Below are 144,179 nucleotides of genomic sequence, written 5' to 3'. Positions count from 1 at the left end.
TTTATTTGTGAACATACAGTAGATGCATGCATTTGCTGGCCTCTCTCATTCTGGGTCACAAGAGTGTAGAGTGCCACCTATTGGTGGTGAACAGCCACCTCTCCAACAGCCATCTCTTCATCTGGCATCCCATCCCACACTGATGCATGGTGGCACTCGACCACTCCTACACACTGACTCACCATATGTTCTTTTTTCGAGGGCATGGAAAGGGCCCACATACACTTTGTGAAATGACTGACATGCGGGAGGACTAATACAGAAATGATTTATGTGAAAAAATATGAATATTAAATAAGAAGTAAACATGAATTTTATATATATATATATATATATATATGTATATATATATATATATATATATATATATATATATATATATATATATATATATATATATATATGTATATATATATATATATGTGTGTGTGTCTGTGTGTGTGTTGTATTGTGTATTATACAATAGGATGCAACTTTATTTATATAGTTTTGTTCATATTCATGTTTAATTGGAACACAATAAAATCATGTAGTCCCCTACAAAATTTTTTAGGCATTTCTTTTTCAACATTGCACGTTTAAGAATGTTTTAAAGTGTGCCTGTCCCTTTAAGCCTCACAAACTAGGTTTTACGCACACTTTTGCAAGGTATGTGCACACAAATAAACCCTAAAAGCTACACTTTACGCCCAACCTCAGTGACCGTTAAGTGAGAAACTATTACTTCCTCCGGGCCGGTGATAACTGAGCATTGCTTTTAATTCACTCCTCCAGCTTGGCGGTGGTGGTGGTGGTGAGAACCAACTTTTACAGCAAGAGTGATACTTGCGTGGGCAGCGGAAAAAAAGAGAATAAGAAAGGCGTCTTTCTTCGAAGACCTTTGACCCTCACCCCTGAAGGATTTGTACTTGCTGAACTCAGACGCCTACTCAACAGCAGACAAATTCTGCAGCTTTGTTATTACGGCAGAGAGAAGAAAAGAAGACCATCCACAGCAGATGCCATAGTAACTGTATTTGGTCATTAAATTGTCATCTTTTCCAGGAGGGAACAACAACCAAAACAATTGCACCAAGTCTATGCTATAATAATTCGGAAATATCAATACAATGCCTTTAGTTGAAAGAATCCATTTACAAACACCTTCCTGCTGCTTCGACAGGCATCCTCATTGAGTAATTTTACTAGCACTAATAATTAACTTGTCTGGATAGGGTTAGATTAGGCAAACTCCTTTGTGAACATTTCCATGCTTTGTGGAGACTTCAGGGGATTTTAAGAGAGGGCAAAGACACGGCATCACTTCTTTGAAGGCTGTCCCCCATGGCAAGTTTAAAGACAGTGGTGGTCAAACAAGCAGAGTTTGTAATGGGATTCAGGAGCAGAAAGGCAGCCAGTGAATGGTCTGGAGAACAGGTGACATTGATTTATTTTTGGCTCCTTGTCAGAAACCTGGCAGTGCAGTTTAGGTGTAGAAACCGTGGTGAGATGGCAGATGTGGATGTCAAAGGAAAGATGAGTCACATTTGAAGAAAAAGTCATTTTGGTAATAGGGACGGCTGATTCTGAGGTGGAGTATCAATTTGAATGGCTTCATTTTTGGCAGTGTTTAACTGAAGGACATTCTTTGTCATCCATGTTTTCATCTCCTTCAGGCAAGCATTGAGACCTTATGATGTGGTTCAGGGAGATGAGGGGTCCATTTTCAGGTGCAGCTGAGTGTTGTCAGTGTAACAGTTAGAAGAAGACACTGTTTTCTGATAATCTGACACAGTGGAACCGTATCGAGGATGAAGAGGACTGGCTCGAGCACTGACCCTTGCGGCACCCCACAGACATTTATAGCTCCTTTTCCACTGCAGGAACCATTTGAAGAACTTTCCAATTTACCGCAGTAAATTGAGTTGGCCCTTTGTTTCCACCAAAAAGATTTACCTAGGTAAAAAGATTCCCCAGCGGCTTTGTAAGTACCTCCTTGCCACTTGTGTGAGGCAGAGATCTTGAGTTCACAATGGGGACCCACACAGCTCTTTCTACCTGTGAGGCACAAAGAGAACTACGTAAGAAAGGTGCCAGATAGTCCAACAATGGACAAGAGCCGGTGAAAAAGGATATTAGGATTCATTGCATCAAAGCAGCAAAGAGCTTCAGGTTCAATAGCATTAAAGACTGGATTAAAAATTCTCAAGCAGTCTTATACAGACCACAGGCCGCAGGTTGCTCACCCAATTCTTAGATTTAAAAAAAAAAAGTGAAGTGAGACATGCAAGGGGTTGTTCAAGAAGACCCAAACAGGAGCAAAAAGAACTCTTCCCTCACCTCTCCATCAGTGACTCCCAAACACAAGTAGTGGTGTTTTATTTGGCCGAGAACGAGCCGACTGTCAGTCATTTAATTTGTTTCCATCTCCTTCTCTCAGTGAAGGATGTAATGGGGTGTCGTGCTCACATCCCCTGTTCCATTTGCCGGGGACAGCCCGGTGCGTGAGACAATGCTTCAGGGGCTTTCAATTGCTGTCAAGAATCACTCGTAGTCACATTTCAGCTGCTGAATACATCCCATATGTAATATGAGCACTGATCTGCGAAAAGCTTTTTGTGCTTGATGCATGGGCCCAGAACTGGTTCCCTGTTATTAACAGTGTCACATGACCCAATGTAAATGAGGAATTGGATTATTGAACCAAGAGTTGTCGAAATCATCTGGCCTAAGCACTTGTATTGGCCACATTTTGTCATGCAATAATTCATTCATTACTATGCCTTCTGCACAAAGACTTTCACAAAATGTAATATTTGCCAAACTCAGGTAGGCCTTGTGTGTAATAGGAACGGCAGAGCACCTAAGTTATATGTAGAGTGAAAGGCCATTGGGCGAAAATACATATTTCCTGCTTAATTTGATGAGGAACTTCCTGTTCCGATTAGACCTACACTGAGGGCCTGTTTAAAAATAACCGCACGGAATCTGTGACAAATGACCTCCTTCCACACACGCTGGCACTCAGCACACTCAGAAACCCAAAAGTGAGTATGTTTAATAGAAGAAGAATGACTTAAGTAATGAGGAAAAATATTCATCATGTGCTGCATATGAGGCTTTTGATTTTGCTTCAAATTCTGAAGGCGAAATCGCAAGTGCCACTGAAAGTGGAACATCGCCGAAAACGTCACACATTGCATTGATTTGACACTGGAAAATATCGAGGATGTTTATTATTTTGTTGTTTCTATAACAAGACGATGGGAGTCCACAAGGTGTTACAGCTGCACATCGTATCGCTCCTTCCTTATGAGGCCACTTTCAGATTCAGAGTGATACACACAAAAAATGATGACGTAAAACGTAAAGGCTCCCAAAATGACTGGTATTTTCTTCCCTCATCAAAAGTTGTGAAGGTTACTAGAATAACTAGTATTGTCCAGCGGTGAGCCATGCGTTTCACACCTTGGCCTTCAGTGAAGTCCGACTGAGTCCGACTTGAATAAATACGCCTCATCATACCATTATTTAGGACACAACTTTTGGAGAAATAATAAATAGACACACACTTACGCACTACTGTGTATTGGATGAACTCGACTCATGAAAGCTTTCTCTTAAAAGATCCGTCTTGAAATTGGCCTTGTAAGTATATCTGCAATCAAATGCTTACTTTTCCCTCCATCGGCCATTGTCGGTTAAAAAGATTTAGATTTAGATTTTCGAACGGTTGACTGTGGTGAGGGTTTGTTGATTTTGCATAGCGCTGCCCTTTCACAAGTGATTATCGAATCGCAGGACACGTTCGCACCTTTAACGTGAGGGCTGCGTGAAGGCCTTACAGTCACCAACTTGTGATCTGATTGGCTAACACAACTGTCGAACCAAAACACATGTTATATTTCTGTTTCCATCTTCAAACATTGTGAAGGTGATCCAAAAACTGATAATTTATTCATTTACATAAATCAAATTATAATAACAATAAAAATTCAGTTTGAGAGCATGCAAACATGCAGAGGAAAACCAATTCATTCCTAACAGGCGGAGCCGCATCGGGTACACTTTAGCTCGCTTGTCCGCAAACTCCTGACATTGCGGTAAAAGCATGAAAGAAGAAGAAGAAGAAAAAAAAACACATTCATAGCGAGGATTAGCACAGTGGGGGGAGAGTGACACAGGGTGGGAGAGAAGGAATCACATGGTGGGCGACAGCGAAAGCCAATCTGTACCTAGAGAGGAGCTGTGGCTATTAAGCAGCTTGCTGTGACCTCAACATGGAGATTATAGGGCAGATACAGAAGAGTGTCGTGCAGATGTGCTCGCACATCAATCCACACAACATGGACGTAAGAAACACGCTGGCAGTGAAACGATGAGACAGTATTTAACAAGAGGAAGAGGGCATGCTGAGTGACAACACTCATCACTGACATAACATAAAATTATATCAATCTATTTATAGCCGGTGACGACCATAGGTGGCACCTTGAGTTTTGAATACAACGTCTCCAGCCAGGTTGTTTGGTAGCATGCAGTTAAGGGGAGGAGAATTTGCCAGCCAGGGGATGCTGCCTGCTGTCATTATGGTGGTGGAAAGTCAATGCTTTTCCATTTCGAACTTGGCATTTCGGAATATTGTAAAGCAGGAAGAGCATTGACCAGTCAATGAAGAAATAAACTAAAGCTTCTTGTAATGTTAGTGTGACGGAGCAGCTCCGTCAATAAGGACAGCACAGCACAGCATGGTCCCGGAAGCGCAATTGCGCACACGCCTGCACCGCACATTCCCATACTGATGCATTCAATTCCATCCCGTGAAATACATACGCACCCACCTGGCACCACTTCAATACCACGTCAGTCACAGTTTTAATAGAGCGACCGAGGGTGCACACTTGGTAGTTTTATTATGAATGGAAGCATACATGGACACATACACACATACACGCGCGCATGTTCAATTGAACAACTCACCAGTCACGAGACGCGGCAGACAACAGCCACGACATAAAGGAAGACCAAACAGCGGGGGAGCTTCCGCGTTCCTTAAATATGTTTGTTTTGCGCGTCAATTATGTCAGCTGATGCCCAAGGGGAGGGGCGAATCTTATATAAAGTAAGTTGTTTGGAAAGAGAAGGGATAGAGTGAGAGGTGTTGCAGTGCAGGTAGTACTGGAGAGCGAGGCAGTGACGCATTTTGCAACGTAGCTGATATGATAGTTGTGGTTGAACTCCATTCAGTGGTTTTGTAAATATATAGATAGACACCCTTATTTTTGTAAATTACTATATTGTCACTTTTTGGGTTTTTGGACTTTTGGGGGACTTTTCACTGTGTTGCACTTTGGAAGGGCTGCACAATAAACATCACTGTTGCACATATTCTGGCTACGCCATTTGTTTTGGAGGAGGTCGAAAAGGAACCCGCGACAGTTAGTCATAGCATATACTAGTGATGGGAAAATGAAGCTTCAAATTTGCTTCATGAACCATTTGTTGTATTTTTGAGTCCTGTAGATGGCACTGTTGGCTTGAATAAAGGGTTTAAAAAAAATGGCTTTCAGCCCAATGTTGAACAGAGAGTGTCATCTACTGGAGTCCAAAAATACTACAACTGGTTCATGAAGCAGATTTGAAGCTTCATTCACCCATCATTAGCATATACTGTATAGCGGTTGCAGCCTGTTCTAGCTGACTATTGCCAGCCAATGTCAAGGCAGCCAATGTCATTTTGTCACTTTCTGTTGACTGAAAATCACAGCTGCTCAGGGCTCAGGTAACGACCAATCAGCTTAACTTTTTTCTTAAGATGAACTGTGATGTCATTTTCAGTGGCAAAATGGACGCCCACTGAGATGTACAAAACGGGTGGATTTTACTGCTTAACTCATATTCGACAAACACAATACGAATCAGAATGCTATGTTTGGACTCAAGGGGCTGGATTGAACCAGAGGTGTGTAGAGTGGCAATAATTGTACTCAAGTAAAGGTACTGTTACTTCTGTGACTCAAGTAGAAGTAAAAAGTCGTCATCCAAATAATTACTTGAGCAAAAGTAAAAACGTACTTGGTGAAAAAAAGCTACTCAAGTATTAAGTAACTGTCACAACGGCTGATTTTTTTTTTTTTTTTTTTTTTAAAACAACCATTTAACCAGACAAAAATACAAAATAATAATCTTCAGGCAAATTAAAGTCCATACAATCAATATAATAAATTAAATTTAGTAAAAATATAGCTGAAAATGATCTTCAGGTAAATTCAAGGGTTTTAAAAATTATAGAAATATAATAGTACGAATAAAATAAATAAATTAAGTAGCACAAAATTTCAAGCCCTTGTACTTAAAAAAAAATCTGAAAGACAAACATTTGCTTTTCCACAAGGGGAAGAAGAAAAAACAAATTTTCATGTGAGGCCAGGGGTGTTCCTCCTCTTCTGTGTCCGCATAGTCAGCATTGCTGAGTGACATTTTTGATCCGTTCATTCAGAAAACTATTCTTTCCGCTGCTGAAGTTGATTATGATCATGTGACGACTCCCGCGACTACAGGGCTATGGCTAATTCTGATTGGTGAAACACAGTCACTTGGAAGAGCCTAGCGGAAGTCTCCTTCTGAAAAAAATAAATACGCCTTTCGCTGAGAGATGGACAGACATGAAAGTACGATTTAAGTAACAAGTTCAATGTAGCCTAATTCAGCGGATTAAGAGTACAGTTCCTTCTTCACATATCTACTCAAGTAAGAGTAAAAAGTATCGTGATTTCAAATTACTCCTAGAAGTACATTTCCAAAAACTTACACAATGTAACAGAGTAAATGTAACTCATTAATACACACCTCAGCATTGAACATATTCTTGTAAAGAATTGTTGGTGTTGACTTCCCTTTTAAAAGAATACTAATTGACAATTCAATTAAGACAGCCATCCAATTTCTATAGTGCATATCTTGTTTGGGCTGCAGAGAGCGAGTTTTTACCACTACACCCTGCACTTGCTGCCATTCAATCACACGACATAGAGACTGGAAACCTTTCACACGCACAGTCAGACCGTCATAAAACTGGAATTGAACCCATATTGCGTGTTGCCTGCATGTAGGTCATGCAAGTGAACCATCAGTGAGGACATTTGATTTAAGTTCTTAAATGTATTCCACATATTCCACTCACAATGGACCTTTAAAATTAACAATGATTTTTTTTCATTCTTCTTGCTGCCTTTTTGTATATGTTAAGAAGAAGATTGATGACATGCTTAATGCTCTGTTGAGTGACTACGGGATATGCTAATGCAGTACTCATGAGACCTCCTCTGGGTTTCGTTTACATTCGACACACATATATTCATGTTGATAGCTATGATCAGCCAGTGTAAACATGTTTTTGTTGGCCTCCCCAATATGGATCTAAAATATTTTATAATATATATATATATATATATATATATATATATATATATATATATATATATATATATATATATATATATATATATATATATATATATATATATATATATGGTTAAAGGGGTAGGGGAAGAGAACTAGAGAAAAGGAAAAGGTCGAGAAAAAATACTAACAGATGGTTGGCTAAAACTGGCTGTTTGGCTGGATGGTTTGATGGCATCAGGCAATGTCGGATGATTCAAACGCTTTTAGATCAGATATGGCGAAACCAAAATAACATAGGGCAACATGTTTTCACAAAGACTGATACGGAAAATACGTGAGCAAACCTTATAAAAGAGCGATGACTCAGTTTCCTTGAATGCAGCGCGAGTAAAGAACGACTTTGTGAGTCAAAGACATTTAATTTCACTTTTACAATCGACCGTAATGTGCAGCCAATATAAATGACTCATTTTAAAACAAAATCAAAAGGACACTCATGGAGAAATCCAGCAAAACAGAGAGTCATGGCAGACTCAATGAAGAAATTGTGTATCCCGAGCTACGATAATCATGGCTGGACACAACATGTCGGCGTCGACTGGAAAACTAATTGCAATTAAAGATATCATCTCCACTGAACATAAGATCATCATGTAAAAACTACTTAACATGTTTATACACTATTTACAAACACTGTATGAGATTATTAGTATTGTACGCTTAATTGATAATTTGGTTGTGCGCAAATTACACAATAACAACAATAACAGCAATACATTTCCTAGTTGACAAACTAGATAACCAGTTTATAAATAATTTATAAAGCAAGCTCAAGTGATTGTGTAGGTGGCTCTTCTGTGAAAAACGTGTGAAAATATTTTTTTATAAATAAATATATCATAAAACTCCCACGTCACAATATGACGTCAACCGTCTCACTCCAAACGTCAATATCCAATTTTTTTTTTTTTTTTTAATGGAATGTTAGCTAACACGAGACGCAGATGTGAAAGTTGTTATTTAAATCCCAGTCAGAGGGCCCACCGTCACAAAGCCTCCCAACGGAGATCCGTAATTCGGGCGACACTGCAAGTAAATGTGTTGCTTTTCCCGCTGAGGACCCAGCAGTTAGTCACTTATGCGTGACGATACATGTTGCTATCCATGTAAAAGCTCTGGACTTGTTATGAATCGGAATCCCCCGTGTGCCCACAACTCCTCATCTTGCTGCCATCGACATTCACAGAGTGACATCCCACACTAAGATAACTAAAACTGACGCTCACAGGTATTTAAAGTTCTTAAAGGGTTTACAAAATGTATAACTGAATGTCTCATTATTCTTTTTTTTCAACCAACACATTGCAAGTTAATTAAGTGAGAAGGTAATTGTGTATGAACGAGTAATCTCTCATGCTATATAATATACGTAACTGTAATGGCATTCAGTAGAGCGCAAACCTTGGCTGAAGGCAGGTCAATAGAAATTGGATCAGCATCAAATTGAACATCCCAAGAGAGAGTAGCCCCCTCCTGCATATAAATTCCATTAATCTTTTGGAATCGAGCATTGATTGACTTCATTGATTAATCTTACACTATCGTGAAAGATAATGAATAAAAACTTTTGGCCCAGGGGCAAGGTACACCCTGTATTAGTTGCCAGTTAATGATACCTTATATTCCATTATTCTTATTATCTTGAGAGTTTCTCTTGCAAATTTAGTTTAATATTTTCTAATTCTTGTCAATGAGAGTCATCGTGTTAATGCGAAACAAATCTACCTACAGTATGTGTACTGTATGAATAAAGTGAATTGAACATGAACCTTAAAATGTCATAAGAGGATGAAAATTATAACCCAGGATTCACAAATGTATTTGCATTTGCACAGAACTAAAACTAATTTCAGGTTTTAATGGGTTATTCCTTCGCTCATGTTGTGCAATTTTAGAAAAAAATAGATAAAAACAGAAGTTTCTTGTTGGAATAAAAAAGGCATACCAATAAAATCTAATTCTAACTTTTTATTTTACAGCATAACCCATTCTTAGTTGTTTCAGAACCCAATCACTTGGTTCTGTCACACTGATAAAATAGCTAAATTGGAAACTGAATTGGTTTGTCACCCTAGCAACAGTGTCCTAAAATGTCTGCTTTGTCAAATATGGAAACAAATTTGAAATTAAACAACCAATGAGTTTAAGATGATTAAAGAGCGCGACACACTGCGCGTCACTAAGGTGAACTCGATCAGCAACGTCACCGGCTGCCGTTGTAGCTGGAGGCCACACAGTGAACGTCATGTATACAAAAAAAGCGCAGTCGTGGGTGGATTTGCATGACCAAGCTGAAAGCAACAGCTAAATAATCCCTTTTGTTCTCACAGCATGAGAAAGATTGATTTTTTTTCCTACACATTAATCAAACAGCATTTTTCATGGCACTGACTTTGTCATAATCCCTTTCGCCGGTGTAACACAAGAGGGAGCAAAATGTGGCATGAAATGCAGGCAGCAAATAAAACAACAGAAGAAAAAAAATCTTTATTTTATTTTCTCATTTCCAAATAGATTTTTTTTTTTTTTAAATCTTGATTTGGGTTTCAGTTTAACAGCATTCGAAGAGGAATACCACACTGCTGGCTTTTCCATGATTATACAATATGCTAATGCTGAAATACTAAAGCTGTTAAAGAGCGAGAGCGACACCCAATGTGGGAGTAATGTAGAAAAATTGTGGACATACATTTCTGTTTCTGGAAATTCCTTTCGGACAGTGGTCCCTAACCTTATTTCATACAAGTCCATAACGGTGTTTGAGAGATGGGGGGGGCGGGCAGGGGGCTGGCACTGGCCTCCAATGCTAACAGCTAGCTACTAGCCAGTAGTAGCCTGTAGTAGCCGGAGACTTGTGTCGTGTCATAAAATAACCGTTAATTAACTAGCGGTTTGTTAGCGTCCTAAATTAGCAACTGAATTTGATTTCGGGATGGTGTTGCATTGATGTTGGTGGCAACAATTAAAAGTTCGATGAGGTCAAAAACGGAAATGAAGGTAGCCATTACGCCACCATGAGGGCCAACTTCTAAGTAAAAGTCAACTGAGGCTATTGCATTGGCATCAATGTATTATTTGTTCATTTTTATTTTGAAGTTAGCCATTGCTGGGGCGGCGTGTTCGTTGAGCATGTTTGCAGCTTCCTTGACATGTCTGTCTGACATGGACAGGACAAGAGACAGAAAAAAAAATCCTTTATCATTAATTTCTGGATTCGCTTTACCTCACATTGCCAAAATGCGCCCATACACACGACTTGATCCATGTGGAGTTTCAACTTCTTCTGCTGCTATTATAGTCATCATGTTGGCTTATTGTGATTGGGAAAAGATCATTCCCGGCCTGAATCGTAGTGCTTGATCCGTATGGATCGGTTACACCACTAGTCACAAGTCCATCAAAGATGGATTCAACGGAGAGAAGCCTGTCACTTTTCGAAATACAATATTTCTTAGCCTCAAATAATAAATAAACCAGAAGTTTTTTATTTCTTTCATCTGTGCGGCCCTCCGCAGCCCAGTCCAAAGTGGTCAGTGGACCGGTGGTTTGGGACCTCTGCTTTAAGAGACATGCACAAAACTATCTAGCACATATTTATTATAATGCATTATTAGCATTTTTAAGAATTTTACTGATAGGAATATTTTACCAATTTTGCATCACGTCTCAGCTTGCAAATGTAAGCTGAGCTGTGATTGGTAGAGTTTGCATGTTCTCCCTGTGCCTGTGTGGGGTTTCTCTGGGTTCTCAGGTTTCCTTCCACGTTCCAAAAAAATGCATGGTAGGTTGATTGAACACACTAAATCAGGGGTGGGCAAACTTTTTGATTATCGGGCCACAGTGGGTTCTAAAATTTGACAGAAGGGCCGGACCAGGAGCAGATGGATGGAGTGTTTTGGTAACCTCACCTCATCGGAGAAAAAAAAAAAAAAAAACATTTAATTTGAAATGAAAGTGAACAAAAGCATTACAACAATATATACGTCTTTGAAAAAAAAAACACAGTATTTAGAAAATAAAACATTAACAAGGTTTATTAATTTCATTTTTTTTTAAAGTTCGGCGGGCCGGATTAAAACATTATTAAACAGGCCGTAGTTTGTCCACGCCTGCTATATTGTGCCTATATGAGTGTGAGCCATGGCTGTCTGTTTTTTTGTGTGCCCTGCGATTGGCTGGCTCCCAGTTTAGGATCTACCCCTCCTACTGCCCTTAGACAGCTGCGATAGGCTCCAGCATGCCCGCGATCATCAAGAGGACAAGCGGCTTGGATAATGGATGGATGGATAACTGTACATGAAAAATAACAAATTCATCATAGATAAAATATTAACTTTTTATTGCTGAAAATTGCAAAATTTGTAAAGTATCCCTAAACTGTAAAAATAAAAGTTAAGATGAGGTTTCATTTGTTTTTGGAATTGCATGGCAGGTTGGATCAAATGCCCATCCCGGTCCATCAAGCCCTAACTAACGTGAACCCCAACCAAACTCCTTACCCTGACCCGACGCTTTCCCTGATCCACCTCCTCACTCTTGGCACTGAGTTGGACTGTCAAGAGGCTGTTTGCATACACAACTGCGAACGTTTTTTCTGAGAGAAAGCTTCAGAGTACAGAAGATGTATTGACATGAGGGCGGGGGGGAGGCAGGAGAAGCAGATAGATGAACGACATGTTTCCAGCACAGGTGAACTTGGGATAATGGCACTGTAGGAGGAAGATAAGAGATAGGTTGGGAAGGCAGATTAATGCAAGTGCATGAACGGATTGATGGATAGATGAATGGAGGGATGGTTGGATGCATCAGTCAGAGAAAATGAATTAGAAAGAATGAGTGCAAGGTCAACGTGCCAACAAGGTAAGTGGGAGTGGCTAAGGGAAGCAAGTGAATGATGAGTCAAACTGCATTTGTGAAGGGGCGAAGACTTGAATAAGAACATAAGAACCGTTAGATAGTGCTACATGTTTGTGAATGTTTGTTATATTTAATATTGAGTAATGATTAAGTTGTAGTCGGCTCATCTGCAATGTGGAGTTAGCCCCTCATTTGCAATCTAGACTGCCACGAGTAAGTGACTTAGATAAGGTATTTTGCCCACGGGCTTGTTTTGATCGGGCTCTTTAGACCTTGAATAGCAATAAGTGCCCACTCTCCTGTTATGTACTGTAACCAGATAAAAAGAAACAAACCAAATACTAAAATTAGATAACATATGTAAGTAATATGATGTTTATTGTACAGCTCAAAGACGTGAAAGAGAGATAGGGGTGGTTGGGCAAAGCAAATTAAAAAAAAAAAATCTGAATAGCTGTGAAAAAAATTAAATATGGGTGAACTAAACCCCAAATCAAAACTTTGTTACATTTTAGATGTACATTTCCTACTTATCTGATGTTTTTTTAATTTAGAAATCAATCCAGCATTTATTAAAAAAAAAAAATCTATATGGTATCGACTTGATTATGGAGGCTTCCACTTCTACATCAATTCACAACTGTTTAAGTTGCTAGCCTAATTTCTATTCCACCATTATCAGCACAACATCAGTATTAGAAAATCATGTTCAATTGCTGATTTAAAACACAAACAAATTATTAAATAGTTACGCTATAATTAGTTAAAATTGAATGATAAAGGTGACAGCTAGTGGCTAGCAGCTAGCTGCCACCGATGACAGCCCGGTAGGCTCCTGACCATACTCAGTGTGACATTTTGAAATTTTCAAATACAGCCACATAGGCAAATATGAATTTGCACTCCTTTGGTGCTGATAGAATGACAGAGACGGAGTTCCAATCGAAGGTTTTTACATCAGGCTTCAAATTTGCTGGATTAGTAGGCAACACGTTCCTTTCGTTTCAATGTCATGATTTTGCTAAACATGGCACCCTCTTGATGTTGATTAATTATCTTGTTTAAATTTCTAGTCCACAAACACAATATGAAATACAATACCATGTTTTGACCTAGACGGACACATGCAATGTAAATCCACCATTACAAATGTTAAGTTGTTTATTAAACATAACACTTGCATCGCCCAACATGAGCGCTACCGTGGCCTAAGGGGTCAAGAGGGCTCATTATTGGACTGGTCACTTGTGGCCTCGTACTTTTCTGCTACAGAGACCCCAATCTAATTGTCTTTCTAAAACACCACACGTCACTTTCATTTGCAATCATGAACAGCCACAGCACTGTTCCCCATAAAACCAAATATACTCTTTCTACCCATCATGCTTTGCACATTCGGAATTACCACTGGAACGCACACAAGGACCCCATGCAGCCATATTCTGTATCAAACAATTTCCATCTGGCCGCCTCCAATGTGCTGACGGTGCTTGGGTAAATACTTGCTCCGAGGGGAACTTTCACGCCAATGTTGACTTGACATATTTCACATCAGCATATATCATTGTGGGCCTGACACTCAACCCAAACAAAGCATTTCTTTTTGCCATGCAAAGCGCAGGGAGCTTTCATCACGCGAACCCTTTGGTCATAAAAATAGACCCCGTGGAAATGACTTCCAGGCAATTTAAGCTCGCAGTGCAATGAGATTTAAGCAAATCACAGAAAATACAGGCCTCATATTTGAGTCTTTTGGCATGACTAGGCAAGTTTACTCCTGCAAAGGAGTTTGGAGTCTTTCCTCTATATCAGGGGTCGGCAACCCAAAATATTGAAAGAGCCATGTTGGACTAAAAAAAAAAAATGTCTGGAGCTGCAAAAAATTACAACCATTGTAGAAGCCTTATAATGACGACAACACATGCTGTATGTGTCTATACTAGCTATATTAGTCTACTATCAAAATGACTAAGTTGGCTACAAATACATAATGAGTCTTCATGATTAAATGTTTCTTTCCCCGCAGTGCATCATGTGGAGAATGACGCACCACGTGACTATTGTGCTGTACGATACGATCAAGTTGAACTTTTAATGAATTGTTTCACTGCTTCGATGAAATTAAATGAATGCAATTCTAGTGTATGCCTGCCATTTTAAAGGGCCTTTCCTTCACCGTCTTAGCGAAAAGAGGCATGTCTTTCATTTTTTTGTATGAGTCTGCAAATATGTGTTCTGATATGTTGATGAATGACTCCTTCATGTTGCCACCATCAGTGAACGGTTTTCCGCCTTTCATTATCTCCCGGATTGCAACAAAACTTGCAGCAGTAGTGCAGTTTGGAGATGCAGTCCACTTCTTAAATCTATTTTTGCGCTCCTCTAAGTTCTCCAGAAGTAATGCAATCGCAGTTTTTCACTCTCACTCCCAATTGGATACAATGAATGCAAACGATTTCGTCCAAGAAGCGTTGAATCCTATTTTTCTTTTTCTCCCTTTGGGATCCATGGCCCATCACTCAATCACCGGTTTGTTTACAACTGCCACCTGCCTGGCATCCTGTCCTGCTGATCAAAACGTGTGTCGCAGGCTCTGCCGCAAATTTTTGTTGACTGAAATGTTGAAATTTCATATTTATTCTACACATTTTTACAGCGTTGGAAAACGGTAGGAATGTTTGTGTGAATGTTTGTCCTCCTACAGAAACCATCTTCAGACAAAAAATGTTACCTTCTGAACGCAAAGCATTTTTTTGTTGTATATATGTATGTATAAAATATGTCATATTTTGGAGAGAATTTGAATTGCAATTAATTATGATTTTTTAATTTAAGAGCTGTGATTAACTCAATTAAATTTTTTTAATCGTTTGACAGCCCTTTTTATCACACGTAGTCATTTAATTCAGTGCAAATCTACACTTGTGAAAATTACAACTGCAATATTAAAGATTGTTGAACGATATAGTCAAGCAAATGAGTCTTAATATTTTTATGAAGCCAGAATTTTTCAAATTGCTCTTGCGCAACTGGAGCTAATGCTGTGGCCGGGTGAGTTTATGCGGACTAATTTTTTTCTACAATTAAAATGTAATTAAAAGTCAGGACATGCATAGAAAACTTTAATGGTTTGGCTTGGGCCTCCGGGGCAGTTTGGACGGTTCCAATCTGCCGTGTCAGCGGTTGATGTGTTATAAGTGTCATTGTGGCAGACACTGAAGCATTACCTGCAAATCTTAAAGCGCTCTGGCTGGAATGCAGCTGCATGCTAACATGTACATTGGCATGGAAAGACGCTACTTTAAAAGCTCCTGCTTGTTAAAAAAAAATGCATAAAAACAAAATTGTATTTTACACTTAAGCATTTTGTGACCAAAATTGCACTGTTTTTTTATGTACATTTCATGGTGGATGGCCTCGTTGTCAATGGAAGCTTTCATACATGCTAAAAATACATTTTTGTATTAAACAACACAGCCACAAACATACACACAAAACACCATATTGGTAGATTTTTTTTTTTCCAGGCACAGGGTATTTCCATCCCAAATTATTTTGCAAACCCAATGAAAGGATATGGAAGATTCCTGGAAAAAAAAATCGAAGCATGATGCCTTCAATGTGTAGCATCATAAATTGGGCTGCTTAACAAGGTGAAAGGCCTGCAGTGTCCGACACAAATCTTATTTCTTTCACACAGGTTTGATGTGAGAGGGCCCCGGAGGTCACTCACACCATTAATATGAGCATTTGCAATCACAGGCAGAGAAATGTCACAGGTGGAGGAAGCGCGATGAAAGCACAGGAGGGGACAGAGCTGTAGGACATGACAATCTTCTTGGCCTCGGGTTCACTGCGATAACTGATGAGTCAATCACCCTCTGATTCCACTTTTGTTTTTTTTCCGTGACCATATAGTCCTAACTGGAAAATCTACAGACATTGGAGAAAAAAGGAATACATGCAATTGATACATTATTGGTTGTTCAGGTTGTTAAATTAGTTTGACATTTAATGAAGGAATACATAATTGAATAACACCGGTCAGCAAATGTTTACACACTTTTTAAATCAAATATGCAAGTTTGTCGAGATGAATTTTTTTTCTGATCTCGAATCTGCCCTTGTCTTTTTCACTAGCACATAAAATGCTCATAATATATATATATATATATATATATATATATATATATATATATATATTAGGGCTGTCAAAATTAAAGCATTAACTCAGGTGATTAATCCCAAAAAATTTAACTCAGTTAAATATTTTAACTCAGTTAACTCAGTTTGATTTACTTAAAAAATAATTTGCATACTTTGCAAATATTGTGCCATATTAGCTGTCTTTAGCACGTCTTAGAACAAAACACTGTGTTTAAGTTACCACTGGGCCTTGCAAACCAACACTGCTGGAGTGCGGCGCTTGTGGTCAGTTTTGAGAAATGTTTCGAAAATAAATGTCTGCAAAGATGTCTCCATTTAGATCGCATTCAAGAATCCAAGAAAGCTATTAGAACAGTCTTTGAATTAAATATACTTCATATTTGGTGATTTTGCATCAATTCCAAGATATTATTCAAGTAAATATCTGTTACCAGCTTCGTAAAAAATAGTAGTTGAAAAATGTGATTAATCATGATTATTCATGGAATTTTTTGTGATTAATTAGTTAAAAAAATAATCACTTGACAGCATTAATATATATATATATATATACATATATATATATATATATGTATATATATATATATATATATATATATATATTGAATTAAGGTAAGTCAATTTCAGGATAAAAATGAAAACTTTTACATAATTATTATTAACGTTCCATTGTGATCGTAGCAGCAATAGCGTAATTGAGGTGTAAATCCCCACCCCCCACAATAAAAAATTTAAATAATTAGAATAAAAAGTCACACCATACTTCACGCCTTTTTACTTTTCACCTGGCTAGTGTTCCCAATTAACTGTGAAAAATGAGGGATTACTGTAAAGTTATGACATGAAACATAAAGTTATGAAACTTGTCATAAGGTTAGCCTCATTGTAACGTGGTACTGAGAACTGAATTCAGAACTTTATAGGAAAAGGGATCCCAACCTGTGGTCAAGGAAGTCAATAAGGAACCTATAATTGCCATGGAAACACAGAATTCCCAGTGTGTAAGGGTGTGGGAAGGTGTCAGTATTCTTGCATCCTTACTCGGCCACTTGAGACTTTAGTGCATTGGCTCTACTGTCAACAGAACCAACTGCATGGCTGTGTTTACACTTCTCCACCAGGACAGAAGCCCTCAGCAGATATTACATCCAATAGACCGCAGTGGTCCAAGTTGTTATATTCGCAAGGGAACTGACACTTAACAGAACGCAAAGCTCCATCTATTGTTTGGGTCACAATTACAGTACATCCAGCACGGCCACCTCAGCCGTCATCACACCTTATTACCCCTGCAAGCTCCAGTGACCACCTCTCGCTCACCAGTGTGCTCGAGTGCCTTCCATCAATCATGCTCAAGCAGCTGTGGAGCCTCAATGGGAGGTGACGGCGGCAATTGAGAAGTGTTTGAGATGAGCTAATGTAGCCTAAAAGTGTTTTAACCCTCGGAGGTATGCAAACGCACACGTGTCCAAAGTTAAGATACAATTCCAAAGGATCACTTAAGATAAGCGCTATATAGTCTTTGCCCAGGTCTTGCGCACGCATGGCTACACAATAAGAGATAAAAACTCATGCAGAAGTGCACAACATCGCACCAGCATCCATCTTCATTAGGCACTTAACCTTGGATGTGACCGTTGAAGCATAGTTGATATGAGCGCCAATCTCGAGGGCCATTGTGCACTTGGAATATGTGTTAGTGGGGTTTATAATCTGCAGCGCTGGCCTAATGCAGCAATGCAACAGAGAAATAAAGACTTACACTGTGTGTGTTCATGTGGGTGCCTTTGGATTCCAAGCGTCTCCCAGAGGGTCGTCAGCAGGTCAACAACAGCTTTGCGAGCTCAAGCACTAACATCTCATTTGCCTTCACTGTCTGGGGAGTTGGGAACAATAATTAAGAATATTCCTTAAAGGGTGCTTCAGGCGTGCCATATGATTATATGTATAGCATATGGAGGTAATCCTTGTGATATACTGAAGCACTACAGTCAAACCTCCAAGGTTGAACAATACAGGTTCCAGGATGCTGGTCAGCCTGTTTTGATTGTAAAAACATTCCCTACAGGATATAATTGATATTGAAACAATCTATATTCCTGAGTCAAAGTATTGCCTACATAAAATTGTGCAATTTATCTCTTTTTCCTCAGAATTGTCTCGCAAGTATTCAGTCATAATGACAACCGATCATTTCATCCTTGTTTACCGAGGTTTCATATGATTTTCAAACATGACGTTATTCATGAGGACAGTTTACTGCTTCATCCATCTCCTCGCATGTAACCTGAAGTCCTTCATGGGAATAGACCCGATATCTATCTAATGGGATTACATTGAAAATACGATTGTGTTTGTTACTGACTTGACAGCTCATTCATAGAATCATTTAGTGCTGACGCCATTTATGTGTCTATCAGTAGTGATGGGAAAATGAAGCTTCATATTTGCTTCAGGAACCATTTGTTGTATTTTTGCGTCCTGTAGATGGCACTGTTGGTTTAAATAAAGGGTTTAAAAAATGGCATGTCAGTGTGCTTTCAGCCCAATGTTGAACAGAGAGTGCCATCTACTGGAATACCAAAACACTACAACTGGTTCAGGAAGCAGATTTGAAACTTCATTCACCCATCACTATCTATCGGTCAACTGCGGTTTGGATTGGCGGTGCCGTTTTTGTTCCACTTCCCGCAGCACGAGCATCTTCCACCGTAATCTACAGTTGCTTCAAGAACTGAAGCAATATTGCTGCATTTGAGATGCGTTACAGCTAGGGCTGAACAATTTTAGGAAAAAAAAATGTATTGCAACTCCTGTTAAACGTCTACACCTAAGCATTTATTTTGTGTATTCTTCCCGACACTGTATATCACTTTAGCGATTTTTTTGTAATTAGTTTATTTGTCATCACGGAGGAGATGATCCGCATCACGCAGCTCGCTGCTGCTGCTGTGCATGAACTGGCATCTAGTACAAACAGAGTCCGTACTGCTGTCCGCTGTGCCAAAATAAATTATTTCCTCAATCCTTATATTAATTTAATCGGTACGCCGCTGCTTTGTGTGACCTGTTCATGAGCACAGGGCACAAGAGCCCGTTCAAAAACATGCAACTCTGACGATCTCGAAATCGCGTTGTCTGAGATCGTGATTTCGGCCCGAAAACAATAACTCTCTGCATCTCTACTCACAGTCAAGGATTCTATGTTACAAATTTTAAATCAGGTCCTCTTGTCTCTCGTTTGCATGTTTTGCTGTACCTGCATGAGTTTTCTAAGTGTTGTCCAGCTTCTCCTTATATTCCATAAACATGATTCTTAGATGAGTTGATGACTTGAAATTGCCTATGCTTGGGAATGGTCATTTGTCCACACTGTCCCGAGTAGGTGGGCTCTTGCCCAAAATCTGCAAGAAAAGAACATAGAAAATGGAAGGACGGGACATTATTGCAGATTAACTCATTCACTAGCAGCCCAGGTAAAATGAATGCACTTTTTGGCTTTTATACTCGTCAATGGCAGTGAATGAGTTTTAAGGAGCATTCCTGAATGATCGTCATTAAAAGGGTGATTCTTTTTTTTTTCTTTTTGACACTTGAACGCGCTGACACAAAAGCATGCAAACACTCCCACACCTCTAGAAATAGAGACATAGAGACAGCAACAGTCTCTGCAATATATATATATATATATATATATATATATATATATATATATTCTTTTTTTTGTCAACCCACATGTTGATAATGTCACCTTTTCCTGGTGTTTCATTAACTTCTGCTAACAATCTTGAAGCACCTCTCGCCCCTTTTCCTCACTGCGCTCTCCCTGTCACGCTCTGGCTTTATTTTCAGATCAGTGGGATGTTTGAGAGGAACTGTCATGGTGTATAATTGCCGTAGTTAATGATGCTACACTGCAATCTTTCTCACAGGGAAGAGACTTTATGATCCATTAATGTCAGCGCTCTTACCAGACAAAGGGAGGACCGTATGGGAAAAGCAGATGCATTGCAGAGGAGTTGAGTCATTCGGCGCGTGTCAGTAGAGGTGCAATTATAATATCCATTTGATCTTAGCGTCAGATAGCAAATGTGATTTCACGTGTCTATTTAGGTTGCACATTTTTCTCAAATTGCTTCATGAAACCTGATATGAAAATATGTTTCGGTCTCAAAATGAAACCAGAAGTGGTTTTACTCAATCATCTGTTTACTGATGTCGCAAAGGTCACAAGCATCCCGGAAGAAGGCGGCGAAGAGCAAAGTCAAAGAAGAAGAGGGATAATATGGAAGTTTGTTTTGAACTGCGCCGCCATTACATTCTCAAAGCGTCTTGGAAGAAAGCGGAGAACAACAAAGAAAGAAGAGAGATGTGCTACGCTTGTGAACGTGAAGAGGAAGCACAAAGAAGAGACAAGCAAGGAAGAAGATTAAGAAGTAAGTTTTCTCTGAGGAACCCTGGCGTCATATTCACAAAGCATTCTGGAAGAAGGTAAAGAAGAAGCGAAGAAAATCTGCTTGGATGATATGGAGGAAGACAAGAGCAAGGTTGAGAAGAAGAAATGAAAAAGAAGAGGAAGGCAGATGTCCGCTCTTTTCTTTGGTGTTACATACCAATTCTCATAGGGGTGAACTTAACCGCATTTTGCCGGTTCGTCCTCCGTCGCCGCCGCCCTCGACCTGGGCACCCTTCCATCCTTGCACTTTTGTCCTTTTTCATAGAAATAATCATCCCCACTCCTGTCCGTCTTTGTCCCTTTAATACGATTCTCTCGTTATATATTTTACTTCGGTGTGCCATATCGAAAGTCTCTTGGAAGAAGACGAGGACCAAATCGAAGAAGAATAAGGGACTGAAGAAGAAGTCTTCTCCAATTTATGTCAGTGTTACAAACACAAAGAATCATGCAAGAAGGCAAAGAATAAAAAGAGCAAAGCAAAGATGACGTGTCTATCTTGAAAATTAACGCGCTAGTTCCAAATGCTCGAACCGTCTCCCGAGAAAGCAGGACAAGAACAAGAAGAGGCATGCGAATACTTCGAAAAAGAAATTGACAAGCATGTCCAAGAAGCAGAATGAGGAGAAGAACAAGCGGAAGAACACTTTTTTTTATGCGTGCTACACTGTTTCATGTTTGAAAACCAACAGTAGTATAATCCGACTCGGCCTCCAGATGATGCTTGTGTTTTAATGTTTATGTTCGAAATTTATTGATTCATCAATTTTTAGCATTCAATTGTTACGTGTATTTGTATTTATGTCAAACTTTTAGTATCAGCCGCAGTTGATATCTTGTTAAAGATTTCAAGAAAAAGAATTTGAGAGAAGCTTTGAATTGGGAAAATCTTTGCGGGGGCGTCAAAAAAAAAAAAAATGCCTTCAAACAACAGACTCTGAATTGGGACACCACTCAAAGCAGCTAGGAAAAGTGTGAAGAAGAAGTAAGAGAAGACACAATTTTGCTTTGAACTACACTGGCAATATATTCGAAAAGTGAGTATAGAGGGATAAAGCGCAGAAGTTTGCTCCAAACTATGGTGACGTCACTTTGTCAGAGAAAATAAGAAGCGTGTAGAAGCAAAAGAAGACATGATGAAAAATAAGGAGAAGAAGAAAAAATTTAGCTCCGCACTAGACTTTGGGGAAAATAGTTAGTATTAGAAGAGCGTTTGCACTGGTGCTGTTCAGATGATGGGTTTGAAGAGTAATGGAGGACGCCCCAAAAGAATTTATGGTTTAATGTCAGAGTTGCATCCTACGTGAGTTCAGTTATTTGTGATGCTGTCTATACAAAAAAAAAAAAAATGTCAACAATGCACACTGATAACTTTTGGAATTCAACATGACCATTTTTGGCTCCATTTAAAATTCGAGTGGTTACTTAATCCCTTTGATCGCAATCTCACAGCTCTTCTAAAACATCTCGAGTGTTTGTGTTACATTTGTGAGCTGAAGCGTCGTGTACACAATGAGGCGATGTGGAATAAACACATTGCAGCGGACAGTAGAAGTATTTGAACTGAAGCAACTAAGCGACGGAACAGATGGTCAGCGGGATTTGAATGCTCGGGCCAACCTTAACTGTTGCGCGTTGGTTGGCTGTCGCGCAAGATTATAATCACATGTTATGTAAACTGACGAGTGAGAGCGAGGAGCGGCCCGCCTGCGTCTGCTTTGACGTTCATGCGCGTCACGTACGGTGAGATTTCAGAAGCGTCATCAGGCATCACCAAGAGAAATGAGCCAATCAGGAGAACTTTGGGAAATTAAGGAGGTGAAAAACTTTTTTTCAGTGAGAATGCAAAAGGATGTTTTTAAATGGCCACAAGCGGGTTGCTTTGAGAACTGATACATATGATATGTCTAGATGTCATTTTAGGGGGCAGATTTACTTAAAAATCTCTAGTCTGGTGAGAATCCTTCAGTTAATATGCAACATCTTCCTTTAGCTCAGTGCTTCTCAATTATTTATTGTTACGCCCCCCCCCCCGGCCCTTGGAAAAAAAAACAATTTGCGCTCCCAACCCGCCACGTCAAGCAATGTGAGCGCCACTGCCAACTACTGGTGAGGATGTGCAATTACAATTAATTGTAGTACGGCGGAAAAAAAGCATGTTCCCCAGGGTCACACGCGCCCCCCTCAGCATTGAGGATGACATCCATGGGTGGTCTCGCCAATTTATGATGCAGTTATTTTATCGTATATGACGTTTGGGTTTGAATGCAGTTTTCCCCAAACCACTGGCTATTTTTTGGGACTTGGCCATACAAAAATAGTTATCACTCTATTTTTTTCCTGAACAGTTGTTTTCTTTTAAACCATTGCGAGATTTGAAAAACTTTTTTAAACGACAGCATTTACCAGTCATGTGACTGTGACGCTTCCTGAGTGTTTTGAGGCTGCCCAATAAAGGAGAAAAATTGGATAAGGAGAGTCAGAAGGTAAACAAAATATGATTCGTGAAATTACACGGAAATTCACTCCAAAACATAATCATTAGTAATATGCGATAAATCTAAAATTAATACAACGCCATCTACTGGAAGGTGGATTACAATGTGGGCCTTACCGTGACCCAGAAAAAGAGTAAGTGTTTAGGTGGCCAAAGCAGGTCCACAGTATTATTTAATAGAGTTTACAAAATGAAGATAAGCACTCGCTGATATTCACCCACCCTCACAAGGACCGCCTCAATTATCTCCTCCATCTCAGATTGAATCGACTAAAGATAAAAAGATACCTTGCGCCAAGGTTGGGCAAGAGGGTGCAAAGATGACATTACAACAATTGCCGACAACTGGTCCTGGGAAACGCACAAATCCATAAAAGACAGAGAACAAGACAAATGAGGAATCTAGCAGGAGAACCACATTAATCTCCTTTTTTTCATAACTTTATCCTATTCGAGTTACGTAAATGCCTTTGAATATATTTGTTTAAAAAGTAATCCAGTTCACAAATAACTACAACTTTTTGGGATGTGCCCGTCGGAGTGAAAGTTTTGGTTGCAGTAAGTCAATCTAAACGGCACGTTTTCTAACATGACATATTTCATTCATAAACAGCGGGCGTCAAACCCTCTGAACGGTTTTATTGTCATTTTTAAAAATCATCCAACCCAGCGACACCTCTATGGGGAGTGGAATGCGCAGCCTCTAAATCCCCACTTCACGGCTTCTTTCATGTCGAGATTAAAGTCGGCTCTGACCTCGCCCACAGCGGCGCAGTCATTCCTCTCTCAGTTCCACTGGCCTGCGCTAAAACGGTAAGATTACCAACAATGGTTCTAACCCGCCTCTGATCAGCGTTCCGCACGCTTTGCACAGAATGTGCGCCAATCACAATAGTCCTGTGACTCACAAGTGACCAGTCCTGACAGGTTTGAAAAGGGTTTTACTAGGGATTTTTCATTAGAGAGTTTTTAATTCGTTTTGACTTTTTTATTCAAGTTACTTTTAAATTAGTTTTGAGAGGAGGTTATTTTTCATTATTTTCTTAAATGCTTCATTTTCTTTTTCCTTTTTTTGTTTTAGTTTTTGTTTTTTGTTTTATTCATAGAGAATTTGTCGAGTGGGAGATATCAAAAAATAAATAAATACATTTTTAATTTTTTTTTAAAAAAGGTTATTGTGTATTGTGTAATAAAGTAAACTACTATTCTCAAAGAACTGATTGACCTTCCCTCTTCTGTATGGACGTACAGCACTACTAAGTTAATTCTTTTAAAATTAACCCAGAAAGCTCATGTATGATATTAATTGACAAAGTTTGAAATAAAGGACATTTTTGCTAAAATTATTTTTCATTTTTATGATCGTAAGATATACATAGTTTCACTTAGTGCTACTTTTTTCCAAAGCATTTTAGTTTTCATTTTATTCCTTTAATGATATTTTTTTATTTCGTCATTTCGTTTTCGTTTACCATAATTACCTTGGCAAGTAATAGACTGACTCGTACCCAATATGTCCAACAAATGGATAGATCAATACATTTCAGATTGTTGTACAGCACAGCAAACCAACATGCGCAGGTGTGTTACTTAATAAAGCAAACCATGCGAATGACTCACACATACGACACTTGACACGAAACACTGAGCACACCGGGAAAGAGCACACATCCCGGCTCAGCACTTACATGGCTGCAGGCTACTTTTTTTTTTCCATCCCCCTTCTTCTACTTCATATAAATGACACAAGGCTGGCTGCCACATACAGCTGAGGAATGTCAATTTAGAGTGTAGCCTACTGTAAGATTGTGTGACACCAAACACATTATCAGCGCGTATACAGCACGGCGTGATGGATGTTCCACGCGCAGGAGAGAGGGTGCCCCTCATCCCCTTCCACTTATTCCTGCAAAAAAAAATCAAAATCAAAAAGCCTGTTCACTGGGAGTGATTATTTGCTCATAACGTGCACATCTCTCAAGCAAATTACAGCCATCAATCTCTCGCTGTTAAGTCCTTCTCTTTTCACTTCACGTCTTCATCACCTAGCCTAAAGTGGAGGTGGGATTGGTTTGCTCCCGATGCCTCACAGTGTGTGGGAGAGTGCTGTGGAAGCTCTTCATTTAGGGAGGCAGTGCACAACAGATGGCCCTGTCTTCCTTGTCAATATTTCTATTTAATACAGAGTTCACAAAGGAAGGCCAAAGCCGAGATTCTAACTCAGAAGAACGTGTGATGCAGAAGTTAACAAGAAGCTGGTCCAATGTACTGCCTGGAAACAGCCTAGTACAGGGGTGGGCAAACTTTTTGATTGGCAGGCCACAATGGGTTCTAAAATTTGACAGAGGGGCGCAGATCAATGGAGCGTTTTGGTAACCTCACCTCATCGGAGATAATAAATACATTTAATTTTCAATGAAAGTGAAGAAAAGCGTTTCAACAATATATATGTCTTTGAAAAACCACAGTATTTAGGAAATTAAACATTAACAAGGTTTATTCATTGATTTTTTTTTCAAGTTCGAGGGGCCGGATTAAAACGTTTAACGGGCCGCATGTGGCCCCCGGGCCGTGGTTTGCCCACGCCTGGCCTAGTACAAAGTACAAAGACATGTTGTGAAGCCTGTGCACTGAGGCTCATATCAAATGGCAACACAAATGTGGCATGACCACAAGCGAGAAACTGAGCAATTCTTTTGATCTACAGTATGTTGCTGAGCCCGCTTGATAGCTAGTTAAACAATTTCAGGCTCCGTTGAACAATGCGTCGCACATGATTTCTGTTGGCACTTTATAATCCTGCATTTCAGTTGTTCAGTTATTTACATGATGCGCAGTGGACTAGAGGTTACAACGTCTGTCTGCATGCCTCACAGTTGAGAGTTCCCAGATTTGAATATTAGCTCTAGCTCACGTATGGCGTTTGCATGTCTTCCCTGTGCTTGCAAGTAGAAAAATATGCACGCTATTGAATTTAATTGAATTGTGTATAGGCATAAATATGCATGTGAATTCTTTTTTTTTTTTTTTTTTTTTTTTTTACCCACAGGGTATTCTCACCCAAGCTCAGCTCGGATAGCTCACTCACGACACAACTGAAGACCCGTGTTATATTGAAAATTGATGCCTGGACATTCCGCATCATCCTTAAATCCAGGAACAATATGTCTCTGCCATTTCTAAAGTGTTCGACTCAAATAGCCAAGCAAGATTGACTGAGATAGGCTTGCTTTTTCTACGTCTTATGGGTGGTTTTGATTGAGCCCGATGACATCTGCCTCGCATCAAGTGACCATGAAAATGTGTGATATGACCAGAAATAATGTCGGGTCCTTCTCTATCCTCCCATCCATTTTCTACCATATACCGCTTATCCTCATTAGTCAAGGCAAGGCAACTTTATGTCCACAGTGCATTTGATACACACAATGTTCTTCACATAGATAAAAAGCATTTATAGGCAAAATATATTATTTAAAATCAAATAAATTTAATACATTTAACATATGTAGTAGAAGTAGAAAAGTAAAAAGTAGCACAATAATGACTTAAAGATTGCAAAACGCAACAGCATCATCCATCCATCCATTATCCAATCCGCTTCTCCTCACTAGGGTCGACGGGGTGTCGACAGCCTAACCCAGCTGTCTTCAGGCAGTTGGCTGGGTACACCCCAAACTGGTTGCCAGCCTATCGCAGGGCACACAAAGACAAACAAACATTTATTCTCACAATAATACCTAGGGGCAATTCAGGGTGTTCAATCAATTTTGGGGATATTGATTATGCAATAAAAGACCTTCATCATATCTTGGTATCGCCAATAGTGATTGGAAAATGAAGCTTAAAATTTGCTTCATGAACCATTTGTTGTATTTTTGAGTCCTCTAGATGGCACTATTGGTTTAAATAAAGGATTTTAAAAATGGCAAAGTCAGTGTGCCCAACGTTGAACAGAGAGTGCCATCTTTTGGAGTCCAAAAATACTACAACTGGTTCATGAAGCACATTTGAAGCTTCATTCGCCCATCACTAATCAGCAATTACTTTGCTTTTGTATAGATAGATAGCTGGATAGATGGACAGAATATATAGAATATAATATTCAATTAATATTCAAAATTCCTAATACCCTTTTAGTTCTTTATTTTTTTCAAATGTTATTTTCAATGAACTATTACTCATATCTGTTCATTCGTGTTATCCCCAGAGCAGGGCTGGCACAAGAAAAAAAAAGCTGACATGATCTGTTTTGGTGATTTAGGTTTTTGACGAGTTTCAGGTTTTTCTCGTGTTCCTGTGTCTTCTGTCTCATCATGTTTATTGTGTCCACCTCTGTTCGTTTATCCAAGCCCTAGTGTTAAACAATCAACTACTTCAAAGCCTTTGTGTCTCGTCCAGGTGCTCCTCATTGTCTCGTTAATTTGTTTGTATTTAATTCCCTTTTTGCAATCATTTCTGGTCGGTTCATTGTCCCGGTAAGATGTTGTCTTCCTACCTGTCTCGCCCAGTCAAGTCAAATCCTTGTATTTTGTTGGTCCCTGTTGTTTTGTACTTTTGATATTTTATTTTTTTCCCAGTGGCTTGTTTTTTCCCATTAAATTCCCATTAAGTTACTCTTGCTTTACTTCCCTGCATTTGGGTCCTCCTCCCTATCAACCTCCACGTGCAACGTGACAGAATAAACCGACCAGAACTGAAAGTGAACAGGAAACGAAATACAAACAAATTAACAAGATGAGGAGCACCTGGGCGAGACACAAAGGGTTGGAATTAGCTGATTGGTTGACACTTGGGTAAATGAACACAGGTGGACACAATAAACATGAAGAGACAGAAGACAGGAACACAAGGCAAAATAAGAAACTAAAGTCAAAAACCTAAATCACCAAAACAGATCATCACAAAAGCATTGACATTTTGGCATCGACAAGCCGCCCAAGCGTGCCCATGACTGTGGATGGTATGATAAGCAATAACTCCTCAGCGTTGTTGTCTGAAAATAATGTATGAAGTTGCATTATTGTAAAATGATTAAAATTCTGGGTCGGTGTCTTTGGGAGAAAAATTGAGGGAAATTATAATTAAATTCCACCACATCTGCCCCAAATGACGCCAGTCCATCGGGCATCTGACCTTTACACCAGATGGCCATTCCAGCCCGGAGTTTAGTCTACTCACTTTTCTGAGATACATCAGATATTTCCACACATGATGTTTTCGTTTCCTTAATTTTCTATCATAACAGATATCCCGATTTAAAAAAAGCATCAAATTATTTGGTCTCCTCACACGCTGAACACGCACGCATGCACGCGCCCAGGCAACACACTGGCACGTGTTGTACACGCTTCACGCCACGTGCACGCGCTCGGAGGCGAATCGCGTCACATGCCGATCGGAAAAGACGAGGGGTGAGTATGGGGGATAGCATTGAGGGGGGGGGGGTCTTAAGACGATACAGTGGGGATGTATGGAGCGAAGATTTGGTGCTTAATTATTATTATTGTTTCTATTAATAAGAGCAGCTGAGATTCGAGCGTCGGGTTGAGCGGAGCGCTGCCTCCGCGTCGCTTCATAACTAATCATTCACACTTCACTTTAACTACGCCGTGAAAATGGGGGTGGGAGGGTTTGGGGGAGATGAGCGTGCGATGCAGTGCAGCCGATGCATGCACGACTGCCGTGCACCACTCGTCCCCTGCTGGGATGCAAATAAACGGAAGGCGACTCATGAGTCACTGAAGCCGGGGCGCTTCGTTATGAATAAATCCCCCGTTGCAAAACAAACAAACAAACAAAAAAGCAAACACAATAATAATATTAACCGAAATGTCATTTTTTTTATGCTCATGTGGCGCGCATTAAGGGATATAAGGCTGATAGTGGTGGTGGCATGCAGCGGGGTGGTGGAGGGTGTCGAGGGGGATGAAAATGTCCTCTGATTTGTAGTTTAACTTGACGACTACAAAAATTATAGGCTGGCTGGTTGGTCGACGAGCCCGTTTTTTCCCTCTCCCTCCCTTGCAGATGCACGCAGCTCGGCGCGCTCAGTGTGGAGTGGCGCGCCTGCAGCGGCACATTCGCTCCATACACGCTCACACTTCTATTTCCACGTCTAATATCTCCCTCCTTCACTCTCTCCGTAGATCTCTTTTTTTTTACGCCAAGCTGAGGGATTCGCAGAGGATTTAATTTTGATTGTAAGAAAGAAGCAAACAGGGAAGGTTCGTCACGTCGGCGCAAACTGGTGAGCCGCTGTCTCTTTCTACACTCTTTTATTTGAATTGCATTGGCTGTTGTGAGGGGTGTCACCGTGCCTTTTTAGAGGCGCGTGCATGCATGTCAGCTCCATGAGTGTGTGGGGGGTATGGGGGCAGGGTCTAATGCAGTCCTCAATAAAGAATAACATTAATTTGTGTATATTTAGCTCCAATCGCAAAGAGATTACAGCAGCGGAAGTTAAATAGTGCTGCATACAGTATAAAATGGGCGGTCTCGCGTAATCTGACATGGAATCCTAACATGCATCCTCCTTCGGACGTGTTGAGCGCGCATCCCTTGCAAGGTGCAGCGCATTTGTAGTCTGGAGTAATTTCAATTTTTTTTGGAGGGGGGGGATTATTATTCCTTTATTTTTGTGATGAGAGTTGACTAAAAGAGAGCGAGAGTGAGAGGGAGGGAGGGAGGGTGAGAGAGGGAGGAAAGAGAGAGACCTGCATACATATCGTCTCCAGCAGCCTCCAGCTAGAATTCGTCAGATGTGAGATCACACAGGATTTACTTTCTACCCCCCACCTCCCCCATCATTTTTTTTTATTACCAGTCTGGTTTAGGGAAGATATTCAAAGTTTGACGAGGGGATACAAGCGTCTATTCCGAGCCCATCTGATGTAAGTGTCTCATTTATTTCCCCCCCTTTTTTGGATGCTAAAAGATGGTAGTTGATGGTTTGGGGGTAGGTAGCGGATAGGTCCAAGATGATGTTTTCTTTCTGGAAGAAAATGAAGATTTCGAGAGTAATGCGTTGCAATAGATTTTAGGCGAGGCAGGAGGTGGATGGAGACGAGAGAATTCAGTGCCATAGCCAGCGCCCGGAACAGCGCGCGCGTCGCTTCATTACGCACAAACCGGATCAGCATGCACCGAGCAGCCTTGCAGTGATGCCAGTTGCATGCTAAATCTTCAACCCCCTTACCCACATAGATACATGTCACATAACATTGTGGCGCTGCAAGACGACAGAGTGTAATTTTTGTGCATGGGATAACTTAAGAAGTGTGCTGTCTCTTTTTGGTTTTGGATTTTCTCCTTTTTACATAATCTGCATGACCCTGTTAATCCTTGTCAGATAAAGGATTTGCTTCCTTCTTTTTTTTATAGATCAAATATTTTTGTGGTGCCCATTGGATGTGATTTGTAAGTAACTCTTGAGAGCACATCCACAAAATGTGTTTTCGTGTGTGTGTGTCAGCTTGCATCATGACGCTCAACATCCCATCATAATGACTGAGGAGGAAGCAAATGCTCTTATTTTATTTAGAGAGGGGAGGAGAGGAGGGGGGGTATCAAGGGTTTGATATTGCGGTAGAACGCTCTTTCACATTGCAGGTTTAGGAAAAGGAAAGAAACGGTGCACAGGTGCTACCCTCTCGATATAGTTGCTGAATATTTTCAGTCTGGCTTCTCTACTCGCATTGTGATCAGCTGTATGCGTGTGCGCGTGTTAATGATTCCTAACCTCTCTCTGCATGTGTGTCTCTCTCTGCTCTGACCTCCAGCAGTGAAAGGTCCTCATATTCAACAATGTGTGAACGGGGCAGCGTGGCCTCGCTGTGCCTGGGGGCTTGCTTGCTCATAGCCCACATCGTCCTGGGTGCCAAAAGGTAAACATGAATAATAATAATAAAAAAATCTGCATGAATGGCTGCATTGCATTTTTTTTGTTGTATGAACCATGACAAAATGTGCTGTAAAATATCATTTAAGATCTGTTATTTGAGTGGGATGTTCTATTTTCTTGACGGGTTGAAGAAGATCTGCTGTGGTTGTAAAGTGGGGCATTCCCACAAGACACCTCCATGCTTGTTATTCCATAGAGATATAAAGAGATAAGGAGCTAAAATAGCCACTACGCATGTCGAAATGGTGATCCATATTATCCGTGAGTGTATAATTGTATAGAGATCAAGTTTAATGTCACAGTTGACGTGGTCTGTACAGTGTGACGTATTTGTTGTCATATTTGGATGAAATAACAAAAACACACATTTGTGTGAGATTACATCATAATCGGACTCAACTGCGTGGATTATTCTGCATAATTCTGTCATGAAACACCAACAGTGCCTCAATGACATGATTACCAATAAGGCAAAGTTGCAGCTCTAATTCTTCAGATGCTTTAACTGCAGGGGGATGTGCGCCAAGTTGAGGATCAATCAAGGCTCGCCTTGAATTATTCACCAAAAGTGTCACTGAAGCGCAGTCGACTTGAACGTTGATTCATGTCGAGATGCTGCGGCCTCGCCAAACAATTTACATCAGCGTGTCCTATTAAATGCAAAAATGATGCCCTTGCATGATGATTTGCACTGATGTTGTTTCGGATTGCGTTGCGTTGACGTCACAAGCCTAATTTCCATTGTTTATACATTAGAGGACATCTAATATAAAGCTACTGAGGGCCTTCCACTGCAGCATAATTATCGACTCGCAGCATAATCTAATCTGCTTTTTGATGTCTCACACAGAATTTTGAGTTCCCTGGAAAAAAAAAAAAAAAACTTCAATAATTAGAACAATCTCGATGAGATGTACAGTAGCATGGAGAAAGGGGGTAGTGAGCGAGACATCAGTGTTGAGCGGCACTGTTGCTGTCGAGATGACCTGTAGATGGGGATGGTGCTCAATGTTTTATGAAGAAGAAGGCCCCCCTGGCTGCTAAATGTGTAGTCTTCCCTGAGTATCTTTTCCACTGGCTTTCTATATGCGATGCTTTATTTATTTTCATCACATGCAACCCCGAGTGCAGAGAGTTGGCCACATAAACGCATGAGCCGGATGTAAACGCGTGTAAATCTGCATCTGATAGCGACATGGCGGTCTAAGTAATTTATAGAGGAGTCTTATGCTCTCGACAGAGGCTGCTAATGACTATAATTCATAGGAACATATCCGTGTTCTGTCAAAAGTGCTTTGACGTATATAAAGCCCATGTTGGGTGTTGAAAATAATTGCACCTTAAACAGAAATGGAAACAGAAAACAACTAGAAAAGCAGCAACACCATGCATCTTCCATTTGATTATAGAACTATGTATATATCAACAGCTGTGTAAGTTACATTGATACTTTTACATTAACGGACGTTCAATAAATGGACCAATTTAGCAACAGAATTGTGAGTCAATCTTTTCAAAGCCATCACAATAAGTGCAATGTTGGAAAATGTCTGGAACGTTTGTGTACAATGTGAAAATGGATTCCATATATATATATATATATATATATATTAGGGCTGTCAAAATTAAAGCGTTAACTCAGGTGATTAATCCCAAATTTTTTAACTCAGTTAACTCATTTTGATTTACTACAAAAATCATTTGCATACTTTGCAAATATTGTGCCATATTAGCTGTACATATTTAGCACGTCTCAGAACAAAACACTGTGTTCAAGTTACCACTGCGCCTTGCAACACTGCTGGAGTCTGGCGCTTTTGGGCAGCTTTGATAAATGTTTCGAAGAAAAATGCCTTTAAAGATGTCTCCATTTAGATTGGATTCTAGAATCATAGAAATCTATTTGAACAATCTTTGAATTAAATAGACTTCATATTTGGTGACTTTTCATCAATTTCAAGATATTATTCAAGTAAATATCTGTTACAAGCTTCGCAAAAAATAGTAATTGAAATATGTGATTAATCGCGATTAATCATGGAATTTTTGTGATTAATTAGTTAAAACAATTAATCACTTGACCGCACTAATATATATATATATATATATATATATATATATATATATATATATATATATATATATATACATATATATATATATATATATATATATATATATATATATATATATATATATATATTATGTATGTGTTCTTACTCCTCATTGTGTGTGTTGTTGCCCAAAAACCTGCGTTTGAGGAAATACCCGGACTGACCTGTAAGAGGCTTCATGTACTCATGGGGCAACCATACTGTCAGAAAAGAACGTCGAAGAAGAGTAGACACGGAGACGATATATCTTACCTGGTAACTGCATTGCGGTGACACGCTTTTAATAGAGTTTTAAGACTTCCGATTGTCGGCCTAAACAGTTTTCAGAATCACTGCCTGAGTAATCTCTCCGGATCATTTTTTCAAAGATAGTCAGATTTTTGTGACTCAAATTCTCGGCTTCAAGCTCAAAGTTTTCAAGATGTAAATTAAACTGAAGTGTTTGTTCAATAATAATAAATAATGTATACAGAACTAAGGAAAATGAGCTGAATGATTCATCCTTGAAACCAAAGTTGAGTTGTAAACTCTTTTCACTTGAATTTACCAGTATTTTACTAAGTGTCACACATAAAATATCTTAATGGAAATAGAATAGAGACGCTCCAGTAGAACCATTAAAGCTGTCAGTGTTATGGGACCACCACTTCAGGAATATTAAACAGAGATAAGGGATTGAGGTGTATTGTAGCCATCACCTAATTTAGAATTTGATATCTTATCTCTGTTGTTATCATAATCATAGTATTTTTCCCATGGTTTAAGGCAATTTTTTTCTCTATCCGAGAAAATGATTACAAATTCTGGGCAATCGATGGCTGCCGAGCAATGCTTTAACCCTTTTATACAAATCCATGTGTGACAGGGTGGCAGCATCCGTATTTAGAAAGCAAAATGTCCCGCAGCTCGCTCTCAATCAGCCTCAATCCCTCAGCTTTGACGGTGAGCTGTGTGTCGCTTCTCCCCTCAGTCTCGTTCACCTTTTCCTGACCCTCTCCCACTCCTCTTCCCGCCTCATCTCCATCTGCACTCTTGCCTTCATTTGTTGTGTTCTCTTCCAAAGTTTTTTTTTTTTTTTCTTTTTTTTTTTTCCCTTACACGCTCCTCCGCTTGCCACTTTCCCGCCCACAGCCGCCATGCTTTCCCACTTCCCTTCTGCTTCGGTTGGGGCCGCCGTTAACTTCTTTCGATGACCTCTCCCTCTCCTTGGTACTCTTGGGAGAGATGGGCTTGTTTCCAAACACTGGCTGTTTATTTAGCGGGGAGCGAGGTTTTGCCATTGGCGTTAGAAAAATAAATAAACAAATAAATAAATAAATAAGCAACTGAAGAAAAAAAACTGAATAGGGATCTTATAATTGCTTCGCTGCATTGCCAGAGACATGCTCCTGCTTATCAGCACACAAACATATATATGGATGTGTACACTGTACATATATGCATCGATTCAGGTGTTGTATATATGCAAATGCATGCACGCAAACATTTCAGGTGCTTCCGGCCGCCACGGCACAAGCACATATCTGAAATATTCATGCGCGATTGTCACCGGTGCGTGTTTAGCCTTGAAGCATTTTGTTTCATGTTCAAGCCCCTGCGCATCCAGAAGGGCTTCAGTGGCCTGAAAGACCATATTAAGGTATTAATAATGGATTGCAATTTCTTACTGATTGTGCCTATGTGTGCATGGGCTGTGCATTTCGCGTTATATACGCGGCATAAAAGTGGCTTTAATGCATGCAAACACGTCTCTATTAAACCACATGGGGATAATAGGGAATCATTTAGCGTGGTATACTCCAAAGGAATGAGGATACTATACTTTTGATGTTTTTATTTGACAAAATAAAGCATGCTCTGAGATCTAAAATTATCATGGCAAGAGAAAATGTATAAAATAAAGAACGGGAAAGTCCTGATAAATGGCTTCAATATGATATGTGACTTGGTTTTTAAACTCTGCAGTCTAAAAAGCATGGCAGCATGAACTAAAAACTTAATTGGACTGAATTATTGCATTATGTGAGCCTATAGAGGACAAACTTAAAGGATGATTTTATAAACATGCAAACATTCAGAACAATAAGCATAAGTCAGCATATGGGAGAATATTGACAACACAATAATGTATCCGGAATTCACATTTACAGGCAACTTAATTTTTTTTTGTTCATGGTGGAGGTCAACTCCTTCGCACAAACATAAAGGGTTTGTCTGATTACATCATCGTGTAAGAGTTAATAATTATGAATCTGTAAAGCTCTAATGAAGCCCTTGAATATGATTTATGCTTTTTATTTTGTTAAAAATCAATTTTTAGTCTTTGTTAAGGGTGGACTATGGCTTTAAAATCAGCATTTGGTCATTGTTATCACATGACAATGTCTAAAAATAACTTTAATTCCTTTAATATGGTGTATGATTTGTTGCACAATAATTTTCAATTTTGTTACTGATTGTAAACCTCGTGGCTGGTGAAATGTTACATTTTTTAAGCTAATGCAATGTTTTTTGGACCATCACTTTTTCATATGGGGCTGTAATAAAAAAAAAGCCCACCAATCGTGTTTTGTCAACAACAAGGACGCGTCACTGTCATAAACAGGTGGTTCTCCCAACTAAGTGTGTGGCAATATCTTACTGAAAATGCAACCGGGCACACGCTCACTTGCAAAATATGCAAGTCGAATGCGCAAACATAAAAGGAAAGAGAGACACTTTGTTGTACGCCAACTCACTCCAATCACTAATACGAGACACATTCATTGTCTCAGAGATTGTCGACTCCCGCATCAATCCACTTAACACAACTACATTTTTTGATACAATACTACATCAAAATCATCCCAATCTCCTGTATGTTTTTTAATGATATACTGTATCGACCCTGCAGTTGAATTACTTGAATAGGTGTGAGAGTTTAACAAGTTACTACTGTCCCTGAAGGTATCCGAATGTGATTGGATGATCGACCGTTTGTATGAGGCGCCGTTCGGGACATAATTCAGGAATCGCTCTCACACTCACTAGTAGAATGCGCTCATACACATAGGTGAAATGTTTTCGCTCATACACACTAGTGAAATGCGCTCATACACATTACTGAAATGCGCTCATACACACTAGTGAAATACGCTCATACACATGGGTGAAAATGTTGTCGCTCATACACACTAGTGAAATGCGCTCATACACATTACTGAAATGCGCTCATACACATTACTGAAATGTGCTCATACACATGGGTGAAAATGTCGCTCATACACACTCGTGAAATGCGCTCATACACACGTGTGAAATCCGCTCATACACATGTGTGAAATGCGCTCATATACATTACTGAAATGCGCTCATACACATGGGTGAAAATGTCGCTCATACACAATACTGAAATGCGCTCATACACACGTGTGAAATCCGCTCATACACATGTGTGAAATGCGCTCATACACATGTGTGAAATGCGCTCATACACATTACTGAAAAGTGCTCATACACACTAGTGAAATGCGCTCATACAAACAAACACTATGACACGCTCGCTTAACAATCCAACATTTAAAAAAATAATAATTTATTTAACATTTAATGGATGGGCGCCACGGCGATCGAGTGGTTGGCATGTCTGCCTCGCAGTGCAGAGATCCAGGATTCCAATCGGGGATGCGGCCATCCTGTGTGGAGTTTGCATGTTCTCCCATGCCTGCATGGGTCCTCTCTGGGTCCTCTGGTTTCCTCCTACAGTCCCAAAAAAAGTCTCCTACCACACCGTCGAGTTTCCTCAATGACCATGGTGCTTGGTTCTTTACGCTGGGAGGCTCGCCATCAATGCACAGGAATCTTCAATGAAGTTTTAATGCTTCCATAAGACATGACCTGTTTATTATAATTATTTATTTATTTATACCAAGACATTTGTTTTTCGTCTCATTTCTTTAGAAAAAGCTACATTTGTCTGCAAAAAAACAATCGACGTAGAACCATTTTCGATAATAATACAATATTACACAATTTTAGGTTGCAATTTCATTTAATAAAACATTGACAATTATCTTTTGAAACACCATGTATGACTCACTTTTCATTTGTTATTCAACAAGCAAAACAGTGGCGATCAAAGTCGTGCCAACTAAATGACATCTCATATGCATCTGACTGCAATAGTATCTCACATTCAAATTTACAATTACAGGTAATGGAAATGACTACTGGTGACCTCGATTCCACTGCATTTCAGTCAGAATACCTCAAACATCATAAAAATCAAAACGTTGTGTATTATTTCTCATTCTAAACATCGAAAGAAATACTGTATAATGGCCTGGCGACGTTAGCATAGTTTATAGCATATAGCATAGCTTAGCTCGTCTGCATCAAGTGAGTTACGCGCTCTTTGACACCGATACAGATCAAAATAAGGCTGTCTCCGTCTCACGGTCACTTCTGCTCACCCCAACAGCCTTCCCCGTTGCTACCACATGGAGATTCGATGGGTTTTTTTATTCGCCTCTTCAAAATCATGTCCGATGGTCTTCTCTGGCTCCCGTTTTAGCCTGTCAATCAAATAACGATGTAGGCGGGACTTCCGGTTCAAAATCGATCTCAGAATTTTCTCTATTTTGACATGACTTTCGTTGCAATTACATACTGTCGCATGAACAATTTGCTAACTTAAGCACTAATAATAATAATAAATTAAAAAAAGAATGCCCATCCTCAAACGTCACATGAACGCCAGCGACTACACGACTTCCTATTGGCTGTCCCGATCGTCTTAAAAAAAATGCAACCTCCAAATTAAAAGCATGCATGTTTACTAAATGAGCAAAAGCGTTATTTTAAGAGAATAATCAACACAAATATGGATTATATTAAATATATATTCTATGCAGTATGTCACCAAGTTATGGCATTGCTTGAGTTCGGCCACTTCATGACTTTTGGGCAGCGGACATGTTTGACTTTGAAAGACTAAGGAAAGGAGTTCCGATGACGTCATATATAAATACCTCTCACACACTATGGTGAAATACGCGCACACACTCAAGTGAAACACACTCACACAACACGTTGAAACGTGCGTATATAATCTACTGAAATCCTTTGACACACCTACGTGAAAAAACCTCCCATACACACAACTGAAATGGTCACATACACACTACTGAAACGCTTTCATACGCACAACGAAACACTCTCATACGTGCTACTGATTTCGTTTTGCTCCCAAATACAAGTGAAATGCACTAATTTACAATACTGAAACGCTGAAAATTAAAAAAAAAAAAACACACAACTGAAAATTGGTTTGCTCATAAACAAGACTGAAATGCGTCCATATACAATACTGAATTGTTTTCGTCAGCAAGCTTGTACATAAATTAGACACCCTTTCTGAAAAAGTATTTAACATGTAATATACAACAAAATAAAATCACATTCAACAGTTCTCATAAAAAGAACAAAACGCTAAGGGGATGAAAGTCAATATTGAAAATACACTTTATACAGAAAGTTTGGATCAAATAATTAATAATTGGTTTCTGTTTAAAATAATGTCTGGACGAAAAAATACATTGCTTGAACCCGTTAGTAAGTGAAACAAAGCATGACTTCCTTCCCACAAACTTATGAATATAACATTTATTCGTCACACTGGCGAGGACGCGCTACCGACATATTGACGTCACGCTGCCATTACCCTCTAAACTTAAATACATACATAAATAAATTATTTGCTGGGTGGGCTGAAGGCGGACTCGACAGATTTCTACCAGAGCTGTGCGCTGTTTCTACCCCTAGGTGTCAGTAACTCCCATGACTTTTTACTTTTTGTAAATACCTTACGTGTTCCTTATTCCCGGGTGTGCTGTTTTTAGTATGATGAAATGGGAACTCTACGTAAAGTAGAACGACGTGTGCGCATTGTTTATGACCGTCGCAATTTTGTACCTATTTTATCAAAAAGGGTAAATAATGGTACATTTGCTGAAAAAACACACACAAGCATGCCAATACTCTGATTTATCTTGCACCACCGGACCAGCCGATTCCGCGGTTGTCCGCTGCAGATTTTAAAAGCAAAGAAGGAAAGGGGAATTAAGCTTCACTTTAGATCTCTACAATAGTCTTTGGTAACCGTGGAATCTGATATGTTTGTTCGTATCGTTTCTCCTTCAAACATCTCTTGAGTTGCCGACACGAATGTAATATGTTCCTCCTCTTTTGCCGACACGAATGTCATATGCTGTTGCAACGCACTACAGCATTATTTTTTTTAATTTATTATTATTATTAGTGCTTTAGTTAGCAAATTGTTCATGCGACAGTATGTAATTGCAACGAAAGTCATGTCAAAATAGAGAAAATTCTGAGGTCGATTTTGAACCGGAAGTCCCGCCTACATCGTCATTTGATTGACAGGCTAAAACGGGAGCCAGAGAAGACCATCGGACATGATTTTGAAGAGGCGAATAAAAAAACCCATCGAATCTCCATGTGGTAGCAACGGGGAAGGCTGTTGGGGTGAGCAGAAGTGACCGTGAGACGGAGACAGCCTTATTTTGATCTGTATCGGTGTCAAAGAGCGCGTAACTCACTTGATGCAGACGAGCTAAGCTATGCTATATGCTATAAACTATGCTAACGTCGCCAGGCCATTATACAGTATTTCTTTCGATGTTTAGAATGAGAAATAATACACAACGTTTTGATTTTTATGATGTTTGAGGTATTCTGACTGAAATGCAGTGGAATCGAGGTCACCAGTAGTCATTTCCATTACCTGTAATTGTAAATTTGAATGTGAGATACTATTGCAGTCAGATGCATATGAGATGTCATTTAGTTGGCACGACTTTGATCGCCACTGTTTTGCTTGTTGAATAACAAATGAAAAGTGAGTCATACATGGTGTTTCAAAAGATAATTGTCAATGTTTTATTAAATGAAATTGCAACCTAAAATTGTGTAATATTGTATTATTATCGAAAATGGTTCTACGTCGATTGTTTTTTTGCAGACAAATGTAGCTTTTTCTAAAGAAATGAGACGAAAAACAAATGTCTTGGTATAAATAAATAAATAATTATAATAAACAGGTCATGTCTTATGGAAGCATTAAAACTTCATTGAAGATTCCTGTGCATTGATGGCGAGCCTCCCAGCGTAAAGAACCAAGCACCATGGTCATTGAGGAAACTCGACGGTGTGGTAGGAGACTTTTTTTGGGACTGTAGGAGGAAACCAGAGGACCCATGCAGGCATGGGAGAACATGCAAACTCCACACAGGATGGCCGCATCCCCGATTGGAATCCTGGATCTCTGCACTGCGAGGCAGACATGCCAACCACTCGATCGCCGTGGCGCCCATCCATTAAATGTTAAATAAATTATTATTTTTTTAAATGTTGGATTGTTAAGCGAGCGTGTCATAGTGTTTGTTTGTATGAGCGCATTTCACTAGTGTGTATGAGCACTTTTCAGTAATGTGTATGAGCGCATTTCACACATGTGTATGAGCGCATTTCACACATGTGTATGAGCGGATTTCACACGTGTGTATGAGCGCATTTCAGTATTGTGTATGAGCGACATTTTCACCCATGTGTATGAGCGCATTTCAGTAATGTGTATGAGCGCATTTCACACATGTGTATGAGCGGATTTCACACGTGTGTATGAGCGCATTTCAGTATTGTGTATGAGCGACATTTTCACCCATGTGTATGAGCGCATTTCACACATGTGTATGAGCGCATTTCACACATGTGTATGAGCGCATTTCACACGTGTGTATGAGCAACAACATTTTCACCCATGTGTATGAGCGTATTTCACTAGTGTGTATGAGCGCATTTCAGTAATGTGTATGAGCGCATTTCACTAGTGTGTATGAGCGAAAACATTTCACCTATGTGTATGAGCGCATTCTACTAGTGAGTGTGAGAGCGATTCCTGAATTATGTCCCGAACGGCGCCTCATACGTTTGTACCAGGAAGATTGCATGGCTGGTTCATTGTTATATCACAAGCGATTGGTATTGATTTGATTTATTGCACCTTGACTTTCAACCCGTTTAATATTAACTTTGACTTTAGGATATTTTTAAGCAGAAAAATCATGTTTTTGCATTGTTACTTTATTATATGACTACAAAACAGTATTAAGAACATGGATAAACTGTACACAGCCTTTACCATGACCTTCCTCCAAGATTTGACTTGAAGGATTTTCGACCTCCCTTGTTATTAAGAGACTTCCACTTGAACTCCCAGAAGGCTTGCCTTGCTGCAACCTTGTATGTTGACCTTCAGATGAGACCCCTTAACGAGGCCTGAAGCGAAATAACCTATTTGGTGAATGTCAAATATGCGGCTGCTTTGGAAATACAAACACACCAACAAATGGCAATGGGAACGATCCCTTTTGCACTCAATGTTTAGCTTTTGTTGAGTTTTCCGAATAGTGCGTCACCGTCTATTATGCACTTCTTCTATCACAGCTGCCTCTGCAACTCCAGACGTCCTCCTCATTGTTGTCAAACATGAGTCATGTTCTGTGCCTTTTCTTTTTTTTCTTTTTTAACTTTTGTTTGTTTCCATGGCAGTTGCGCTCTTTCTGGCCATGTCTTGACATGTTCTTCTCCGCTTTTGGCAGCTCTGGGCAGGACAGCGAGCACAACACTACAGTGTTCACCAAGATCCTCGACAGCCTTCTGGACGGCTATGACAACCGCCTGCGGCCAGGACTAGGAGGTCAGTGACCAAAAAGAACACACCACATACAATGTTGGCTTATTGTGACTGATATGAAAGCAACCCTCAGGTAACAGTGGCAAATGCATCGTGACTATGGTGTTTGGAATCGACAATCATCATTTTATTTTCAAGTCTGCTAAATAACAGATTTGCAAGCTGATACAAGAGTTATTGCATAATAACTCACCATTTTAAAATACTTATATGTGCCAGGTGACTTTGGACAAGATTGTGGGTCCTTTCATTCCTTGACATACCATGAATACTGAATGGTATCTTGCTCTGGTGCAGTTATCATAGCTTGGGGGAATGTTGAAGATTTTTATGCATGATGAAACGCCCACATTTTGCCATTGTTGCTGATAAATGGCTGAATGCCCACTTCTCTGGGAGTGAATGGGTTGTCCTCAGCCTTATGAATGGCTCATCATGTGACCTTTTCTTGAGGTTGGTTGCAGGATCAAGTGGACACTGAAAAAAGCTTTTATTGAATTTACTCAATTTTGTTAAATCGTTGCACTTTATAAAATCATCCGGATCCAGATATTGTTTTGAAGTAGACCCAACATCTCGGATCCAGATTTTTTTTTTCTGTGCAATCCTTTTACGAAATAAAATTGATAAAATTCCACGCAGCATATTTTCAGTGTACAGCAGCAAAGCAGTCTTTAGAAAGAACTTGAATGGCGATTAAGAGAATTTGTCTTTCGACAAGTTAGTGTTCCAGGTTAAATCTGGTGACGTACTCCAGAACCTGGTTGAAAATTCTGCAGCCCACATACATTTTTAAATAAAATTAATTAAATGCTGAACGTTAATTCGTCTCAGACTCATGTCTTTAAAAATATACTTTAAAGGGGAAGTCAAGCCAAAAATTTTTTTTTGCAAGAATATGTTCTATACAGGCTCACTAATCAAAACACAGCATTCTGATTAATATTGTGTTTGTGGAATATGAGTTACGTAGTGAAATCCACTCCTTTTTGGCCATCTCAGGGGGCGACCTTTTTGCCACTTGCGGTCGACTGAAAAGGACATCACAGTTTTCTGAAGCTGAGCCATGATTGGCCATTAGCTGATCCCTGAGCAACTGTAATGTCATTTTCAGTCAAAATGGCCGCCCCCTGAGATTGCTAAAATTGGGTGGATTTTGCTGCTTAACTCATATTCCTCAAAGGCAATATTAATCAGAATGCCACGCTTGTGCAAGTGAAGGTGCATTGAACATTTTATTGCAAATATCTTTTTCAGGGTTGACTTCCCCTTGAAAGAACAAACATAAAATATGAGGAAAAATAATTACAATAAATAAATGCACATAGATGCACATACTTGGTCTTCATCAACTATTTATATTTGATGCTGGCTTAAGTGATACAATGTTGATATTTTGTCCCACACTTAACGACTTCACAATTGTCACTTGATGTAGATGTGGATCATTTCAATAAAAAATAAAATAAAATAAAAAGCCATATTATTGTGCACATCATTGCCCAGAAACAAGGGATCTATAATGTGTGAAGTGTTGCGTGAAGGACGCAAGGACTGTTACATACGCTGCTGCTATATAACAGGCATCCAAACAACTGAGGAGGAGAAATCGTAATGAAGTTCATCCTGTTCAAATATGACTTTGGAATCAAAAGGGATGGGTGAGTGGGGAAAAAAAGAATCCCAGAGTAAAGCCCATCAAATGTTATGCGAGCGAAGTGGCTTATTTGCAGCACTGTGCAAATTTATGAGGAGATTGAACTGTGCACGTAATGGAGCTGACACTGCAGCCAATACTAGCAGAAATGCTTATTGACATCCAAAATGGGGCGTTTTTATGCTGCTATTTATGTGTGTTGAATGGAACCGGGGGCCCAAGCCAGGTGGTCTCGTATTAACAAGTAGTCAGGGGGGGCTAATGAATGCCACAGATAGTCACTCACCCCGCCAATTTCCTGCTTCAACAGAGCGTGTAACTGAAGTCAAGACTGACATTTTCGTGACTAGTATCGGGCCAGTTTCGGACCATGACATGGTAAGTTGTTTTTTTTCTCTCGCCTGCGTAAATGTCACCAGTTTCCCCTTTCTCCACTCTATCCACATCCTCTTCATTGCCAATTGGGGACCCGGGAGTGGTCTCCTAGCCTTAAGCGAGATGCCTTCATGCCATGAGTCATTTCACTAAATCGTGCTGTATTAATAAAATTGTCTCGCGTGATATGTATTCGCTTGCCCACAGTAACTAATCCTACTCGGCATAAATGCCAACCCCCCCAAACCGTCGCCCCCCCGCCCCGCCCCCCAACTATCCCCCAACACACACACACACACACACAGACCCCTGCATGCACCGATCGTGATCACTAATGTTCACTGTGCAATTTGTTAGCTAACAGGAGTCAAAACATTGTTGAAGTGACTTCACACCAAACTCAAGATCAGCTTAACAGGGTCTCCGGTGACTTTAGTAGGAAATCATACAAAATCGATAACCACTATATTCCGATTGAACGGGAGGATTTACAAGTCACATGAACATGCCAAACAAGCAAACAAATGCCACAATAACGCAATACTGCACACAAAAAAGAAAAATCTTTTTTTTTTTCCAACATATGAGAGCAAATGTTAATCAAGTGCAGCATTTCAAATCACAACCAATATTTTTCATTTCTGTAGCCCACAGATCCTTACAACCAATTAACCTCACCCAAATTCTCCTTTTGTACACGTCTGTTGTGATCATGTACAAGTGCGTGCATTTCTTCTGACATCGTTCTTAATTGCACCGGCTGTCATGCAGGCCAGAAGGAACATCGGAGCAACATTTCCTCACGGTTTCCTTCATCCGCTACCTTGAATCTCGGTCTCAATTCTTAGTAATTACCTCACTGAGGCCGCACGGGGTTCAGGCGGCCCTATAATTTTAACAGGCTCACTTTACTATGCGGAGTAGCTATGTACAACCATTAAAATCCGCTCTCAGCTACAGTCACGAGCTGCTTCCATATCTGGTCGGGCACTTCCATTTTTGTGTCGATTTGATAATTGGCTTTCGCGTGATCAGTTTCAAACCTAGAAATGTACCCGATGGCCAAAAGCTGAATAATCCTGAATTCGTCAAGCGCTGTATTCCACCAGACACATAGCTCTAATTAAGGAAAACTAAAGAAAAAAAACCAACATTTTCATGAAAGAAACATGAATGATTAGAATCCAACCATGCAGTCATTCTCTTCTAAACCCAACAAGGCAAAGCACCTCCATACACTGCATCTTGGGCTAAAGCCGTTAACATGAAGAGACAGCTACCAGCAGGGAAAGTAGGCCGAGGCTGCCGTATGAAAGAGAGTCAGAGAGCTTGTCAGAGGCTAAAGAGGAAAAAAAAAAAAGGTGTATTCTTTTCTACTCCATGAAGGTAGAATTATACAGGGACCGGTTTCAACACTGTGGCCTTTCATCCCATTCCAGGAGTACACCATTGATGTATTCTTCAGACAGAGCTGGAAGGATGAGAGGCTAAAGTTCAAGGGTCCCATGGCCGTGCTGCGTCTCAACAACCTGATGGCCAGCAAGATCTGGACGCCGGACACGTTCTTTCATAACGGCAAGAAGTCTGTGGCTCACAATATGACCATGCCCAACAAACTGCTGCGCATCACAGAGGAAGGAACGCTGCTCTACACCATGAGGTATGCTGACATATTAGACAAGTGCAACCGTCAAATGTTGTCCGTGTGTTTCATTTACGAAACCGAATGAGGTAGAAACATATTGGATCTGCTGCTATCACCTGTGACTGATGTGGTCACTGGTGATTGCAGGATTTCCGTTAGACTTTTTGGTTTTATTTAGGAGCGTTTTGAGGTCTGCCTGGTGTTCTATTTGATACGCCCAATCCCTTCCCACCCAAAAAAGTTACACTGAAAAACATTTTGGAATTGACTAAATTTTGGATCCAGATCATTTTTAAGTAGATGTATTGTCTACTTTAAAAATGTATCTGGATCCATATGATTTTATTTCATGCAACCAGTTGATGAAATACAATCTAATAAATTCAACATACCAATAGTTTTCAATGTATGGGACAAAAAAACTATGTTTTCATAAAAAAAAAAAAAAAAACCACACTTCAACCTCAAAAAATTGGATTTATGGGCATTTAGCCTTTTTTTTTCCTCCATAGATGTTCACTTCAGAGAAAAAGCTTTTCGCTCAACCACGGCCCTAATGAGCACTAGCACCATACAAAATGGAAGGATTTATAATATTGTTCGATAAAGTTAAGTTAAACTACTTTTTGACATTTAGGCTGGTTGAGATTATTTGTATTTTACTTTTGGCATTATTAAACACAATGCTCATAAAATGCAGAGCCGATGTTCATGGTTGGAAACATTTCAGCAAATGGTTGGCTTTGCAGTGTTACGAGGATTAAAACATTAAACAGCATGGAGTTAAATAAAGGAGACAATTTAAAAAATGAATAACGGCAATTTCATACGCTCTGGTACAATTAATGCACAGTAATTAAAAAAATTGTAAAAAAAACATTTTTTGTGATTTACTACAAAATTGAAGTGAGGGGGAAAATATTAATCAAAAAATAAAAAATACGCTGAGTGCATAGCATGAGTTGCTGAAAACTTCCAAATTAAATGCACTGCATTTATTGCGGTGGTGCGCTAGGCAAGGATTGCAGGACATTTATTTCAAATGTTTTCTGGCGGCGGGGGAGGAGGATCCCGTGTTGCTGTCACAGATGAGCGAGATGAGGGGACGGATGGAAGATTAGTGTGTCACGGCTGGCCTGACATGCTGTTTTTCCTGCAAGCTGTCAGAATAGCGAAGCTCAGAGAATAAAAAAAACAAAACAAAACAACCTTTCTGTGGTTCTGAGGAAGCGAAGCAGTTTAACAGCGTTTACCTCCGATAGACTGGAAATAAACAAAAACAGTACACCACATGTTCCTGTTTGCACACTGCTTTTTTTAATCGTCTTCTCATGTCTGTGTGATGGCTTTAGGCTGACTGTGAGAGCTGAATGCCCCATGCACCTTGAAGACTTCCCAATGGACGCCCATGCCTGCCCACTCAAGTTTGGCAGCTGTAAGTGTTCTCTGGAGACTCCACATCTACATACACATGGGCTGTTTTATGAGAATTAAGAAGAATCTGTCAGAAAAGTGATTCACTGCAATGTACTGTGTACTGTGCAAACCTACTAGACTAAGGGAGGATTTGTTTAGTTCATTAACTGATTTCCACAAAACTGTCAAGATGTGACCACAAGCCATGGAAGAACTCATTCAGTTTTAGTGAAAAATCAGATACAAATGCGGATTGTTCGTACGTAACCCGATTATTTAAAAGCTGCTGAGCAATTTCTATTCAATTTGGTTAAGTTGGGACCGTTGGCCAAACAGGAACCCGATTTTGGTAAGAATTAGATTTAATCAATTTCCACAAATGTGATGAGACAGGTGACAAATTACATCACCGACTTTCAGGGTTAACTGATTGATCACGAAATGATCTCAAACAGAAGTTTAAGATGTATTTACAATGGTATAAAAATTGATTCTACTCCAAAGTAGGATTGCAGGGAGCCTTGGTGGAGCCCAGTGCTCTACTGAGCTCCATTCTGGTTTATTAATGAGCTTAATGGAAATAATCGCTTCATGAGTTTCGGGAGCAAAATATTGAATTTTCCGACAAGATTATCCAGCATGTATTTGGACAGTGTTTCGGTAAGACCAGGGTATAAAAGGTTTTGCTGGCACCTGATAGAGTGTGATGTTTCTGGCTCGGGTAACTGGCAACCAATTCACTGAGTTTGTCAGTCTTTTGTCCGTCAACTGGAATATCTACAAAAAATGGAACACTTCAACATTTCTGGTGAAGTAGCCATATTGTCTTTGGTGGGAGGATCCAGTGGGGGTGGTCACATGGGAGCGCTGTGCTGAAAGGGATTACTGGTAACGACTGGCCAGTTTTGCATGATGACAAATTGGTCACCAGACATGCGAACACGACCCAAGGGAAACTCCCACCAGAGGCATAAGCTCCTTTCTTACTGCCTATCAAAGCTCGATTTTTTACCAACCAGGAAACAAGATAGCTAAGAATGTAGTATCAGAGGAATACGAAAGGTGGGGGTCAATCCCTATAAGAGAATAGCAGAGAGCCCACTATTTCATTTCCTAGGTCACACCAGACACTGATTCTGTCGTTGTCACGCATCGCTACGTGCTTGTCTGATTTCAAGATGCTGTGTGAAAAGGCATGTCACGCCAATATCCAACTTCAAAAGTTTTTTTTTTTTTTAAAAGGCACAGGCTGATAAATATCGGGTGTTTTAAGCAGTTCGGAAGCGCCAGCTTTGTGGAAACTGCCTTTGATAAAGGCTATAAATATAGGGACTCTCCTCCCCAAATTTAGAACAGAAAAACCCTTTTGGATTAAAAATGAAATCCACGAAGAAGTCGCCGTTTGCTCTGCTTCTTTTCAGCTTGTCTGGGTGACCTACTTGACTGGAAATCTCCACGAACGTCATTTAGGATAGACTCCAGCTCATGCCTTGACCTTGAGCTGGATAAGAAAATGGATAGATGATGAATCATGATCTCACGTTGCCCATACACTCACACTCTATCCGACTGGAAGCGTGAGCGATAAGGGACGGCAACATGATAGCAGATGTTCTCCCAGAGGAAGTGTCCGCCAAGGCCCCTCCGGTCTCCTTTGACCCTGCCAGACCAGGCAAGTCCCTGCCAGACACTGGCAGGCAAGCAACGTGCGGACCTGTGTTTATCCAAGGCAGCGCTCTTTGAAAAATTTCCAGAGCAACTCACCAGCTGCTCACAGCTCACAGCTATACAGGCCTGCCTGCACCTTGCGATGGGCTTCAAGACGGCGTACGAAGCGCTAGAACGCTGCCGGTTTGAGACCAGAATAGCCAATGAGAGACCGGCAGCACGCTTCTGTTGCTATTTGTCAGACAGCTGTGCAACACGAACGAGAGGACCCGTCCTCGGCCGACACCCGTTCACCCACCAACCCCCACCTCCTCTTTAAATTGAATCCACTCTCTAAATATTTCAGTGTTTAGCTCTTTGCCTTCTGCTGCAGTCTGCAGCGGGACCATCCTTTCCTCAGCAGTGGTCGAGCCACACTGCAGTTTTGACAGGTTGGCTGGCCGTAGGCAAGAAAACACTGACTTTGCGCTTTTAAGGTCACGCCGTCCTGTTGGGATGGTGCGTGTTTGTGTTCCTTATAAAGTTGGAAGATGACATGATGTGACGTGGAAACGAATGACAAAAAAATGTGAATTAAACAGATTACAGAATACAGATTCCCTTTTTTTCTCTTGTCTACAATTAGATGCTTACACTCGAGCAGAAGTGGTGTACGTTTGGACCAAAGGAGCCGACCAGTCTGTGGTTGTGGCAGATGATGGTTCAAGGTTAAACCAGTATGACCTCATGGGACAGAGTGTGGATTCTGGAGTGGTGCAATCAAGCACAGGTATGGTACCTGCTTCTTGCTGCAACACGATATGGCTGCATTCAAACATCATTTCATCCGGTTAAAATTTCACATTGTAACAGTAGCACAATAAAAAATCCCAAATGCAGGCGTTAGCGTTTAGGTTTTGGCAAATGGGATTTTTCTTCTTTTGTTTACAGGGCAACTGTGAGCATGATGTGATAAAATGACTTATTATGTTTAAAAGTGAGCAATTTTTCATTGTCTTTCTCTGACATGGGAGCATCTGTCTTAATTATTTGACATTTCTGCACAAACAGTGGTTTAGGGTGTACTTAAAATGAAACAATTTGACGTCTTAGTCATTGTCAGAAGCATCCATTTGTCAATTTGCAGACATGACAGGTCATGCCCTAGATTTGGAATTTTCCTACAGGCCATTGCGTTCCGTTTTCTACCGACTCCTTTTTGGTCCATTGATACCGGCAAACAGTTACCGCTCAAAAGGGGTGACCTGTTTGCGGCAAAGCTAGGTTGGCTGGATGGAGGGATTGGGACCGCACACCCCTAAACTGTCTTTTGTGCCAGTTTTTCTTCTACCACAATTTTCAGTAATTGCTTCATTTTCATAGCTCAACTACAGTATTTGTAATTTTCAGCTCATTGTCTTTTTCTTATTTGAACAGAAAAATCATTTTCTTTTATTTTTTTCTACATATTACAGAAGACATAACAGAGGTGGAACACTACCTGAAAGTAACAGGGGAGTGGGAAAGCAGGGCCTGGGTGTTAAGTTTCACACCTGAGACTCTTTTACTGAAACAAATTGTCACAGGAACTGACATCACCAACCATGTAATTATCTGAACGCACAATGCCGCAAGAGCTGAGTAAGCGATATAAAGCTACAACTCGTCCATGCGCCAATGTGAGGAAAACACATTGAGATCGTCCTTGACATTTTCATGTCCGCTCCGCAGGCGAATACGTTGTGATGACAACCCACTTCCACCTGAAGAGGAAAATTGGCTACTTTGTGATCCAGACATATTTGCCCTGCATCATGACAGTCATCCTCTCACAGGTGTCCTTCTGGCTCAACAGAGAGTCCGTCCCTGCTAGGACTGTCTTTGGTGAGTCCTTTTGTCTCTCTTTTTTTTGGGGTAAATTTTGCATTCATTCAACCATGAGTAGGACCAAACTCTAAAATGATTGCGAAAAAAATAATGATCAGATGAGCAAGCTGATCACAAATGGCTTATGCGTGGCGACTTCCTGGAGTCTCTGCTGGTTGCCTGGCAACTCACTTCTATCGATTTTCCTCATCTGACTCTCTGCACCGAAGCTAATCAACATATTCCCGGCATATCACACATGTCCCCAAACTATTCCCTTCGAGCATACGTGACATCTTTAAGCTTATCTTTGAATTGCTTATTAAAGCCACAATGCGACAAGATATTTCTATTCTATTCTTATTCTGCTCCAATGAGGGCGAATGTGCTTTCATCAGTCGGTGCTGCAGTGAAATTTCAGGCAGAGAGCTCAGTGGTGTTTAAGCTTTCAATGTGTGTTTGTGCCTCCTTAGGTGTGTGTGTGTGTGTGTGTGTGCGTGTAGTCGTTAGTATGTGTGTATCTGTCTATCACACTCAGTTACATAACACTGGCCAAAAGGAAAGCTCTTGCTTGCTAGTCTGCAGCATGCTCTGTAGCACAGCAGCAGGCGGAATGTCCTTGAGTTACCTCACGCGACACTTTTTTTTCCCCTCTGCTTTTTTTCTGTCTTTCTTTCGATTTCTCTCTCTCTCTCGCTCTCACTCTCACGGGTGTCAGTGTTTCCCTTGGCCCACTTTCACTGAAACATTTACACAGGCATCTGATTTTGCGTCTCCTTTGCAACTCTAAAGCTCTATTTATTTATTATTTTTTTTGCCTCGTGTGTCCTGTCCAACGGTCAGGTGTGCGTATGAGAGTGTGTCACAGCTACCTGCATCGCTCGTCACGTGTGTTGAGGAGAAAACGAGGATGGCCCAGATTGGATTTGAACATCCAAATGATCTAGGTCATGTGTGTGTTCGGCATGCAATCGCTGCTGGTTTTTGCGCAGCGATAGCAAATGGAGGCAACGCAGCATTTGTCATTCAAGTAATTAATATGTATTTTTCTGACACGGCCAAATAATGAACGCAATGCTCAAAGAAGTCAGTGGAGAAATAAATGAATCATTAAAAAGGCAATTGGATCCCTTTTGTTGGAATGAAAATGAAATGTAAGATTCTACCTGAAATGCGGACTTGGTGCACGCAAAGTCTTAATGCACAGCAAGTCATTTTAATCCTGATCCGTGTTGGTCAACTTGATACGCTCGGTCAACGCAGGTCAATGCTTTATTAACATCTTGCATTAAATTAGCATCCATAAAATGACATTCGCACAGCTGAAAGTGTGAATATTCATCTATTCATCCACAAGGAAACTGCGGAGAAACAAAAGTACCCATAAGAAATTCTAAAAGAAAATACACGGTAATTTAAGGTCATTCTAAACTGGATGGGCATCAGATCAAAAAGGTTGCATCCTGATAAGATATTGCATAAAATCAAACTTCACCAACCATTCTAAGTGCTCTACATGTGTATTTTTAATTTGCATTTGTGTAATTTGCATGGCTATTTTGCATTAATCATGTAAACATGAAAAGAGAACTACAAGTACTTTCTCGTAACCCTGGTATGAATGTCATAGCCTTCTTGTTAACGGCCAAGAGAGGCAGCCGGTTCGCTCTGGTAAAAGATGAAAACGATTGAAAAATGAATGGAGGGCTCACATGCATTTGGTCATTGATTAAGATTTCAAAAGCATTAAGTTTTTATGCCACTGACGAGTGCGCTTCCTCCGCCTTCGCATAGCAACTTTTAAATCTCAATTCTAGTTTTGCCAACAGCTGTTCTTATACATCACAATTCATTTGATTGACCCCATTTTTTTTTTCACTGAGATATGTAGAGCAAGTTGCACATTACTCGCTTTGGTACACAACATTGTTATTCAAAGCATGCGCTGCCTTTGTTTTATGCAATATATGAAAGCATGCACCACTGTTAAGATTAATTTGTGCACTAGGATCAGACGTGTCCGACACGGGTGCATCAAGCCTCATTAACGTGAGCAAATGCAGCGGGGAAAACATGGTTTAAATCATGTGACGTGACGAGAAAGCGCGGGCTCACTAAATCAAGTCTAAGGCAATTACCAAACAAAGCAGTAGGTATTTATTTATTTATTTTTTTCCTCTTTTGGACATGTTTGGATGTTTTTCGTTTGCACCAAAGTACAGCAGAATAGAAGGGCCCAATTTAGTATACACCGAGTCAGAATTGAGCTTTCACAGTTGTCTCTCAGCTCTTCATGTGCAATTGGCACCGTGATTATCCATTCTCCCAAGATGCTTTTTAATGAACACAAAGGGGACCGAAGACTGAACCCTGGGGGACACCTCTTAAGAACACACAAAACATTTGCCTTTATAAACTTGGTTGGACTTGTTTTTGTTTGAAAATGTCCCTTAACGAGGACACTCTTGTAAATAAGATTTTGAATCTCAAATAGGTTTACTTGAATTAATCATTTCAAATAGAAATCATGATACCTGTAACACTGCAGCCACAGATATATTTTTAAAAATGAGATTCCCTCGGCCATGGGTGGGCAAACCTTTTGATTGGTGGGCCACAATGGGTTCTAAAATTTGACAGAGGATCCCCTCTGCACCAGGACCAGGAGCTGATGGATGGAGTGTTTTGGTAACTCACCTCATCAGAGAAAAAAAAATGCATTTAATTTGAAATGAAAATGAACAAAAGCATAACAACATAATATCTCTCTTTGACAAGCCACAATATTTAGAAAATAAAACATTATCATGGTTTATTCATTTAATTTTTTTCAAATTTGGCGGGCCGGATTAAAACGTTTAATGTGGCCTTAGTCTGCCCTGGGCTAAAAAAGAAAGACAATGTGAATTGTCATGCTTGGATTATTGCTTGTCTGTTTGTTTATTAGCAGGATTATTACAACATTTGGCTCAGAACAAAAACGAATCAGCACTGAGTAATATTTAAGCAGACAAACAGCACATGTGACTCTTTTTCACATTTTCCACTGTTGTAATTTTTTTTTTTTTTTGCCATCGCTGTGGAAGACTAAATACTACTCTATATCACCTCATCCATAGAGAGCTTTAGTTTGGTAACAAAGAACGGACTGTGCCGCCAGTGAGTGGTATAGTGTCCTACTTCTCACTGTTCTTTTGACCTCATCCCACATTTTGGTTGTCATGTTTAATTGGTGACACACTCAGTCAAATCACTGTCAGTGGCAAATATTTGCCCAGAACCAGCGATGCACAGAGCAGGAGTGAGCGCAGCCATTTTTCTCTGAAGGTCCATTCTCAGCCACAGAGATTTGTTCGGTGTGGCTGCGATCCAGTAGCTGAGTGGGGATTAACTGAATGCTGTCATTTCAAGGGTACGCAATCAAGTGCTCAGGTAGTGGGGGAGCAAATATCAGTTAGATCATTATTTAACAAGCAGGACTGAAGCGGTGCATCACAGTTTGTGCACAGAATGCAGGTAACGGTTTTACGTTGAAAATGGTCACAGTGCTTAGGACTGTCGTTAAAATTTCGCCAAGGACTGAAAATGGAAACTCATTCTTTCACCGGTTAGGCCATGGTTTATTTTAAAGGTAAGGTATGCCTGAACGGCCTTAATAATGACAATAGTGTCTGGTCATAATGAGACCTAATGGATCTCTATTTATGGCTCAAACCATAAAGAATATAGCATCACTTTTGCTTTGCCTGTGAAAAGTCTATTTAAAACAGTCCTTTGCAATTATTTTCTGTTACTACTAAAATAAAAACATAAAAACTTTACCTGAGCAGGTTACAAATGTATTGACCAAGTTTGGTCATTATTTTTCTGTCAACAAATTGATGAAACTGAAACAACTAGTAAATTAACTACACTCTATGTGTGCTTCCATCTATTTGTATTTTATTTAATTTTTTTGATTTATTTGTATTTATTTATTTTGTTATCTATTTGTATTTTAGAATGTATTAGGAAATCCACAATTTTGCTGGTAAATCTCTATGCTCATGCATTCATGCCGGGAACAAAGAAAGCAATGGGTGATTTATTTATTTTTTAATTTGCAGTTTCTTCAGTTTGCGTGTGTAAATCTGTTCGACAGCAGCCCCGTAGATAAGAAACCCAACTTTCTCAAGCTTTGCAAGGTTGTGACAGAAACTATTTAAACGGGCGGACGTTATCAGTTCCACATTTGATTCTTTGCCTGCCTGTAGTCAAACTTGTCCTTGCCTGAAGCAGCTGTAAACTACTCGCATAAACCTTGTCATTTATCACCTTAAACCTCAAATTTACCTGGTCGCCCAATCTAGAACTTTCTGTAGACTAATAAAAAAAAGAAAATTGCAGTTTTTTTTCTAAAAAAAAAGATAACGTTTGTGAATATGGCCGCGCTTGTCAAGAAGGTGAAAATAGTTTGAGTCTGAAATTGATGTCATGCCCTTGGGATTTATGGAAAGCCTCGCAGGGGGAAAACGTCAACAAACCTTGTAAAATACACGGTATATATGGTATAAATCAATCTTAAGTGTGTGATCAAGTGAAAAAAAAAACAATTGAATAGAGTTACAATACGACTAATAATCGTGTAATTTAGAATTCTGCTCATCAAAATAGTCCTTTCAAATAGATTCCGACAAGCCATGTCTAGACTTCGACTATTATCAACATACAGTCCATATACATGCACAGATACCCCCAAATAATTGTAAAATTCTAATTGCGTTATTGGCCAAGTATTTAAAATGCAAGGAATTTTGACACACAAGTACACACATGTAGGGTGTTGAACCTAAAATAATCAATCCACTAATACGGTCACACAGGGATGTGCAAAAATTGCTGGTAATTGATCATCATTTGCATTGTAAAAATGAAATAAAATTAATTGAAATAAAGGATTGTGCACCTTTAGCAATGATGACTCCAAGTTGTATTATTAGATGTAATGCAACCTTATTTGGTTTTCATTATAATCAGCATTCTGATTCTGATTTCAACGGCAGGCGTACATGTGGGACAAGGATAGCTAAATCTGCTAATTGCGTGACATATCTTCATTTTAATTTGAGAAAGAAGGAGAAGAATGAAATAACAATCTGGAGGTCTGTGATGTCTTTAAGAGAGGGCACTCACTAAATATTTAATAGAACTTTTTTTTTTTACTTGAGACCCCACACTTCAAGATGACAAATAAAATTCTAGGATAACTGTTAGCGAATCTGGTCACTCTTTAATAGTTGCAAACACAACCAGTTGCACCTCTGGCAATAGTGGTCAGCCGCAATCATTTTCCAAGCAAATCGAGACGGAAAACAACAAACAGCTCAAGAATAAAAAATCATCTTCTGCAGGGTAAAAAAAAAAAAGATAAACATCCCTGGCTACTGTGAAACATTCTAAGCAGTATTTCAATGCAACTCTCTATAATTTATGTAACAAAAACAAAAATGACAGTTGCTTCCCTGATTGTCTTCACTTCCTCGAATAAGACAATGGAGGAGTGTGTTTCCATGGCAACAGAACTCGTCAAACAGTCAAATATATATGACTGGCTTTTTTTTTTTTTTTTACGAGGACTTGTGTAATACCCAGGGGTGCTGCATGCATCCTCCCCCACAAAAATTAAATGATTTACTGTGTAAACGGAGGGATTGACAACATTCCGCGGACACCTACTGATGCATGCACCTGACTTCTTCCAATGCACCTCGGCGAACATCCTCATATGCATACACAGCAGGCCCTCATCCACCTCCACCCGGCACATGCCTTCGTCCCCAAGTCCACTCATGTCCAAGTTTAAACACATTACCCATCCATCTATTTAATGTGTGCGGAAACAATAGATGAGTGGTGGCGCTGTGTTGTACCTGGCAAGACCATTAGCACACATGATTGCTGGCAAAGGAGCTTAGCGCTGGATGCGCGCCAGCGGAAAATGCTTTGGCACTCTCGCTTCATGAGCTCTGGCACCACAGTGACTCTTAAGAAATTGTGACAAAGCAAGCTGGTGCTTTCACTCACATTGCACCTGTATTACAAGTCAAATATGTTTTTCATGAAACATTAGGGAGAGTGTGGATCCAGGATTATTCATCCAACCATCCATGTTTCTATAGCATTTGTCCTCATTAGGAACACAGGTGAGCTCAAGTTTATCCCAGCCAGCCACTCAGAGGCCACATAAACACTAACAACCATTAACACTCACATTCACACCTACTGTTTGCACAATTGAGCACAGAGATGGGCAACTGCCAGTGCTCTTTAAAAAAAAAAAATAAAATAATAATAATCATAAAATGTTTGTTAAAAACATGATAAACAGGGAAAAATTACAGAATAAACAAATGGGAAAAATCCAAATTATGAACAAATATTTGAAAGAAATGGGGGGAAATCCAAAAATATATGAATCTGCAAAAATGTAATTTGAAGTTGTAATATCACCAAACACCACTAGATGGCAAACATCTTACATGTCTTATACGGCATTATCAACAATGTGAGTAGGCCTAATATTTTTGGGGTGGATTTGGGATGATATGCGGGACAAACAGAACCTCAATAATATTTAATTTTGAGTGAGTGAGTTGATTTGAAGAAAAAAATTACAAAATGAGTTCCCTTCACTAAATGTTTTTTTGTCGTTGTTGTTCAATGTTTAATTTTTTAAAACCCGTTTGAAGACACATTTTTATTCTTTAGCCTTCGACTCAACATGAGACTGTCGCTGTTCTGCTATTATCTATTGTAAATGTGTTTGTGTTTTAATTTGTGTTCTAATTACCTGTTAATTCATATGACGGCATAAGGAAAGCGCCTTGATACAACTCCAGCTGTTGTGAAATGCGCAATATAAATAAAATTGTATTGTATTGTAAATTGTTGGATTCCCAGGGCCACACCCCCCTCTGCCCGTCTCTTCATAAGCCACTACTGCCAAGTCGAAAAATAAAATTACGTTATGCTCCATCTTCAACCACAAACAAATCAGTAAAAGTTACATTCTCCCTCGTTAGACAGTCGCCTTTGTTTGCCTACAACAGTTCCAATGGTAATTAGAAAAGAAAAGAGGGAAATAATTGTTCTGTCGCACATGACTGAAGGCCCTGAGGATGCGGAGGAAAAGCGGCAGAGTGCTGAGTTGGGAATTTTATTTATTTTTTTGTTGTTGTTTATTATTTTACTTGGGTGGCTCACTTTTTGAGTTTCATTAGCTTTAGGAATGAGTACCAAACACAAGAGTTCAAGTTTCTTGAGGGATACATATGGACATTTATCTTGACATTTTAATTAACGGTATATGACGAGAGCAGGACAATCGAGGCACCTGACTATTCCTTAGCAATTACTGCTCCTACCTAAAAAAAAAAAAATATAAAAAAAAAAAAGACCAAACATGAAATAAACACTTCCGAAACCTAAATAAATAATGTTGACCGAGTTATTCCCTTTTGATTCATAATGAACATGAGAAATGCATGACCATGCATCCGTGCACCAGCTATGCAAATGCCGCAAATCCATCAGAGGGGTCCTGTTTGGTTCTGGTTAAGTGACTAATCACTTATTTGGCTCTGACGAATGAGAACATCGTAATCACACTTTATGCTTCATGTCACAAGCAAAGCCAAAAGCATGTGAAAACGAGCATCGGAGGATGAGGGGCGCGTGATTCATCCGTTTGCCGCTTGTGTCGTCAGAATCGACGGAGATGAAAAATCCCCGAAATGCTTTCCAAACAAATATACTGTACATCAAACTGTTCTTCAGACAGATGCTTGGATCATGGTATTTTGTCGCAATGGGGCCACCGTAGCCTGCTGCTGTTAAACAGATTCATGAATTGTAAATATGGATTTTTTTTTTAAATGGCAATTATGGCAATTAAATGAGCAACAATGAATCTTGCTCCAATTAAAGTGGAACATCATTAATGCCAACGCTATTGCATTAGTTTAGAGAGGCATGAATGGACTGATAGCCTGCTATGTGCTCCTGAATATTACGGTAAGTAGATTTAATACAAAAATACATTTTATGTATAATAAAATGGATAGATTAAAATTATACTGATAACAGCAAATATCATCTAGTACTATTTATATTATATATATATATATATATATATATATATATATATATTTAAATGTGATGGATAGGCAATCCCTTTGTGTGCATGCCATGTAGCTTGTGTGCACACATACGTACGTTGCAACATGCGTATGGGAGGTGTTAGTATGTCATGTTTCATATTTCCCCCCTGTACAAGCCATCTGTTCAAATTGCGAGATGGCTTTCTGTTGAGGCTCATGTTATTTGGCGTGTAAACATCTGCAGTCAGTCGCCTATTCTGACTAGAACTGCCCTGACCCACTTCCTTTGATACTCCGTGCAGTTGTTAATGTATTCACTGACTGATTGGGCAGTGTTGGCAACATGCAGCAGCTATTATTTTCCATAGCTTTTGCATTTTTGTCTTATTTTTCTTCCGGTGTGTTTTGCATGGCTATGCAGGATGTCATTCCGCCAGCCTATTTTGCCTGCATACAATTCGTCAGCCGCAGGATCCCCGAGGATAACCGCATGTTGCGGCTGCGTCTGGGGAGATCTCCACCGTTGCGAGTCTATTAAAAGAACAAGCTGCACGACTGCACAGCTGCTCCGATAGAATAATACAAATGTATTACGAGCCCACGTGAAATAGAACACTCTATTAGAAAACCTACATGTACGACAGCTTTGGTAATAAATTATTTATATGCATCTATAGGTGTTAACCAGATCACGGTGTTAAAAGGAAGAACTTGTACAGTCCTCCATTTTAAACAATTCTGACATTTTGAGGTTACCGTCAGCACAAGAAGGCATGCTCGGTCATCACTCTACGTCGGGTTTTTTATTGGATGTACTGCACAATCCAGAGAAAGCACGCAATGCAGCGACTTGAACTTTGGAATTTTATATTTTACGCCTAAACATGGTCAAAGTATCGCAGGGGCATTTGACTTTGAACGTCAATCAAAAATGATGCGTTTTATGTGACATCTGATGTTACATTTTTGATGGTTGAATATGGACTTGTACAAACTCGTGGTTGTTCAACTTTATGCAGTTGATCAACAAAATGTTTTTTCAGAAGTTTTGTGAGTCTTTACAACATGGTGTCAAACGCAAGGCTCGTGGGCCAAATCTGGCCGGCAACATCATTTTCTGTGGCCCGTGATGGCAAGTCATGTGCGTAGACTTCATGATTCATGCAAATTGCCTTTACTTTTTACAACGCTGAGATATCGCAAGAGTCTTTTGTAAGCAATCCCTTGTTTGAAATAAATTACAAAATAGTTGAACATACTATGTAGTGGCTTCTGGATAAGGGGGGGAAGTCAACCCCACAAAAAAATCTTTGCAATAAAATGTTCTATGTGCCTTCACTCATCTAAACATTTTTATTAATAATGTTTGTTGAATATGAATTCAGCAGTAAAATCCACCCGTTTTTAGCCATATCGGAGGGCAGCTATTTTCTCACTTCTGTCGCCTGAAAATGACATCTCGGTTGCTTAGGGCTCAGGTAACAACCAATCACGGCTCACCTGGTTGTTGGAACTCTAAAAATGTTTAAGAAACTTCACATTGAAGAAACACGGCGAGGGCCACACATTTCCACGGCAACATTAAGATTCTCAAGAACCTGTTTCAATTAAATACAACACAGAAAGGAATGCTTTCTATAGTCCATCATCAGGAAACAGCAGTTGCACACAAGAGACTTAGGTCAGCAATAATCACCATAGTCCCATGACATTGGTTAGCAAAAGTGGGGTCAAATTTGTTTTAAACCGTGTCGTGTTTGAAAGGAGGCTCAATTTCTCTCTCATTGGATCAGCTCCAGCTCATGCACAATCCTAATGAGAACAAGCAATAGTCAAACAGATGGCTGGAAGGAAATTGAGCAATCATCGGACCTTATTAATTCAATGATTACCTGATGATTCATCCAAATATTACTCTCCATGTCAAACAATCAGTACTTCGTAATTAGTTCACGTTTAAGACTAAAATTCCACGATGTGATATTGACCACATGAAATTGCGTCTGTGTTGTGGTCCTACAGGAGTGACTACCGTCCTGACCATGACCACTCTCAGTATCAGCGCTAGGAATTCCCTCCCCAAAGTGGCCTACGCCACCGCTATGGATTGGTTCATCGCCGTGTGCTACGCCTTCGTCTTCTCGGCCCTCATTGAGTTCGCCACAGTCAACTACTTCACCAAGAGGGGTTACGCCTGGGATGGAAAAAGCGTGGTGCCAGAGAAGGTATTTGAGATATTACTTCCATTCTAAGCAGACTCTGAACGGACTGAATCACAGGGTGAGTCTGCGAGGTATTAATATGGCATCGTAAATGATCCCCATGTCTGGAATCTTAATGTCTATTCCGGCAAGATTTGTCATCAAGGTTAGGATTGCTTTTCAGAATGGTGTCAAATGTTTGAGTCCAGCAGAGAAAGGACGCATCAGAGTTCTTCATTTTTTAATTTTTTTATTTTTTTTTTTTTTATTTGCACACGGGGGCAGTTAGCACTTAACTGCTGTGGGAGCAGCAGCAGGCGGGGAAGCATTTACTTGTCATCTCATGGAAAATTCAATTTGTGTAACATGACGTGAACATTAATAGTTTAGTGTTCATCTCGTGCTTTCTGCTCCACTTGTCTGTGTGTGGCATTTAGCGACGCAACGCTGCTTCGGAGGATTTCTTTTTTTTTTTTCTTTCCTTTATATTTTCTACACAGGCTTATTGATTTGTATGAATCATTAGGTTGCCGATGACACAATTTCAGCAATGACTATTATTCATCTTCATAAAAGATTAACTGCACACTGCTTTCTCATATGGACAGTGCAGCGCGATACACTTTTTGTCTTCGCTCATGATTTTCCGTCTTTCGTAAAAACGGACATTTCAACAATGACAAAATAAATGTGTCATTTGAATTTAGGAGCATATAATATGATTAAAAAAAAAAGCCAAACAACAATTCATTCTGTAACACTGGTTGACTTCTAATTTGTTCTCATTATAAAACATTTTACGATTGGAAAATTGACGTTACGTTAGCATTGGTAATTTTATAAAGTGGCATTTTAACAATAAGAGTCATGGAGCTTCTTCTTTCATATTAGGCAGCTGGCTAAGCTGAAACTGTTTCTTTCCCAGCAACACTTCGAAACAGTAAACCATGCCTTCGTTACATCAAGGCTAGATTAAAGTAATGCACTTCACTTTGGAGTCAGCCAGTCCTCCCTCAAGCACCTATAACTGGTCCAAAATGCTGCTGCTTGTCTTTTAACTGGCGCTCGGAAGACGGATCACATAATCCCAATCTTAGCCTCTCTTCACTGGCTCCCAGTGCACTTTAGAGTTCGCTTTAAGATACTTCTGTTCGTCTTCAAATCCTTAAATGGCCTCGCCCCAGCGTACCTCTCAGAGCTCCACCACTCCTACCCACCAGCCCGCTGCTTCAGGTGTGCGGACCAAATGCTGCTGCAGGTGCAGAGGACTAGGCTAAGCCTCAGGGGGATCGCGCCTTTTCTGTTGCCGGTCCTTCCCTATTGAATGAGCTCCCACTAAATGTTAGGCAAGCCCCCTCCGTCCACTTTGAAGACACATTTTTATTCTTTAGCTTTCGACACAGCATGAGACTGTCTCTGTTCTGCTGTTCTTCTGGTATCTATTGTTTATGTGTTTTAATTTGTGTTCTAATTTCCCGCTAATTTATATTACACCATATGGAAAGTGCTTTGTTTCAGCTCCAGCTGTTGTGAAATGAGCTCTATAAATAAAATTGTATTGAATTGTATGCAGATGATGCAGAAAAGCAAAGAAAAAAAGAGCTAAACAGGTTCAAACTGTGACGCTCACAGACCTGGCATACACAATTGTCCGAGAGCTTCATTTTCAGTTCGACCTCCAAACAGATTTTCTCAAGAACTCGTGTAGTTGTTTCCGCCACCGCAAAGCGGCCGAATGCTGATCCCTCTTTTTTGTTTTTCTTTCCTCGTCAAACCAACTTAGCAAAAGAAGAAGAAGGAGTCCATGCTGAAAAAGAACAACACAACAGCATACCCGGCCGCCACTGCTACAGCCTTTGCTCCCAACATTGCCAGGGACCCAGGATTGGCCACCATTGCCAAAAGCGCCCCCCCACCACCAACTGAGCCCAAGGAGGAGCCCAAGCCCAAGCCCCCAGAGGCCAAGAAAACCTTTAACAGCGTGAGCAAGATAGACAGGATCGCCAGAATAGCCTTCCCTCTGCTCTTTGGAACCTTCAACTTGGTCTACTGGGCCACCTACTTGAATAAGAAGCCCAAACTGCAGGGGATGAATCCACACTAATCCATTGGTCGCTCCTTTTCAATTCTACCTATCTAACTTTCATTTTCTTTGGTATTCCTCAAAAGAAAAAGAAACGAAAATGTGTTTCTTTTCAGACAAACATGATGTCCATGCTGGTTTGAATTCCCAGTCGTTGCATTGCTTCTGTTTGTCTACATTTTGAAGATTTGGAGAAAACAGTGAACAAAAAAAAAAATAACTTAAAAAAAAAAAAAAAGACAGGAAGAGATACAGACTTTTAAAGGGTTGTTGTTCAGATGTTTGGTGATGCTTTTAAGAAAATGCTACCGTAAATATATAGCCGAGAGGAGAATGCTATTCTACAAGTACACAGAGCCCGATCTTGTCTTGGGCTTTTTCCTTTGTACATTGTATATTTTCTTATTTTGCAGGGTTCCAGTTCTAATCTTTGCTGCGGGAGTCTCTTGAGTTATCACCATTTGAGGAAGGGATAAATAAATAGAACAAATGTGGTTTCGATGAGGGAGTCAGTCCAACTATTTATTGCATCTGTTGCGCAGACCTTCTAACTAACTGCCCAACACGTTTGCAATGTTGCATCAAACGTTCATCTAAGTAACATCGGCTTGGCAAAGGACCGAAGTGACAAATACGTAATGCAAACTGTGCTGCCCATTGTTCGAAAACAACGAGCCACATTTCTCACAACATGTTTGTTGTAGTATTATTGTAGTCTTACCGTATTTCCGCAAATAGAGTCTGAGGCTTATCTACTTAACCGCTGATGAGGGAGGCGTCTTTTGATATTACACAATCTAATCGATAAATTCAAGTTCATGCGAAGTGGAAGTGGAGTTGAAAACAAAATGGACAGTTATGATGGAGAAATGCTGAGAAACTCAGGCTCAATTATGTGACCATGGATACACACACAACAACGTTGTGGAGCGATCACACTTCAAGTTTACCGGAACGCTAATTATTGATAAAGACGACGACGCCACGTCATTTTGGATCATCATAAAATACTGCGCAGGGAACTCGCTTAAGAAGCCACACTTGAATTAATCCGACATACTGTTTATGTGATTCAGTAAGTGCTGCTGTTTTGGTTCACCACAGAGTTAAAAACAATCTCAGCAGTTGACTTTTTAAAATCTCTTTGTCTATTATGAAGAGGCCACTATTTGAGGAAATATGTGATATTATACACATTGATTCTGTCTAATCAACGGCGTGTATCCCGCCCAACTTGTATTCTTTTTATTCGAAATACAACTTGAATATTTGGAGATACGTGCTCTGAAATGGATCATGTCAATATGAAGCGTACTGCCAAAATATTACATTTCAGTGGTTTGTGCCCAAATGCCCAACAATGGCAAAAAAAATTTATAGTTTTACTTTTCTTTTCATAACCTACATACTAGCTGTGAGAGCGAACAGTGTGGACGAGTCGCTTATCGTTAAACCCCACATTTTTCAAACCTGGCTCAAGTTTTGAAGCGCAATGAATCATTTATTGAATACAAATCAAGCAAGTAACAAAATAATGTCACATGCCAAATAGCTAGTTTCGGAAAAAAGAAAAAAAATTCTGGGAATACATTTATACTATCCATAAATCACTTTGTCCAAAACAATAAATAAGTCTATATTTCTTGTCCTTTCTCGCTAAACGGACCATTCAAGAAAAAACAAAAAAAAGTTAATTTAACTTGAAATGTGGCCAGGGTACAAAACATGTTGGGCTAGGTTGAATATTTTTTCCTATGTCACTGTGGCTATGAAGAGCTTAAAAGACTTTCACCATTGCTCAGCCTGGTCGGCAGTTTGCATCCATCGTCCTGTTAAAGAATGCATTATCTTATTAGTGTATCAATGGTAATCATAGCTAGCGTACTCCTATTGGCCCACAGTTGTCCGATTTTTATTACTTTAAAAGCTCGGGCCCTGAAGCGCCCAATTGGTCCCACACAAATCAAACCCTGTTTCTGTCTCGTTTACATTTTTAATTTTTTTTTTTTAATTTTAAGTGAAGTCATGATAAACAGCAGACATGTTTATGCATGGGCAGGACATCCTGAAAACAACATCGCATCAACTGCAGGCGTTCATTTCTTTGTTAAAAAGACTTCCATTAGCCGTTCTTGAAAATAAGTTGGGGTTTTCTGCAATAGCAATAAAACACGTCTCAGCGGACACACCGTTCATTTAGATCCCAAAATAGTGGAAGGAAAACAATCATCTCTGCGTAGAAATGAAAATGATAACGTATTTTCTTTGTCAGTCTTTGTAAATATTCTCAGATGTTAGAGATGTCAATATTACATTGGGGTAACTAAAGGGTATGTTTAAAGTATACTTGGAGGAGTCATTTTGCATTCTATGACACACATTAGATTTTTATTTATTAATTTTTTTTTGCTGAGTTTGTGTATGAATCTCACTTTTTGTTTTGGTTCGCACAGATGTAAAAACTGTGTAAAAAGTGAAGAGTCCGAATGTAATGAATTGATTTCGAACCTGAGTTCCGTTTTAATTATGTACAATCATTATCTCCTGTTTTGGTTGGTATAAGGTGAAGGGGGAGGGGCTTGTTTGCCAAATATACAGATGAACGCAAAGCCAAGTTGGTAAAATTTAACGAGCGGCGAGGCACATTGCGGAGGAGAAGTGCCTTTTCCATATTTGAAGAGTCGGAGCTGAGATGATGGCTTTGCAGAATGATGGCACATGTTGCATTTTGTGACCCCAAAATCTTTTTTTCATAATTTTTTTTTCCAATAGTTTTTCTTTTTGTTTTGTTGAATTTTTTGGTTACGTCATTTGTGTTTTGAGCTGAAAGTTGTCAACACTCAGAAAGTACCAGCTACACTGCCTTCAGTATCACATGCCCTTTTCAATTGATTTGTTGCTGTTATGAGGGTGCGAGAGAGAGAGAGAGAGAGAGGCAGAAGATGACGTTGGGATGCAATGTCGGAATTTTACATATGCCCACATCGGCACAGAAGACTTGCCGAGTCGTTCTATGATAGTGATGGTAATGAATCTATTTTTGTAGAATGTCTTCTGGAAAAAAAACAACAAAAAATAACAACATAAAGGTGACTGGAAAGATTTTGCTTTTGTCTTGAACAGTGCTTGCGCTAGTTTTTGTTGTCGCTAATCCAAATACAAACTATTTCTCGGCCGCGCCCCGTCAAGGTTTTGGAACAGCCCAGTTTTAATTCTGTTAATGTAGCAATATAACTTAGCAAGGGCTTTTCTTAGGACCTCAACTTGAAACGTAGTGAGAGGATGATTGCCAGCGTAGCTTTACTTCAAGTCCTTCTTTCATTTGTATGCTACAATTTTTTTTTTTTTCATTTTTCGGTGTCCACACTGAGATGTAAAGCATTTGTCACCTACTATGACCATTTCTACCAATTTTAAATTGAATGAATTCAAAAATAATAAGTTCCATTTCCCATTATATATGATTTTTTTTATTGATTTTTTTTTCTCCACTTTTCATTGTAACACATTTTTTCATTCAGTACACCCTCCCTTTTTATATCGATTTATTTTATTTATTTGTACTATTTCCACAATTCAATCCCCAAATGGGAAACGTGTTTATTTTCCTATCAACGCATGGATGAGGTCACAATCGATATTGAGTGTTTCTGCTTTTCGTACTCTTTGCATTCTCACGATCATTCCTAATAGGCCACTCATAAGCGCAGGGGTGAAGGAAGTGCAAAGTTCAGGGTGAAGAGTTGTATACAGAGAGATATAAATAAACTATTGTATGTATGTTGATTATGATGAAGAAAATTCTATACATATATATATATAAATATATACATATGTAAAATACATGACGCATACAGTATTTGATGATATTATTGAAGATATTAGCTTAAACAATGATATTGTTTGTATTTTCAACCTATTGTTATGCATTTTGCACATTTAGATAAACAATAACGTTACTTGTATGTAGTCGGCATCGTGCTATGCAAGGACAGCTTTGAATCACCAGTCATCGACCTTGTCTCCATTGTGTTTCCGATTTACAAGCTTTTAGAGGGAGGAAAAAAAATAAAAAAGGAAGCTTAGCTTTTTTTTATATCAGCTGTGCACCCATTAGCTTTTTTTTTTTTTTTTTTTTATGAAACCATGGCTATACAGGGTGACATCAAAGAAAAACAGCGGATTATCTCTTTTGTTTGTGCTTTGGATTTGTCAGCGCTTGAAGAGAAAATGGCTTTCGTTGTTGATTGCACTTTTTCTCCAGGGTCGTGCAATACAATGGCGCAAGACACAAAAAAAATGAGCAGAACTGTAAGATCTTCCTTTTAACAAAAAAAAAAAAAGTTAGAGAGCTAAAATCTATTGGGATCAGACTGAAAAAACTTTAAGTAGAGACAAACGCAAGAGACAATATTCAATGCTACTTTCAAGGCAAGTCAGGTTTTGCTCCATTTTTATGCTGCGAAGAGAGAATGTGAAACATGAGGTACAGTGCAATCATGAGCTTCCGACTTTGACCTTCTCGTCTCACTCTTTTGCAGAGCTTTCATGTATATATCACATTTGTTACTTGTCATAATCCTTTGTTCGGTTGGTCTGTTTGATTTTCGGCCAATGACCATCAGCACTTGCTTTTCAACACCAGGTCTTTTTGTTCTTAATAGATATCTACTGGAGTTTGTTTTACTTGTGTTCTTATTTTCATTGAAAAACTAACAATGGGGGAAAAAAAAAAAGAAAAAAAAACATTTTCTAAAGCACAAACGATGTGGATATGAGGCGAGTATGGACGACGAAAGGACACTATTGACTCCACTGGGATGTGTTGTGGACTGGGATGTGATGGGTGTAGATGAAGTGGTGAAACCTCCTGTAAATGTTTTCGTTTGTTTCTTTTGGTTATGATATGGCCCTGTAGAATCTGATTCACTGCATTAGTCTTTAAATAAAAAGGAAATAAATAAGCCCCAGCTACTGCTGTCTTTTGTTCTGGACTGGTCTTGTAATTGGATCAGAAAAAGAAAAAAAATTAGCTTTGACATTCTACCCATCAGCAAAAACATTTCATGGCTTTGAGTTAATTAGTCATCGAACATGAACAAATCAGTGATGAGAATGGGGCCAAGACATACACCAGGGGTCACTCAAAACATTTTTGAACCCGAGAGCTACATCTTGGCAACTAATTAACATGAAGGGCTACGAGTGTGACAAGCACTTCGGAAATACGAATTGTGTACAAATGACTTTTAATAATGGAATCTGTTTAATATTAGCTCTTTCAAAACGGTCAAATATCTGAAAAAAAAAAAATCTATTTTTGTACACATTTCAAGCAATGGTAATGACGTTCAAACATCTCCCCAAATTAGGCGGAAAATTGGCCTATTTTTGCTGATTTCCCTCTCAGTTGTAATGTTTAATAAATATTATATATATATATATATATTATATATATATATATATATATATATATATATATATATATATATATATATATAATATTGAGCATTGGGATCTGCCTGTACTTCATGGCGTCATTGTTGTGTTGAGAGGAAAAATTAGGATATGTGTCCAAAATCATAATTAGAAATGGATGATATTCATTTAAATATTCCAATATCCGCAAGTGTTCATATTTTCTTGGGCACGACGTTGGTGACCCCTTACCTACGTTTGTTTTAATTGTATATTAACAGCGACTTCCTGGCATACAATTTTTTTTCAGTCAACTGTTTCAAATGAAGTCAGCCTCCTCCGGCTAACTTTGCACGCAAGGCTGACTACAGCAATAGTCACCAGTCAGTCACAGGGTAAACATAAAAACAAATAACTGTTCACACTCAGACTAAAAATGTAAACATATTAAATCAGAGATCTCCAAACTATGGCCTGTGGTACATCTGCGGTTCGCCATTGGTTTCTTAGCAGCCTGCATTAAATACAAAAATACAACTTTTTGTCTCTCTCCTCCAACACATCTGATTCAAATGATCATGATCATAATGCTGATGAGCCGATGGTTTGAACTTTGCTGAGTGTACAATTTTATTTGAACCGGCATCCAAATTAATCACGTTCATAATTGGCCCCTCCCCCCACAACACAGAACCAACTAGCCAGTTGCTCCTATATTTATCCGCGGTCTCGCTCTTCTGTTTCTGTCTATCATTAAAACATTGTACGAAATACGGATTTAATATTATAATCTGCATAAGGGTATTAAGTGGTTACCTACCGCAGTATAATTGGAATTTACACAGGAACAGTAATTGGATATTGCTACAATGAGAAGATATTCTTATTATTATTTCCTCTCCGACTCTGCTCTCCATTCTGTGCCTCATCCCTGTCTTGTCCTACCATGACGCCACGGAGCCGTGAGATTTCAGGTGCAGAGAAACGTGCGCTCCTTCCCGAGAAGCATGTGAGCTGCTGATCTTTGAGAGCATTATGTAATAAAACTGCTTCTTGCTGGCAGAACAGCACCAGAGGAGGTTTTTCTCTCACTCTTCCGGCCTTCTTCTTTTCCTTTTCAGCTTCTACTCCGTCACTTTTTCCCTCTCTACAAGCTCAATTTGGACTCAGGCACATAACAAGCAGGTATTGTAATCCCATATGGTCCTTGTTTACCAGCAACTTTCACTGATTGCATGACTTGGTCATTTCAGGGCAAACTTTGCTGCTGAAAATTTGATGGTTTCATTAAGGCCAATGCTGTGTGTACTGGAGGAACAAACAATGGCATTTGTCTCAACAAAAATGTATAAGCGGGCTGTCAAGATCATGGCAAAGCAATATGTGGCAATTCAACCAAAAACAAAAAAAACAAACCAAAAAGATAATTTTGGCCAACTACTGATGGGAGCTTTTATTTTCGAAAACAAACAAATGATGTTTCACTTTCCTGAAAAGAAACAAGTCCATCGATCTAAACAGGCTGTCAAATACAGACGATTACTTTATTCGACAAGATATTGAGAATCATTTTTTAGTAAATACATTGCTGATTATTTTTGTCATCAATTCCTGTCACACAAAGGACAAGATACATATTTTTGCATACTTTTGGCTTCCTGTACAGAATGAAAATCAGAGACATTAAAACCAAAGGTTCTTTCTGAACCCCGATTTTCCGTTCCACCCACTAGCCGTAATTCTAAATTAATTTCATTAAACAACAACTAATCGATAACCATTTTAATTGACAAATATTTTAATGATCGAGTAATCATTTCAAGACATTGTGCAACTTAAAATTGTCCAAATCATCAAATTTCAGCCTCTCAACTCAGATTTCTACAGTCCTTTGTGAAAGCTGACTGATTAAAGTTAGCTTTTAATAAAAAATAAGACATTTGCAAAAACCTTTTACTTTTGGATAAAAATGTCAGTTTCAAAACGGTTGGTGATTACAGCATCAATCGCTCTCGTGGATTTTTTGCACGAAACAATCCCAAACAAAAAAACAACAATCAGTTAATAAACAGTATTTGAGGAAAATTGTTCCTTAATACAATTAATTCTATTTTATTCGATTAATCGATAAAATAATAAAAATATATAATATCAATAATAATAATGACTGTACTGATGATAAATAGAAACAGCTGCAAATAATAAACAGCAGGAAACCTATACATGTACATATCAAATCAGCAGAGGGTTGTAAACCATAAATAATCTATGAACAAAATACTGTACTTTCCAATGTATACTACTCAAGACAAACTCAAAGTAACAAGAACAGTGCGTAGCATTGTACATGGATCAGCAATGCCATACTCATCGACAGTTGCGAATTAAACCAGCACCGGAGTAACAACTGCATATAAATAAATAATTTGAACACACTTGCGCACGGACTATTGAGAGCAGTGTTGGTTGTAAAGAGTGACAGCAGCAGGAAGGAAGGATCTGCAGTACCAAATAGTCGGGGTAAAAGAGTCTGCCACTGAGTGACCTGCTGAGTGCTTTGATGGTGTCCTGCATTAGGTGGGAGTCATTGTCCACCATTCTCCTTTCCACTGCCTCCTGCAATGAGTCCAGGGGACATGTCAGGACAGAGCTGACCTTCCTTATCAGCCTGTCCAGTTTTTCCATGGAAAGTGCCCTAGCAGACCACTCTCTGTAAGTAGTTGCCACTATTGAGTCATAAAAAGTCCTCAGGAGGGCCTCTTGTCTGCCAAAGGACCTCCTCAGCAATCTGAGTCAGCCCTGGCCTTATTTTTTTTGTATAAGGCCTGTGTGCTTGGAGACAATTCCAGTTATGTTTGAGAGGGGGGTCCACAAAGTCCAGAGTCAGTTGATGTCCAAAGTGTAACAGTGGGTAGAGCTGTACGAAACCGCTGCAGTGTACTGGATGAATGGGAAGGGTGCTAGGACCGTTGCCTGCAGACCACCATGTCAGAGACACAGCTCACTCATGACCTTGTGCAGTTGGAATTACAAAAAAAAAAATGGAAACATCTTTTGTTAATTAAAGTGTTATAAAACAGTAACTACATGATACCTTCACAAAACTAACAAAAACTAGTCTTTATTGCAAAAATGTCCTTTCACTGCCTCTTTATCGATGACTTTAATGAATGAGTTTATAATAGTCTTCATTCTAATTTCCATTTACTTTCACGACACATAAATTTGAAGATAACAGTAACCTTGTTTAAAATAATTCCAACATGTTTTTGTAGAAAAAAAAATGACTACCTGTTCATTTTTCCCCTCCCTCTGTGCTTTGTATTTTTTTCTCCCCCTTTTGCCACTTACGGCTCAGAGGACAGAATAGCTGATTTGGGTTGAAATGTGAATAGAAAAATAAATACGCAAACAGTCAATCAAGGGACAATTGAAGCACGATAATTGCTTGAGGCTGAGAATCCAATGAAGAGAATTTTTTTGTTGAGTAGAAAAGGACAGTTTTGTTGTTATCTATTGTTTGGCTTAAACAAACTTGAAAATGACATTTTTTTTTTAACCCTTTAGTGAGTGAAGAATTCTCAAGTGGGACTCAAAATGCCCCCACTCCTCACTTTATTGAGGCCGTCAAATCCTGCAATGTCTCCAGAGCAGTCACTGAACTAAATAAACTTAATCAAATACAATTACAAACAGAAAAACAATGTCAGATTTTGAATATTCATGATATGAACTAAATTTAAAAAAAAATAACTAATCATACAACAATGAGAATTATTATTCCTCCATCAAATTTTAACTTGTACTTCCCTGCTTGTATGTGTTTTGCCATTTTGTCCCCGAATCTTGGCATGAACACCACCACAGATTCAAATCTCCAACTTCACCAATTTCTCTTTGTTGTGGTCCAAGTGTGAGTGCATGCACGTTGACTACACAACGGCAGAACAAAGAACATTGTATTATCTGGCTTGCATCTGACAAGCATACAAGCTCACAAACAAAACCCACATTATTCCTTTTTGTAAATTCTCATCTCAATAGAACCACTCGGTGGGGACCCACACTTATTGCTTAGCAGTAATTCTAAAAGTAGGACTTAACAAGTCTGCCCAGAGCAAGTTAAGCATTTATTGTTGTTACCTTTTTAGACATTTTTAGTCATTTCCAAATGCACCAAAGTGATTTGTAACCCTCTTGGAACTATTGTGTTGTGTGCAAAAATTTGCATTTAGAGTGCTCTGTGTAACAGAATGTCTTCAATTTATGGCCTAATGCATTGGTCCCCAACCACCGGGCCGCAGGCCGGTACCGGGCCACGCTGGCGGACCGCAGAGATGGAAAAAAAAATAGATAACGCATGACAAGACGCTAATTGTCTCGGTGGTATTACGCTAGTATTAAACACACAAGCTAGCAAATTGAGTACCGATAGCACGTACAAAGCCCGCTCGTCATATTATGCCAGGGGTGTCAAACTCATTTTTGTGGACGGGCCACATCGTAGTTATGGTTTCCCTCAGAGGACCGCTATGACTGTGAACCCATAAAAATAATGACCTTACTTATCACATACACACAACAAATTGAAACAAAGCCAGTTTTGAAATCAGAAGCCAGTAAGTAATTGTTTGTTCAACAATTCTTCAATTTATTTCAAAAGGGGAAGATTGGTAAACAAATGGCAATATCTCATATCTCAATGTCGTAAAAAGTGGAGAAAATGTGCTAGGAACAGGAAGTTGACGAATATGATTTGCACTTCGTGGGCCGCATAAAATGAGGTTGCGGGCCAGATCTGGCCCCCAGGCCTTGAGTTTGACACCTGTGTACAATTGAGTTTGACACCTGTGTACAACGTGGACAGCAAAATACAACACCCCCCCATCTGACCGCAAAAGTTAAAAAAGAAAAGTAAGGGAATTTTACGAACCGGTACTCAATGAAAAAAAGTTTGGGGACCACTAATGTATCCCTCTGCACTTGTGCAAATGGATTACAGACTTTAAAGCGGCAATATTTTCAAACTTCAGAGATATGTGTAAGGTTGTGATAAAGAGAGGGAGTTTGTGTCATTATCATGATGACCAAAAAAAACAGTTGATTTTGAGCTCTGTAATATGAGTGCAACCAACGCAAACACATCTTGCTAACTGCAGCGCTAACTAGAGAACATTCGATTATAGATTTTTATAGATTTCTGATTGTATTCTCTTTTTTTGGATCCCACATTTTATATCTTACTAAAAAGAAAACATGATTCATTTTTACCCCTATACATATTTTCCGGACTATAAGCCGCTACTTTTTTCCAAGATTTAGAACCATGCGTCGAATACAACAGTGCAGCTTTTCTGTGGATTTTTCTTTCACCAGTAGGGGCGCTCTATAGTTCAGAAAATACGCTAAATAAATCTTGTTTTTTTTCTCTTGGGTCTGTTCTGTATTAATTAGCAAAGTTGTTGTCGTGTTAAAAGGCACTGTGCATTTATGTGCATTCACAGTACCAAATTGTTCTGTACATGCAGTAAACAACAATTTTTTTTCAGCATAGAAAACAGCATATATATATATATATATATATATATATATAATTAATGAATTAATTAATTAATTAATTTACTTATTTATTTTATGGTACACACTTATTTAAAACAGCTAATGTAAGCAATTTATATGACATTTTATGATGAAAATGTGCTAACAGAACTATAACATTGACACATGAACATTAAACACTTCCATGAATGCATCATTATCATACATTGAACCATTACCAATTGATAAGCGCGCGACCGCAGTTTGCGTCGGCCTCCGCAGAAGGAATTTGCTGACTGTGTATTGAGTAACCACATCCGCAGCACACGAGCCACTCTTTGTCGCCGTGCAACTGGAATAATGTGGAACAAATTGCACCCGTTTGTGGTTTCCAGTTCTCTGGTGAACAATGGCACTGACGTCCATCAGCTGCCATAAGCTACTTGGCAACAACGGCGGTGAACGGAGCCCATTTCTTGAAGGTCACAACTCCATCGGTGTGAACAATATGCGTGTATGGTTCAACGCGGGGCTGTTTGGATAATCGCTTTTTTGAGAGGAAGTTCTTTTGCATAGAAGTTTAAAGTTTATTTGAATGAGAAGCCAAATCAAGTTTATTTAGCCAATAATCACCAAAACGTCTCAAAGGGCTTCACGGGCCGACAGTTGACAAATATCAACGAGTCAAGTTTGATCTGACCATGATTTCACCCTGAGGGGATTCAAAAGGTTGAAGCTTGTGTTCATTTTCCGCTTGTAAAACTGTTTTTAGATTCTTTTACCCTGGCTACCGTCTTTTGCCTCTTTCTCATTCCCCTTCCCCAAAGTTGTTCGAGGCCTCGCGGATGTCCTTTGTCGAAACCAATCGCTGGCATGCGTGTGATCTAACAAGCTCGGAGGTTCAAAAGGCTACCAAGCTCCTTTCTGCTCAGCCACACATTGTCATTCAATCATATCCTGTTACCGTGATATGCCCCGTTCAAAGCTTCCACTCTGAGAGGGAAAAGAAGCCACTGAAAGGGCACAAATTGTATCCAATTGAATTAAAGGAGCAGAACGTATCGTGGGAGATGGTGCGGGCGTTGCTTTCGCTTTTCAAGTTACCAATTAATGCACTTTTTGAGGGCGAGAAATAAAACGCTTTGACCCTTTTTCTTTTCTACTTTGCAGAAGTGACTTCTTGACGACACAACGACCGTGTCAGTTGTAATTCTGATGAATATATTGACTGTAGAGGCGACGGAATATCGTCCTCTGGGGACCGGCAGCATTTCCAGTCACAAGAGCGTGAATCAATAAAGAACTTATAAGGAGAACACATTTTGTGACTGAGGCTGAAGCAAGGTGTGCAACATTAATTGGACGTGTAGGTGACAGACATTGTGCTTTTCGCGAAAACTGATTCGAGGAGGACATGCTTTTTTTTTTTTTCGATTCAGCAATTTCCTCCATTAAACAACCTTGCAGCCTTGTGTCTCCCACATGCACGCTTTGGCTCTCAATCTTGCTCCGCGTGCGGATGGCGGGCAGCACGCAAAGTGCACGCGCCAAATGGTAAATCAAGGCCTGATCGACTGTGCGCGATGACTCGACACGCATCTCACATCAGTTTCCCGGGGGATGCACGGCATGCTAAAGGCATCCATCAGCAGACAAATGCAAACACCGGGGAGAGCAAATGGATCCTGAGCGGACCGCCAGCAAATGAAAACATATGGGTCGCCCCCTCCTCTGCTGGAGACAACAGCAGTTGTGTTTACAAAGGAATATACTCAACTGCAGGTTGAACATATGCGACTTCAAATATTTGCCGCAACGTATCGCACAATAATTGATGCCTAATTCATGACAGTCAATTCTGTGATGCTGGTCAGTTGAACCTCAATTTCTCACACAGGAAATAATGAAATTAGAATGAATGAATTCCATCATATCACCTTTATGAACTGTGCACTGTTGACCATTAAGGAGAAAAAAAATGAAAACAATAAAACAGTCAAGTTAGCAGGTAGTGTGCAATGCGGACTTTGTACGTGCCATCGTTCACCTGCAAGTTATTTTCATCCGTACAGCCGCGGGCGACTTTGGACCGTTGGTTGGCGACCACTGTTCTAACTAATTTGCCACAGGAAATTGTCCAATTTCACTTAATGGGTTTGAAAATTATTTTTCATCTTTTTAGGCCTGCCTACTAGACAGTAATGACCATGTCTATCCCATTTTTTGGGAATATTTTGTTTGGTTGATCTGTGAGATTTTTTTCCTAATGTCAAATATGTGTTGTCGCTAAATAGCAGTTGCAAAACACTGCTATAATTAACAGGACACCTACTGCTGCCTTCATACTTGACCTGTGTTTGCCTCGTGATCAAATCATCGAGAGGAAAAGTTCATCAACAACTCATCAATTATTTTTTGGGGTAACCGGATAATCCTTGAATAGCATTTTTTTTTTATCTAAATTGTCTCAATCCTTGGAAATCCAGCTTCTCAACAGGAAATAATTGCAGATTTCTAAAGTTCTCCATGAAAGAAGAGTGGTCAACTTTGTGTTGAATCAATGTAAAATAATATTTGCTTTTACTTTGGGAAAACAATATTTCCTTTTACATTTTTTTACATAGATTTTTACATTTTGGACCAAAGAGAGCATTTTTTGTGTTGCTGCGGGGCTCATTTATGCAGACGGACAAAAAAAAAAAAGTGGAATAGTTCTGCACAAGCAACAAATCTAAGGCAGACAGCAATCTGTTAAGGGGATGCTCTAATTTGCTTGTATTTTAAAGCAATTTGTCCCAAAGGTCAAAGTTTTGCTGTTGTAAAACTTGCATTCCAATTTACAAGCATCTAAGTGCACAATTAAGTTAAAGACTCCTAATGGAAAGACGTTAAAACAACCAACAAGTATTTAATGACGAAAGTGAAACGCAATCTCGCATTGAAACTTTTAATATCCATACAAAAGTAAAAAGGAGGGCACAACTAAATCTTCAAAACATTCCTTTGTATGCAAAATGTTTTTTAGCAATTCTGGAGAAAACTTGAGAACCTCCCCAAAATGAATTGCAAATTGATGACCAAGAATGCTTCTACGGTTCCCTCCTCTTACAAATCTCTGCAACGTTTGTTGACAATTACTCAAGGCCTGTTATCATCCGACGTGACTCACTTCAAATTTTAGGGAGATCAAGTACGCAGGGCCTGCTAAAGGACAAACACATTTCATAGCCATCATTGCCAAGTCGTCCTTAAATAATACTTACTGAAATATAACCTCTTTATTTATCGTGTCCGTGGGTGTTTGTGTTTACGTTGGACCGCCGCATGCTGGCCGCTACAGCTGATGTACTCTAATTTGCAGTTGTTGACATTTGCAACACACCCTCAGGGCAATTCATTTTCCATTTCCCATCCGTGTTATTATTATTGTTGTCCAGATTGTGTCATCTTGTGCTGTGAGCCTTCCCAGCATGTAACAATGACAGCGCTATAGATCAATACATTTCAGGCTGGCCGCTTTTAAACGCTCAAAGTATTATTAATGGGCTGCTGCAGAGGAAATGCTCTTGAGAATGAGAGTGAAAGGATGAAATAGGGAGGCAGTGCCTTTATTATTCATCAGATCATCTCACTGCAGTCAATCCAGCAGGGGGGGGTGTTGCAATATTTGGATGGTCGCCGGCAAAAAGTACTTATTGGCAACATGATCTCATTTCAATATTTGCAGAAGAGGCGCAATGATCAAGCAGAGCTCATGGGCCACTCGTACCTGTTATGTTCTGTCACAAGCATACTTCCACGTCTACGAATCTCTCTCTGCCTTTGTGTCTGCACTGCCATCAATGCATATGCTGCCCTTTCACTTCCATATTATTGCTGGAAATTAAACTCGTAAAACTCTGCGCCCTGAATTTTTCATAAGTCTGTGTTTTGTGGTGAAGGAGAAAAGCGTCCGCTGACTTGGAAGCAATTAGATAAGTGAAGCGTGAGTAAAAACAATGTCTCACACTAACAGATGATGTCAACACGATCACATTTGGATAATCAACTTCCACTCAAGATGGATGCACTTGGCCATTTATTGAGAGTCAAAGTCTCTGTGAAAAACTTTGCTTGAATGGAAGAATTGGTCTGGATAGGTTTAGGTTTTGACAAACAAGCATTCGTAGGCACATTCCCACCAATGTACAATTTCAATCTGCCTAACATGCATATTTTGGGGAGGAAGCCGGAAAAACGGACAAAAAAAAAACAAAACATGAAAGCGCAGAGAAAATCACACTACTCCGCACAGGAAGGCCTAAGCTGATATTGTGACCCAGAACCTGGAGTGAGTCTATGTGTCAGTGATGTCAACCACTATTGCGACAAAAACAAGCCTGCAGTCAGTTATTTTGAAAAGTGACCGGCTTGTCAAGTTGCTAATTATCAAGTCGCAATACGCTTATATTAAACTCGCACACTAGTAAAATGAGTAAAAACAAAAACAAAAAAAAAACAGACGATGTACGAAGCCCGCTCTGCATATGCGGCAAGCAACTCTATCCCGTTGCCAGTCCCAAAAGTTTGTATGAACCGTTCCGCAGTGGAAAAAGTTGTGGACCACACCAATGTGACTTCATGCTCGTAAAACAACAAAACTACAAAAATCCCCCAAAACAGGTAAAAATATTGTACCAGGGAAAGTGGTAAAAATTGATTATGACTTTGTGATTTTTAAATTACTATGGTGTGATTTGCACAGAAAAATATCACAACTGTTAATTCGCATGTTATATGTCACCTGCCCTCACACCTGATTCAAATGATCAACTCATCAGCTTGCTCTTCAGAAGAATTAGGTGCATTGGAAGATGGAAACATCTAAGATGTGAAGGATAGGGGCGCACTCACAGGGACCAGAGTCTGAATTTGAGTTTTTAATGAACCAGAAATGTATGTTTTGGAATGTGGGAGGAGAAAACACCCACCAGCACAGGGGGAACACCCCAACTCCACGCTGGAAGACCATAGCCGAGAAACAAACCCAGAATATCAGCGCAGTGGCAGACCTGCAAATCTCCCTGGTTTCACCATTTCAAGAAGGAAAAAAGTTACACAAATACTGAAAAACTGACTTTGTTTGGGCTTAATGGGGAAGTCAACCCCCCAAAAATGATTTGCAATAAAATGTTCTCTGCACCTTCACTCGTCTAAACATGATTGGTCATTATTTGAGACCTGAGTGATTGTGATTCAGTCGACAGAATTTACAAAATGGCCGCCCCCTGAGATGGACAAAAACGGACGACTTTTGGGTTGACCTCCCCTTTTAAGATTCCACTGTAGTTCAGCTTTGATATTTTGATATTAGTTACCATGGCAATAATGCCCAAATGATTGAGTCTGTCGAGAGGGGTGTGAGATATCGATGCGTCAAAAGGAAGTAAACTCGAGGTTAGAATCAGGCAAGAAATTTGAACAAAGAGCCATTGTTGAAGGCAAAGCATGCATTGAGCCTCAAGTACAAGGCCACGGTAGGTTAGCGAGTGATTGACAAGCCATCAGATATGGCTCCGCCGGGGCACACCGGGACCGGCGCTATCTTGCCTTTACACTTCTCACGCTACCTCTCGAGTGACTCCTCCGCAGCTCGAGCCGGTTTCATAGTGTCCGCTACAGGCAACCTTCAGAGCCGGCGGTTAGGGAGCGAGTCCAAGTAGAGAGATATGGAGGAAAAGATCCAGGGCATGCAAATAGACACGATGGATGAAAAATCCAATAGAGATTTGAACGCCGGCCAGAAAAAGCATCAGGAGTTACCAAGCAAAAACCTATTATGCGCCTCGCAGGAAGTTGACACCTCTAAAATGCACTACATCAAATCATGCATCCAGGTGGCATTGCATAGTGCCTTCATCTTTCCCCCCTGAGTCTTCACTTCACCACTAACATGTCACATGGTCTCACTAAGAGGCTTTGGAATGATCTTTAGTAAGATATAATTCATAACAAAATAAATTAACAGTGCAAAAAAAAAAATATTGGAAGACCATATCCAGCAGCGGTCAATAGAAGCTCTGTAAAGAAAATTAAGACGTTATATGACTCAGCAGCTTCAATGGAGCAATGATTAGCACGCCTGGTTAGCACGTCATCAGGTTCTCTGATTGAATCTCGGTTCCTGCTTCCCCTGCCCCCACATTCCAAATAAATACATGTTAAGTTCAACCGACTTGAAATTTCCCGTGGGTGTGAACGTGAGTGTGAACTGTTATTTGTCTGTGACCTTGTAAGTGACTGGCAGTCAACACAAAGTGTAGCCTGCCTCCCGGCCAAAGCCAGTCGGGATCGGCGCTAGCTCACGCACCACCGAAATGAACAGCAGCTGTATAGGAAATAAATGGATGGATCGTATTTTTTACCTATTGTCAATTTACTTGTGGACAGATAGCATCAGTATTCATTCAAGTAAGGCAAAAAATACATGCACATTAATACCTAGAAATAATAATAATATATAAGATAAAATAATTGTGGCATATCATTCTCATTCGTTTTTCGACACTGCTTAACCTTTGTCGGGTCACAGGCAGGCTGGAGTCCAGAACATTGTTATGGAATGTGAGGGAAAACCGGAATACCCCAGAAAAAACCTAAACAAGCATGGAGAAACAAGCAAATCTCACACACAGAGCCCAAAGCCCGGATTTGAACCGCCAACCTAAAACCGGTAACAGATGTACAAACCGCAGCACATATAATTCTCTCATCTGCTCTGCCATTTTTTAATTTTTTTGCTTAAGTTGGCAATAAGATTGTTTTAATGATAAACAATCACCCACATCCCAATCTAAAAACAGAAAATATAATCACAGCTGCGAGCAGCAAGGGCACGAGCCTTCGCACATGCCTGTTGGGAATGTGAAATTTGTGCAGTGCGACTCGATGGCAGTTTGAAAGAAATCAAAGCACGAGGAGCAGAGTTATTATCTAAAAACTCAAATTTAGTTTCCCCTATGGGTCCAGGGGATGACCTTTGACCTGGATAACTCAGACAAACCATCAACTCCTTTTCCACCTGATGCATGAATTTTACTCCCACTTATGATGATCCATGAAGACACAACGTACAAAACATTTCTGGCCAGGTTCTAAAAGCAAGCTGGGGTCGAAACTAGGGCTACCCCGCCTGGACATTTAGGAGTTGTAGTGCTAAAGGAAGGTGAGGGATCATACCATAGCCAAAAGAAGTAAACCTATATGTACCGCAATGCCACTGGAGTGTCATGTTTTGTATTTGTGGTTTTTGGTTTATAGCATTTAGTTTCATGTTTTTTCTTTGTGTTTGGTGTGTCTCGTCATGTTCATTGTGTCCACCTGTGTTCATCTACCCAAGCACCAGTGTCCTTCCAACCCTTTGTGTCTTGTCCAGGTGCTCCTCGTTGACTCGTCAATTTGTTTGTCTTTAGTTTCCTGTTATATTTCAGTGCATTGTCCTAGCCATTTGTTCTTGTCAAATGTCAATGTTAGTGTCCACGTCCGGTGTCCTCCTGCCTTTCTCGCTTCATTTTCTGTTCAGTCCAGTCCTTGGGTTTTGTTGCTCCCATTTGATTTGTACTTTTGTTTCTTTTTGGTTGGATACCATTTAAATTTCCCCTGCCTCGCTTCACTGCACGTAACCTGACATAAAGATTTTTTAATGATCTTTTTTCTGCAGGATTTTGGACAAAAATTGGGTGGGTTGCAGTAGTACGCCAATGTAAATAGAAGTTTGTTTTTGTCCATGATTTGACTAATTTTTTTTAGCATTATTGTTATTTTTATCATATTTTTCTGATGTCTGGAGTACTTTGCATTGCCTGTGAACTGCTGAGTGCATATAGAATGTGCAATGTAGAAAAAACATATTTTTTACTTATTTACTGTAATTTGAAACTCAAAAAGGTGATTGTCAAACAAATATCCAAATAAGTACATTGGATGTTTGTTTCTCTTCTTTACTTTACTTTTTTTTTTTTTACTAGAGCGACTTTACTGCACAATCTCCCCCTTTTTTTTTTTAAATTGTATTTTTATTAAAAAGAAAATTCAAAAAATAGACCACTAATACATGTTCGGTTCTTCCTCTGACAAAGAGTAATAAAAATAATAATAAAAATAAAATAATAATAATAATAATAATAATAATAATAATAATATTCCCTAAAAGTTATAGTTTCACTTGTGTATCTTGAAAAACTAAAAAAAGCCTAAAATAATGTTGCACTCTTAACAGAAAACTACACCGTGTAGCCGACGCATATGTAACGGAGAAGTAAATTAATACCGTATTTGGTTTCAACCATCGTTGCACGATGGATTTGATCTTCACACCCCTCTTGTTTATGGGTGATGGAAATAAAAGAGTGGCATTTTTATAGTTTATATTATTTTTTGGAGATTTAAATTATTCCACTACCAAATGAATGTGTCAGCAGTCACTGTAGAATCCATCCAACAATAGAAGTTGCGCAATAACCGCTGATTCTGAGCGAAGCTAAAACATTGCGAGAAAAAAAGCGTGAATCAGTACAAATTATATTTACAGGTACGTGCCTGTCATCCCGTGAAATTAAAGATCAGCCGGATTTATATTTGGATGTGATGTGCATTATATTCACACTGTCGTCTGAGAGCACCGACACAATATTGCGCTCAATGACAGCGACGTGTTTCTAAAAATAAAGATATATTGTTGCTGAGATTTCTCCCTCTGCAGTGATGTGAGTCACAGCATTCTGCTTGGCCAGAAAAAACAAAAATTCTAATTCTCAAAAACAACTGTTTTCTTCATGACCCGGAATGAGGCAGTTCTGGTCTGAAAGGGATGTTGAATGGCATCCTAATGGCAGCCAAGTAAATGAATTAAATGGCTTCTTCTCTGGCGTTGTGCTTTAAAAGGCTTTCAATCACAACAACAAGAGCTGATAGTCAGTGTGTCGGTAAAATGCTGTTTGAAGATTGCCCCTTGTGATTGTCCTCTGTTTGTTGTGGTACTGACGCAAGTGTTTTGCTACAAAGCTTTTATCTGCAGACTGGTAATTGTGCGCGCATTGCACAAAAATGGCATCGGTGTCTACTGCATTTGCCACATACGCAGGCTGATGAAGTGCTGCTTTCTCAAATGAAAATACTGCGCGATGATTTTTTTTTTTGTAACTTTCTACTTCTCTATGGGAGCTCATGTGTATTATACAGTGCACACTCATTTTCTCATTTTCAAATATTGGCTGAGCAGTAGCTGGGCAGGGCAAGCAGTGCTTCTTCTATTCAAAGGTTGTCATCCTTGATGCCTCAAGAATGTATGCTGACACTGTGATACAAGGAAATGATACATACCAAGAAATTGAAATTAAATGGCAACAGTAAATGTGTTTAAAATATTCATAATGAATGCAGATTTCGGGAATAACTCGATTTTTTTTTTGCTTCAATGTAAGTGTTGCAGCAAAATCCACATGCATCTAAAAAAACAAACAAACAAATTAACACAATGAGTTGGATAAGGCATACAGGATACATTTATTCCATTTTGTCAAAAAATTAATATCCATCCATTTTATGAAACTTGGAAAGTGTCAGTTTGATGCTAATTTCATGTACCTTTTTGTATGTTTTAATATATAGCCGTCCTGTGAAAAAGACATAAGTTAAATTTTATTTTTTTTAATACATCATCAAATTAACGGCATGTCCCTGACGCAGAAACCCCATTCGCGAAAAAATAAATTGAATTTTTATCTTTTTTAAATGGGCATGTCTTTCTCACAGGACCGCAACAATATTTTGTCAGAGCACATATAGCTCAAAATAATTTCTAGAATTTGGGGAGTTTTGCCAACCATTCAATGTAAAGGCCACAGTGTGTTAAGTTTACATTGGATACCTATACAATATAGCAGGCGTGGGCAAACTACGGCCCCGGGGCCACGTGGCCCGTTAAACATTTTAATCCGGCTCGTTGAACTTGAAAAAAATTAAATGAATAAACCTTGCTAATATTTTATTTTCTAAATACTGTGGTTTTTCAAAGAGGTATATATTGTTGTAATGCTTTTGTTCACTTTCATTTCAAATTAAAAGTATTTTTTTCTCCGATGAGGTGAGGTTACCAAAACACTCCATCCATCTGCTCCTGGTCCGGCCCCTCTGTCAAATTTTAGAACCCATTGTGGCCCGCCAATCAAAAAGTTTTCCCACCCCTGCCATATACAATACAAGTACTAAACAAATTACTTGAATTGTTTGGCATCTGCATGTGGCCCTGGTGCATCTCTTACCCGGTATAACCGTCTACCCACGGTTGTGGTTAATTGCAACACTATTGTTGTTTAGCATTCATATGTAATCCGTCGTATCTGCATCAGTGACTCTGGGCTCAGTTGCGGTTTATTTTCGATAAAGCCGTGACTCTGAGGAGCGCGGCAACAATAGGAAATAAATGTTGAAGCTGAAAGCAAAACTGGCTGTAATCTACCTTTGGGAGAGGAGATTATACGTGCTTCACATCAAGCAGAGCAAATTCAACATAAAGACGCTATGAAAGCGGCCGGCTTGATTTCGGCTCTAAACTCAGCGGTTAGGTTAGCTGCTGGCAGTCACTTCACAGGGATCACTTTTGCGCGCGGAAGTACAGAGAATCGGGTTGACTATGAATGCATTTTTTTAAACACCATTTGATGTGCCTAAACGGAATGATTAAAATATTGTAATCAGCAAAAACAACTGAAAAACCAATCGGAAATTGCAAAACGGATTACCACAGTAACATTGCGATGACAAGCTTGTAAAAGTGGGTCACATCAGGCCCAAAAAAGTGATTGATTCCGTCGTGCCACTTCAGGTTGACGGAGGGGTTGTCGGTGACCTACATGGGAAGTATTCGCATTGAAAAGGGTTCATTTCCTCCAAGCTGTCATGCGCTGGCCACCACATGACGTAAAACCACAGTCAACTTGCATGAGGTCACCGTGTCCCAGATTTCGTAAAAACAGCATGCTATCTTGCAAAATGGAATTCAAGGAGAATTTTGGTAAGAAAATATGGTTAGTAGAACAAGCTGCGGCAAACCGAGACCCCCTTAAAGACGTTGCATAACGTTACTGGACGGGGGCAAGCTTCAATTAAAATCACTAAATATGAAAAGTAGGATTCTGTGCAACCACATTACAAAGACCAATAATGAATATAATATTGCATTCAAATGACAGATTTGCAAATCTTAGTGCAAAATCTATGGCAATAGTACACTATTCAAATTTGCTGAGCCCCTCCTCCTCATTTCTCACCCTTCAGCATTTATTTATGCAGCACTTTCACCTCCACTCCTTACCAGAACGTCTTCTTACATCTTTTTTTTTTTCAGCCTCAACACGTTGAGAGCGGAGCTGCTGCCATACCCGGTCCTCCTTTTTTTGGTGACTTGACAATGCGTCCATGTCTGGCATTGTCGAAAGTCTTTACAGAGGTTCCATCAGGATGACTATTATATGATGGGAGGTATTGAGTTGACGATTATTTGTTTGGTATTTTAGAATTGTTATATTTCAAGTTATTATTTCTTTATAATTTTTAAAATATTGCATATTACTAGTTACTTGCATTTGAAAGTAGTATATTTATTTAAAATATTAATGTCTAATGCTAATTATTACTTTTACGTTTAGGACTATTACTTTTTTTAAATCAGTGGTTGATTTATTAATGTTTACATTTTATAAGGAAAAATTGTTGAATTATTAGTTAACTTGTAATGAGGATATTTAGGGATAGAAGAATGATAAATGTTTGGACCATTGTGGGAGACCACTAGTTTTAGTTATTATTATTTTGAATCAATAACAAAAATTGAAATATTCCAACAAATATTGGGTCCAGCAAATAAATAGTTCCAGATTGCACACCTTAAATGAAAATGAGCCGATTTTTTGCATACTGCGATTTTTGGCCCATTCATTTAAATCATATCTTCGTTTTTCATTCTTATTTTTTTATTTTTCGCATGAAACCATGATGGTGGACGGTGTGACTAACAGCGACTTCTCAGCCATGTCATGTGCTGACTATGATTTGAAAGCATTAGATGCGTTCTCAAGAGAGATTCTTTATAATACTTCTATGCCCTATGATGCCTGACAACCATGAACGAGTAAGAAATCCACCACCTATGCCTATATTCATTATCATTTATTTATTTTTTTATGTTTCAGCTTGTGAGGTTACATCACGCTGTGTAGAATGCCAGGCTGCTTCTCGCATCCAACGGCGCTTCCAGTAGCTCATTGTGCTCCCACAGCTTGACGCTAACCAAGTGTGGCTATGACAGCATATGTGTGGGCTGTAAAGCAGGACGGATAGTGAAGCTGGAAATCTGTGTGATGGGTCACGTTAATATAGATCACTATTTCCTAAAGACCAACTCATTACTCATTGCTTTTCATCCAAAGATGACACATCATCACCCCAGCCAGGACGCACTTGTGCCATTCTGTCCGTGCAAACAATACGCTTCATGAACGATTAACATTGGGAGTTTTTTTTTTTTTTTTTTTTTTGGCAGGCGAGCTAAAATATGAGCCTCTATAATAGCAGAGCTGTCACTACCCCTAATCGGTTTGATTAACGAATGAAAAGCCTGGATGATTTGGATCTGACCTTATGTCATTCATATTTATGCACATTAAAGCCAGATGCTTTTGTTGACTGCAGATATATTAATGAGGTTTGACTACCAGAAATCAGGCATCCTTGTGGAGTTGCAAAACAACAACAAAAAAAGCTCCTTTCTGTGTCGTGAACACGTGCGAAAAAAAGCTTTGCGGAGGTGAGAGAGTGCATGAGAGCACAGGTGCACCGTTAATATAAGGACGCACCAATTTGGCTCGTATGTGGCCTGTGATTATTGAAGCAAGAACATTTAATTTGACATCTCCCTCTCCGTCTCTTGTTGACTGTGTGTCTGTGCATCAGACTAACGAAAAACAGAATAAGTAACAGACGGTTGCAATGATATGAACTGTTGGACCGGCATTTTCGGAATGAGTGTTCATTATTATTAGGACTAAATAACATTAGTCACAAATATGCAAATAATTAAACTCACTTGGTAGAGTTCAAGATACTGGCGACAAGGTAACAAGTCGTACGGTATTATGAGAATGAATTCAGCTTTGCTTCAATGTCATTAAAAACAATATAAAAAGCTATATATTTTCTAAAATCATGTTTTTCGCATTACGAGAACATTTTTCTGTTTTTTCTCTCCGTACAGAGTTGCTCCAAAGTCCTAGTACCAATAATAATCTGATGTTCATGTCCTAATAGAAAGAGCATTTCATTCAATTTTTAAAAACTTTCCATCACGATGCATTCACAAAACTGCTCCTCAAATCCTCTGCTTCCGTAACTCTCTCGCACACACAAAAAAAAAAATACTTTATGGGAGTACAATACCATGTTTTCATAATTCAACAACTGAAATGCTAATGCTTGATGATGATTTTTGCATTCATTCCTTTATGTTTTTCACGATTGATGACTGTTTCTGTACCTTTTCATTCCTGAAGGCCTCGGACGAATATTGCGAGCTACTGGTATTATGAAATCTGCCTGGCAACACGAGCTAGCTGTATTCTGATTGGATAAAAACTCTAACCTAAAAATTCAACGCTCTGATATAATATGACATCAATGTGAAGAATATGATCATGATTTATTGTTTATGTTAGACCAGCAGAAAAGCTTTGAAGGCCTTGACCGCCCACCACTGCATGATGCATTATATGTCGTGTTCCAATACACACAATTTAAATCGCAAATCTATTATCGTTATTATGATGCTAATTAGGGATCGACAGGTATTGGTGCCAAAACTGGAAGTCTGTGGCCAAACTCATAAACCCCCCAAAAAATTACGATACTACACAACGATACCACTTTCCAAGCCTGACATATAACTTCTCTGCAGGTGAATAGGAGCCATATCAGGTATGCGGGTATAAATGTCTCAAAAAGCTGTCACAAGCATAACTTTATTTACACCTCATAAATGTATATTTTCCCTTTTTCTGCAGTTTTACCACACACACAACGCAATAGAAACTGTTTGAATTAATTCTATTTAGCCTGCGCACACACCTTTATTTGCAGAGGTAGCCGGAGAACGCGCAGGCAAGTGATGTACTGAATATTCAATCTTGCGAGATGCGACTCTTCATGCTTTATTCACAGGCAGAACGCTAGTTTACTTTGAGCGGCGCTGCATGTTTAATGAGGCATCTGTCGGCCACTTTAAGATGATTTACCTCACCTCGTTTGCAACCAATAAACACGTGGCGGTGCTTCGAATCAAGCGTAACCTCATCTCCCATGCGTGACGCTCTCATTGTACTGTAGGTGGCGACAGCTGCAGTTACGTTTGCTTTACCATTTTCAACACTTCAAAACAATTGGTGCGATCGAGATTAAATGAGTTTGTGAGTAGGTACGCTTATGGAAAAGACTTAGCAGAGGGCCTACTGGGACAATAAAAGCAATAGTGTGTTATGTGAACTGCATGTACGCCTGTGGAATAAATGTTCCAAGTGGAAAATTGGGCTTAACACATCATACTAAGACGGATAAGCCAACACCTGCTTGTTTAGCATGCACCTGCTGCCTCTCTCTTTGGTGCTTTTTCATTTATTTATTTATTTATTTGGGAGCTTGCGGCTTTCAGGTTTGTCTCTTCAGAAAAAAAGCACATTTTTCTTCCGCAAAATGTGTTTTCTTCAGGAAAGCTTTGCCATTACTTCCTTTTAACACCTTATAAGCATACTACATTTCTACATTTTCTTACTTATTTCCCTGCTTAACATTTGATATGCTAACATTTTATAGCCCTATATGTAAATGGTGCATATTTATAGCAGGAAAACTAATTTTTAATTCATACCACAAGTTTATGCTCCCTCAAGGAGGTTACGCTTAATCAAAATGGCAGCATAAGGATATTTTACAGTAATGGGGCGAACATGGCAAGGGACAATGCAAGCATGTTATATAGAGCTGCATAGTGGAGACATTTACATTTACATCCATCTTTACCATACTGATCAGCTTATGAAAAAGCATTTTTTCAAAGGGCGATTTTAATCACAACCATAAACAAATTATGAAAATAAATACATACGTGAGCATTACAAAGACAAACAAATTAGGTTGTGCAGATGTGTATGCTGTATTTTATTTTTGTTTCCCATACCACTGATAAAAGAAAATAATTATGATGATGACCACAGAATATACTGACACGTATACCTGTGTCCTGGTTGCTCAGCACAACATGGTGAGAATAATAGTCAAAAACAATTTTAAATAAAGACACCCACCCAGGCTACACACCGAGGAGAGATTACAGAGAATTTGTTACAGAATTGACCATGCATCCATTCAGTTTCTTTCAGGCTTGCCCTTATTAACTTAGCAGTTAAACTCACCCAGCCAACTTTAAGCAGGGTACTAACTTGATTGGTTGCCACTCAATTGCAGGAGATACATACTAACCACTCCTCCAACAACCTAACATACCATTTTCTTTGACATCACCGACGTTAGAAACACTATCGATAAAGAATAATGAAATACATAGATGGGACCAGCCTTGTTTTTGAACGGTGAAAAGGCCTCATGAAGAGTCAACAGAAATGCCCAGGGACCTGAAAGCATTAATGCATTCAGTCTGTTCAGGATCCCCAATGACTGCGAGAAACAACTCTCTCCCTCTCACTCTTTAACATAACAGTCTCAGTCTCTCTCTCTCTTTCGGGTGGCAGCCACTCAGACTCTGATATTAGCCACAGGCGACCAGAGGATCCCAACATAGCTCAAAGGTATATATACGAATGGGGGCTTGTCGGGGGGAGAGATCCCAGTCCGAACCAAAACTCAGCCGCACGAACCCCTCACTAGGATATCGCTATGCTGCTTGTAGACTTGAGTGAGTAGGATGGAAAGCAAAACAAGTAGTAACTGTCCATGGTGATAATATCGCGCGTGGCGCTATCGGAACTGTCCCGGGTCCTGAACTCCATTTCTCTTTTCCCCACACACAGACGCAGTACAACGGTGGCATCATAGCCAACATTGTAATTATATTGTGGCAGTCCAGGCAAAAAAATAAAAATAAAAAACAAAATAAATCAATAAAAATAACGTTCATTAGAAGCACGAGTGGATGAATCTTTTCGATGGAATGAATGTTTTTAGATCCGGATCAATTTGGCCCAGGGGTTTAATATAACAGCTATGCCTGATGAGATTTTTGCTTGGGATATTTTCTTTTTGATAATTTCCAGAATTCTTTGAATAACTTTAGTCAAGCCAAGATTATTATTTCTTTTAGCATGCGGCTAATGATGCTGTGGAGGGGGTGTGTGTGCGTGAGTGTGTGTGCGTGTGCGTGCGTGTGCGTGTGTGTGCGCGTGCGTGGGGGTGTGTGCGCGTGTGTATGTGAATGTGTGTGGTGAAAACACGCGTGTTGATCCGCGCTGCAGCAACGTGCTTTGGCTCCTCTTACCAGCCCTGCAGCCTTCTTCTCAATCTGCATTCACACCGAAGCTGCTTTCACATGCCACGAGGTGTGTAATTCTATAACGTAACAAAGGGAAGCATTTTTCATTTTCATTGTATTTTTATTACTGTTTTTGGACTTGCTTTATTTTTATTTATTTTTTAAACCATTCTTTTGGTTTGTTTTGGACGATCTCGAGCCTGGCTGAGCTCCTCGTCGCGTAAAAAAAGGAGAAAAAAAAGCTGCGTGATGCATCGTGGGCTGGGAAACCACTAAACAAGACTGGCATCTGCACCAGGCGAGGAGACGAAAAGATGGTGAGGATGACGACGGCGGCGGCGGCTTCACCAAATTTAGCCTCCAAGTGCTCGACGGCCATGGCGAAGCCTTCTTCCCTCGCCCGCAAGCTCTTCCTCTGGCTCTTCATTGCCGTCAACCTTCCCACCAGGTAAACAAGCTCGCCTCCGAAGCGGTATTATTATTATTCCCTGTCACTGTTAGCTAGCGTTAGCCTTCGCCTAGCCGACGATGCTACCACCAAATTTAGCTAAATGTCACAACGTCGTTCTCGTTCGTATTAGTGTCTAACGTCACTCGTAACACACCCACACACAGCCTAATCATGTGTTATGCACTATTATAAATCAAATAGAGTGAGGAATGAGTTTAAAGCGCACATAGAGCGTCATTATTAATATTTAAGGGATATTTTGGATGATCGGAGGCTGCTGTTAAAATAGCACAGGCGAGGTAAAGTGATGCTACATATAGTGTGCACTAAGCTGTTTGTTAAGGATCAAGTGTATTTAAGTCAAAAAACCGCTCGGCTCTTACGAACATGCCACTGATGACGGCTTCAGAAGAAGAGAGAATAGAGCATTGTGGACGCTCTATGAAATAAAAGTCCATTTCTTTTTTTCTTATTTCAAAATGGCAGACGGTTACACAGAGAAGAATTAAGGAACAGCACATATGCAGAAAGCGTTCCTGCATCTTACACTATCAATGCACTGCGTGCGTTTCCATTACTGTTGTGCCTGTTCGAACATTATTTATGGATAGTGTTAAGATGGAGAACCAGAGAACGGATGGTTTGTCGTCTGTTTCGAGATAGAGAGGGGGGAAAATGGAGGCATATACTCTCTCAGGTCACTTCATTAGGTACACAGGCTTGATACATGAGAGCTGTCTTTATAAAGATGCTTAATTTTGATTGGTCTGCACTGCAACATACTGTACTTCAATTTCTAATATGGCATTAATGAAGTATTCAGACAACTGTCTCTCTTTGGATCTACAGTATCTTTCTATTGGTTATCACAGTGCCATGCATGAATACACAAGTTACAAAAAACTTTCTTATACGCACATATAAATAAAGGGTATTTCTCTCAACAGCAACCTCTTCAAGCATTCACTTTATTGATGGGTGTGTGGTCCACTTAAAGAACGAAGCGCCTCATCTCAAATAAATGTACAGGCAAAAGACATTATTAAAGGGACAGTCAAGTCAATAAATGGAAATCCAAACATTTTCTAACTTAAAGTGCCCCAAAAAGTTTATTAGTTTATTAATGCTTGTTCCCAGGTGGAGCCCCCCAAGGTTCTGTCTTTGGAACCCACTTGTGTTTATTAAAGGGTAATGTCGCTTTTATGGAATGTGAAATAAGAAGAAATATCACGCGAGTTTATGCACTTCTAGGGGTGGCCATTTTTCAGCTTGATGTTGACTAAAAAAGGACATTTGGACATTGGGACTAATGGCAGTTGCTCAGGGCTCAGGTAATGACCAATCACGCCTCACCTGTTTTCCACATTTGGTCATCTGACCTTCACAAGCTGAGCCCTGAGTCAGTGTGATATAATTTTCAGTCGACATTAGCTGGCAAAATGGATACAAACTGGTGGATTTTATTTTAATTCATATTTTACAAACACAATATTAATCAGAATGCCACGTTTTGACGAGTGCGAGTGCATATAACATACTATTTTTTTGTAAAGACAATTTTGGACTTGACTTCCCCTTTGTGTTTGAATGGCGCCCAGTGAATTAGCTTGCCTAAGAATATATGGTAACGCGACATAAGCCGCTTACTGTTTTATTATTTAATTGTTATGTATTCATGGTTTAGATGTGTTTTTTTTTCATAAACATCATTTACTCTCATTATGACTTTACTACTGGGTTAAGTTAATGATTGACGACGGGCATTGCAATTTACAGTACATACAAATTGGATACAAGTTGCTGCTGTAGGAGCGAAACTCTTGTCGTCAACATTTTGTAATTGTCTTTCTCATAGCGACCTCTCCAACAACCAGTTGCATCAAAGAGGTATTTCTCGTTACCGGTGTGTTTCTTATTGTATTTGGTCGTAGGGGAGAACTGCCATGCATCTTGGTTATCATATTGAACTGCAGCTGACTTATTGAAGGAGGTCCTCTGTTTATGATGGAGTACTGTTTCAACGGTAGCAATGTAATTAGTGTAAATGTCGGACGGCACGGTGTTGGATCACTAACTAACTATGCTAACACAAGAGCAAAGTCACATTTATTGTAAAAATGTGTTTACAAAAATAAACTTCTAGGTCATAAATATAAATATGATGCCCTTACAGTAAAGTGACAGTTTGGAGACTGAGAAACACTTTTTCTGTCTTTACAAGAGTTGCATTTGTTTGTGTCTTGTGCAGATGAAACTGCTGCTGTTGGTAACGCGAGGCATCTCTGTGTCAATTTTGTTGTAATTTGTTTGTTTCTGCGGGATTATTTTTCGTCATGCGATTCATGATGGCTTGCTGTTCAGCACAGCGACCTGTCTTGTTTACACTAGCCATTACGTAATGGCTGCGCAATTTACATTCAGGTACACTTTATTATTATTATTTAATTATGCCAAATGTAGTTATTTATTGCTGTACAAAAGTATGAAACACATTAAAATGGAATTAACGTTGGTATGGGAATATACTATACCTGATTTTTATGTATTCAGTTTATGACTTTGTTGTGTAATATTCTGTTAGTGTTGTCATGTTGAAATGGAAAACTTTCACTGTAATTGTTTGCTACAACACAGTGCAGTGTGATGGCGTTTGTTGTTCTGTGATGGATGGAGATTAGCGTTGTTAGCTCACAATTTCGCATTAATGGTACAATAATTAGCATATTATTCTCCAGTCTGTGTGGCTGACCTTGTTTCTCGTCTCTGATATGAATCTACTAAAGCTAGCAGCAATCGAGGCCAAGTCAAGTTGTTAGCATTCAGCTAACGTTGGACTCGTCTGCTAGCTTGCGCAGCGACACTGCAGCCACCAGCAGAAGCGGCATGTTGCCAAACATAGATCGCAATTATCTGCCAAGTATTTTTTCAACCCTTTTGGGGCAATGTGACCCGTGATTTTTGTTTCTTTTTTTTTTTTAAATATCTGCTCTGCATTGCCTTGTATAATGGCCTCTGCAGTAATAGGGTACCCAATTAAAGTCTGAGTGCATTGTCCACCCAGCTAACGCAGTAGGTTTTTACTGTAAATACTTGTGTAAAAAAAATACTTGAATGCAAGGCAAATGTAAAATGAAGTGGGAATGAATCAGCTGATTACCGCCTTGCTGTTGTTTTTGTTTGAATACGTTTTGCCATTCTAGCGCAATCATGAACCATCACAGTGTGTAGTGATTGTACTAGTTAATAATTTATTTTGCGTAGTGATTAAACATCATCTAATCACATACCGTGTTTTCTTCAATAACAACATTGAAAATCCAAATCTGTGATTCACTGAATGAGACACTTACTTTAGACCTCGTTCGCAAGACCCCGGGCGCCCTTTCAGTAATATGCTACTTTGTGACTCATTGGCAGTTACTATATGTTGTGATGTCTGGTTGCATCACTTGGCATGAAAATACACAAGAAGTACTGTTTCACAGCAAAGTGACACGGCATTCAACTTTGAAGTACATGAGGCTGTTTGGAGATGTAGAAATTAAGGAAGGGCTCAGATGACGTACTGCCAAAGCATTGTTGTTTTGGAAACGATGTATGAGTTGAAACCAGACAGTGTTCAAACTCAGATGTCTTTGCAGACCCTGCCACTCACTTTTTAAAGAGCCCAACTATGTATATGGCAAGTAGCGGTACTTGATATCACAGAGTACTCAAATATAAGTGCTTGTGTATTTGTACCCAGTCTAAACAAATTGGCACCGGTGAATCCCTAGTTATTACTAGGTAGTCCAATTCAGTCTCTTGAATGGGAAACCCAAAATGCATTGCTCCTTTGTTATCAGTTGAAAAGTTTGAAACACTGTGATTACAATTTGCATGTCTCAATGCTCGCTGTGTAGTTATCAGACCTTGCGTTTCCTCTGTTCAATGTTGAGCGTTCAACGGGAGAAAAAAAGGAGGTGAAGCTGGCACTTAGCTTCCAATTTAGAGTCTGTTGCATTCATCACCAAGGTATTGAGGTCAGAATCATTTCAGATTCGAAGGTCGGAGGTTGCCGCAGCGATGATGACCGGTGTGTACTCATCCCAGTTGGCATGGCAATCAAGCCAAAGTGAGACAAGAGGAGGCGATTGTTTTCTCGCTTGTGTCAGTCCCTGCTGTCTTTGACCCTCTTAGTTCTTCTTCAATTTTGAAGATGCAAATTTAAATACTGCTGTCTAAATAAGTTCAGTACTTAGGAAGTTTAGTCCATACGTTTGCATAACATTGTTTCATGAAACGTGAAAAGCGGAAAACCTGCAGATTTGTTTGCATTTTTGTTGTCATGTGACTTCTGACTTACTGACTTATGTTTACGCCACACTTGTTTGATAGCATTTTGATAGAATTAATACACACATTCACCTTTATTTTAGCGCAAATGTAACCTATGAAACCAAAAAAATTACGTATATTAAATTAGATATTTTTATTGTAATAAAAATGTAATAAAAACATAATAGTAAAAATTGTGATCATGAGACCATGATAATTTAACCGAAAAAAGTGGGCTTTACTGGAATGCAAATTTAGAGATTTAAGTGTATGAATAGCTCATATATAAGACAACTCAATGTGCCCACACAAAAGCACGACACCTAAAAACATTTATCAACGGAACAGCTGAAGTCATTCAAGGATGTATGGCCTTATGTGTGTTGTCATTTTTCTTTTTTTTTTTTTTTATTGAACTCCAAATTGTACGACTTTTTCCTATGAATGTTCCACTGTAGTTGGATTGTGCTACTGATATGCTCTTGTTTTGGACTTCATTATGTTGTACCGAATGAAGTGTCAGTTGAATACATGTGATCTGGTTTCAGTTGAACCCATAATCAGCCGGGCTTTCCCCGCCAGAGGTCGGTTATGAATATAACGGCACTGACCCACTTGCAAATCTTGTCCTCGACTTGTGCACGGTCACGCAAGTGTTACAAAGTAGCATTCAGTGGATTTAGTTTTTTGTTACTCACTAAAAAGTGACTAATGGCATGGTGTAGGAGGACTGTGGTCACAATGCGACATCCAAAGCGGGGGCTGCTGTTTTTCTTCATGGGCGTAGAACTAATTTCATGTTGAGCGGTGATAAGTACATAGGTTCATTTGAGTCGGGTATGTTTATTAGCCACGGTGTGAGTAAAACATGCGGACGCAGGCTTGTATTCTCTCACTGATGGGTTTAATGTGGGTACTAATGGAAGACACTAATGATATTGTGATCATCTGTGTAGACGATCTTATCGGTTTCCTAATGCTAAACATGGCCCTCGCTTTAGTTGCGATTAGCTGTTCGCGGTTTTGAGTGCGGCATGCCGAGCAAATGCAATTCCTTCTTGATATGCCAAGAGAAGTATGCAATGCTTTGAACGAGACATTTCAGCCCAGAGCTGTTCATTGCGCGCTCACGGACGTGCACATGCATATGCATGAAAAACAAACTTTGGCGCAGGCGTCTCAGAGGACCTTCAGGTACTTAATTAGCAGGCAAGACCACAGATCTGCTCGTGCTGAAGAACACATGGCTCTTTCCGTTTGATCTGCTTACATTTGGAGCTTTTCCCATGTACACAGTGAAAGAGTGGAAACTCCAAAGTCAAACTCCACTGCGTTTGTACACTGATGTGGTCGTACAATTCAGAACTGGACCAAATATAATTGAAAGCATACATCCGTAGAGTTGCACAAAACCTTTGGAAAAAGGATTCCATCTGCATGTGTTTTGCTTCTTCTTTGGCTTTTTGTAACATTCATTGCTCAGAAGAACCAGCCTTAAAAAGGGCTGCAAAGAATCAAACAATATGAGATGATTTGTTTTTATGCTTAGTGGAAATGTTTACATGGCATTATTCACCAAGCAGGAGTCATAATTTATTTCCAGTTTAAAACAACTACGGTCCAACAAATCACATAAAAATAACACGACAATTAAGAATAAGCGTGAAGGTACTCTAAAAACTTGCTTGCATAACATGTTTTAAATACTTGTAAAACTATTAAACTTCCAAGCAAGTGGCTAACTAAATAACTATGGTAGGCTAACTTTTAGTTGTCTTTAATCATGATCTTACCAACTTATTTTTACACTCCAAATCCAAACAAAGGCTGCTTGAGCCTTTGCACAACTGTGTGAGACATTTCTTAAGGGGCGACCTGAGTAACATAATTTACATTTGATGTTTCGGCATTGGATGTTCAAGTGGAAATGGATGGCGCGTTATGGCTCTCAAGGCAATGTAAAGGAAAAGTGCATGTCAAACTCTTATTGCTGGCTCTCAGCCTCGGAACATGAGAACGCTATCAGATCTGTTACCCTGCCCCCCTTCTTTCAAACGTTATTATTTTATCCAGAAGCCTTGTTTCCTCTCATCGCCCTCAAAGCCTCGCTAAAAGAAAGCTCGGGACTTGGTCAAGATTGCTCCTGTGTGCTTAGTGATTCTTACTGGTGGTGTAACAGCTCTGCACTATACTGGAATTCTATTTTTGTCAAATCCTTTTGTGTGTCTTTGTATTTCGATTCTCCCACATTTTCCCCCTCGGCCTTACTGTTGTTTCTGACGCTTGACACTATTCAGCAACCAACGTTTGGATGGTTTTCACATAGCTCCCATTCACTAATGTGATCCTGAGGCTTAGGGATAAACTTAACTTGAACATATATTTCTGCACATGATAAATTAATTGGCACAAAAATGTCTGGGTATGTTAAAATTTTAAATTTGGAACTTTGTTATTTTAGTAATTGGAGGTGTTGACTCTAATTCTGCCTTAACTACACAACTAAATCTAATACAGACTTCAGTTATTGTTTTTGTTGTCGTCTGGATGAACACAATTACATTTTGCAACACTAATGATTCTTGACTGTGACACTCAGATTTCCTTTCTAAAAAATTGGAAGGGTGAACACATTTTCCCTCCTACGTTAATGCCATACTGTCATGTGCATCCAATTTGATTTGAAACAATAATACAAATCCCCTTTGTTCTAAACGTGTAATTTAACATCATGCTTGTCTGTGAAATAGCAATACTTTTTTTTTTTAACTCCTGGTTAAGGGCTCTTGAGATGTCATTACCTTTTCATCCTGCAAGGTGAAGAAGCATATTTGAGATAGTTGTCTTGAGCAAGACTCCCAGAAGTCTGGAAGCCATCAAAGCATGTATAAGACATGACAAATATTTCTATCTTCAAGTAGAGTCAATAAGTTACACCCTAAGGCGTCAAAACTTATTATTACAATTTACTAGATACTGTCCAGTTTATCCAAAAGCTGAAGCGAACGAAGAAACTAAAAATACAGCCATCTCTCCTTTCAAACATAACTGAGTGCATGCATTCTTCTGCGCATTGCAGCACCTTCCAGACTGATGACGACGATGAGGTGACCAACAAGACATGGGTGCTGACCCCGAAGGTGTACGAGAGTGACGTCACACACATCCTCAATGGCCTACTAGACGGATACGACAGCAAACTGAGGCCCGATATCGGAGGTAGGTGCTGATTTTTCACAGAACAGTTTTTGTCAGATAACCATACAGCCACTTTTAGGCTTTTAGCGGCAAGTTTGCCATCCTGGAACCTGCATTAGCACCCAGCTACTTTGCTATAGAAAAAAGATGTGAAAGCAACATTAAATATTAAATATTAATTGCCATTGTAGTTATTTAAATACAGGCATTTCATAAGTTTATGTTACTTGACAAAAATTCATATCTTCGGGAACTGGCAAGCGTTGAGAGATCAAACCTGTTTCACTTGAAAGATAAAGCCAAGTTTTCTGCTGCGATGGCCATGTCATGCCATTGTTACTTCACAATCAGTGATTTTAATTTTAATGTAAAATGTGGTTTGCACTGATTTAATTTCTGTTTACTGATGCATTTACTGGAAACGAGAAGGTGTTTTGCAGAGATGGGGACTTTACCCTATTTTGCCAATTCGTCGTCCGTCCGCGACCTGGGCACCCTACAGTCATCGTCACTTCCATTATTAATAAAAATAATTGTCCTGGGTCCACAGGGTACCAGAGCCTTTCTCAGATTATTGTTGTCAAATGGCAAATTCACAGATGAGGTTGAATTGGAGGCACTGTGGCAGTGTTAATTGAACTTCATCCGTTTGCTCAATTTAAATGCAACTTAAGATGCTTATTTTGGCTCTCAATTGCTTCTTCACACTGCTGCACTTATCGCTTCCTTGTTTTTGTCCACTTAGCGCTCTCTCTCTCTCTCTCTCTCTCTCTCTCTCTCTCTCTCTCTACTCTCTCTCTCTTCCTCCCTCCCTCTCTCTCTCTCTCTACACGCAACAGCACGTAGAGATTTCATTCTGCTCCAAGTGCTAATATTTGAATTCTATACATGCAACACTTGACCCGGTTAGTGATGACGAAAAACCCACATCCGTCCTTGCTTAGTCCATTCTTTAAAAAAAATGAAAAAAATGCTTCCGTCGCCAAAGTTGGCATCCGTCTGGAACAGACGGATAGGCCGTTCAGTCCCTGGGATTGAATGCCCATCTATGGTGTTTTATGTCTTAGAGTTTGATAATAATTAATCATTGGGATGTGTGAGATCAGATTTTGGCTTGAAATTCTAAGAGGTTTGCAAGAAATGAAAGACCATTTTGCAGTGTAACCAAGTTTTGTTTTGTAAAGATTGTAATAAAACATTTTTATGTTAACATTTTAAGATAGAGCTTTCAGGAAATAGAAGTTGGGTTTTCAGATCTTCAACAGTCGTTTCAATAGAAAGTAACTTCTGAAACACGCCTTCTCGTCTTACAATTCTTTCGGTGAGTTACACAGTGTCGCACCACTATTTACCAAGCTCACAAAACTATATCCATCTTTGCCACACATTGAAAGGAACACCATGAGCTAAACTCATATTTTACCATTGATAAAAATAGATAAATGACCTCTTATCTGTAAAACAAGACACATTAAGCGCCTGAAATGACTCGCATAACCTAATTGCCATTCATTGTCAATCCATTTTTTGAACGGACAATTTTGTACGTGGCTGTGATGTGGTTGACAAGCCTTTTTATGCTTTATATTTTTATATTTAAGGCAAGTGGCTTTCCTCCTTTGCAGTGACAGGTGGGTGGGGCTCTCCCATCCACAAGCGTACATACATCACCTTGCCTTCTGAACGGGTCAGAATAGGGCATGTTGTTGTTCAGTACCCTAGAACACATGATTGATGGGGCCATATATCTCGGGGAAATGGCCCATCGGTCAAATCCTCTTATATGATGCTTTGTACAATTCTGTATTGGAGCTGGACTGCATCCACAACTAATACTTATGAATAATTTCTTTGTAATAGCTTGTATACAAATCTTACAACATAGACAGCAGTGACAGGAAATGAATGGATTGCCTCTACATGATCTTTCTGAAGATTAACACTTTCCCCCATTCAGTGTTCTTGCTACTTTGCGCTATTAACATGCAGACCTGCCTAATAAATCTTCAGTCTCAATGACATGGCAGAAATATGATGTCATTTGTCATTCTGTAGAAGCTGTCCAAAGACATAGTCTTGTAAATGAATGCTAATAAGAGAGAGAGACAAAGAAAACCATCACAGCTCCTGAATCCTGTGCATCTCAAAGTATTTGAAATCGTCTTTGAAAAAGAAGCAATCCATGTTGCCTTGTTCATGCATGATGCCATAATCAAACAAACAAAGCACGGAATGTAGAATTTAAGGATCCAGAGACGCTTGCTTATACAACTTGTTGCACAAGGAGTCCTCTAGTTTATCCAAAAGATTGAGGTGGTCAATATTTTGTCTGTAACAGCAAACACAACCTATTGTAAATGACGTTGATGATGTCGTCGGTGAAATGTCCCTGAATGATGATCTCGTCCTCTGCCGTGACAGAGGCAGCACAGGAGAACTTCTGAGCAAAGAACCGCTGAGCCTCTTTCAGCTCAATTTCAAAGGTTGCCAGGCCGCACACCCGAGTCACATATTTCTTCTTGGCTCGCGGGATTTTGGGTATCGTCACCTTTAAGTGTCCTCAGTACTTTAGCTAACCAAAAATATCTTGGCGATACTTTTGTAAGGATTGGATTCAAAGAGGATTGGTCAGTTTTTACAGCAGTCTGCATGCGCAGCAATATTTGTTCGACGTGAATCCCACGGGTCGGCATTCTGTCAAACTGACTTCAGTGACGGACGACCGTTCTGCTGACAATTGATGAATGACTGGATTACTTAAAAAACTTGATGGACTAAGCATTGATGGAAGTGGATATTCCTCCGTCAGAATAATCGTTACTAACCAAGTTAAGTACGGACAGCTCTCTCAGTAGATCACAGATCGATGTCCGTTTTCCCGACATACATTTTTTCAGGTGTTGTTATGGGGTCGGGGTACGCACTGACAGACAGACTTCTTACGGACTGACAGAATGACCAAGTGATAATTGAAGGTTGGTTCGGCTTGACAAACACTGACAGACAACGAATGCCAAACTGGCAACATTAATTAAAATTCCCACCTCGCATGAAAACTATGGACATGGAGATGGGTGGGGACAAATGAAGGCATTTCAAGATTCTGCTCCATCCTGAATGGTACATCCTGCTCGTGAAGCAAAACAGTAAGAAGTCCCCAATTCCCCTAATTTTTAGTCGGGTGTGGTATTTGAAACAGCAACCAATCCTTTTACAAACTGAGCGACCTTATCTTTGGCATGCCATTACACAAGCGTATCATCTTGCTTTCATCCTTGAGGCGATAATGTTTTTCCACCGTGTCAGCATCTTTGTGGGACGGGCATATATAAAGTTCACCTGGCTGATTTTATTTACACACTTGTGTACAGTTCCATGACAGATTTTTTTTAATATGCCTTTTAGTGTGACAAATTTCATGAGGGGCATAATCTTTTTTCGAGATCCTTATGCTTTAACTTCAACGGCATGACAGATCTGCGTTGAGTGGCTACATCAGCCCACAGCAACATAAAATCTCTTTGCGGCTGGCTGCCAGCGCCATAACCGAGCGTCATCTTCAAATGGGCTCTGATCTCCCTCTCGCACTTTCCGCCATTCCAACGGCTGCTGTCAAAATTTCACAGATACTGGAAAGTTATAATTAGCCAGCTATACTGTCATCTACCAACAGCCAATCAAGTAGCCGGCAATATGCCGCACTGAGCGAAGATGTTCTCTCCTAACCATATAGTGTGTCAGAATGATGTGGATTGAATTGAATCCCTAATTGCACCATGTACTTCCTTTAAAGTGGATCTACGGAAGCACTAGGGAGCACTTTAATGGCCTTTGAATATACCCACCCAATATACTCTGTGTTGCGTCAGTGTGTGTGATTAGTTTGTGTGTCGTGTAATGTACTGTAACAAATGCAACTGGCCAACAAATGTCCGATTACCAATTCTGATTTGAACTCAACACTGTGTTTAAAGGTTCATGGCTCTGACCAAAAATAGAATTAACGTATAACTTGCAATGTTTTTTGGCAATTGTGTTTTTTTTTATGCAGTATTTGCTTTCCAGCTTGTTCATTTTGCGCACTTATGCCTATTCATTAATTTTCCATGGATTTTTAGGCCGGTGTAGTTTGATGGGAATGTAATCTGTGGTCAATATTTTGTGACTATACATGACATAATTTTCACAGTAATTCACTGCTATTTACGACATACACACAATACGTTTGAAAGTCACAGAAGACACATTGTGTGCGATCATGCACGATATTCCACACTCGTGTGCCCTGCAATGCACTTGACGTGTATGCCTGGGAGTGACATGAAAAATGAATGCCAACCAGCAACACTCGATATATCCTCCATGTCGGCCTAGAAGGCAGCCCATATCTTTACCTGAAACCTCTTAGATGTCACGTTTAGTCAACCGTACAAATTCAATAGCCCCGTATGGCAACCGCTGACTCACGTCATCTGATCCTCTATGGATATTCATTTGACACTAACGTGTCTTGTTTTGTCATGTCCGACGTCAACAAATCAGCAGGCTGCTTGTGTCCATGCGTCTCACTGCACTGAGCAGAAGGACATTTTCAGATATACTTACAAAATTAGATACAACATCATGAAAATGTCGCATTTTCACACTGAACCAGCTAATATGCGTGTCGATATCTAAAAGGATGCTTCTGATATTGTGATTTAATTAAGTGACAGAGGCATATATGAACGTCTCATTTGACTTAATTGTTTTCATCATTTGTAGCAGAACAGGACTTTTGCGTAATCAGCCAAACATAGTTTCACTTTACGAAAGAGTGGGATTATCAAAACGGGATTTTTGCCAACACTTCGTCAGTCAGTAATGCATGAATATGTTCACAAATTTCCACGGTCCAGTAATCACTAGTTTCCAATGTATCTGATGTGCTACAGTATATCATGCAGCATGCAACCCAAAAATGTATGTGGCACTCTCGCCCTAAAAGTGCATCTCTGCGTGGGAATAGTGATGCAAAGAAGCTGCAACATTCCCCATCACGGCCGTCTCATGGGGCCTCATGCATGGCGGCACAGCAAAGAGGAATAGAGTGCATGTTGCAGAGGGCATAAGTCAGGAGTTTCACTTTTAATAAACACAGCTGTCCTCTCGCATTGCCAAAAGACTTCAAACGTGGTCCCATTTTGTCATGTTGTGCGGCGAAAGCAAGTCTATACATACCAGATTCATCTCAATAATTCTTGTGCGTTTTCTTGCAGTTAAACCTACAGTGATCCACACAGACATGTTTGTCAACAGCATCGGCCCAGTGAATGCCATCAACATGGTAAGAAACCCAGAATTTGTTTGTGATTGAATCGCCTAATCTGGTGTTCAGGAGGAATATCAGTTACTAAATGTGTGTTCAACCTGTCTCCGCCTTGGGGAGGCGAGAACGTAATGATGGGGTGTTTTTGGTCTATGTGCCGCTGGCAGGCAGTCAACGTGTTGCTCCAGCGCACCTCATCACCGCAGCTGCTGGCTTTCGTGGCTTTTATTCTAATCTTTATGGTGCACACTAACACAGCTTTGCTGTCGATCAGCGGCTGAAACAGCTGCACCGGCCTTCGCTCCATACTGGATCAACTATTCAGTGGCGCTCGGTGCAGACAGCTTATAACACCTCATCCATACAGAGCCGTCGGCGATTATGATATAGCATATTTTAAAATTTGATGATTGAGTAAGTTGCAAATACCCACATAGAATGTTGTGTTTCTTTTCTGCTTTTTGTAGTTGATCAAACACAATCATCCGGAGCAGTCACTGTAAGGTATTGATTTGGATGGGCTGTATAAGAACATCAGGGAATCTGCGTGTGCGAGCGTGTGTGCATGAGGGCACTACGCCGACACAAAAGGTTGATGGATTGCCTCACGTTGATATGTAATCACCCACAGGCCCTTTTGTTCACACTTGTAACATGACGAATGTGGGAGCTTTGTCGGTACAGCGAGGGGACAGATGGCACGGGGATACGCGTCTAGGCACAGGCGTGATTTCATATTCTTAATTATGCAATGTGAATTCATGGGAAATATGGCAAACACACGAGTCACAAAGATGGGATGCTCTCAAGCAGGCGTGGGCAGACTACGACCCGGGGGCCACAGGCGGACCGTTAAACGTTTTAATCTGGCCCGCCCAACTTGAAAAACATGAAATGAATAAACGTTGCTAATGTTTTATTTTCTAAATACTGTGGTTTTTGAACAAGATATATATTGTTGTAATGCTTTTGTTCACTTTAATTTCAAATTAAAAGTATTTTTTTTCGCCGATGAGGTGAGGTTACCAAAACACTCCATCCATCTGCTCCTGATCCGTCCCCTCTGTCAAATTTTAGAACCCATTGTGGCCCGCCAATCAAAAAGTTTGCCCACCCCTGGTCTAAAGGAAGACTTTGTAGACAAAGCTGACGTTGGATGATCCAAATGTGTGACTATGAAAGCGCAGTTTTTACGTAGCCTACACACACTGCAAGTTTTTTTGTCGTGCCGTAGTTTATGTAAAGGTATTAATCAGATGCAGAAAAAAAGGGTTGACTTCTGACCCTTTTCTCACATGTTGTTCAAATTGGACACAATTTAACAGTGATGGGCGCAAGATTCTGGTTAATGAAACTGTGATATAAAAAACTGAGGCTTGTCCCCAAAAAACATTGCATTTGTCAGAGGTAATTAAACCACACGACGACTGTAGAGAGTGCAAAAGGGAGACAAAATACTAGAGTGAATGGCAATGATGCTCAGTGAAAAAGCAGTTTTTTAGCTCTTGTTTGGAACTCGTTGAATAGGTTTGGACTTCATTGTTGGGTTCAGCTTTGTCACAAAGTTAATGCCTTTATGGCTTCTTGCACACAAGTGCCCCGTTTATTTCTCTCCAGCTGTACTTTACTTGAAACCTCGGGGCTCAAACAGTCCAAGTAACTAAATGAGTAAGAAAAGAGCGATAGTTCCGTTTCAATCGCTGCCTCCACTTTTATTCCCCCATTACGCCCAGGCTTCTGTCATCTGGGTTTTCATCCGTCTGACTTCCTTACGTTCTAAGCCTGATCTCAACGGGACTGAAAAGAAGACAGTAGATTTTAGTCTAGCTGGTAATGAGGTTTGATAGTACTTGAGCCAAAAAATGAGAGGCATTAGTTGATCATTGGCCCATTCATTTTAAGGTTGAGGGAGTCAAACTGTTACTCTTCTCTGTTGGGGATGAAAAAAAAAATAGTAAAGCCATTGTTTTGAGCACACTCGTTTGGTCTAAGAAAAATGACCCACTGATATCGTCAGGCAGATAAGAGACACAAGTCAAGTGGCTTTGAGTGTTTGAAGACAATCTACCGTTTTGTTTTTTGCTATTGCCAGGAATACACCATCGACATCTTTTTTGCCCAGACCTGGTATGACAGAAGGCTCAAATTCAACAGCACGATGAAGGTTCTGCGTCTCAACAGCAACATGGTCGGAAAGATCTGGATTCCTGACACGTTTTTCCGCAACTCCAAGAAGGCCGACGCCCACTGGATAACAACACCCAATCGCATGCTTCGGATCTGGAATGATGGGCGAATCCTCTATACGCTCAGGTAGGAAGTCAGGGTTGCTTATTAGATCGGGAATATCTTAAATATTCGCGTCTCCGTACAATAACGAACTTTGAAAAATGTGGATCACGCGTATCGTCTTTTCTGACTGTCCTAAACGCAGCAGATGTTTTCTACAGACGCCACAGTGCATATCTCGAGATAATAAGAAAGAAACTAAAGTCCATCGGACTCAATCAAGTCATGATTGATGTTCTTCTATGCGCAACACTGGCTCGCCACTTCATTAATTTGGAGTAACTCGTAACGCGAGCGCTAGTTAATTAGGATGACCGCTGTGCTACGCGCGACAATGATACATGACAATAGCGTCCGCACGGATGGGCAAAGTCACTTGAGGTCGTTCCCTTATTAACAGTAAGTTTAATGACTTTAATGATTTCAAGGTCCCTCAAGTGTGAAAAGTGGCGATAAGACAGGTGTGCTTGCAGTGAAGCTCAACTTCATTTTGTTTTGATAAACAACAGCTTTAACGTCTGTACTGGGGATGTATGAAGGGTGTTTTCTGTTTTTTTTTTAGACCAAGTGAGTTTTTTGTCTTTGCAGGTTGACCATCGATGCTGAATGCCAGCTGAAACTGAACAACTTCCCAATGGACGAGCATTCATGTCCCCTGGAGTTTTCAAGCTGTAAGTGTGGACACACAGTTTGGCTGACCACTGGGCTAATGACTCCATCTCATTTACATGATTAATATAAATGCAACATACAGTTAAAGCTATGCAACGAATAATTTCGCAAGCTACTTTCTCGTTTACGGACAACGCTTTTAGAAATGGATGGCCATTATGAATCTGAGGCGGACTGCACAAATCCTACCATAGGGAATCAAGCAGATGGCAAACAATTCTGCAATCTGAATGGTTACCAACTAACGTACATAGTTCTGGAACAAAATTAAATGTGTTTTTTTCTTAGCTCATGTGCCAGACGCTCGTGGCATATTGTGCAGACCAGGCTTCATATGTGGTCTGTTTTTTTACTAATTTGCTAGCTTTTGGATTTGATATTAACGTCATGGCGACCAAGGCATGTAGCATCTTGACATGCATCAATAGTGCGATGTAACGGAGAGATGCCATGACTTTTCAAAATAAATAGAATAATAAAATATTGTTACGAATTGGGAGATGTGTGTTGGTAACAGCTGTGTTTTGCTGATGTTATTTCCGAGTTTTCTGAATGCATCACGCGACTCGGCTTGGGAGGGGTTTGCGAGTGTGAGAAGGGAGCGGACAGAGAGGGAGAGAAGAAGTTCGGTGTGACTCTTGTACAGTAGCATAGTAGCTGTGTTGTGATAATAAAAGGGAGATAACTACCAACTAACGTCACATCTGTCGTTAGAATATTTTTCAGCCTCGAATAATAAATAAAGCAGAGATACAACCATTTTCTTTCACCCGTGCGGCTCGGTCCAAAGTGGCTTACAGCCCGGTGGTTGTTGACCACTGATTTAATCCATCGATCATCCAAACCGCTCATCCTAACGAGGACCGCGGGGGTGCTGGAGTCTATCCCAGCTGTCTTCGGACATCAACGCTCACACTCACACCTACAATTTAGAGTGTTGAATCAACCTACCATGCATGTTTTTGGAATGTGGGAGGAAACCCACACGGGCATGGGGAAAACATGCAAACTCCACACAAGAAGGTCGTATCTAGAATCGGAGCCTGCTCCTGTGAACTGTGAGGCCAACGTGCTAACCAGTCGCCCACCGTGCTGCCTTTCTGATTTAATCAGTATTTAATCAAGTATTCATTCTATTCAGTTGGAGTGTATGTGGCCTGTTTTTTCAAAAATAGTTTTATTTCCTCGGGAAATTACCGTTGCCATACATTGCCATGACTAAAATATGGTGTCTATTGTCGTAACATGAAATTCATGGCCTTCATAGTGTGTATTGGCAGGCTCTAAAATGATTGAATAAAACATTTTCAAAAAACAAAAGGAAAAGATTGACTCAATTTCCCGAACATTACTTTGCTGAGGGCATTTCAAAAGTGCCACAAGTTGAAACGCTTCACTGGCCACATGGGGAAGTGTAGAAGAGGGGTAAAGTTATGCTAATGAGGCCTCTATGGATCTACAGAGAGAAGCACCATGGGATAGGCCTTCTGGGAAAAGGCTTTGTAAATAGCTCCAAAAGCAACAAGAGAAGAGAAACGAGTGTGTGCCTAAATATGGAACCAGAGTGTCCTTCATTTCAATTGGATGAAGCCTATAGATCTTTCAAACAAATCTTTTTGGCACCAATGCACGAGTGTGTAGTCTGGCCCAGCAAGCCCCACACTATCAAAAACACTGACCTACATTTGCAACATAAATTGTACTATTTCTCACGGGAAATTGTATTCATTTAATCCCAACAGTCTAGTCCCGTCATTTCTTTGTATGTCTTGGATACACTGCTCCATCTTTGTCGCTATTTTGTCCAATCCGATTTTAGTCAAGCTAATCAGAATCAGTAGTACCGGCCATACAATCAAATTTCAAATCCGTCCTCACGGGGCTGACTGGCCCTCGACGACATTAGCATTTTTTTTCATCCTCTCATGGGGTGGCCAGAGCAAAACTTGAGCCAGCATTGACTAATGATGATGTTTTTTTTTCAAAGTGTCATGGCAATATTGTATTTGTATGTATTAACATGATGAATAATCATTCTGACCTTTTCCGGGTGATATACAGAGCAGAGCTGTGTGCTGTTAGATCGATGGTTTCAATAATTGTGACGTGACACGGTGGTTTTAAAATGTGGATTAAGTCGTGGAAATCCCAATTTATGGCCGAGGTACCAAATATACAGCCAGTCACTACTATTGACACACACCTCTCTTATCCCATTGGCATATTTGATGACAGTCAATTCACAAGAAGTTCCTAGGTTGTCCTAAATGTGGCGACTGGGCACATCCACGCTTCTCATAGCATGCCTGAAAGCAGCTAGCTCAACGTCATGAAGCTATTTAGTCACGTTTACACTGAGGAAAGTCCACGTGCCGTACTGAAGCCACCAGCAGCTCGAGGGCATCGTCCGACGCAAGTCTTTACAATATCGGTAAATATTATTTTTATTAACCGTGGAGTTACACACCCAAAAAAAAAATGACACACAAGAAGGACTAAGTTATGTAATGGCTCTTTTTTTTTTTAGGATGTTTTGTTAGCTCTGAGACTTAAATAGATTTTCCTGTGATGAAATAGATGACGAGTACTTTGGCTTTATACTGAATTGGAAGAGTGAGCAAATCTATAGAGGGAACTCCTGTAAGGGATGAAATGTTTGTCGCGCATTCGTACCGTTCATCTCAGCTAATCCCCCGTGTTTCTTGTCTCTCTCCTGCACAGATGGCTACCCCAGGGAGGAGATTGTGTACAAGTGGAAGAGGAGCTCAGTGGAAGTTGGAGACATCCGCTCCTGGAGGCTTTACCAGTTCTCCTTTGTGGGCCTGAGGAACACCTCGGAGATTGTCAGGACCGTCTCAGGTAAGACCACTTCTGATAAATCACTTTCTCGTATATTTACTATTATTTTGTTATGAAATGTTTTCTTCTGAAAGAAGAAACTGGCACAACCCTCTACCTCCCATAATGTGGATATATTTGTGTTCGGCCACACGCAAGAGAAATATTAGGATGAGCCACTTTTCACTCTATTATATTAGACTGAACTGTAGTGTTTGTCGAGCACGTGAGGTCCGGATTGGATTTTGCTTTACAGCATTCATGGACATGACATTTAATCAGATGTGGGCAGCATTGTGAGCTTCATCCTTTTTGTATCGGAACATTTTAAAAGACCTTATCACAGTCGTCTGGCCCACACAGACTACTCACATTAAGCCTCCAAATATGCTTTTAAACAAAATGGGATATTTGGTGGCTGTTTTTTTTTTTGACTGAAAAGCATTGACACTTTGTTGTAGGTGATTTTAGGGGAATTAACATTACATGGGACTGTATTTAATGCTGCTGCAATAAGGTAAGGTCATATACAATGCGCTGAGAAACCTTGATAATTAAAAGTCAGGAGCCTGAGGCTGGCTGGACGGTGGCAAAGGATAAATTGGACCTAAAAAATTCTGACTTTTGTTGAAGCTGCAGCCTGGTAAAAAAAATGGATGGAATCCTGGAACATTTTTTATGAGCTGGGAAGAACTAAATATATATAATTCAATTTTCTCTTGCTCTTTTTCCATTTTTAAATGCCGTCAGCTTCAAGTTTTCATGTTTACACTACAAAAGAGTTAGTAACTAGACTAAGGCATACAAAAAAAATAAAAATGCAGTGTAGTAACATGCATGCTAGGCCAGTAGACCACAACTCTGTGCTTATAGAAAATAATATTTTTGTTACATTTTGTCCATATTTGAATTAGTTTAGAAAATGTGCCAGACTCAGTATAACAGTCTAACGTACACATTTTTTTTAAAGCACAAACAACAGCCATAAAATTCCATTTGGTCTGGAAGTGTTATGTGCTTTAGCATACATTGCTAGTTGAGTTGAGCAGCACTCTTATGTGGAGCAGTCAATTTTGTTTGGAGTGTTGGCTAAGAGATTGATTGCGGCTATGGCAGTCAGATAATCCAGTGCTTTATATATAACGACAACGTAGAAAAATTCACAAATCCAAAATGAACCACTTCGACACTCATTTCTATCAAAGTATGACGACACAATAGAGTATTCTTGAACTAAGAGCTGCAAGTTGTAGACAAAAAATAACATGCATTTGAAACTTCTGGGTTTAATCAAAGCATTTCCAAGTGACATCATGAAAAGACAATCTGCGTAGGCGGATTAAATGCGGTGAAGACTTCGGAGCATGCATCTCTGATCTGGTTTGTTATTTCCGCCAACAGCCAAACCGCCATCTGCTCTCTTGTCAGCGCAGAGAACCTTGACTGCGGTTGAGAGACCCCTTGTCTCATTTTGCAGTCACTTTGGGTTTCTGACCTGCTGCCAGTTGGGCGAGCACAACATCTGCCTCAACGAGCATTCTGTTAAGAGAGAGTCTGACCACAAAATGCACCCTATGCAGTTGGCGAGAGCTGCAGAAATTATATTAAAATGATTTGTTTATGGACAGAACGCAATATGTCTCATAGTACCATTTTTTTTTTCAGCAACGTATTCAAGAAAAAGTTAAAAGTTTGAGGACTATTCCTATTGATGTCTTTTTGCAATGTAAGAACGGGTCAGGCAAGGCAACTGGAAATAACGTTAATGCTTGCAGACATGCAGGCAGGTGAACCGGTTTTAGCTGGAGGAGGTCATTACGTCTCATTTTCCAAAAACGCGACCTCACTCTGATCAGATTATCTCTCAAATAAAAAAGCGATAATAACAAAGCGTGCATTAAAAAAATTTTTTTTACAATGACATAGACGGTTTGGGGGTTGACAAGCCAACTGCTGCTTTTGATGTACCTTTTAATAAAGGCGGCGTCCGCTTATATTTGGTTCCCCACTTGTCCCCCGCTCAGCCAGTGTCCAAAGGCATGATCTCTCAACATGTCACTTCGTATCAAGACTCACTGCACTGCCTTCAAGCCTTTACCTGCATTCATCAACACACACTCACTCACACACTGGCAGGCTTACAAGGGAAAACAAGCTGAAAAATGATTCGCAATACAGAAGGAAATAGATGAGAGACAAGATCTTAAATTGCTGTCATAAGGAATTGGTTTGTATGGTAAAGCAAAAACTTAGCAGTTGTATTCAGAAATCTTATTATACATTATATTTTAGTTTTACTAGTTCATCGGGTGCGTGCAGAATTGTACATAAAAATGTCTTAAAAAGCACAGTTCAATTAAAACAAAAAAAAAATAATAATAAAGCAAGTAAAGCAATCCGCCGATTATGTTTTGTGAACATACATACAAAAGAATGGAGGACACGTTATAGATAGGGAAAAAGAAAAGCGTTATTTATAGTGCATTCATGTTACGCTTCCATTACTCAGATCCACAGAGAGATCTCACCATGTTTGTGAGTCATAGTTCCAGCACAAATTAGCTTATAAAAAACATCTTCGATGGATGTCCTGAAGGCTTTTCCATCCAAGCATAAAGGCTAGCCATGTAATTTCCCAACTGATTGTCTCGTTCGGTAGCTATTCTAGCCCCTCTTCATAATGACTCATGAAAGGTTTTAATTTAAACAGCACGATCGCATCGCAAACCCACATACCTATATACATCTGTTACATACGTCGATGCGTTTAACATGTGCCATACAGCAATGCACGTTTCGATGAGTCTGTCTGCTTGTGATGTATAGAAAGCTATTCTTAGATTGACCTTCCAGAAGCCATGCCGTGCAGCCTTGTTGTCTGTGTGCGTCCGCCTGTGTGATTCAGCTTGAGTGGAGAAAGCCCCGAGATACATCAGTGGCCCTGTCCCGATTACGGAGCTTCGCAGTTTCCAGATGATTTGTTGATGGGGCAAATCCGGGACGGGGGTGGGGGTTGAGGGTTTGGGCATGAATTGCACTGGAAAGGAACAAGCTCGAGAAAACAAATAAATAACAAACCCATGGAAAGAAAATGCATTCCCTCTTATAGCATGAGCAAGCATATCCTTGTTCTATCTTTAGGCCGTTGTAGCTGCAAATAGAGACGTAGGCCTTAATCCGCAAAGACATACTCATAAACAGCCACAGTATTTACAGTTCTGCTGCCACAAGATAACAACATACCGTACCAAAGGCCAAATATGGTGTCCTCAGACAGAGGGGAATAAAATGTGTCTCTTCATTTGCATGCAAATTCCTGATAGCGTTATACATTTGTCGTGCATGCAATTTTTGTGAATCCACACATTGACGTCATTAAATAAGCATGTTTGTTATGCTTAAAACTTAATTTGTCACAGTCAAATGAAGTTAATAAAATGAATCCCAGGCAGCAGTTGAAATGTAACGTGATGATTGAATGATTAAGCCGCTCTCCGTGGTACTTGCTGCACATGGGATGTTATTTAATGTCAATTTGTATTGAGAGGAAATCATGTAAAGACAGTGAAGTTGATTTTGTGCTAACGAGGTTGAGAAATAATTGTGTGTTGAAACACAGCAGATGTGCTGTTTATGTCATTCCTGTAATTTCAATGACAGGAGTTCAGAACATTCGGGGAGACAATTTAAGATATTTGAAAAACTGTTAATAGCATATGACTATTTAATTTCTTCCAAATGCCAATCCTAATCTGAAGAATGTGGTTTGACTGAATAGTGATCTATTTCTTTGTGGCATTCGTTTTTTTAAAAGCAGTGATAAGTAAAGCACATGAGCAGACTTATTGAATCGGGAACTGTTTATCGAATACGTGGGGGAAAATATAACTGCGAAGGCAAGGTTGCTTGTCAAAGGCTGCTTGGTTTCATCAAGAAAAGTGGTCTGAAAAAGGGAAAGCAATAAAACACTGACGCTGATGGTTTATTTTACTGTTACTGAGACATTGGAGTCCTGATTGGATATAAAACCTTGCCATAAAGTAACATAAGAGTAGATGTTCACGGTCATAAATCAATCCTGTAAAGCATCAGAAAGTGTAAAAATGACAGCATGACATGACACACCAATAACTTGTGTCGGTTTCAGAGACACGGAACGGAATCTATAAGAAGAGTAAATGAATGAGTGTGAAAATATGCTGCAGCTCTTTAATCAGATGACGATCACCCGGCGTTTATTAAGAGAAAGGAGGTTAAAGAGTGCCGAAACAATCCATTAGCCACAGCGAGACGGCACTCCTATTATAGCTACTCGCTCTTAATCTCTTTCTCCAGCCATCCACTCCTCTTTCTCTCTCTCTCTCTCACTCTCTCTCTCTCTCTCTCACTCTCTCTCTCTCTGCTGGTGACACTTATGAGGGGCAGGATAAACGTTGTGACTCAGCCACTATCGTCCTTTTGTCAAGTTAAATTCCAATTTACGCCGCACGCCATCCCCTGACACACATCCCCCTACCTGTGCTTGCATGCTTCAATAGTCGCATTGCACGGAATCGGATTTATCAACTTTTTCTAAAAGGCAATGCCCAAGTCATCTTTCTTGTTATGTCTAGTCGATGGTTTGATGAACGAAAGGAAAGATTGGAACGATACTTAAATGGATGAATGTTTTGATTCACATGCATTAGTGAAGTGCCAGCTAGATTTGTCTTTTGACGATGGAGGATATTAAATTAATTGGATGGAATGTCGCTGTTGCCATGTTGTCGTTGTCGTTTCGACGGATTCAGTAGCGCCTACACTTGTTACGGCCAAGTAGTGCACTCCATCTTAACCCGCTCGGTTGTTAAAAAATCTGCACAATCTACCAAGTTATCAACATTGAACTGATTATTATTCAAATCCCAAATGTAAAATCACGCCCGTAGCTCAAGCCTCCATCGCCTCAAACAGCAGTTGCCACGGAAGCTTCAGATAGATAAACTAGGACACGCAAATACATTGCAAATTAACCAAAAAATATCTTGCGAGTGGAGGGCAGTATTGAGGTTGTTTTTTCAGTTGAGATGCTGGTAGGCATGGATGGAGGTCATTGAGTAGAGGGAAGCAAGGGTACTGCAAAAAAAAAAAAAAAAAAAGGGAAAAGAGGGGGGCGAGTGCTGAGCTAAATAAAATAAAAAAAGAAAGCAGGCCAACTGTGTCATAGATGTTGCTTATGGAGATGTTTGCCTTTCATGTGGACTTGCACGTAAAGTTGCGAGATCGTTGACACTTGGAGGAAAAATGAGTGAGAATATTTCATTCTCTGCTGTAGTGCATTTCCTTGCAATCCGTTTCAGGTTTATGGGATTCAATAAAGTAATTTTTTTGTCATTGTGTCCAATAAATCCTCAATGTGACAACAATCGGATGCCCCGAGCGGTGTCTTATACCTTCACAGAGCTTTCAATAGAGAGTGGCATGTTTTATCTTGGCCTATTATGCAAATGAGTGTGACAGATATCGTAATATATCAATGGGTTTTTATTAGCATTAACTTTTGCAAAGGACACAGTGAAATTCAGTTTGATGTCATAGAAGCTCGGACTGTGTTTATACTAAGAGGATTAACCTGCCTTCCTGCAAATATGTTATGTGTGCAGCTCTCTCAATTTCTGCGAGGCAATATTTTATTAATATTCCGCTGGAATAGTTGGACTTAAGCAAAGAGGGGATTTTCATTAATAGATGCCAAGCTATAGAAACTTGACTTCATTTTCATACACATTTTTCACTTTTTGGTTAATAAAGTACTTTATTACTGTCACAAACACTGCGCGAACCAACTTTTTTCTTTCTTTTTTTTTTTTTTTTCTTCACATTTTGCGGCGGATTCTGGTAAACTTCCACTACTCATATAATAAAGACATGGCGGTCGTTTAAGGGAAATGGACTGCACTATTTGAAAAATGACACATGAGGTTGCAAAGATAATAAACTCGGACCCACTGCAAGACATATACATGACTTTAAGGATTGTATATTTCACCCTTCTATCCATACATCTATTAAAAATCTTTACAGCTATTGCAAAGACTAATCTATTGTATCATTGTGAGACATAAGAGGTCATAGCATGTTGTATTCGGAGTGAATATGAGACTGAGACGATGTGCCGTTGTCAAGAGAACGAGGGAAGGAGGGTGAGCGCTGAATTTAAGAACACGCTTAAGCTTACATAACAGGTTTGAATCACATCTCTGCTCAGTGTGTGAAAAACAAATAATGTAGCCATTTTTAGACAAGGTGAGGTGGAAGTAAACAGAATCAGGCATAGGAGGAAAGGGAACCATTGGAGGATACGTTCTATGGCAGACTTTTGCATTCTTATTGAAAATTAATCATTTTTAGCCAGGTACAAAATCCGAGCATATCCAATGTAATGGCTATTGCTTGATATTCCGGGAACCTCATCACAAAAGGCTACCAATGCTTGCAAAGAGCAAAAGTATGTAAACTGCAGAATTATAAGTACAAGTTATTGGGACATAGTATGTATATTGTAGCAAAAATGAACTTATGTCACTGTCCCGGCTGCTCAGTAGAATACGTATACAACCACGTATAATTAAGTTGACATAATTATCAATGTCAAAATGAACAGGGAAGTCAGTTGACATTTCCAAAAATTAAGAACATTCAAGCTCCCTACATTATAATAAAGGGTCATTACTTTTTTTAATTTACTCTTACTATATTTCCACGTCCAAAAGACGCACTGTATCAAAGGGTCAGTTGTGGGTGTTATTTATGTATTTAACACACACACAAGACGCGCCGCACTATGATGCGCATGCTAGCTCGTGCATGCTAACTCGCGCATGCTAGCTTGCGCATTTTGTCCAGATTTCTCCCACACATACTGGTCTGTTGTGATTGTGTGAAACCAGCACCAAATTCACAGAATTTAATTGTCGCAGTCTGCCCACAGTAGTTTCAGACTTCAACCAGCAGGGCTGAAATGCTCAATGGGGCATCAGGCCCGTTGCTCGAGTGAATAGCGTGTGTACAAATTTATGGGTCTCATTCTGTACACAAGGTGGGTCGCAGTACAGGGCGCTTTGTCTGTTTTGGAGAAGATTTGGGACTTTAAAGTGCGCCTTATGGTTGTGAAAATACGGTACTCTTTCAAAGTACCGTGCAGCGGTTACCTTATGGTTAGATATGAGTCAATTAAGAAAACAACCACGTATGTCTATAATCTTGGGCTGTGTCCAAGAGTGTGCTACATGGCAAAAAAAAAAAAAAAAAGATTATCCATGATGGTCATGCCAGTCCCCACTGGCAGGTCTAAAAATAGCCTGCACGGAACAACACAGAAACGTGGTCATTTGTTTCATCATGTGCCGTTCGTCATGTCACCAAAAAGCGATGAGCCAGCATTCTGGCTAAGTACTGTTGACCCTGACAAGTAGCCAAGGCGTATCGCCAGTCATTATCAAGCTTCCTGTCTTTCAGTCAAACCTGTGCATTTACATACGCTGTCACCTCTTATATCCACAAGCGTTGAGAGAACGGCCTGTCAGCAGCCTCGTATTAGATGGCCACCATGTGCCTCGGGTCTCTGCTGCCCGTCTAAATCTCCACCAATTTGCAACCTGTCTGCCAGAAGAATGACAATATGATATTGTCATGTGACTTTTTTTCTGGTCAGCAATCTTGAATTCACATACCAGGTTTCATTCCTACCATGTCCCTGCTAGTTGTCCTTAATCTTCTCCGCTATCTAACTCAGATAAGGTGTTTCTTTACCCTCCAATATAAGAATTAAATATTTTTTGATATAAAAGTATACATTCATCACAGGAAGGCCAAGGATGAAAGAATTATTATGCCATTGCATCACTCTGGCTCTCATTCTGTTAAATGTGTTGCCTCTAACAATAAAGAGCTGATTTCTGATGAATGATCAGGCCAGCCAAGTTTTTTATTGCTTTCCGTAGATTACATCAGCTTGAAGTAACTGTGGTATCCTCGATACAAAAAAAAAAAAATCTCAATGGCAGGTTTGTGCTGCTGTCAGTATTTTTGCATGGGTTGGGTCTGCAAAATCCGTCCTTGTCTAGATAGAAAGTGATTGACTTAAAAGCAATGTAATTACAACGATGGATGATAAGTTCTTTTTATTAGCGGCGGGCAGAGACGTTACATAGGACGCCTTTACTGCACTGATCTGTAATCTTTGTGTTCTTGTGACAGGAGAAATTAGCACTTTGGATCAGATGATTGTTAGCGGGATAGGGAAGGAGCAGACGATGTGGGCGGTGTTGCGAAAGGCTGGGAGATCATAGCAGCACGTATAGCGGCTTCATTACATTCGCTGCTGGTCCGCTCGGTGTAAATTGGACTTTTCGGTGGTGATGGTCACAAAAAAGTAAAAACGTTAGATCATCAGAGGTACTGCTACGAAATTGGCTGCCTCCTTCCCAGTTTGAGTCCCTGTACAGAGACTCAAAAACAAACTTCAACTGAAAACACTATGCAACCCAAAAATATCCAATATTAAATATAATATACAACGCAGATTCCATTGAGGTTGAGACCTGTGTTGTTTTCATAAACGATGACAATAATATTTCATTGACGCCCCTTTTTTTCACGACGATAACGAGACAATGACGAGCTAAATGTGGCTCTTTGATAACGAAAACATGACGTGACGAACATGAATTTTCGGTGACGAGACGAGACAGGACAAAATTGTTAGCGTGTGGTCCGTCAGACGTGTTCAAAATTTCTGACATCCCTTCCTATTGTACATGAAATTGGTCTTTCAAAAAAAAAATTGCCGCTGCAACCTATCCTCGTTTGAGCACGCCCGCTACCGGGACAAAACGCAGGGCTCATGCGCCGCACACACCGGCACAACAAAACACGAACACGTCTGCGGTCATTAAAAAAAAAATAAAAAATAAAAATCTGCAGTCATTCATCTCGCCTTGCACACGCATACGCTTTTTTCACTCATATGTAGGCTACTTTGTTGTGTAAAGAAGACATGTTTGATTGAGTTTGTACTTGTGCTACTGTATTAGAACAAGTCTACGACAAGTCTATGTTGTTAAAACGTTTTTATTTTGTTTACTTATGTTGCTTCGAAGCCACAACAGTTGCCAGATAAAATGTTTTGATTCTCGGCTTATTTGTGAGCAATGAGCATTGAACACTTTATCTCGTAGTTGAACATAAAATCTTTGCTATTGGATTGAAACCTTATATGACTAGTTTTGACAAAAATGGACAAAATACTTTTTGAGTTTTTGTTGAATAAATTTACGAAAATTAGACTAAAACCTTTTGTTGCGTTTTCGTCGACTAAAGCTAGACTAGAACTATCGCAAATAAGAGTGACTAAATGTGACAAAAACTAATCAGCATTTTCGTCCAAATGACTAAGACTAAGACTAAATCTAAAATGCCTGCCAAAAACAACACTGGTTGAGACGTGTAAAATGTAAATGAAAAAAGGATACAATGATTTGCAAATCATTTTTTACACAACGTCCTAACTTCAATGGAACTGGGGATATACATTATGCTACGACGTGTATAAATTTGTCCTCTCCCTAAAACACTTCCTGTCAACATTTCATTTCTGAGTTTAAATGCAATCGCTATTGATTTTAGACAATAGACCATTACTATTTTTATTCTGGCTGCTCAAGGGATTTATGTGTACCAAGAGGATAAAACTACAAAAATAGACTATTATTTATATACGACAAAAATAATAGTAGTATAAAATGAAATAATTTCAAGTCATTGAAGAAGAGCTCCATTTTTGCAAAATCGCCATTTTGCGTGAAATTGTTCGTCAACAAGGAATTATGCCAAGATTCAAACTCATGCTTCTTCCCCATACATAAATGTTGTGAAATATCCTCCAAGCCTTGAAACCATGTGCAACCAGGACATGATTAACAAACTAATGCATTACACCCCTTTTGCTGTAATGGCGGGCGGTCTGATACTGATACATCAGCTTGCCACAGTGGAGGGCACAGGTCGATAACGACGCCACAAAATCTCCTCTTGGCAAGTGCTGCGGCTTGTAATGAAACTGGTGAATGGATGAAGGCGCGCCTATGGCATTAGAGTCCCACGCCTTCCAATTTCAGCCACGTTGGACTGATCGTTGTTACTAAAGCCAAAGCTGGGATGTATGTATTACCCAGCTGCAAAGCATCTTGCTTTAGGGGTTATTGCTAATGCAATGCTAATAAAATTCAAACATAGTGCTCTGTTGGACCTTCAAGTTCTGTGTCGCCTACAAATCATATGCCACACACTAGCCTGCATCAGCAGAAAATACATATGGTGCTATGAACAGTTATAGCTGTGCTGTAGGGGTCACTGCACTTTGTTTATCATATGACACTTTTAATGGCCTGGTGAGCAGCGGCGCATGCTGGGGCAGATCAGCCAAACTTGGTCCCCATCCAGATGCTACAAGAACTCGCCGGCGCTGATCACAGCAAAATAAACACAAACAGTCTCGCATCTTTCTCTCTCTGTCGCTCATTAGCGCGAGCGCGAAAACACACAGATGTCGGCTGTTTCGCAATAAACTGCGGCGCGCCCTTTTCATGAGGAAAATTATTAGCCAGCTGTTCGTACCCCAGCTGCGGAGCGCCGGCAGCCATCGAACTCTCTCTCTCACTCACGCACACGCACGCACACAAACCACGCACACACACACACACACACACACACGCACGCACACCATCACACAAATGACTAAGACAGAGAGAAGGCTCGCGGCCTGCAGGTTACAAGCCATAGTGAGAGGCCAGCGGAGGTTTTCGACACCGCTAACAGTTTGATGTTAATCAATTAGCAGACAAGCAAGTGACGCTGAGCTGCCATTAAACTAACACAAACCAACAGATACCGACAGGTAGAGCAAAGGTAGCTTTAGCACTGATGCACTGTCAAAGCAGAAGAGGTTAGTCAACTGAAATGCTCTTTGTGTCGCAAATATTCCAGACTCAATGAGCCACACAGTGCTCAAGGCCTTCAAGGCCTTTTCTGCTGGCCTAACATAATCAACAAATCATGATCATATTATCATTTTATATGCTAGTGTTTTTTTTTTTTTATGTGAGAGTTTTTATCCAATCAGAATTCAGCAAGCTTGTGTTGCCAGGCAGATTTCATAATAAGTATGCACTATTCATCCGAGGCCTTCAGATACAATCGTGTGGGCGGGGGTTTACGGTTGATAGACAGTCGCGACAGCCAATCAGATCACAAGTTGATGACAGTAAGGCCTTCTCGTTGAAGGTGATGAACGTGTCTTGTGATTGGATCCTCACTTGTGGAGGGGGCAGCGCTTTGCGGAATCAACATAACCAAATGTCGTAACTGGCAACCGTTCGAAAATTTTAAATAAATTCTTGCTAGTTTAAACCACAGTGGCCAAAGGAGGGAAAACTGTGGATTTAATTGCAGATGCACTTTCAAGACGGACCATTCAAGAGAAGCTAAGTCGTCCAACACGCACTAGTGTGTAAGTGTGTGTCTATTATTTCTCCAGCCGTGGTTTCATAAATTTTGGTATTAAGAGGTTTATTTATTCAAGTTGGACTCAGTAGGACTTCACCGAAAGCCTAGGTTTCAAATGACCGCCCTGCCACTGGAGCCACTTGATCCTGAAGAGGATTAGCAATATATTCAGGTAGGTGGGAAATAGGTAGACTTGACAGACCCTTACTGTCCGTTTGGTTTTGATCCAGATGCAAATCAAAGTGTCTAAGGCTCAAGTTTGTATATTGGGCCAGCAAAACAGATGATACTGTACCTTTGACCACCTCAGCTAAGCTATCAAGCGCTGTTAACACGAGACTTTATTCTGGTAATTGAGGTAGTATACTGTAGCTCATCCAATGGTTTGGAATGAACAAAATTGTGTGTGGGTGGCATGGTAATTGCTACAGCAACTGTGAACTGTGCATAGTGTGACATCTTAGCAGCATGACAACGCAACCCAAGAATTCAGAAAAGAGAAAGACCTTGGTAATAAAAACAGCAGAAGATGTTCTGGATTTTTCATATTATCGGATGGAATTTATTTTGCTGAATTTTCAACTCTCTGTCAAACACCAAAACGGTGTGTCTAATTGTTCGGTATAGTATGCCTTATTTTGGTATCCTTTTGTTTTTGATAATATAACAACTAAAAATTCAGCCCATGTATACTGATGTTGACTTTTACATGAGCCCAAGCAAGTATCTTAAATCAAGTTTTTGATTGCACTAGCTTTCTTCAGCAAACAATTCTGTTACCCAGCTTTACATATTCATCGTCTGACTTGAGTTTGTTCATGTTCGCTTTTGACAGCTGTGTTTAATCATAGTGTGTTAATACAGAATGATTTAATACGTGGGTGAAGAGTGTTCTGCAGAATATTCTGGTATCAAACTGCCTGGCAAGGACAGAACAAAATTGTCAGGCGTTATCGAGTGAAATGTAATCCCACCCGCATTGTCCTCTTTTTCTCTTGTTTAGGTGACTATGTGGTGCTGACGGTCTTCTTTGATCTGAGCAGGAGAATGGGCTACTTCACCATCCAAACCTACATCCCATGCACTCTCATTGTTGTCCTCTCTTGGGTCTCATTCTGGATCAACAAGGATGCAGTGCCAGCCCGGACATCATTAGGTGAGTTTGTGCTTTACATTTTAAATGCTGCCAATCACAATTGAAATGATCTGTAATTGCACATTGATACTGGACCACACACCCTGTCACTTAAATTCATTAATAAGTATGCCAATGAAACATGAAGAGCTCTGTGGTGGTGACTTTGAACCTCCCATTGAATAGCCGTCTACTTAGTTGGCCTCTTTCCTTCTTCCACCTCATCTTTCCCTCTGAGGCAGGCATGCTGCTCAGGAATCTAGTCCATCTTGATTAGAAGATCCAATCCTGGCACATGTTTTCACGCGAGCCTTAATGAGACATTCATTATGCAGTACAGCAGCAAAGATGCCGGGATGCAGCCTCAGCACAATAATAATAGAGGCTGCTGCGTCTTAGATCTACGGAAAAGAAAAGGAGAGAACTAAAACGAGAGCAAGAGTTTAAATAGCAACAAAACATGTCAGGCTTTGAACTTCCTTCACCTGCAGGGGACATCCTTGGGAATGAATGTTTTTTTCGGCCATGTAGCTTTCTCCTTGTCAGCTTTCTTTTCGGACCCGAAAGGCCTGAAAAATCTTGACCTCGAATCCATGTGATGTGATCATTATCTGGCATAACTGAATGTACCAGAATCCGCCGGGGAAGAAATCTTCCTCTAGCTTGCTGTCGTCATTACTTTGTCTGCCATCAATTTCTAAAAATAGATAGCACTTGAGCGTTGGTGGATTTCAACATGATTTGCTTTGGAAATACTAACGCTGTTAAATCCCTGCTAAAATTATACCAAGAAACGAATATCCAAATTTCCTCTTTGAAAGATTATACGGGCAGGTGGTTGGAGAGTGGATTAATGCAGATGACATAATTTCTAATACTTCAATGCCACCCAGAAATAAACCAATTCCACTCACAATGCTGAAATATTAATCCTGAGACAGACACATGTCTTTTGGTCCACACCTTGACTGCAGCGCAAATCTCCATGATTAATCAACATGAATGTGGCATCTTTGTTTATTTGTATTCCGGAGGTATTATGCTGCTGGCGGCCGTGCTAATCTGTAGTATCAGTGATCATATAAAACCTTTCCATGTGCCATAACCCGCCTTGTTCCACATCATCATTAGAGCCAGAGCAAGACAACCATACAGGGGGAAGGATTACCAAATGGTGTTTTTTTTGCAATGTTATGTCAGTGTTGGTGGTCAATGGCAGATGAACCATACACCATATGGACTGCAGGGAGCGGAAAACAGCTGTTTATGAATCTCTCCTGGGGATCGAACTGTTAAGAGCACGTAATCAAACAGCCACCGTTTATCCTCCTTTTGTATCAATTAAATTCTCCAATATTGCCGCACTGCTTTGCTTGACTTCATTCACAGCCTGCTAAATTAATGTTTTTGGGTTTTTTTTTTTGTTTTTTTGGGGGGGGTGGGGTTCTTTCCTTAATTTGTATTATCACAGCTTTTAACAAATGCATGTTGTTATTCGTCACAGTCCTAGGTTTCTCTTTTCCTCTCACAGGTCCATTTTGAAAGATGTGTGAAAGGATAAAAAAAATATATTCAGACTTGTCATGAAGGCAGTTTGATAGAATGGCACTGGAAAATGAATGTTGTGTCTGTCATAACCATTGTACACCAATCAGAATAAGGAAAATCCGAGAGTAGACTAAAATCTCCAATATTTTCCCCTTAAGGATGTCTTTCTTTCACGGTGATGCACTCAAAACACATCACACTAATGCCGTGTGTTGGGAATCTAGAATTTAGAACCTCTAACTAGAGTGGCTTCTATTTTAGATTCTGATTTGTGCCGTAGTTATATCCACCATTACAACAGTTGGAAACTTGGTGTACAACCATCGTCTATTATTTCATTACCAGGCATCACCACCGTGCTGACCATGACCACATTGAGTACCATAGCCAGGAAGTCTCTGCCAAAAGTCTCCTACGTGACAGCCATGGACCTGTTTGTGTCCGTCTGCTTCATCTTCGTCTTTGCTGCACTAATAGAGTACGGCACGCTGCACTACTTTGTCAGTAATAGGAAGCCAAGCGCTAAAAAGGACAAGAAGAAGAAAAACCCGGTGAGTGTCTTTCTAAATCTACGAGTTTGTCTTTTATCTTCTATTTTGGGTTTGTTTGGAGCGAGACAGGGTAATAAAAATGTGGCACTAAAATCATGTGGTTGCACAAGTCTGCACAACCTCTCAGAATTAACCATTCATGTTAAATAAAAAAAAAAATAAAAAAAGGCACTGCCATTTAAAGGGGAAGTCACCTCCCAAAAAAACTTTGCCATAAAATGTTGTATGCACCTTCACTAGTTAAATCATGGCATTTTGATTAATATGATGTTTGTGGCCGTCTCAGAGGGCGGCCATTTTGTCTCTTCTGTCAACTGTAAATGACATCACAGTTGCTTACGGCTAAGGTAGCAACCAATCACGCCTCACCTGTTTACTGAAGTTGAGCCATGATTTGTCGTTAGCTGAGCCTTGAGCAACTGTGACGACATTTTTAGTTGACGGATCCTGAGATGGATGAAAACGGGTGGATTTTGCTGCTCGCATTCCACGAACACAATTTTAATCTCAATGCTATATTCCGACTAGTGGGCCTTGCATTAAACTGTGCAGAAAATAATTGGGTCGACTCCCCTTTTTAAGTACCGCTCATTAACCTCTGATAAAGTTCAGCTGTTCAACTACATAACAGAACGGCTGAAATTTGGGGTTAATCAAAGCTACTTAAAATGTAGGCAGCAATATCAAAAATGACATTTGAACAGGGTTGTGTAGACTTTATATATCCACTGTAGGTTAAGGTTCAATGACATACACATTGTCCCTCCCCCAAAGTATTACACTGACGTTAATCCTCGGTGGGAGGAAAAAAAAAAAAGCTTAGTATCCCTAAGGGAGCATCTTCCCGATCACTGTCACCTCGACTTACTCAGTGAGTGAGTCCTTCAGCTCAAACCGTCACCTAATCCGCTGCACATCTGTTACAGTTGTAATTTAGACCCATGTCACATGTCAGGGTGCTGGCTTCAGCCTAGCCTTGAATCCATCAAGAGATCATGCAGCTAGACTGAACCTGTCCTGCCAAATAGTTGGTGATTCTGAACACACTGGAAATACGAGTCATATTATATTTAGATCATGATTCATCAAGGTGACATTCATGACATACATCGCATGTTTTACAGCTCATGCTATTGATGAGTTTGTTACATTAATCTATGACTAGAGCAAAAGGTACCAACGCTAATGCTGCTTTTCCACTGCACAGTGTCTGGTTAGCCATGGTTCCAAGCATGCCAAGCTGATATCATATTGATAAATGACTAGCGGTCACTTATTTGTCAAATAGATTGTTCATAAGGTTGAGGTCAATCCTCGCCACTTAGCTGCGCACGGTCCATATGCTTAGTTACCCTGCGTCGCGTCTCGGAACAAATTTGCTGCCTTGGCATGGCTCACATCCTAATGTTTTGAATTAAATAAATGAGACCCTCGTTCTTTTTAAATCCTCATTTTTGTGAATTAGTATTACGACTAGCGCGATCAATACAGTTGTGAATTCAGTATTTTTTCTGCTGTAGAATTTTTGAAGCTCCACTGCTGTGCAATGGGAAAGCGTAATGCAAGAGAATACTTTGAAACATAAGGCTAGTCCCCCATGCATTTCCCCATCTGTTGCCATACTATGTAAGTCTTTGTACAGTATCTCCTCTCTTTCCATTCTGACTGGTGCGGAATTTTCATGCATTATCTTGCGCTTTCGTTTGAATTCTGGTTATTGATGTCTCGTTTTCTGTTTGTTGTTGTTTATTCTCTTATTCAATTCCTCACATTCTTTGTTTCCTGTCTGGACAAAAGCTCCTCCGGCTCTTTTCCTCCAAGGTATATTGCCCGTGTCTAACTGCATGCCTCTGCTGCATTTTTTTTGGGGGGGGTCTCTTTGAGCCCTCAAGCACCACACTGCTTTTCTGTTTTAAAGTAAAACTATGCATCTATCAATTCCCCTCTTTACCTTACCTGCATTTTTATTATACACCTCCTCATTTGATGAACAGGTTTCAGAAAAATGACTTTAAAGGTGTTCTCTGCTGTGCACAGTGCGGAGGCAGCCAGCCAGCCAGACTCAAGCACTTTTTTTTCTTTTTTTTTTTAACAATTTAAATGAGCATCCCACTGATCATGTAGCCAATAGAACATTAAGTCCAGACTGCTTCTGGCTCCCTCTGTCCTGTTTCACTCTTGTCGTCTTAACCACAGCGCGTGCGGCTGCAAAAGCTTCCTCTTTCCCCCCACCCCCGCACCTCTCGCCCTGCCAGTGAAACTTTACCTCTGTGTTCGTTGGGCTTCTCAACCTGACACTTCCTACAGAGTCAGCAGAGCCTTAACAGACTGAAACAGACAACCCCCACAATGTGTTGAGTCTAATTAGAGGTGCTTTTAAATATCAGGTAAGACAAGAAAGAGTCCAAGGTGGAAGGCAGCAAGCAACAATCCAAATTTACACTTGCACTATATGGACAGTGGTCTCTTCAGTTTCCAGTTCAACTGTGACCAAGGTGGAACATTATCCAAACACTTCACCAGGAGATGCCTTTTGGGCTGGAATTATCAAATGATTACCTGAACCCCCTAACTGACTTCTGGTCATGTAATGACTGAGCTGTACATCCTACGATGTCCTTAAAAGGAAACACATTCCATCCTCTACGCCAGGGGTGTAAAACTCATTTTGGTGGACGGGCCGCATCGTAGTTATGTTTTTCCTCAGTGGGCCGTTATGACTGTGTGAACCCATATAAATGATGATCAACTTGTGTTATCTCATACACACAACAAATTGATGAAAAGCCAGTCAATAGTTCAAAAATGTTCAAAATTTCTTCAATTTATTTCAAAAGAGGAGGATTGATAACAAATAAATGGCAATATCTCATATCTCAATGTTGTAAAAATTTAAGAAAATGTGGTAGAAACCGGAAGTTGACGCACATGATTTGCCCTTCACGGGCCAGATAAAATTAGGTCGCGGGCCAGATTTGGCCCCCAGGCCTTGGGTTTGACACCAGTCCTCGACACTGCACGTGATTGTGTCTTTTTACAAGCATAAGCCTGTTGCCATAGGTTAGATGAAGAAAGTAGATTGACTACTAAATTGAGAGCTTTTCCTCTTGGCTCAGCTCTCTCTTCACTAAGATGCTGCGAAGCAGCAGGCACCGCACACATCCATGTTTCCCACACGTTGACAAGAACAAGCACCCGTGACACTCCAACTCTTCCACCTGAGGAGGAGGACTTCTCTCCCAACACCCATATGGCGCAATTCTGACTTTGCCCGACCTCAGATTTGGAGGTACAAATTCTTAATGCAAAACTGATTAACTCATTCACTGCCATTGACGGATATAAAAGTCAGAATGTGCATTCTTTTCACCTGGGCGAGTAGTGACAACAAGATGACCTCACAGACACTCCAATTATCTTGTATAATGTCATAAAAAGCATGTTATTTTTCTTAACGGAAGAAAAAAGCTTCCCGTATGCCCACACCTGTGTCCATATAGTGTACAAACCTTCTCTTCTCACTAGAGGTTTGCCATTAATTTGCTTTGGAAAATAATTTCAACCAAGACGAGTGGGAATTACTGTTATGAGACTTGAACCACCTTGTTTTCTGAGAGGTTGTCTACTGTTCAGTCAGTTAAAGTTGCCAGCGTCACTGTGTTGCTCCTTTGTTTTGGGTTGTTTTTTTTGTTTGCTTACAGCAACCCAGCACAGCCCGGCGTGAGCGGGACGTGGCTAATGCTCCTTTCTGCTTGAGCTTCCACTCATTGCACTGCCTCCAGTTAAAAAAAAATAATAATAAAAAATCCCCTTTGAGAACTGAGTCATAACCTGCTCGCCTTAATCCCCTCATTAACTCAACATACTGTCCGTTCATTCGGACCCCCTAAAAAAATGACTAAGGGCTCAAAGCGACCCATATGTTGTTTTCCATATGGGGTTATGTGTCGTTTTCAAAAGGGACAACGGGTTTGTGCACAAGTGCCGGGCTAAACGAGGCTGTAGGGAATGATCTGTCAAGTCAAGTTGAAGTATTTTAAGCTTCTTGAAGGACGCATGCTAACAGCATAATAGCATTTTTGAAAAACCAGCAGTGTTTCTTCTGTTGCTGTCATCGTGACCTACGGTAGACATCAATCAATAATCATTTTTAATGTATGGACTCCTATGCAGAGACTATTTTCACAAGGTTTTTACTTCTTTTATAACCAGAGAGCATAAAGAACAGAATCACAGAGAGCAAATGGCACTTTTTTTCATGGGAAGTCGTGACGTGAATTGCTTGTTGAGCTTTTTGGGATGCTCGACATGCCGACTCTTTCGAGGAGACAGGTTTGACACCTCAGTTTATCAGCAAGGTCGAGGATCCTTCCAGTGCTGCCAAAGCATTTAATCTGCCAAACGGGTGGAATCTACAATTTATGCAACAGAAAGTTCCATGACTTTTAAGATAAAAAGTGGACGGAAATGGCATCTTCAAATACTCATTGTCTCCCTTGAGAATGACAGACACGGCGACGGGGGTTTGTGGTTTATACTTATATAATAATTTTACACTTGGAGAAAACCAGGAATTCATTTCAAGGGAGGCATTTTTCCCCACATACACTGTAAATTATATAATGATTTGTAGAAACAGTAAATCACTAGAAAATGCCATTTGAAACAAAATGGATATACTATAACAGGCGTTTCATGGTTTTCAGTTCTCTTCCTACAGTTGTGATGTTACCCGTACATATGCGTACGTTGCTGTGATTATAGTATAATAAAAATTACAGAAAATATAATTTTGAAAAAAAATGCTGAATAAAAAACTATCTAATTAATATGGATACGGTGTTAACTAAGCGCTCCATCTTGTACGGTGTAATGATGTAATGTATTCTTGAACTGCTGCACAAACTAGATCGTTACACACCTTTCAGAATCTCAAATCATGGGAAAAAAACGGAAATGACCCAATTTTACCCTATTGGTACAAAATGTATTTACCACAGATAATCTTATGCCGGAGACAAAGTGATAAGCAGAACAAATAATTTGAAGTGAGATCACGTTTATTTACTTTTTAGTTTATTTAGTTTGTGTACTATTTGTGAACTTTGTTTGGTGGTGAGCCGTGGTCGCTTTTTGAGGAATTATGGAATTATTTTCAGAATCTTCAGAAATACTCTACATGGCTTGAGCCCTCTAGTGGTGAGCACTTTTTCGAAAAACTGGGCTGGTCTCAAGTATGGATATCATAACTTGGTTTCATGCTATGTGATGCCATTAATATGCACTACTCTCAAAAATTATGAGTGAAATTTCAGGATGAACCTAACATGCACTTTTACCTTTACATTTGAATTTAATATAACCAACTGCTTAATGTTTCCGAACTTTTTGCACAACTCATTTCTCTGGCAATGACATGAACAGAAAAAAAATGTACGCAAGTGTGGTACAATTAGGTCATCTTGGTCTCATGATGTCAAAATGTGTACAGCATGGTGATCAGGAATGTTTAAAGAGCAATTGTAATCGAACCAATAAATATTATTCGGTTTATTCATGGCCAACCACTTGTAAAATTTTACCGTTCAGCTTTTTGTCAGAAAAAAAGTTGCACATAAAGTAGTGAAACATTGAACAGTTAGGATTTAAAAGTTGAGAAAATATGTGAAGTTTACCTCTAAAGGTTATTGCGCATTTTAGGTTCATCCCAAAACTTCATGCAGCAGCCGAATAATATCCTGAACTTTTTGTGAGTGGTGTTGCGGTTTTCTGCTTGTCTCAGTGTGAGAAGTGAGAAACACTGGTACTAGTTCTACATAGGTGTTAAAGGACGCTAACCTGTGATGAGAAATATTATCCCCTCCTCCTCCTCCAGTAATTTGCATTGGGGCCTTCACAATACACTGAACCATTGTCACGATGGATCCAGTTAATTAAAACCACTTGGGGGGTACTTATCGCACTATTTGTGCATTCTTGACTTTAAAAGACTTGATTATGCACAGAGAAGGTGCTAATTACATATTGCTGACTAATGGCACCAAAAGAAAGTGGCAGCGCAAATGAGACCCCACCCGTTAGGTCTCAGAAGTACGACTGAATGATTTGGATAAATTATATCGTTGAAATTTTTTTCCTCTCTACAATAAATAATAGATTTAATATTTTGGTCTTTACACTAAAACAAAGGTAAAATAAACCATGTAATATATATATGTTGTCAATTTCAATTGGATTAATTGTTCAGTTCTACTCATGAAGGTATCTAATTGTTGGCTTCCTGTTTAAAAGCAGACGCCCACGGTGGACATCCGCCCACGCTCGGCCACGGCCATCCAGATGAACAACGCCACGCACATGCAGGAGCGCGACGAGGAGTACGGCTACGAGTGTCTGGACGGGAAGGACTGCACCAGCTTCTTCTGCTGCTTCGAGGACTGCCGCTCGGGGGCGTGGCGACACGGCCGCTTGCACATCCGCATCGCCAAGATTGACTCGTATGCGCGCATCTTCTTCCCCACCGCGTTCGGTCTCTTCAACCTGGTCTACTGGGTCTCCTATCTCTATCTTTAAGAGCGCACGTCCAGCCTTATCACCGCGCTCTTTACGTTGTGTGGGACATTTCTTCAAGAGGGTTGGACGCTGCCTTTTTTGGTTTGTGCACTTCCCCCACTTGACCTCTTCATTGGATCGGATTCATCAGTTTAGGCGCGGCAGACGTCGCAAATCCTGTAGCATTACATTAAGCGGCATGAAAAGATCGATAAACGCTAATTAGAACTATTCGTGTGCGTGATAATATTCTGTTCACTGTGCCAACGCCTCATTTGGTTTGTTTTTATTTATTTTTTTGTGGACAAATAGAAATGAAATAGAAGGACGTAAACGAGTCAAGGTACCACAGTGCCGCAAGGTGTTCTAATTAGGGATGGGCATTTGGTGACATTTTATATGGTGCACCGAACTATCAATGAACCGATTAATTATTTTCTCAATGAAGATTCTCTCGCAGAATGTTTAAAACTCCTGTTTTGTTGCAAGTGGTCTCCCGAGTAGAATTGTAGCATGTGCGGTGCTCAACTTTCCATGGTTGCCGTAATTTTTGACAAACTGGTTGTCAAAGTCAACAGTGCAGCCAAGTAGTTTGCTCCATTTTGCCGCAAGACAGGATACTGATTGTAAAATCCCGTGATTAATACGCATTCCTTGCATAATACAAAATTACCCTTGAAAATTATTTTTTTCACTGTACAAAGATTCAAAATATACCAATAAAATGTAAATGCTTTCACACCCAGATTAAAAACAATGCTCTTTTTCAACAGCTATGATTAAGATAAAAAGTATTTTTAAAATCATGTTTTAAAAAATGTTGCTTTTGCACTGAATGCACTTTGAGTAATTTTAGAAGCTTTATTTGATTTCTTTACTTTGCATTTAAATCTCTAACTCTGTAACTACTTTAAATGTTGCACTTTCAATCAATTGTGTATTGTGAAGCACATATGTTGCTTAGGAAATGTGCGATAAAATCAGTGATTCTATTTTCTATTTTACTACCCTGGTAAACGTCTAAATGATGTGAAACATTTTCATTTCTTAGTAAGCCGCCTAACCCTTGAAATAAATCACCCCCCAACACCCTCACAAACACACAAAGAATTGGACAATTTTTTTTGTTCTTTTTAAGCGTATTATACACGGGATTTTACAGTAATAGCTGACTGAATTCTTAATCATCACTTTTTAGATTGTTTTGCTTTGAATTGTCCCTTTCACTTATGGAGAATTAAGCGGCCTGTGCCATATTGAAGATTTTCTACTTCCCATAGTTCCCGATGTTTTTGACTTCAGACAGCAAACTTGAGCGTCTGTTTCAGTTGCAGACAAGTCGCGCGCTAGCACTCCATTTTCCCACAGCTGCTTCAAATGCACATAATTATTAATGACCAATTCATTGATTACGATGCCCATCCTTAATTGAAATGAGTTTTAATTTGGATGATAGCGCAACTAATCGTCTGCCATTTTTATGTGTGTAGTCAAAAGCGATGATGGTGACGCTGTTTTTGGACAACTGTACAAATACTGTAAATAGTTTACTATCACATAGTGTGTTTATATTTATTGCATGCACCTTTCAAGGCCAGAAAAAAAAAACATGCATTTATTTTGTCGGCTACTGCTGGGTATCATTCAGGGTTTAATTCCAGATGATGAAAAATATGTTTAAATATATCATTTAAGTGGAAAGGTCGGCCCCAAGTTTTTATGTTCCTCACAACTTTCAACATAAGCAACATTTACCATTAAAAGTTGACATTTCCATAAAGCATTACGTGTATGCAAGAAGCGACACAAGGAAAGTACTGTCTATGTGTGCTTACCCTTCACTGCTTGAGAAAACTGCAGTTATCACAAAGAAGACCTCGTAACTAATCAACATTCCAAAGCGGATGTCGGTGCAGATACCGGCCGATCATTTGTGGAGCTCACTTCTTCTTAGATGACACAAAATACAATGCTTAAGTGTTTTTTTTTTTTTTAACAGTTTTGCCAGCCTTATTACGGAACATCTCACTTTATGTCTGTTTCAGCCGAAAGTCACAAATGTTCATTTCCTCTGATCCTTTTGCTTTGAATGGTGTTGTACTGAGAGGGGACACAATGGCTGCGATGTAAATGTTTTGTATAATGTTGTGTAATATATAACACTGAAAATACGGGAGGGAGAAAAAAAAATAGCGTTTTTGATAGATCACCTCAATAACACTAGTCAACAAATTTTTACCATTTTTTTTTTAATCTGAGATGCAAGTTAACTTGATTTTTTTTTTTGCGACGATTCCGAATCTGCTAATATTTTTTCTCTTGCACATCAGGTGTTCATAACAAGAATTATTATTAATATTGGATGCCATTTAGTAATATTTATGAATTTAGGGTTTGGTTCAAGCAGCAGGTGGATTTTTTTTAACGTCATAGCTATTCATTACAACGCATAGAAAAATCAGTATTGCGCACGCGTTTATTGGTCAAACTTAAAAACAACAAATTGAAAATCTCGCCAAAATATGATGTGCTAGGGAAAATAACAAATACATTTTGAATACAGTGTTAAAAATAGGGAACCAAAGGCATCTCTGATTAAAATTTGCTGTCGTCGCACAAAAGAACGCGTGTGAATCACATTGTAATGTATATAAATTATGAAAAGAAGAAAACCCTTTGGATTTTCTAAAAAAAAAAAAGAAAGAAATGAAAAGGGTCTATATAAAATATATATTTTGTAATTTCAGCTTGTCACATGATGTAAAATTACAGCATATTAGATTTATTTAATGGCATAGAATAATCCAAGGGTTGGGGTATTTATTATTTATTTAATGTATTTATTTCATGGGAATAAATTGTACTTATGTTCATATCGTCTTAAAAAAAAGAAAATTAATGCATTCATAACAAGAGTGGATTATTTAATTTTTTTTCGTCAGTCTGTTAGTGGAGCTTTAGCCTAACTTCTCTTGTGTTCTTTCTATGTTGTGGTCGATGTTCTCACCGAGGTCTGTCCCCTGTTTGCTCAAATGTGACTGCTGAAATGGAGCTTTAGCTTCGCTGGGTGTGAAAAAAAAAAACATTTTTCCAGGGACATTGTTTCATTGATTTGTATTTTTCATTTTTTACTAGACATCGTCAACCTAAAACGAGTGTGGGGAACCAATTTTCTTATCAGCGGGTTTTTCCAATTTGATGAAGTCATCCAAATCCCACACAAAATGTCTTATACACACACACACGCACACCCCCACACATATATATATATATAAAATTTGTCTGATCAGCATTTCCAGGTTAAACATTTCTGGATCAAATACACTTTAATTGCTTGTTCCAGAAGAATCCTCAGAAGAAAACATTGGCAGGCCATCATTCATATTTTCCTGTACATGTTTTGAATCTATCGGTCCTTCTATCCTGCTATGTTCCTGACCTGCCACACTAGTTGTCTAACCAACTATTATGTCATCTTTACCTGACTGCTCTTCACGTGTTTTTTGCACTTACCGTTCTACAGACTTAGATGCTAAACTGACACATAGAAAAATAAACTACACATCATTTTTGTTTGTACAAGTGTTTGTTGGGTGGGTTCAATTCTAAATGAAGACAATGACATCTGACCTTGCACTGCAACTTATCTATTTGTGTATTCGGGCTGCAAACATATCACTGTACTTATTATATCCTTAATCTGAAATCCTACAATGGTGCAGATGACAAAAAAAAAAGAAAATTAAATATCCTGCATTAGTTGTAGTTAATTCATCATGTGTCAAATGTAAACACGTGGGGATTGCAATGAAGTGTGTGCATGTTGAATGTTTAGTTTCACTCGCAGGACGTTCATCAAATCGGACCAAATCAGTTTGTTTGTATCCTCATTGTATTTCTTTTGTGATTTATTTTACAAGCACACGCAAAACATTTTCTACTGCTATCTATGTTGGAAAAAAAATTGATGAAATAAAAACTGAAGCATTCGAATCGGTGTCAGAGAGCAAAATGGATCAACTTCTCCTGCTTCCATGCGTTATTTGGTATCGACTATGTAATTCTTGGGTTGTGTGTACAAAACGGGGGCAGAGCGTCTGCTTAGTATCAAAACGTACTTTTCATAAGGGAATTGCACATCGCTGTGAAATTTTACAATAAAATTGGTTCATTTATCTTCATGTCTGTTCAAGTTATTCTAATGGAGATATTTTAACCGCCCGCTGTATAGAAATAATGATTAAAATAATAAAATACAAGTTAAAATCTATGCAACATATGTAGTTTACGATAATTAAAAGCAAAAAGAGGCAGAGAAACTCCGGACTGTGCTCAAGTAAGCGTTGTTCACACAAAGCAGAGAGATCAGATTCCTATGAGTAATTATATATATTATGTTTGTAATGTATGTGTTGCTGCTCCATGTGTTTAAGTAGCAGATGCTTGAAGGTTATAATTGACGTAGCGTCTATCTGAATTTCCGCTAGCTATTTTGTATTACGTGTATGTTAGCATTAAGCTAGCAGGCTTTGTTAGATGATAAGATATCGTTTAGTTCAATTTTTATTTACAATTAACTACATTAATTTTATGAAGCAGCGCATTTGAAAAGTGGTTAGTACGACTTCCTCGCAGGTCTAAGGTTCAGGGTTTGAAACCTACCTCTGGATTTTCAAAAATCAGATGGATTGGCTACTGCTCACGCTTACAAGGACAAAGGTGGGGTTCAACTGTGGCATCAACATCGCTTGAAAAAGTGAATTTCTCCATAGAAAAACCTCTTTGAATATCCGCTTGCTTGTAAATAGTAATTTGAATTGGATGTTAGCATTAAGCTAGCAGGCTTTGCTTGACGATAATATTTCATTTACTTAAATTTCTTTACAGTTAACTATATTCATTTTACTTGAGACAATTGGTTAGCATGACTGCCTCAAAGTTCGAAGCTTCAGGTTTTGAAACGTGACACCATTCTCTGGATGTCCCAAAATCAGAAAATCCAATCTGATTATCGTCATCACACTTCCACCTTGTCATCACTAGTATTGTTTTCTTAGGGGGGGGGGTTAAAAAAAAAAAAAATTCAATGGATCAACATCTCTTTGAATATCCACTAGCTTGTAGTATTTTGTATCATTTGTTACCCTTAAGCTAGCAGGCATTTCTAGACGATAATATGGTTTGGTTTAATTTTCTTTACTGTTAAGTACATTAATTCTTCTTGCTAGCACTTTTGGAAAGTGGTTAGCACGATTGCCTCATGGTTCCAAGGTTCAGGGTTTGATCTCAAGATTTTCCAAAATCAGATGGATTGCCTCCCACTCTCTAACAACACTGACAAGGACAAAAGGCTAGTATAGAAACTTGAAGGTTATTGCACGTAAGTTCTGTTTTGCTTCTATTATCATCATCGACACACTTTCATCATCACTAGTGTCCTTTTTTGAGGACATCAAAAAAATTAATAAATAAAATACTGGATTCAACTGTGACATTAAGATCTCTGAAAAAAAACACTATTTTTTTCCATAGAAACAGCTCTTTATCAGTCCATCCTGTTCAGTCAATTCTATCCAGGCAAGCGAACAAACTAGTGTCCCGCTGTCCCCCCATGCCCTGCAGAACAGGCACTTGTGACTCGACCAGGCTGGGTGGCAGCTGCAGTGGACAGCCAATGAAGCGGTCGCATCACAGCACCCTTTCATCAACTCAACTTCTTCAGTGGGCAACCGAGTGCAGAGATTGCGAGTGTATTATTAATAATGCATTCTGCGCATGAATCATCTCTCTAGGCTTTGTTCTCACGCTTTCATCACCATGTTTGTCTTTACACAGTGTGAGTTGACTGAATTTTGGTGTTGTTTTTCTTTCTCTCTAATCTAATCTAAAAGGAAGAAATACATGCTGTACCCTAGAGGAACTCAGGTGAACTTTATGCCGCGATAATGTGAGTATCAGGGATTGACTACTACCTTTAAGTTATTGGCAGTTATACTCTTTATTGTACAAACAATTTTGAGGGCATATATTCAGAATTTAATCATGTTTAAAAAAAAATTAAAAATCTAAAATCATGTCAAAGGTAGAGTGTTTTTTTCACATATTTATGTGCAAGTCAGAATGTTATAGCTAATAGTGGCTTCGCACAAGCGGCAATAATTTCAAGTCAAGAGTTTTAAAGTTTCGAAAATAGTGATGCTTCTTAAAAGAAATAGAAAGGTCGGAAAAGTTGCTAAACCCAATGACAATCGCTAAATTGTCATATACCTAAGCTTGATTCTCAGTCACCATGGTAACAGGCCTAACATCTTTAACAAAAAGAAATAAATATCTTCGCATCATTCATTGTTTTTACAGCCTTTTAAACTGATGACAGTTCATGTTAAATCCACTGTTTTTAACAACTTGACCCTAAAAAGGTCATTTCTATTTGTTTTTGTGGAAACCAGAATAAATTAGATGGATTAGCATTGTTTTGGATTCTTTGTAACTTAAAAATTACGAATAGTTTGTCTATCCAAATGCAAAAGACACTTTCAGATGCAAAGCATATACTTGAAATTTGTGTGAAAATCCCCAAAATACATTTGGAGATTTTTATTGGATACCAACTTTGGATACTGGAATACTGGCTACTCGGATACATTGGAAACTGGAAAAACATTGGATACATTTCAGGAGGAGCGACATTTTGGTAATAAGCCACATTAGCGCAGCACTCCAATGTTGAAACGTTTATTGCCAAGTACTAGCTTAGGCTTTTTACACATTATAGCCTTCAATTTCATATATAATTTAAAAATGGATCTCCACATTTTGCTGACCCGCTTCTTTTTCTCTGAAACATGAAAAAAATTGTTTTTCATTAGATTACAATTCATATGTACGGAGCTCCGTACATATGCAACTTGACAACCTTGGGATGTAATTGGATTGGGGATATTTTTCAAATTTAATTGAAATGGAAGATGGAGCCACATGAGCTGTGCCATCTTAATTTCAATCTTTGACTACTTGCTGTTGCTTTTTTCACACCGTAACCTAGATTTTTTACAGTCAAATAAAAACCTTGCTCTTTTTACCTGAATGAGAAAAATACATTATACGTGTATATTTTGTAGTCACAAAATCCACAAACACAGAAGAATTTTTGTACAGTATATATTTGATTTTAGTTTTATCATTTGTGTTGTTTTTCACAATAAAGTGATAATTTCATAAAATGTTGAGTTACACATTTTTCATTGCACATTGAAGTGATAATTTATTTTGTTAATACCAACGGTACTTTGATGGAGATCCTAAACAAACGTAATGACCGTACTGAATCAACCACCCCGGTCCATCAATACACGCATCATTAGAGTTGACATTTATTGACCGTTGAACTGCTCACTTTATGACGCCAGTGTTAAAATGTCACCCGTAAAAGGATTTGACCTTCCTCGGACGTGAAGGCTGGTGCATGTGACGTGTACAACCCACATTAACATTTTTGCTTGTATGTATTTAACTGTTCCTGCTCCACGGTAATCCGCTGTGGCTCAGTAACATCGAGAAGGTCTAGGTTGCACAAGTTCCTCTTCCCTTAGCCAAAGACATGACATAAACACGGATTAATTACCGCGGCTTAACAGTCAAGACGCACCAATCCGCAATCGCCGCAGGCAGATGATGAATAGGATGCTTATTGCACTGGGACCACTGAGCTTGTACATAAACACACTGCAAAGCACGTTATATTAGCACCCATCCCTGAGGACTCGCACAAACCTTCAGCACTACTCGCATCACCATAATCCCCGACATGTCCTCACTTTAAGAATCAATGAGGAACATTACGTGGGTGTGTATTTATCCTCTTAAAATGCAGCATATTCACCTGAGAATCCAGTCGATATCAAAGAAAATAACTATAAGAGGTATAACCCTGAATCCATTCATCAAGGGGAATATGTTCCGTCAGACTCACCCGCTGTAGGTAAAAATTGGCGAAAGAGAAAAATGTATAGTTTAAGTGTAAAAGTTTATATGAACGACGCAGTCTGGAATGGTCCAGCCCTCTGGACCATTTTTTGGCAAAGGGGTGACAAAAGGTTTGATTAACACAGACCAGTGGTTGATTTTAGTCCGGCCCACAAATCGGCTCTCATGCGTGTGATGAACCTACTCGCGAAATAGGCAAACGGGGAAAAATTGCCAATAAAGCACCACTACCAACAGTTTGTGTATGAAGAGACGTGAAACAGAGTGCCTGGATTTCCTTATTCTGACATCACGGAACCCAATCCCTGTAACACCAAAAGTGCGTACGTTCGTGGAAAAGAAAAAAGAAGAAGACAGAGTCGTTTGGGGGGCAGAGAACGGGGTCGGGAGCCGACAAGTTTTCTGAATAAGGTGGGGGAGTCGAGGCCGGAACGGTACCGAGATCGCGGCTGGAGGGCGGGGGACTGACGGGAAAAAAAGAGTCAAGTGACCAGCTCAGGGTTTACCTGTCCCACACACTTTAAACAGAAAACATATTAAAACTCACTTGTAGCTAAACTTCTGCTCAGTGAGCAGGTCGGATGTATTCAGTCAGGTGATTGACTTTTTATTCACACTAAGAAAATGACTTCAAGTAGCATGCCAACAGAGCGAATCTAAGATTCAGGAGTTCAGATTAGTGATGGGAAAATGAAGCTTCAAATTTGCTTCATGAACCATTTGTTGTATTTTCGAGTCCTTTAGATGGCACTGTTGGGTTAAATAAAGGGTTTAAAAAATGTCAAGTCAGTGTGCTTTCATCCCAATGTTGAACAGAGTGTGCCATCTACTGAAGTCCAAAAATACTACAACTGGTTCATGAAGCAGATTTGAAGCTTCATTCACCCATCACTAGTTCAGATGTTTCTTCTTTCTGGAGCTTTGATTTGGTTTGTCTTGAAAATTACTCTTGCAACAATTAAACTTTTAATTCACTCGTGGTGACCATACCAGAAATGATGGTAGCCATCAAAACCATAGGGCTGCAGGATGGATTTCTTTCGATTTTTAGAAATTTAGGAATTAATTGACTCTGTTGTCACATCATTTGCACCGAGTTGCTGATGTTATCATATAAAAGATGTGTAGCATGGATTCAATAAACAGTTGTATATTGCATTTCTCACAGCCCTGCAAAACCCACACTATTCATTGACTCAGATGACATGCTACTTCAGACTTTTAATAAATATAGTTGTATTTTGACTAATGAGTTTCATATGTTGAGTAACTGCCCTACTAGCTCATTTGACTTGTTTCTAAACTTGTGAGTGAGATGCCTCAAACTTGGGCTCGCAACACAAAGTAAAAAAAATCTGATCCAGCCGTGACTCCCGGTAAGTCGGTACAAAGGTGCACTTGTTATTAAGGTCCCGTTATGGATGGATGAAGAATGGAAAAGCAATTTATTTAATATTTAAAAGGTGATATGTTGCCCTAGTAGTAGTAGTTTCGTGTGGTTTTCACACTGCCTGTCTCATCCCTGAAAGCCATTCCATTTTTGAGGTGTGTAGTCGAGAGCAAGTTTTAACGCTTGGTTCGACCACCAGGGTGAGATTCCTCTTAGTCAGGCCCCCAGAGTGCTAGCTGCACTCCAGGGAGCCGCTCAAGCCTCCACACGACGGCAACGTGGGAATCTCGGTCGTGGAGGATATGTTGCCCTCAAAAAGTTGTTCAGGACTAATTGGCCATCATACTCCAACGTGAGTAGTTTGTTCTGTCCAAAGCAATTTTCTCAAAACAAAATCGGTTCTTGACAAACTAAGCAGCAGAAAGCCTTTTACTATTTGGAATGATGAAAACCTGTAGCATTGTGGCGAAGTGTATCAGCAGCTTTATTGATTCGATGCTTCAGACACAACTTCAGTGTGTTCAAATGCGGAAGTTGGGACGTTACCAGACGTTTTTTAATCAAATAGATTATTTACCGTCTGCTGTTTAGAAAGAAAAGATATTTTAAGTTTCTGTTGGTTTCAAGGGACCCCAAGGTGTTAACAGCAGAATTTTCAAAATATGTCAACAGTATATATGCAGTACCATTAAAAAAATAAAAAAGGGTTTCAGGTATTTATGCTTGCATGCCACAGGTGCAGGTTGCTTTGAACACAGCTGACACATGTACAACATTTTTTTCTAACCTACTTAATATGACCTACATGCATGAACACCCACACATTCATTCAGGTATCCTCTAATTATCAAAAACATGTTTTTACCAAAGAAAGGTCATTCATCTGCATCGTTTTTTCATAGAAGATACCGTCTGACATTGCGGAAGGATAGACGTCGTTAAAACTCACTAAAAAGCCATTCAAATAATATATAGTGGTCTTTATGGCCGCCAGCAGACCTGTCAGATGTCATTTACATTTTGCTACAGTGATCTCTTTGGAAAGATTGGTCGCCACGAGGCAGGAAATGGGTGGGAAAAAAGTTTGGAACGACCCTTCGGGGAATCACGGATGTCGACTGCGCATCCCTTGTGTTGAGTATTACCATGCGAGAGAAGGCTGCAGGTGTAATAAAAATAATAAAACAAATGGGGGGAAAAAGGTTTTAATCGCTCAAAGATTTGCTTCTTCACAGTGAAATGAATGGATGCTTTGGGTAATTCCGCAGATAAATCACAGATGCTGAAAACTGTAGCAGCGTTCCTTATTTAGAACCTACTTTGCATGTAATATTTAAGAAAGCTATCTTTTGTGATAACGGAGGCTATCAATTTTTGAGGCAACGATTGTCCGCCATTTAGCTTATTTAGACTGTGCCGTGATGCATCACGGGTGTGGTAAGTGCGACATTTATGGGCATGGTTGTGTTTGATGGACATAAACTTTAATCTGTGCCACTCGCCTCATTGCTTCCAGCACATTGGAGACACTCATCAATCCAATGGCTGGGACTTGACGTTCCTCCGGAGATATTTAAACGCTGAGCCTCTCATTCAAACACTTCACCTGATCAGTCATGTATCGGCCTTCGACAACGGCAATAAAAAATAGGAACATGTTCTACCTGAGAGTAGAAGGCCCATCCAATAGGAGGAGGTCTGGCAGAGTGATTTCAGAGTGTAAACATCAACGGAGCTACGAGCGGGAACGGCCTCTTTGTTACTTCCTGGTTGTCGGCTAACTTCAAAATGTGTTCCTGCATGGAGTCCCACCTACGAATCCGTAAAGGTAGTGTCTGAATGATCCGAAAGTAAGCCATAATCTTTATTTGTGTGTATGACAAGAGATGTGATACTTCTCTGTATTGATATTTTGTCTCACCCCTGGTGTATCCATCTATGTGTTAACACTAGTGGGGTGTTAGGGTGTGGGCTACTTTTAGATCACACTTCAGCACATTTCCCTTGACACTTGCTCTCTTCTCTCCCGCGCTCTCTTTCCACATGAGCGCCTCTGTCCGGTCTCCCTGAGGTGACTCCAGCAGCAGCAGACATGTCTCGTTGGAAAAGTGGATCCTCACTTCCCACCCGGGGCTGAAGGGCCAACGCTTGCATGAGTTGTTGCCTTGACTGCCCGGTACCCTCAGGTCGTAATGACTCACCCAAACGTGCAGCTGAATAACTCGTAGAGACAGAATATATAGCACATTTGCGCAAAAGGGGCCCATATTCTCGAATTTGCACACGAGGGGAAAAGGCAAACAGCTGTGTGCTTTTATATCTGTGCTGATTCTCGCGTCAACTTAAGTCTCTCATTTACGTACCTTCGGTCCAGATACGCGCTCTGGGTGGAGCAACTGTAAAATGTGGGCGTTCCCTGTCAAATCTGGACCTCTGCGTACTCTCCCATCGACTGAGGCGCTTCATACGCGCTTTTAAGGCTCTCAGGAAGGTGAAAGAGATAACATAGATGCCACTTCATCCTTCACTGCATTTAATGGACCGCCTCCATTCCTGTGCTCGTTCCTGTGATATGTAAAGATTTTGTTTTTCACTGTCAGTTGTCTCTCCCTTTGTGATTCAGCACAATGGCGGAATGTGTACACCTACCTATGGCAGTGAATTCCTGGGCTTAAAATCACATTGTTAAAAACAGGACATATTGAGGTCATTTTTGTTTCAGACATTTCGAAAATGTTTACAAGTAGAAAAGATCTGTTCTCATTTTGCCTCCTTCGCATCTGCCGATCGGACATGGTATTTAAATATTCAAATAACAGACGTCGCGATTTGTATAAGGTATGATAAAGTCCATTACGCCTTCGTGCTGAAACAAGTTTATATTTCGATTTCGACCACAATGTAAACCAAACCACATTGTACTTTGAAATGTTGCTGCTATTTCATCAATATTTTGACTTTTTAGTAAGATGTCAAAAAAATATACTGACATTGTTATGGGCTGAATGCTACGGTCCAAACCAAGTCGATACTCCAAACTTGTCTACCATTTGTGGTCACATTACTGTGGATCAAGTTCCTCTAGGGCTTCATTAATGACACCATTTTTCCCCGCGAGGTGACTTGAAGTAAACTCTGCCGTTAGGTTCCTTCTCAGTTGTATGATCTTGTAGCAACTCCTAAGGCAAAATGTTCAAGATGCAGCCCGCTCACATCTCCCAACACCCTGGTCGACTCCATTCAGTGCTGCAGCTCTGCTCTGAGCATCTCTAATGAGCTTCATGGTTGGTTGAGCCTCCTTTTTTCCCAGCAACCCTTTGTACCTTTCCCAAGGAGCCTGAACAATGAAACTGGCCGCAAAATAAGGAAACTGCAAAAAAAAAAAAAACAACAACTCATAAACACGGTTTATGACTGAAAAGCAGTTGACAGCTGTCTGATAAAATCAGTGATAAATACAAATTGTCAACGGAGGCAGTCTTTGCCTTGAAATGGCAATGTCAAGTCACACGATGAATCACAGGTATTGACAAAAGGTCAGGGAGTTTATTATTTATTTTTTTCATTTTAATATACTATCACATGCCCTAAGAATACATCTGCAGAGTCCTCGGGTATCCGCTGGCCTTTGAGAGAACACCCAGAGATGTAGCA

At 39.7% G+C, this 144,179-nt stretch overlaps 2 protein-coding genes across 9 annotated transcripts; both read left to right on the top strand.

Annotated features, from left to right (window-relative positions):
* Positions 1-28,789: 28,789 nt before the first annotated feature.
* Positions 28,790-68,185, top strand: gabra1 (gamma-aminobutyric acid type A receptor subunit alpha1). 5 transcript variants are annotated; one of them, XM_088280490.1, is made up of 11 exons: positions 28,790-28,834; positions 29,570-29,670; positions 31,202-31,306; positions 42,098-42,195; positions 44,160-44,227; positions 45,664-45,884; positions 47,222-47,304; positions 49,579-49,722; positions 50,664-50,816; positions 60,959-61,161; positions 62,921-68,185. In XM_088280490.1, the coding sequence occupies exons 3-11, from the start codon at positions 31,227-31,229 to the stop codon at positions 63,239-63,241; spliced, it is 1,371 nt and encodes a 456-aa protein (XP_088136616.1). In that variant the 5' UTR covers positions 28,790-28,834; positions 29,570-29,670; positions 31,202-31,226; the 3' UTR covers positions 63,242-68,185. The 5 variants fall into 5 exon arrangements, with proteins under 5 accessions (XP_088136616.1, XP_088136617.1, XP_088136621.1 ...); XM_088280491.1 differs by lacking the exon at positions 28,790-28,834 and having other exon boundaries at positions 29,398-29,670; positions 31,205-31,306; XM_088280495.1 differs by lacking the exons at positions 28,790-28,834; positions 29,570-29,670 and adding an exon at positions 30,134-30,313.
* Positions 68,186-90,692: 22,507 nt separating this feature from the next.
* Positions 90,693-135,324, top strand: gabrg2 (gamma-aminobutyric acid type A receptor subunit gamma2). Of its 4 annotated transcripts, none has more exons than XM_088280496.1 (10): positions 90,693-91,194; positions 98,594-98,733; positions 103,971-104,038; positions 106,113-106,333; positions 106,898-106,980; positions 109,703-109,840; positions 122,367-122,519; positions 124,392-124,597; positions 126,395-126,418; positions 130,889-135,324. In XM_088280496.1, exons 1-10 carry the CDS (start codon positions 91,061-91,063, stop codon positions 131,168-131,170), a joined length of 1,449 nt encoding a protein of 482 aa, XP_088136622.1. In that variant the 5' UTR covers positions 90,693-91,060; the 3' UTR covers positions 131,171-135,324. The 4 variants fall into 4 exon arrangements, with proteins under 4 accessions (XP_088136622.1, XP_088136625.1, XP_088136624.1 ...); XM_088280497.1 differs by having other exon boundaries at positions 90,694-91,194; positions 130,892-135,324; XM_088280499.1 differs by lacking the exon at positions 126,395-126,418 and having other exon boundaries at positions 130,892-135,324.
* Positions 135,325-144,179: the final 8,855 nt, after the last annotated feature.

This window comes from Idiotropiscis lumnitzeri, chromosome 17 (assembly GCF_059441095.1).
Source record: "Idiotropiscis lumnitzeri isolate Australia: NSW breed Sydney's pygmy pipehorse chromosome 17, RoL_Ilum_1.0, whole genome shotgun sequence".
Classification (NCBI taxonomy): Eukaryota; Metazoa; Chordata; class Actinopteri; order Syngnathiformes; family Syngnathidae; genus Idiotropiscis; species Idiotropiscis lumnitzeri.
This window is presented reverse-complemented; position numbering and strand designations above follow the sequence as displayed.

What these genes read in the sequence shown, in the direction of transcription:
- gabra1 (XM_088280490.1), top strand. Translation starts at nt 31,227, where the DNA reads ATGTGTGAACGGGGCAGCGTGGCCTCGCTGTGCCTGGGGGCTTGCTTG. An exon ending in CAGTTTCGGACCATGACATG is followed by an intron (nt 44,228 to 45,663) that starts GTAAGTTGTTTT and finishes ATCCCATTCCAG; the next exon opens with GAGTACACCATTGATGTATT. An exon ending in CCCACTCAAGTTTGGCAGCT is followed by an intron (nt 47,305 to 49,578) that starts GTAAGTGTTCTC and finishes GTCTACAATTAG; the next exon opens with ATGCTTACACTCGAGCAGAA.
- gabrg2 (XM_088280496.1), top strand. Translation starts at nt 91,061, where the DNA reads ATGGTGAGGATGACGACGGCGGCGGCGGCTTCACCAAATTTAGCCTCC. An exon ending in CGAATCCTCTATACGCTCAG is followed by an intron (nt 106,334 to 106,897) that starts GTAGGAAGTCAG and finishes TTGTCTTTGCAG; the next exon opens with GTTGACCATCGATGCTGAAT. An exon ending in TCCCCTGGAGTTTTCAAGCT is followed by an intron (nt 106,981 to 109,702) that starts GTAAGTGTGGAC and finishes TCTCCTGCACAG; the next exon opens with ATGGCTACCCCAGGGAGGAG.